The 144,179-nt window shown below is 42.0% G+C and overlaps 1 pseudogene; it reads left to right on the forward strand.

The window, feature by feature from the left end:
• The first annotated feature begins 135,691 nt into the window (after positions 1-135,691).
• The window catches only part of LOC106586980 (cyclic nucleotide-gated channel beta-1-like), a 10,369-nt pseudogene continuing 1,881 nt past the window's right edge, over positions 135,692-144,179 (forward strand).

Raw genomic sequence — 144,179 nt, forward strand, 5'->3', positions numbered from 1 at the left:
TATGGAATCATGTAGTAACCAAAAGTGTTAAACAAATCAAAATATATTTTATATTTGAGATTCTTCAAAGTAGCCACCCTTTGCCTTATTGACAGCTTTGCACACTCTTGGCATTCTCTCCACCAGGTCCACCTGGAATGCTTTTCCAACAGTCTTGAAGGAGTTCCCACATATGCTGAGCACTTGTTGGATGCTTTTCCTTCACTCTGCGGTCCAACTCATCCCAAACTATCTCAATTGGATTTAGGTTGGGTGATTGTGAAGGCCAGATCATCTGATGCAGCACTCCATCACTCTCCTTCTTGGTCAAATAGCCCTTACACAGCCTGGAGTTGTGTTGGGTCAGTGTCTTGTTGAAAAATAAATGATAGTCCTGTTAACCTCCCTGGGCAAGGTGGGACGTTTGCGTGGAATCGCGTGGCGCGAAATACAAATACCTCAAAAATGCTATAACTTCAATTTCCCAAACATATGATTATTTTACACCATCTTAAAGACAAGACTCTCGTTTATCTAACCACCTTGTCCGATTTCAAAAAGGCTTTACAGCGAAAGCAAAAACATTAGATTATGTCAGGAGAGTACCCTGCCAAAAATAATCACACAGCCATTTTCAAAGCAAGCATATATGTCACAAAAACCAAAACCACAGCTAAATGCAGCACTAATCTTTGATGATCTTCATCAGATGACACTCCTAGGACAATATATTATACAATACATGCATGTTTTGTTCAATCAAGTTCATATTTATATCAAAAACCAGCTTTTTACATTTACATTGTCACACCGCCTTGGATTGTTGACCTCTGCCTGCCCTGACCCTGAGACTGCCTGCTGTTCTGTACCTTTTGACTCTGATCTGGATTACTGACCTCTTCTTGCCTTTGACCTGTCATTTTGCCTGCCCCCTGTTCTAGTAATAAACTCTTGTTACTTCGACACTGTCTGCAACTGTGTCTTCCCTAAAACGTGATACCAATAAGAAGAAGAGACTTGCAAACAAACAAACCGGAGCTATTTCAATATAACTATGGATTATTTCGAACCAAAACAACATTTGTTGTTGAAGTAGAAGTCCTGAGAGTGCATTCTGACGAAGAACAGCAAAGGTAATCCAATTTTTCTTATAGTAAATCTGAGTTTGGTGAGGGCTAAACTTCGTGGGTGTCAAATTAGCTAACCGTGATGGCCGGGCTATCTACTCAGAATATTGCAAAATGTGCTTTCGCCGAAAAGCTATTTTAAAATCTGACACCACGATTGCATAAAGGAGTTCTGTATCTATAATTCTTAAAATAATTGTTATGTATTTTGTGAACGTTAATCGTGAGTAATTTAGTAAATTCACCGGACGTTTTCGGTGGGTATGCTAGTTCTGAACGTCACATGTAAAAAGCTGGTTTTTGATATAAATATAAACTTGATTGAACAAAACATGCATGTATTGTATAACATAATGTCCTAGGAGTGTCATCTGATGAAGATCATCAAAGGTTAGTGCTGCATTTAGCTGTGGTTTTGGTTTTTGTGACATATATGCTTGCTTTGAAAATGGCTGTGTGATTATTTTTTGGAGGGTACTCTCCTGACATAATCTCATGTTTTGCTTTCGTTGTAAAGCCTTTTTGAAATTGGACAATGTGGTTAGATAAAGGAGAGTCTTGTCTTTAAAATGCTGTGAAATAGTAATATGTTTGAAAATGTGAAGTTTTTGTATTTTTGAGGAATTTGTAATTCGCGCCACGCCTATCATTGGATATTGGAGCAGGTGTTCCGCTAGCGGAACGTCTAGATGTAAGAGGTTAAAGTAAGGATAGACTGTCGCTTCTCTTTGCTTATTTGAGCTGTTCATGCCATACTATCAACTTGGTATTTTACCAAATACGGCTATCGTCTGTATTCCACCGCTATCTTGTCACAACACAACTGATTGTCTCAAACGCATTAAGAAGGAAAGATATTCCACAAATTAACTCTTAACAAGGCACGCCTGTTAATTTAAATGCTTTCCAGGTGACTACCTCATGAAGCTGGTTGAGAGAATGCTAGTAGTGTCCAAAGCTGTCAAGGCAAAGTGTGGCTACTTTGAAGAATCTCAAATATAAAATATATTTTGAAATGCTTAACACTTTTTTGGTTACTACATGATTCCATATATGGTATTTACATTTACATTTTAGACATTTAGCAGACGCTCTTATCCAGAGCGACTTACAGTAGTGAATGCATACATTTCATACAATTATTATATTTCATAGTTTTTAAGTCTTCACTATTATTCTACAATGTAGAAAATAGTAAAAATAAAGAAAAACCCTTGAATGAGTAGGTGTTTCCAAACTTTTGAATTGTACTGTTTGAATTGTACTGTACTGTACTGTACTGTACACACACACACACACACACACACACACACACACACACACACACACACACACACACACACACACACACACACACACACACACACCCTTCCTAGTCAAATGTCTCTGCTTCTCACCCCAGTGACTTATCAGTGGTCTGTCAGAGTTGCATTTGGCTGTGTCTGTCCAGTCATACTCCCTACGCCCTGTTATCTCTTAATAGAGAATATTACGACCTGTTATTGCAGTCTTATTATCAGATGGAGGACAGGATAAACACATATGCACACAAGCACAAACACAGGCACACACACACTCACACACACACCAACCTTGCTCTTATCATGACACAAGGCGAGACCCAGATGCAGACACAGGAGGCAGATGGTTGGAGTCTTACAATGTTTATTAATCCAAAAGGAGTAGGCAAGAGAATGGTCGTGGACAGGCAAAAGGTCAAAACCAGATCAGAGTCCAGGAGGTACAGAGTGGCAGACAGGCTCGTGGTCAAGGCAGGCAGAAACGGTCAGGCAGGAGGGTAAAAAGTGCTGTCCATGGTGCTGAAATGCTCACGGGTAGTTCATGGAATGGTATCCGTGTGTGTGTGTGTGTGTGTGCGTGTGCGTGCGTGCGTGCGTGAATGTGTGCCTTTCAGGGGCCAAAAGAGCAAAGACAGACACAAACCAAACATGGCTGCTCTTCAGTCTAAGGCTTTGTCCCAAGGGTCTACGCTGAATACCTTTCCTTTCTGTTTTCCTTGACAAATGATTCCTATGGTTTTGATAGGTGAAAGCAACATGGTGGAATCCTGTGCAAGCCTTAGGCAGACCAGTGGGCTTGAAGGAAAGGAGACAAAAAAGAAAGCCATTGATGTGAATTTGGACACACCCCAAGATAATGCAATGTAAAGGGGTCTAGACTGATCCCAATTATGCATTATGACCATGTTATGAAGGGTTATGAACAGATTATAAAGGGGTTATGAATGCTAAGCTGCTTTAAAATTCCGTCAATACAGTAGAGCACACTAAGGTGTGAGAGAGAGATAAGGACAGTGTTTTCTCAATATCTCTCTGCCTCTCTCTCTGACATCAGTAAATTGGTTCTGTCTGATTTGATAATTACAATAGCAGCTTTGATGTCCCAGGCACAACTAATTTAACTGACATCATTAAAAACCGCAGTAGATCCCTCAGATTAGGACCCCGTCTGTCTAGGGCTTTGTCTATGAGTGTGGCGCAGATAAGTCCGACTAAAATAATGAGGTCTGTGTGTGTTTGACCTGCTGATAGCTTTGACTCTAGTCTGTATTTGCTTTAGTCCCACAGTCAATGAACAGATAAGACACTCCTGTCTGATTTCTTCATTTAAAACCCCAGAACACGACCTAAACTCATTTTTTTTTACATCTAACTCAAATGAGTGAGAAGCAGAAAGTTTTGGCAGTTTTGACAATGTCATGGTTTATATTGACCTCAACAGGAGGTTTGGCACGTCATGTGTAATTTTTGTATGGGACATGTCTGAAAGTCTACAAGGCTGTCATAAAGCATTACTTTCTGTGGCTTGTCAATGATACTTACTACATGTTGGTCATTAACAATCAGAAAATATCCAGGACTAACAAGTTTGAAACTCATATCTAATTATGTTATGACACATTCATGACAATGTCATGAACCCTTCATATTTTGTAGATGATCAAATAAGACAATTGTCATAGATTCCTACCAAACAGGGTATTATCTACTCAAGCCACACATAACAAAAAAAGTGATAAGCAATGGGATGTGTGGGACGCTAGCGTCCCACCTCGCCAACAGCCAGTGAAATTGCAGGGCGCCAAATTCAAACGACAGAAATCTCATAATTAAAATTCCTCAAACATACAAGTATTATATACCATTTTAAAGATAGACTTCTTGTTAATCCAGCCACAGTGTCTGATTTCAAAAAGGCTTTACGGCGAGGTGTCACAAAAGATAGAAATAGCGTTAAGATGAATCACTAACCTTTGATGATCTTCGCCGGATGGCACTCCCAGGTCTCCATGTTAGACAATAAATGTTTGTTTTGTTCGATGAAGTTCATCTTTATGCCCAAATACCTCCTTTTTGTTCGCGCGTTTAGTCCAGTAATCCAAATGCACAAGGGGCGCTCACAAAGTCCAGATGAAAAGTAAAAAAAGTTCCATTATAGTTCGTAGAAATATGTCAAACGATGTATATAATCAATCTTTAGGATGTTTTTATCATAAATCAATAATATAATATTCCAACCGGACAATTCCTTTGTCTTTAGAAAGGAAAGGGAACGGAGCTCGCACTCACGGCTGCGCGCGATCAACAACAGACCCCTTGTTGAAACAGCTCTTATTCGATCCCCTTTCACAGTAGAAGCCTGAGACAACGTTCTAAAGACTGTTGACATCTAGTGGAAGCCTTAGGAAGTGCAATCTGACCCCATAGATACAGTATATTGGATAGGCAATCACTTAAAAAAAAACGACAAACCTCAGATTTCCCACTTCCTGGTTGGATTTTTCTCAGGTTATGAGTTCTGTTATGCTCACAGACATTATTTTAACAGTTTTGGAAACTTTAGAGTGTTTTCTAGCTTCTGGTCCTGAGTAGCAGGCAGTTTACTCTGGGCACCTTATTCATCCAAGCTACTCAATACTGCCCCCGTTCCCAAAGAAGTTAAGCGCTGCAGTTGGCATTCTCTGGCATTTGGAGGATCTGTGAGGAGAACATTAACCTGTTGGGGCTAGGGGGCAGTATTTTCACGGCTGGATAAAAAAACGTACCCGATTTAACCTCTATGGGCTAGGGGCTAGTAACCAGATTAAATCGGGTACATTTTTTTATCCAGCCGTGCAAATACTGCCCCCTAGCCCTAAAAGGTTAATCTGGTTACTAATCCTACCCAGTAACTAGAATATGCATATACTTATTATATATGGATAGAAAACACCCTAAACTTTTTAAAACTGTTTGAATGGTGTCTGTGAGTATAACAGAACTCATTTGGCAGGCAAAACCCTGAGACATTTTCTGACAGGAAGTGGATACCTGATGTGTTGAATTACCTTTAAGCCTATGCCATTGAAACACACAGGGGCTGATTAATGTTTTGGCACTTCCTATTGCTTCCACTAGATGTCACCAGCCTTTACAAAGTGTTTTGAATCTTCTACTATGAGATCTGACCGAACAAGAGCCTTGGAACGGTGATGGCCGATTAGACTCTGGCGCGCGAGGTCATGTTGGGTACCCTCGTTCCAAAACGTTTTAAAAGAGAATGCATTCGTCCACCTTGAATATTATTCATGTTCTGGTTAAAAAAGGCCCTAATGATTTATGCTATACAACGTTTGACATGTTTGAACGAACGTAAATATATTTTTCCCCTCGTTCATGACGAGAAGTCCGGCTGGCTTAGATCATGTGCTAACAACACGGATCTTTTTGGATATAAATGATGAGCTTTTTTGAACAAAACTACATTCGTTATGGACCTGGGATTCCGGGAAGTGACATCTGATGAAGAGAATCAAAGGTAATGGATTATTTACATAGTATTTTCGATTTTAGATCTCTCCAACATGGCCGTTTGTCTGTATAGCAAAGCATATTTTTCTGGGCGCAGTGCTCAGATTATTGCAAAGTGTGATTTCCCAGTAAGGTTATTTTTAAATCTGGCAAGTTGATTGCGTTCAAGAGATGTAAATCTATAATTCTTTAAATGACAATATAATATTTTACCAATGTTTTCTAATTTTAATTATTTAATTTGTGGTGCTGACTTGACTGCCGGTTATTGGAGGGAAACGATTTCCTCAACATCAATGCCATAGTAAAACGCTGTTTTTGGATATAAATATGAACTTGATAGAACTAAAAATGCATGCATTGTCTAACATAATGTCCTAGGAGTGTGATCTGATGGAGATTGTAAAAGGTTAGTGCATCATTTTAGCTGGTTTTATGGTTTTGGTGACGCCTGGCTTTGAATTGACAAAACATTACACACAGCTATTGTCAATGTACTCTCCTAACATAATCTAACTTTATGCTTTCGCCGTAAAACCTTTTTGAAATCGGACAACGTGGTTAGATTAAGGAGATGTTTATCTTTCAAAGGGTGTAAGATAGTTGTATGTTTGAAAAATTTGAATTTTGACATTTATTTGGTTTCAAATTTGCCGCTCTTGAAATGCACCTGCTGTTGATAGGGTGCACCACGGGTGGCACGCTAGCGTCCCACATAGCCCCAAGAGGTTTTAAAGGAAGAAATTCTGCTTACATTGAAGGTTTCTCTATCATGTCTAAAATCTAGCTCCTCCGCTCTTTCTTTCTTTTTCTTTTTTTCTTTCTTTCTTTCTTTCCTTTTATCCCCCACCACTCTCTCTCTCTCTCGCTCTAACCTATCGGGACAATAAAAAACAAAGACTAACGGAAAACTGTAAATTATTTGTTGTTGTTTTTTTCAACAGTAATATACTCTGAAACGTTTTACTGCAGCATGCTGTAAATTATGGTGCATTGTGGGACAATGTTGGGAGTGGGGAAAGATTTTGTGTATTTTGAATGGTACTGTAATTCCACCCAACAGGATACAGTACTGTACTGTATCTTTGGAGCTCCAGAAACCTTTTGACCATTAGTGGGTACATGATATTGTTGTTTGTGGCTCATTAACATATTTTGAGGCATGCCTTGTAAGAGACTATATTGTTGCACCCATAAGTGAGAATCCTGTACCAATTTAACTCTTTTGTGGTTATAGTGCCCTATCAATTTAAAATGTATAGGGTTGAGCATTTTGCTATGTCCTTTTAGTGTCACACCCTGATCTGTTCCACCTGTCTTTGTGCTTGTCTCCACCCCTCCAGGTGTTGTCTATCTTCCCCATTATCCCCAGTGTATTTATACCTGTGTTCTCTGTTTGTCTGTTGCCAGTTTGTTTGTCTCAAATCTCTGGAAGACTGAAACAGGTTTCCCTCAAGAATGTCCCTGTATTTAGCGCCATCCATCATTCCTTCAATTCTGACCAGTTTCCCAGTCCCTGCTGATGAAAAACATCCCCACAGCATGATGCTGCGACCACCAGGCTTCACTGTGGGGATGGTATTCTCGGTGTGATGAGAGGTGTTGGGTTTGCGTCAGACATAGCATTTTCCTTAATGGCCAAAAGCTACATTTTAGTCTCATCTGACCAGAGTACCTTCTTTCATATGTTTGGGGACTCTCCCACATGCCTTTTGACAAACACCAAATGTGTTTGCTTATTGTTTTCTTTAAGCAATGGCTTTTTTTCTGGCCACTCTTCCGTAAAGCCCAGTTGTGTGGAGTGTACGACTTAAAGTGGTCCTATGGACAGATACTCCAATCTCCGCTGTGGAGCTTTGCAGCTCCTTCAGGGTTATCTTTGGTCTCTTTGTTGCGTCTCTGATTAATGCCCTCCTTGCCTGATCCGTGAGTTTTGGTGGGCGGCCCTCTCTTGGCAGGTCTATTGTGGTGCCATAGTCTTTCTATTTTTTAACTCTGGGACTACTACATCTCTATCTGTATTTCAATGTAAAGCATCTCTTTAATAATACTTCCGGTTGACCCGACCAAGTGACCTCTCACCTATGATAATGCTGTGCCCTATGTCAGCCAGTTCAGATGCGGGAGGGGTTCACCAACACAGCTGATATAACTGTGTGCGTGTGTATTCTCACCTGGTGTCCACAGTAAGTGGCTACAGAGTACTTTATGCTGAAAAACATACACATGAGGACAAACAATAGAAGATAATGTCATTATTAGACTTTTACATTACCAGATCACAAATGAATACATAAATACCACTTGAAGCTTGATGATGACTTGGTCATTTGAATCCGTTGTGTAGTGCTAAGGCTACAGACTGTGCAGCAAGTTGTAGTACTGACATGTCACAGCACTCCATAAGTGTTCCACTCTAACAGAGAGAAAGAAAAGGTTTTGTAGGGGGGAGGAACCTAATCTCTGTGGACCTGTGGTCTTCCTCCATGAATAGTAAACACTGAGGTGGGTCCGAGGTTATAGAAATGCAAGATGTGTGTGCCTCTATGATACTGACTGCATGTGACGCAGACACCTTTCTGAGTGTACCTGAAACATTTAAATATAGAGGACTATGGGAGGAAGAGAGAAAAAGAACACAGAACAGTTTAATTACCTCTGGTTATGGACACTTTTGCCAGCAATAAAGATTCCACGGTCTGTTCCTCGGACAGTGAACATACATCTGGCAATATCTATATTTTCGACCTCTTGATCAGTTCGCACTCTGAAAGTAAAGAAAATAGCTTATTTTTTGTAGATATGAAAACAATAACTGAGATATGACCGTTGCAGATGTCATTTTCAGGATACGCCAATACAGCACAGAAAGCTTAACACTAGAGTGGTATTGTGGTTGTTTATTAGGTGATGGGAAATATGCAATATGCATACAAAATTATATACTTACCTTCCTTGAAAATCCATCTATACTGCCAAAGATGACAATGTTGTATCTTGAAAAAAAGCATTGGAATTAAAAGTGAAATGTTTAACCTGCTTCATTATTTATGTCTTACCCGTTGATGAAGAACAACACCAATTTCATACATCATTGAAAATTTGTCTACGAAAAAGTAAGAACGAAAAAGTTAAAATAACTTCTTAGATTTTGTGGAGACTTTATACATCTTAGTACCTTATCAATTTAAGATTTGTATCAATGTGGATGAGAGACAGGGGAGCAGGAACAGAATATTTATGCCAAGCAATGCAACCAAGCTGGATCATTCTGGCAAAGATACCTGCACCATCTACACGTTATAAAGACTCCCTAACTCTTCGCCATTGTAGACGATGGCCCAATGCTTGGAGACTTCCTTTGACCATTCCAAAGCCTGCATGGGGCATCCTTGCCTTAATGGCCCTGACTTTCTGGTCTAACTCTTCATCTGACATATCAGAATAGCATTCCCTGACAGACATATTGTGTTTTTTCATAATTCTGTAAGAAAGCTAATCGTTACTGTCATGAAATATGATCATATATCGACTATGAAACAAATAGGACATGGCCTGCTTATGAGTTGCCTGAAAGAAAGATAGATAACCATCAACTGAAAATGGCGAGAACAGGCGTTCGTAGCCAAATGTTTTTGGTTAGCTTGAGAATAATAATTGCATGATTTATCATTCTACGATATATATGTATCTATGTAATATAGTAGAATGTTATGAACCAACACTGAATTGTAGGAGCTAACTACTAGCTATGTAGAAGTTAGACGGAAGAACGGCCAGTGCTGCTTACCTGAGATGCCATCATCACACAGTCCTTTGTAGGTGTCCGCAATGACTTCCTTTGTGTCAGAAAGAAAGGCTGAACAGTATTGGTTGTAGTCAAACTGACACTCAAAAAATTGTCAAAATGGAGGGTGGTTGTTAGCTAAATTATATTGGAGTTTTGTTTTCAAATACATTATTTTTTTCAAAAAATATTTTCGGGTAATAAAATGCATAAAGTTTTGAGCTCTATTACAAAATATTTGATTGCAACAACAAAAAAGTAACTTTGAAGTCTTGTTTTTGCTTTCAGAACAATTATTATTGATTGAAAATAAAAAAAAGTTGCTTCAACCTTCTTGCCCGAAGTCCAGCGCGCTGTCAGCTGTGCACCAAAAGCATGCTCAAGCCACAGAGTCGATAGAGCTCGTCCTCACAGTTGCTTGCTCCTCAATGTAATAAAGTAATGACTTTTCAAATAAGTTACCTTACACGTTATGTTGGCTGACAATTTGTTAGCTACGCTGTCCTTACGAGCCACAAGGCATATCAGCTATTTACCTAACGTTAGTAATTATACATAAAACTTGCAAGTATATTAACTATAGGCTATCTAACTACCCAACGTTTATTGACTTCATTATTCATGTCATTTTTAGCTTAGCTAAATGGTAGAGTCGTTGTGCGTTCCCAGTGGACATTTGGGTGCTTTTCTAAATTCGCTCTGGCTATCTACTCCGATTTCAGAGCACTCTCATCTGAGTGTACCAGAGCGCAGAATAATGAATTTACCAACGCTCAACACACGTGGAATATGGCAGGTGTCAGTCAACGTCGGCAAAAAAAGCGTAATTAAAGAGTTTCCAGCAGCACAGTTACAGTCACCAATGCTCTGGTTAACACGAAAACTGCCTAACCAGCTCTGCTAGGGCGAGTAAAATGGAGTGGTCTCATTTGTGTCTGGAAGTAGCTAGCAAGCTAGCCAACGTTAGCTTGGGTGCTTGACTGCCGTTGTAAGGCCAGAACACTCAAATCAACCCTACTCATCAGCACGAGCGCCCAGTGTGCGCTCCCGAGAGCAAAATGGTCTGAATTTATGAGCGCAGGCACTCTAGATTGAATTTAACTTGGCAAGTCCGTTAAGTACAAGTTCTTATTTACAAGGACAGCCTACTCCTTCCTCCCCATCGGGCATCTTTATCTTTCGTTAATAAATTAATGATAAAAATACTATTTTTTTGTTATGCATCCATAATGAATTACTATTGGAATAAATATCACTGATTTACAGAAATATTGGAACAAAGTCATCTAATGAAGGCAAACAATTTAGCCTACTCCTGACCATCACGTTGTACAGCGCCATATTTTCCATTCCATCCTAAAGGAAACCCTGAGGGTTTCGTTTTTCGTTTTTCTTGGAATAGAAACACCATAATATTAATCATATTAATTAAGTCAAATTTCTTAAAATCAATCCCATATACTACATTATTACAAAAAAGGCTTTACATTTTCTGGTAATGCCAATATGGAAGACTATCAAATGCTTCTCAAAGATGCCCTCTGGTGGTCAAACGAGCACTAACTTGCATTAACAGAAAAATATGGCTGACAATTAGATAACGTGCCACAGAATGCTGCAGAAGCCCGCAAGGTGTGCTGTAGTATGACATAACTTTTAAAGGAACAACCACTGTAACTTGTGAGATACACAGACAAACTAAAAACACTAGTACAACAAACACTCAAAACAAAGGGAGCAGCAGTGAAAGTACTTTGCAGTCTCCCTCTTCAAGTCCCCCTACTGGCTGCCTGTTGAGAACAAGTAACAGGGGGAACAACCCACCCACACAGCACCCACCTCTTCTCTATTCCACACACCAGAATTTAGTATTTCAGTCTATGATTGATAATGTGAGTGTATAAAAAATCTGTGAGAATAAATTAGTGAACCACCTGTACCTGTAAATATTGGCAGGTTGGTTTTTCTAACTGTTTCACCTGGTGTTCATTGTGTAAATTGTAACATCACCGGTCAAAAAAGGGTATATCTGTATTTATATACAGTATTTACAGATATCTGACATTTCATTAGATATAAGGAGTAGACATGCTCCAGATATGGATGTCCTTAATTTCATGTAGGGAGCTAGGATATTCTCCGTAATGGGACAGTTTCTACATGTATCCGATCCGGACCTCAGAATACTCCAGGGAGATATCTGGAGTGAGATCTGTTCAAGACACGCATCTGATGCGTGTCTTGAACTCCGGAAACGGTATGTGTCAAATGCTGGCATATATAAGCCTTTATACTCTGGCATGAACAAATCTTTTCAGAAATGTATCATATCTGTAGTCATTACCTGATCGTTTATGTATCCGTAGTTCTCAAAAAAAATTATAATTTCAATAAATAACATTACATGATGTAATACTCATCCTCGTATGTCTGAAAATGGTCTAAATCCGACTCATGAAATGTCCAGAGTCAAAATAATTTTTTCTGCTCAGGCGCTGAAAATCATTGTGCTTCTTCACATGAATGTGGCGTATCTGAGCATACATTTGCACCATATTCAGTAGTAGCTATACAAGGCACGGAAAGGCAAACATCGTCATATTTAAAGCACAATTCTTCTATTTCTGTTAAAAAATGCAGCATAGCACATCCAGAGCTCCAATCACAACACGTTTTCTGTAAAATGCAAATGTTGGCCAATCTTTTCTAAAAATGCCCTGTTTGTTATGGACGATGGATGCGATGGGTGTAGATTGGGTCATCAGCGGTGGTCCCTAAACTGTCAATGATTAAATTATGAATCAAAATTGTGCCAATATTGCAAGAAAATATTGTCATTTCACATAATCATACCAAAAAGTAGCTACTGTTCCTGCTTCATTCATGATGAGAAAACTAACTGAATCAAGCTAGCTAGCCAAGTTGCTATTTAGCTTGCTAGCTAAGTTAGCTAGCGTGGCAGCTTATATTAACCAGTAATGTAAAATACAACTTAACAATGACATTTTTTTTGCTGTCACCTTGAAGCTTGATAGGGGGTCCAAAAACATTCCCTGAAGGGAAGGCAATTTCGTTATTTGTTAGCTAGCTAGGCTACCAGTTAGCTTTTACCCCCTATTGTCTGCTGACCAAATTAGCTAACGCACTTGATTCTAGTTACTAAGATAAATAAAACATCTAAAATCACTACTCATTTTAGTGTTAACTTCTTTGAGGTATTTTGTGAACAGCTTCTCAGTTCTTTGTTCTTCTCAGTTGTCAGTTCAAATACACACCTTTTACACATTCAGTTGTAGAGCCCACATTCAAAAATGACAGTTGGAACTCCACAGAAGAAAATACTTATTGTTGCTATGCTACCAGTTACAGTGCTTTTAGCTTGCAGTTTGTGCATGCCTTTATCCAGAGGGAATACAAAAATTATAGCTAGTTTCTGAAAGAATAATATGGATTTAATATTTGTAAAATTATTGAGAATGTCCTCATCACTCAAACAAGCATCAGAAATTGTATTTATTTAGCATATCAAAATGCATATGAATATCCTGATATTTACATTTACATTTAAGTCATTTAGCAGACGCTCTTATCCAGAGCGACTTACAAATTGGTGCATTCACCTTATAATATCCAATGGAACAACCACTTTACAATAGTGCATCTAAATCTTTTAAGGGGGGGGTTAGAAGGATTACTTTATCCTATCCCAGGTATTCCTTGAAGAGGTGGGGTTTCAGGTGTCTCCGGAAGGTGGTGATTGACTCCGCTGTCCTGGCGTCGTGAGGGAGCTTGTTCCACCATTGGGGTGCCAGAGCAGCGAACAGTTTTGACTGGGCTGAGCGGGAACTGTGCTTCCTCAGAGGTAGGGAGGCGAGCAGGCCAGAGGTGGATGAACGGAGTGCCCTTGTTTGGGTGTAGGGCCTGATCAGAGCCTGAAGGTACGGAGGTGCCGTTCCCCTCACAGCTCCATAGACAAGCACCATGGTCTTGTAGCGGATGCGAGCTTCGACTGGAAGCCAGTGGAGAGAGCGGAGGAGCGGGGTGACGTGAGAGAACTTGGGAAGGTTGAACACCAGACGGGCTGCGGCGTTCTGGATGAGTTGTAGGGGTTTAATGGCACAGGCAGGGAGCCCAGCCAACAGCGAGTTGCAATAATCCAGACGGGAGATGACAAGTGCCTGGATTAGGACCTGCGCCGCTTCCTGTGTGAGGCAGGGTCGTACTCTGCGAATGTTGTAGAGCATGAACCTACAGGATCGGGTCACCGCCTTGATGTTGGTGGAGAACGACAGGGTGTTGTCCAGGGTCACGCCAAGGCTCTTAGCACTCTGGGAGGAGGACACAAGGGAGTTGTCAACCGTGATGGCGAGATCATGGAACGGGCAGTCCTTCCCCGGGAGGAAGAGCAGCTCCGTCTTGCCGAGGTTCAGCTTGAGGTGGTGATCCGTCATCCACACTGATATGTCTGCCAGACATGCAGAGATGCGATTCGCCACCTGGTTGTCAGAAGGGGGAAAGGAGAAGATTAATTGTGTGTCATCTGCATAGCAATGATATGAGAGACCATGTGAGGATATGACAGAGCCAAGTGACTTGGTGTATAGCGAGAATAGGAGTGGGCCAAGAACAGAGCCCTGGGGGACACCAGTGGTGAGAGCACGTGGTGCGGAGACAGATTCTCGCCACGCCACCTGGTAGGAGCGACCTGTCAGGTAGGACGCAATCCAAGCATGGGCGGCGCCGGAGATGCCCAGCTCGGAGAGGGTGGAGAGGAGGATCTGATGGTTCACGGTATCAAAGGCAGCAGATAGGTCTAGAAGGATGAGAGCAGAGGAGAGAGAGTTAGCTTTAGCAGTGCGGAGAGCCTCCGTGACACAGAGAAGAGCAGTCTCAGTTGAATGCCCAGTCTTGAAACCTGACTGATTAGGATCAAGAAGGTCATTCTGAGAGAGATAGCAAGAGAGCTGGCCAAGGACGGCGCGTTCAAGAGTTTTGGAGAGAAAGGACATATAGTCTTGACATACAGTCAAGAACATATACATTCTATGTGCTGAGAATATATACTACGTAGGTCTACTGTCAGTATTTGTCATCATATAGAGAAAATAAGACTTCCACATAGCCCTATCTCAGTATATTTAATGAGTCAATATCCGGCCATACCAGTTATGATATCCGGAGGGAATCCAAAAACATACCAGCCAGAGAAGCCAGTGGAAATTAGTTGACTTTGTGATCTGTTAACCTGTTGGGTCTAGGGGGCAGCATTTGCACGTCTGGATAAAAAAAATGTACCCGATTTAATCTGGTTACTAATCCTACCCAGTAACTAGAATATGCATATACTTATTATATATGGATAGAAAACACTCTAAAGTTTCCAAAACTGTTTGAATGGTGTCTGTGAGTATAACAGAACTCATTTGGCAGGCAAAACCCTGAGACATTTTCTGACAGGAAGTGGATACCTGATGTGTTGTATTGAGTTTAAACCTATCCCATTGAAAAACACAGGGGTTTAGGAATATTTTGGCACTTCCTATTGCTTCCACTAGATGTCACCAGCCTTTACAAAGTGTTTTGAGTCTTCTGGAGGGAGATCTGACCGAACAAGAGCCATGGAACGGTGATGTCCCATTAGACACCTGGCGCGCTACTTCATGTTGGGTACCCTCGTTCCAATACGTTATAAAAGGCTATGCATTCGTCCACCTTGAATATTATTCAAGAAAGTAACAATGTGTGGTGAAGAAGACACTCACAAACTTCTACAGATGCACCATTGAGAGCATCCTGTAGGGTTGTATCCCCACCTGGTACCGCAACATCAGGGCTCTCCAGAGGGAGGGTGGTAGAGTCAGCACTGCCTGCCCTCCAGGACATGTACAGCACCCGGTGTAACAGGAAGGTCAAGAAAATCATCATGGACCTCAGCCACTGTCACGTCCTGGCCAGTATAAGGTTAATTGTTTTGGTAGTTTGGTCAGGACGTGGCAGAGGGTATTTGTTTTATGTGGTTCGGGGTGGTGTGTTTGTGTAAAGGGTGTTTGATTTAGTATTTCCGGGTTTTTGGTTGATGGTCTGTGTTTGTATTCTATGGTTAGTCTAGTGTGTGTGTTTCTATGTTTGGTTAATTGGGGTTGGGACTCTCAGTTGAAGGCAGGTGTTGTCTATCTGCCTTTGATTGAGAGTCCCATATATTAGGGTGTGTTTGTGTGTGTGATTTGTGGGTGATTGTTCTGTGTTGAACTTTGCTTTGCCAGACTGTTTGTTAGTTGTTCGTTTTTCGTTTTTGTTATTTTGTATGTTCATTTTTGAAGATAATTAAAAATCAAGATGAGCATTCACGTACCTGCTGCGTTTTGGTCCTCATTCACTGACGACAACCGTGACAGCCACCCGAGCCCTGGCCTATTCAACCCGCTACCATCTAGAAGGCGGAGACAGTACAGGTGCATCAAACCTGGCTGGAGAGACTGAAAAACAGCTTCTATCTCCAGGCCATTAGACTATTAAATAGTCACCACTAGCCAGCCTCCGCCCAGTACTCTGCCTTGAACCTTAGTCACTGTTATTAGCCTGTTACCACCCGATACTCTACCCTGCACCTTAGAGACTGCTGCATTATCATTGAACACTAGTCAATTTAATCATGTTTACATACTGTCTTACACACTTTATATGTATATACTGTATTCTAGTCATGGATTATCCTAAATAACTACTGCTGTACACACCTTTTCTATATGAGAAACAGACACCTCACAGGTCCTCAACTGGCAGCTTCATTAAATAGTACCCGCAAAACACCAGTCTCAACATCAACAGTGGGTGCTGGCCTTCTAGGCAGAGTTCCTCTGACCAGTGTCTGTGTTCTTTTGCCCATCTTAATCTTTTATTTTTATTGCCAGACTGAGATATAGCTTTTTTCTTTGCAACTTTTTCTTTGCCTAGAAGGCCAATAATTATATATTCCAATCTCTGACATTGTTTGTTTTGGTATTTCTTCATTTCTTAATTTACATTTTTAGGATTTGTGTGTATTGTTTTGTATAGGTATTAGTGCACCGTTGGAATAAGAAACACAAGCATTTCACTGCACCTGCGATAACATAAGCAAATATATGTAAGCGACCAATAAAATTGTATTTGATTTTACTTGAAATCAGCAGAAGGCAAGGCAGGTTGACGTGCTCAGAGTGAAGATTTATTTACAGGTCTTGGTGATCCAATGTTAAAAGCACCATATCATACAATATATACAAGTACATTTACCAAATATACACTGCCCAAAAGAAAAAGCTTCTGTATTAGGCATGACATGTCCTATCTTAACTGGCACAGGTAGAGGGCAAGAATGCACAGCCTCCCCTTGAGAAACCAAATCGAATCTGTTTAACAAGAGCTCAAACGGGTACATACAGTATAAGCATGTATCCCCTCCCAGGGCCATACAATACCCAATTGGCAATTACAACTGTACCAATAAACTGGTTTTACAATGCAAAAGGCAATTTCCACATCCATTGTTACATTGGTACATTCGTCTTAATCAGACTTTATGATTATTAATGATATTTCATCACCATTTATATATGGAACAATAATTTGCTATAATTCAATGTACTGACTCCAAAGTGTGGCGCGAAGGCCGTGTAGCCTATTTCTATACGCACTTAGGTGCATGTGCTCCTATTATGCACAGCCGTAATAGAGCCCCACAGTGGAGTTTTCAAAATACCTATAAAACCTAGCGGTCAAACAGTAAAATGGTTCCAATCCTTTTTCTACCTCAAATTTTGTCACGCCTGCTCCCGCTCCCCCCCCCCCTGACCTCGAAGGTGCCCGGCTCCCCAGCATTACACACTCCTGCCACCATCATTACGCACACCTGCCTTCCCCTGTCACGCGCACCAGCAATTATTGGACTCACCTGGACTCAATCACCTGTGTCATTACCTCCCCTATATCTGTCTGTTCCCAAACTCTGTTCCCTGCTTCAGGATTAATGTTCGTTTGTATTTGTATACCCGGTTCTGACGCTGTCTCTGCCCTGTTCAATGTCTGTTCCACATTAAATGTTCAACTCCCTGTACCTGCTTCTCTTCTCCGGCGTCGGTCCTTACAAATTTCAAATTTTTCCTATAGGGAATTTTAGAAACACTTAAAATAAGGGCTGTGTTTTGTGTTACCTTATCCTGGAATGACATTTTGATAACCATGTAAATCTCTCTCAGATAAGGTGACTTTTATCAATATATTTGTCTCTATTTATTCTCAGATTCAAAAATGCTAATTAGCATCAAAGTAGACATCATGCATCCTTGCAAGCTCCTGCACGTCATCTCTAGCTGGCATCCTTGCTAACAGGTATTGTGTTTTTTTGCACAAGACAGTTCAGACTTGTAGCCAATTTATTCATTACTACATTAGCTAACATTAGATTGTTAATCCAGAGACTCTTAGCTTTGCCTCGATTCGGCAGTCTAGTCCAGATCATTATAGCATTTGTAGTTCTTTATGATAGCCACATTAGCAGCTAATTAGCATTTCATTTCTGGGTGGATAAATACAGGCAAATATTAATAAAAGTCACATTGCGCTCAATCAGAGGGTAATAAATGGTAGGTTAAATGAAAATATATAGTGTTTTGATATGCCTAAATATATGTTGGTAAAATACATCCCTGCAGGTTCTCACTTCAAAAAAGATACAGATTAGGAGCAGTGTGCGGAGGGGTGTGTGTGTATGTTCTCAACTTGCATCAGGCAGACAAGTTTGCTGTCATTCAGTCAGAATGCGCATCAGTGATTCATTTTTTTCCCCCTAACGTTGACTCGCTTGTTAGGTATTATGCACATTGTCAGCTTGATAGAAAACGTCCTCACCATGTGATTTATCATAGTAGCAGGCAGCAGCAAGCTAAATGATCAGACCGAAAACATGGAAGAAAAGTGATCAGGTGAAATTATAAAGCAAGTGGACGGAGAAATGGGTCTTCTATAAACTAGGGTAACCGTCAGGATTTCCTACACTGGACAACTTGTTACACCTGTTGACAAGTCATTGATAATAATCAGCATTTTTTTCATGTCATTACGTTAACATTACATCACATCATGTCATTAACGTGGTTCTTAAATAGTTGTTGGATGCCATTTGGTGTCCAGCTGATTAGTTACTCTGTGATATTTTCACACATCATCATCTGATCCAGAAAGGAACTTTCCAAATGACAGTCAAGTGATGAATAACTGTTGTGTGCGCAATTGTGTAGGATAGACTGTTGTGAAACACCCAACGCTATACTTATTAATTATTCTGGATATAATGATGAAAAATTGTATAGCCTAGTGGGCTTATTCACAATATTATCTGGTCATTAAATAGAAAACATCTTAAAGTAATGGACACTTTTTTTTACACTTTTTGCATGCTTTTTGGGGGAGTGGGGGTTCTTTATTAGGCCGCCATATACGAACAATTACATAAATTATATAATTGTATAGCATTGAGGTCCTGGAAAATTACAATTTAGAGCTTGAATTTGACTTGCCAATGTCTGTATGAACCCCTTTTAAAGGATGTATAGTTCTACAGTAGGCCTATGTTGTTGTATAGTTGGAGTTATGGTCAATTTCCATAATCGCTTTTATTCCTCCAAGTACACATGTGGATCTGCATGAAAATCCTTTCTTTTTTTGTTTCAAACCATTTTGAAAGTTGTATCCCAAAATCACACATTGGCCAAATTATTTATAGACAGACCCACATACAGCTTCACTCTATCGAATCAGAGTAGCAGAATTAACGTACAGCCCGCCCTTCTCTTTACAGACAGGCATGCGAGCCAGTTGAGTTATTTAGACCAACGTAGAACCTTTCACGTGACTGACTGACATTAGGAAGATGCGTGCTGGCACCCGAAATTGCCATTTTTTCAGATCATGGATAATCACAGAAAATACTTGGACCATAATCGTATCCAGAAATTGCCCATATCCGTTTTGATACTACTTTTGTCCGACTACCTGGCACACTCCTAGTTTCACTAGCCAATCTGTTGCAATTGCAAGGGCGACACTACAGCTACTGGCTCTGGCAACGTGGAGAATAAACCATGGAGAATCTGTGCCACAAAATAAGTGAATGGATTTCAACTAAACCCGGACAGACAATTTAAAAGTCATCAGTCTCAAGTCAAAGTCGAGTCCCATGTCTTGAGGTTCCAAGTCTAAGTCAAGTCTCAAGTTATTTTATTTTCTATCAAATCGAGTCGCAAGTTATTAAATTGGGATTAAGAAGCAAAATTGTCACGGTAATCAGTTGTGTGTATATAGCGGGGATGAGAAGAATGTAATTTTGTCTGTTATGATCTCCAAAATTCAATGCATTAGGTCATCACACCATTGATATAGCAGTGGATGCTATAGCTTATCGAATACATTGTGACGCAGTGGGGGACTCATTTTGGCAAGTGAACACTATTTGGAATGACAGGCCGAGCGGTAGAAGCTCATCAGCATTACATCTTCAGAGCAGATGTTTTTGGACACTAGTGTGCTCTGGGAGCTGCAGAGCTAACGGCATCTGGCCCTGTTACGCGCATTACTCTCTCCACTTCCAACACACACACACACACACACACACACACACACACACACACACACACACACACACACACACACACACACACACACACACACACACACACACACACACACACACACACACAAAGTATTCAGACCCCTTGACATTTTCAGCAGGAGAAAGAATGTCCATGGGAGAGTAGCAAAAAAGTAGAAACCTGCAATGTTTTATCAGAGCTTGAAGTGATGCGCCCTCTGTCGGAGCCATTGATTAAGTCATGTCAACGCCCCATCATCTGTTACCATGGTAATTGAAACCCCTGGAAACCAAGAAAAATCACACTGCAGTCAACAATTAGGTGAGCTGGACTGGGCAGCCGAGTTTGGTTTGCTAATGTAAGGTGCTGGAGAGATAGACAAACAGAGCAAAAGAGTTGTGTGCTTCTGTTAACAGTGTATCTGTTCCTTTCACACAACTCACAGCGGTTGGGGCCAGAGTAAGACTCAGAGAAAGGAGAGAAACCCCCTGTGATCAGTGCGGAGCTGTCACTATCCTATCCTGGCACTGATCTAGAGTCAGCAGAATCATGTGAGGTCACTGTGGACAGTCCAGTCACTGATTTACAGTCAGTGGAGGCATCTGAACCGTTGGGATCACCTGTATAGGTGAAGTATACATAAACACAAGCTGTGCAGACAGCACGTCACTGTGGACAGAAGGGCGTGTGTGTGTGTGTGTGTGTGTGTGTGTGTGTGTGTGTGTGTGTGTGTGTGTGTGTGTGTGTGTGTGTGTGTGTGTGTGTGTGTGTGTGTGTGTGTGTGTGTGTGTGTGTGTGTGTGTGTGTGTGTGTGTCTGGACATGTTTAACTAGACTATGTTTAACTTGAAATGTGTCCCTCTCCATGCCGAGAGAGAGAGAGAGAAGTGTGTTTGTGCGTAGCCCTGTGTGAGTAGCCCTGTCTCAATAGGCAATCTGTGATCCCTGTTATCTCAGCTTGCCCCCCTTCCCTTCTCTAAGTCATTGGCTGTTTGAGTGATCACTCATAGTTTGAGGGCCATGGATGTCACTGTTGCCCGTGCGATTCCTACATTATGTGTCATTAGATTAGTGATGATGCATATGAGAGCCCTATGGGCATTTCCATGTAAAAAGCTCCACGAGCACTAACATGTGAAGTCCTAGGAACCCATCAAAGTTGCTGTGAAATGAATGAGTCTATACTAAATGAAGGCATATATACATTTTTCAATCATTTTCCATCATAAAAATTAAGAATAAGGAAATGCTTTCATTTCTGGTCCAACAGATAAATATAATAAATACATCAAAACATAATCATTTTGAAGACCCCCCCCCCCCCCCCAAATAATATCAACTTTGATATTTCGTTTTGCAGAAATGATTTGCCTTCTGTAAATTTAAGAAATATAACCTAGTGTCTTGTCACTGTTTCCAAAAAAACACATACCATAAAGATATCGAGAAATGTCTCCCCCATGAGGAGGGAGGGTAATGAAAGTTCACAGAAGTAACAAGTAAAGGTAGACCTACCAATTAGTTAGTGTTTTTACTTATATAAATGTTGTTTATGAATTGTTAAGTAATTAAAACGAGTCAATCTGTTACAAAAACTATGTAACAGATTGACTGCATTGACAACAATCTGTAACAGAATGAGTGAATTGGCTACAATGGGAATTCATAGTAGTCACAAACCACCATTGGGTCCTCTGCTAGTGTCCTCCTTTTCACTGGCATACTGTTATGTTCAGCTAATAACAGTGTTATTTCTCTTTCTGTCATGTGGTGGTCAAAGCAAAAGTGTGAAAACAGTCTGGACAATTTCTCTCTCTCGCTCTCGCCCGCTCTCTCTCGCTCTCTCGCTCAGTCCAAATCCAAACCAATTATAGTAGGCAGTTTCACAAGTTTGGACAGTAAAGAAAAGTAGAGTACATCATGGTTAAGACATGCTGATGAGCAATGACATCACGATGACATAACAATACCCACAGAAGTACAACGATTTCATTTTTTATGACAGTACCATGGTTTCAGTAGCATGGACAGGGGGGTAGCACTTTAGTTTGCACTGCTGAAATAAGATGGTAATGTCCAGAAAGTACCAGGAAACAACAGTGAAATAAGACGGCATCAACCAGGTAAGAACGCGGTAATTACCCATTGATAGTATGTTTGTCGCTGCTAAGTATTGATGTAAAGAGTTGTTAATTATCTTGGTTGTTATGTAGGAACAATTATTAGTTACTTAAGATCTATCAATAATAGAGGCTATACTTATTAACTTCTTCGGGATCGGTGTTCTGTCCACAGGACGGTTGAGCTAACTTAGGCTAATGCGATTATCAAGAGGTGTAAGAAACAAGAACATTTCCCAGGACATAGACATATCTGATATTGGCAGAAAGTTAAATTGTTGTTAATCTAACTGCACACATTAGCTATTACAGTGAAATAATACAATTCTATTGTTTGAGGGCAGTACACAGTTTTGAACATGAAAAGTTATTAATAAACAAATTAGACACATTTGGGCAGTCTTGATACAATATTTTGAACAGAAATGCAATGGTTCATTGGATCAATCTAAAACTTTGCACATACACTGCTGCCATCTAGTGGACAAAATCTAAATTGGACCTGGGCTGGACTAATACATTATGGCCTTTCTCTTGCATTTCAAAGATGACGGTACCAAAAAATACAAAATAACGGTTGATTTTTTCTTTGTATTATCTTTCGCCAGGTATATTGTGTTATATTCTCCTACATTCCTTTCACATTTCCACAAACTTCAAAGTGTTTCCTTTCAAATGGTACCAATAATATGCATATCCTTGCTTCAGGGCCTGAGTTACAGGCAGTTAGATTTGGGTATGTCATTTTAGGCAAAAGTCTAAAAAAGGGGTGTATCCTTCATGTACTTGGAACATTCACTTATGCTGTGTATGAGCCATCTGTCACGTTTCAGGTAAGACCCAGATGCAGACAGCATCGAAGTAACAAACGTTTATTACTAGTACAGGGGCAAGCAAAATGACAGGTCAAGAGCAGGCAGAAGTCAGTAATCCAGAGGGTGCAAAAGGTCCAGAACGGCAGGCAGTCTCAGGGTCAGAGCAGGCAGGGGTCAATAATCCAGTGTTGTGTGGCAAGGTACAGATCGGCAGGCAGGCTCAGGTTCAGGGCAGGCAGAATGGTCAAAACCGGGAAAAACAGGAACTAGAACAGACAGGAGCAAGGGGGAAAACGCTGGTAGGTTTCACGAAACAAAACAAACTGGCAACAGACAGAGAACACAGGTATAAATACACTGGGGAGAATGGGGAATATTGGCGACACCCGGAGGGGGGTGGAGACAAGCACAAAGACAGGTGAAACAGATCAGGGTGTGACACCATCCTTAGCTTTTCGATCTTTGCTTGCAGCTGGGTAGTTGCTTCTTGTTTCAGTCTTGTTTCCGATTACTGTCCTGTCGTTACCCACTTATTTTAGCACTGTACTTAAGCAAACATTATGTAGTACCTCACCTGTTACTTCATGTGCAGTTTTACCATATTTTCATTCTAACTATGGGGCCTAGGCACGGTATTCTAAAGTAATCCTCTGTTCCCCTGTTACCATGTTAATTACTATTAGGGTCTTTACTACTTTCACCATAGTTTATGTGTACCTTAATACACTATATATACAGAAGTATGTGGACATCTAATCAGTGGATTCGGCTATTTCAGCCACACCCATTTCTGACAGGTGTATAAAATCGAGCACACAGCCATGCAATCTCCATAGAGACTTTCAACGTGGCACAGTCATAGGATGCCACCTTTCCAACAAGTCAGTTCATGACATTTTTGCCCAGCTAGAGCTGCCCCTGTCAACTGTAAGTGCTGTTATTGTGAAGTGGAAATCTCTAGGAGCAACTAAGGCTCAGCCTCGAAATGGTAGGCCACAGAACGGGACCGGCGAGTGCTGAATTATGTAGTGCGAAAAAATTGTCTGTTCTCGGTTGCAACACTTACTACCGAGTTCCAAACTGCCTCTGGAAGCAACGTCAGCGCAATAACTATTTGTCAGGAGCTTCGTGAAATGGGCTTCTATGGCCGAGGAGCCGCACAGAAGCCTAAGATCACAAACACGCAATGCCAAACTTCGACTAGAGTGGTGTAAAGCTCACCGCCATTGGACTCTGGAGCAGTGGAAACACGCTCTCTAGAGTGATGAATGATACTTCACCATCTGGCAGTCTGACGGACGAATCTGGGTTTGGCGGATGCCAGGAGAACACTGCCGCAATGCATAGTGCCGACTGTAATGTTTGGTAGAGGAGGAATAATGGTCTGGGGCTGTTTTTCATGGTTCGGGCTAGGCCCCTTAGTTCCAGAAAAGGGAAATCTTAATGCTACAGCATACAATGACATTCTAGATGATTCTGTGCTTCCAAATTTGTGGCAACAGTTTGGGGAAGGACCTTTCCTGTTTCAGCATGACAATGACCCCGTACACAAAGCGAGGTCCATAGAGAAATCATTTGCTGAGATTGGTGTGGAAGAACTTTCCTGGCCTGCACAGAGCCCTGACCTCAACCCCATCGAACACCTTTGAGATGAATTGAACACAAACTGGAGAGAGACACCAGGGGCAGAGAAAGAGTTATAGTCACTTAAGAGAAAAATGTTTCCTTTGTCTAAATATTCTCTGATTTTCATAAAACAGCCTCACAAGTGATCTCTCGTTTCTGTATACATTTACGGTAGTGCTGCTGCAGCGCACTGGAGCATCGCTCTGCCTCTTCTCACAATGAGGGGGTTCGATAAATCTGGCCCATGTGGCCGGGGGTTCGATTAATCTGGCCCGGGGTACACCGGACTATGGCCCATCACATCATTGGGCAAAAGCAGTGCTTGATAGAAATAGGGCTCGGTATTCATGTTACGTGCTGATACTGTTTACAGGTGCAGGAGCTCCACAATACTTTTGAGCTAATATTCTATGTAGATGAGCTGAGCCTCGTTAGTGCTAGAGCTGTGGATGTGGATGTCAGTGATCAGGTAGAGGGAGTATGAGGATAATCAACATTTGAGACGTAGAAGGAGTTGAGTGGAGGATATTATTGGGGGTCAAAGGGGCTCCCTACATCTCCACAACATTAGGAAAATACTGTTGTACTTTTGCATCTAATTACTAAGTGAAGCTTTTTCTCCGCATGGTTGTCTTATCATCCCCAGCCTAAGCTTACTTTTCTCTTCTCTAATGCAATTATTCCCCAGGTCATTGTTATAAATGAGAATTCACCTTACCTGGATATAAATAGGTAAACATGTAAATCCTCTCTCATCTTCTCTCTCTCCATCACTTTGTCTCACACACACACACGCACACGCACACACACACACACACACACACACACACACACACACACACACACAGTTCATTGGAAATCCAATCCAGCCTGGCCATCAGCGTTCCCAATAGTGCTGTTTGCCAGGAAATTATCTGCGTAAACGTGCCAAAAACCCAAATCGAAGAATTGGCTTTTGTTAAGGCTATGTTGATGCTGCGCATTAAAGGGACCACCGTCTCTAATTCAAATAAACCAACAGAATCTCTGAGGTGGGCTTGATATACAAAGGAAGCAGGAGTGGTAAGCGGTGAGTGGGGGGTTGGGAGGTGGGAGGTGGTGGGAGGAAGAGGAAGGAGCAATTGTTTTTTGTAGCATTTCGCTAGCATCTGCTAAATATGTGTATGTGACCAATAAATTGGTTTGAATCGGAAAGCGGAGATTTTGTGTGTTTTTGTCTTTGTTCTCAGGAGCGGCTCCAACACTCAATGCATTGTAGTGTTTTAGGAGTCAATCAAAGTTGCTCTCTCCCTTTTTCCCACCCACTCTTTCTCCCTTTCTTGTGGAAAATACATAAGATGTTATTTAAGTCACGTGTTTCTGGAATGAAAGTGTGTTCTTTGTGTCAAATATTATGTTATTTAACCAGAGTCTGCAATATTTTCAGCTGTTCAATGATCGATAATGTGATTTGTGTTTTTGTATCACTTGATGTTGTCAATGGAGGTCTGGGCAGGTAAGGTGAGAGACAGAGGGTGGAAAGGTGAAGGAGAGGAGGATAGGTAAGGTAAGTCGGGTGAGAGTTAAGAGTTAGACAGGGTAGTGGGTCGCTAGCCCTCTTTCAGTGAATCACACCATGCCTTCAACTGCACATCGACAGCCCCACTACAGGTCAATGGTGGGAAAAAATGAAATTTTCTCTACAGTTGATAGGGAAGGATACACACAAACAAAGGTTAAATAAGGTTTTCCAGCACAACTTAAGCAGAGAAAAAGTTGCTATTATTACGGATGGCCATTCAACATTGTGGCCAACGCAAGACTGATTGATGATACAGTGCCTTCGGAAAGTATTCAGACCCCTTGAATTTTTCCACATTTTATTACGTTACAGCCGTATTCTAAAATGTATTAAATTAAACAAATAACCCTCAGCAATCTACACACAATAACCCATAATGATGAAGTGAAAACAGTTTAGAAATTTTAAAACATTTACTAAAACATAAAAACCTTATTTACATAAGTATTCAGACCCTTTGCTATGAAACTCGAAATTGAGCTCAGGTGCATCCTGTTTCCATTTATCTTCCTTGAGATATTTCTACAACTTGATTTGGAGTCCACCTGTGGTAAATTCAATTGATTGGACATGATTTGGAAAGGCACACACCTGTCTATATAAGGTCCCACAGTTGACAGTGCATGTCAGAGCAAAAACCAAGCCATGAGGTCAAAGGAATTGTCCATAGAGCTCAGAGACAGGATTGTGTTGAGGCACAGATCTGGAGAAGGGTACCAAAAAGAATTCTGCAGCATTGAAGGTCCCCAAGAACACAGTGGCCTCCATCATTCTTAACCTGTTAGGGCTAGGGGGCAGCATTTGCACGTCTGGATAAAAAAAAATGTACCCGATTTAATCTGGTTACTAATCCAACCCAGTAACTGGAATATGCATATACTTATTATATATGGATAGAAAACACTCTAAAGTTTCTAAAACTTTTTGAATGGTGTCTGTGAGTATAACAGAACTCATTTGGCAGCAAACCCTGAGACTTTTCTGACAGGAAGTGGATACCTGATGTGTTGTATTGACTTTAAACCTATCCCATTGAAAAACACAGGGGCTGAGGAATATTTTGGCACTTCCTATTGCTTCCACTAGATGTCACCAGCCTTTACAAAGTGTTTTGAGTCTTCTGGAGGGAGATCTGACCGAACAAGAGCCATGGAACGATGATGTCCCATTAGACACCTGGCGCGCGAGTTCATGTTGGGTACCCTCGTTCCAATACGTTATAAAAGAGTATGCATTCGTCCGCCTTGAATATTATTCATGTTCTGGTTAAAAAAGGCCCTAATGATTTATGCTATACAACGTTTGACATGTTTGAACGAACGGAAATATATTTTTTCCCCTCGTTCATGACGAGAAGTCCGGCTGGCTTAGATCATGTGCTAACAAGACGGATATTTTTGGACATAAATGATGAGCTTTTTTGAACAAAACTACATTCGTTATGGACCTGTGATACCTGGAAGTGACATCTGATGAAGAGAATCAAAGGTAATGGATTATTTACATAGTATTTTCGATTTTAGATCTCCCCAACATGACGTCTAGTCTGTATCGCAACGCGTATTTTTCTGGGCGCAGTGCTCAGATTATTGCAAAGTGTGATTTCCCAGTAAGGTTATTTTTAAATCTGGCAAGTTGATTGCGTTCAAGAGATGTAAATCTATAATTCTTTAAATGACAATATAATATTTTACCAATGTTTTCTAATTTTAATTATTTAATTTGTGACGCTGACTTGACTGCCGGTTATTGGAGGGAAACGATTTCCTCAACATCAATGCCATAGTAAAACGCTGTTTTTGGATATAAATATGAACTTGATAGAACTAAAAATGCATGCATTGTCTAACATAATGTCCTAGGAGTGTCATCTGATGGAGATTGTAAAAGGTTAGTGCATCATTTTAGCTGGTTTTATGGTTTTGGTGACCCTGTCTTTGACTTGACAAAACATTACACACAACTCTTGTAAATGTACTGTCCTAACATACTCTAAATTTATGCTTTCGCCGTAAAACCTTTTTGAAATCGTAAAACGTGGTTAGATTAAGGAGATGTTTATCTTTCAAATGGTGTAAAATAGTTGTATTTTTGAAAAATTTGAATTTTGACATTTATTTGGATTCAAATTTGCCGCTCTTGAAATGCACCTGCTGTTGATGGAGTGCACCACGGGTGGCACGCTAGCGTCCCACCTAGCCCATAGAGGTTAAATGGAAGAAATTTGGAACCTTCCTAGAGTTTGGCAAAACTGAGCAATCTGTGGAGAAGGGCCTTGGTCAGGAAGGTGACCAAGAACAAGTTGGTCACTCTGACAGAGCTCTAGAGTTCCTCTGTGGAGATGGGAGAAACTTCCAGAAGTACAATCATCTCTGCAGCACTCCACCAATCAGACCTTATTGGTAGTGTGGCCAGACAGAAGCCACTCCTCAGTAAAAGGCACATGACAGCCCGCTTGGAGTTTGCCAAAAGGCAGCTAAAGTAATCTCAGACCATGAGAAACAAGATTCTCTGGTCTGATGAAACCAAGATTGAACTCTTTGGCCCGAATGCCAAGCGTCACATCTGGAGGAAACCTGGCACCATCCCTACGGTGAAGCATGGTGGAGGTAGCATCATGCTGTGCTGATGTTTTTCAGCGGCAGGGACTGGGAAACTAGTCCGGATCAAGGCAAAGATGAACGGAGCAAAGTACAGAGAGATCCTTGATGAAAACCTGCTCCAGAGCGCTCAGGACCTCAGACTTGGGAAGGTTCACCTTCCAACAGAACAACGACCCTAAGCACACAACTAAGACAACGCATGAGTGGCTTTGGGACAACTCTCTGAATGTCCGTGACTGGCCCAGCCAGAGCCTGGACTTAAAACCAATTGAACATCTCTGGAGAGACCTGAAAATAGCTGTGCAGCAGCACTCCTCATCCAACCTGACAGAGCTTCAACAAAGTACTGAGGTGCTTCAACAAAGTACTGAGTAAAGATTCTGAATACTTAAGTAAATGTGATATATCAGTTTTTTTTATTATTAATTTGCAAACATTTCTAAAAAATATATTTTTACTTTGTCATTATGGAGTATTGTGCGTAGATTGATGAGGGGGAAAAAACAATTTAATACATTTTAGAATAAGGCTGTAACGAAACAAAATGTGGAAAAAGTCAAAGGGTCTGAATACTTCCCGAAGGCACTGTATAATAGTACTGTGGACTGGATATCATCTTTATCTGATCCATCATAACACAGTGTCACACTCTGAGAGCTACTATTGATGACTTGTAACATGCCCACTGTAAAAGTGTTATTAACTTTTGTTCATCATTGTAACTGAATGAAACTCATCAATGCCAGAGGCTCAGAGTCATTTTTACAACAGTAAGTGATGCTTCTTACTGCTAGTTTGGAAATGCATGTCTGGGTCAATTTGACAGTTATGGCCCCATGTTGAGACTGTGCCATGCACCCTTTTAGTGCGTGCGTGTGTGTATGAATGCACGCTAATGATTTTACCACCCCTCTCTCAACAACCCTCGTAGCAGCCCTCAGCCCTGAGAGTGACTTCAGAAAAACAAAAGGTTTGTCTGGTGTCTAATGTCATTGTAAAAATACCTAACATGAAAAAGGCTACGTGTTAATGTATGATAATATATACATTTTACATTTTAGCCATTTAGCAGATGGTCTTATCCAGAGCAACTTACAGTAGTGAATGCATACGTTTCATTTCATGCATTTTCTTTTTTTTGTACTGTCCCCCCGTGGGAATCAAGCCCACAACCCTGGCGTTGCAAACACCATGCTCTACCAACTGAGCCACAGGGAAGACAGGAAAGAACAGGGAATATGACAATACTGTTTGACATGGCTGTAATATAATGCTAATTTAACATAATGTATGGTCTTTTATATGTATATGTTAATCTATTGTAATATATAGTGATTTCACACTTCAGCTGCACCAGGTAATTTAATTGTTAAGATGGTGTCACGCGATGATATGGTGTGTGGTTTTTCCACTACGACTTGGGAAATCATGCAGTTTATTAGGCTACAGATGGAATAAGTTACGGGTGATAAGGGTGGTGAAAGTGCAGGGTGATAAGCTTGATGCTCGTTTACAATAAATATCAGAAGGGTGATAAGCTTGATGCTCCTTTACAATAAATATTGAGAGTCTTATTCTGGTGACACGATGATTGATGCTTGGCTGCCGTTTGACAAATAAAAATGATCTCGCTCTTTTGTCCATAATCATCTCATCATGTAGGTAGCTGTCACGACTCTCCTGTGAGGATCCAAAGGATTGGGTTACAGTGTATCAGCTCTACAGAACTCTCTGTAGAGAGATGGGGGTTTTATGACACTTCACACCCATCGTAAATTCTAAGGTAGCAGACGATTCCTTTCTGCTCTAGTATGGGGATTGGAATGTCTTTGTGTGCCTTATGTGAGTCTACTTCAAAACTACAACATCAAATAAATGGACTCTGGGACAATATATTTCATCCTCCAAATGCTGGTAATGATGAGAAGTGGAATGTGGAAGATGAATGTCTACTTTTGTGATGTCATTAAAAGTTAAATGAAGATGTTATGACGAAAACATTGTACATTTAAGAGTTTTCATAATGTGTATATGATGTTTACATACTTTACATTGTGTAGAAAATATCCAGATTAAAGATAATATTTTTGTGACGATGAGTTATCTAAACAAGATCATAGTAAATTGTGATATCTTGCCTCATAAGTAGCTACGCCCCAGGGAACCCAGAGAGCATGTAAGCAAGACAGAAATGCCCCCTTTCTACCCAAGGGTATAAAGTATTTGTGTTAAGAATGAACATATCAGACTAGATGACCACGAGCTGCAGCTAGAGTCTACGATTAGTTACAACCATGAAACATGACACGAGGTTGAAGAAGACAAAGGAACCTCTTAACAATCAATGCTACGGTTGAGTACTGTATCTAAGAAGGTGAATTCAAGCAGGACCACCCGGTTATTCTCTTCAATTCGTCAGTTGTCTACACTGTTTTCATTCCCACGCTGGGATCATCTACACAACTGATTAGCCATCCTCAGAAGACCACTCTTCCAGAACAAGTACAAGGAAACACACAACTAAGAGAAAGGACATTGTGACATCTTGTGGACAATCAGAGACCTAAGGAGATGGCCATCTAAAGAACAAGGCATCGGTCGAACCTCAGCCACTAAGCGGAACTCGGCCCAGAAAGGCCTGGGCCCAACAGGGATACCCAATGAATGCCTTCAACACATAAATACATGCAATACACTTCTTACCCATAAGAGCAGCAGTTTGGGGCAAGGTATTAGGGCTAAACTAAGCATAGGTTACAAATGTATCCAAGTGTTGTTTCTCTTTCTAACTCTCTCGCTCTCGCTAAATCTCCATCTTGTGTAACATGTGTCATATTGTGTTGGTCCACTAGGGACCTGTTATCATCGTATTAAGTTTCTAATCAATAACCTTTACCGTGTGTGTATGTGTATCTTATGTTATCATTTAGCTTGTTCGTAAATAAATAATAAAATAAATGTGTGTGGTACGGAACGATCAGTGGGACCCGGGTTTGTGCAGATTTACAGATTATGCGACGTTCAGAATGAGACTGGTATGAGGAAATTATTGATAATTGACTGTTATGATGTCAAGATATTCTGATATATTCTTGAGTTAATTCGGGAAACGGTAACTCATTAACCTCTAGAGGACCACTTTGAGATAAAATCCCATTAACGGGATTGGTTGGACAACAACCAGTGAGATAGCACAGCACGAAATATATATTTTTTTTAAAATCTCAAAATTAAAATTCAAGTATTATTCGGCATTTTAAAGATACTCTACTCGTTAATCCAATCACATTGTCCGATTTCAAAAAGGCTTTACGGTGAAAGCAAAACATTAGGTTATTTTAGGATATCACATTAGCAAAAAAAAAGCAATTTTCCAAGCACGGATAGTCGTCACAAAACCAGATATACAGCTAAAATTAAGCACTAACCTTTGACAATCTTCATCAGATGACACTCCTAGGACATCATGTTAGACAATACATGCATTTTTTTGTTCGATCAAGTTCATATTTATATCCAAAAACCCAATTTTTAGATTGGCACGTGACGTTCAGAAAATGTTTTCTCCCCATATCATCCGGTGAATAGGCACATACATTTACAGAAGAACTCATAAAAGTTGACAAAATTTACAACAGTTATTTAAAGAATTAGAGATAATCTACTCCTTTAAGCAACCACTTTGTCAGATTTCAAAATAACTTTACGGAAAAAGCACATTGTTAAATATTCTGAGTACAGAACTTAGCCTTCAATGCTAAGCTATACAGTTAGCCTACAACCATGGCGTCGACAAATCTCTAAAAATATGTTCGAAATATTTACTTACCTTTGCTGATCTTCGGCGGAATGCACTCGGAAGGGCACCCACTGCCACAAGAAATGTTAATTTGTTCTGCAAAGTCCATCATTTATGTCCAAAGTCTGTTTTGTTGACCCATCCAGAACACTTTACAATGCCATGTGGCGTGGACGCAAATCCATAGACGAAATGGTCAAAAATTCCATTACCGTTTGTAGAAACACGTCAAACGATGTTTACAATCAATCCTTTAGGGTATTTTTTAACGTAAAATTGTGATAATTTTACAACCGGGCAATAGGTATTCATCCCAGAAGAAAAATAAAAAACAACAAAGCCACGTGAATGCGCGTCATAAGACACCTGTCCTCAGACTGGCCAGTGATTGACTGAGCCACAATTTTCTGCCCGGTAACAGGTGACGGATGAAACCAGTTCCTAAAGATTGTTGAAAGCCAATGGAAGAGTTAGGAGGTGCAACGTAAATCCTATGTCACTGTAGTTTTTCAAGGGATTCAAAAGAAAAACTACATTTCTGTCATGACGTTGGCCTCTTTTGGTACAGGGAGGACAGTTGACCCCCTCCCTTTTGCACCACCACCCAACCTACCTTCCCCCCAATCCACCCTGTGTGTAAAGGGTTGTAAAAACTCTAAAATTCCAGGAGAGTCTCTGGCCACATGGCCCATAGAGAGACACAGGAAATTCTTCCAACTCATAGAATTGGAGAGCCAAGCGACATTTTGTGTTCTGGAGAAGGTATGGAAGATTGGTGAAGAATCCAGCTACGAACTGATCCGCTTGGTACAATTTTGTGATACTCAGAAGAGACAATATAGCCATATTACCATAAAACTGTTTATATAATAGCATCAGCTTGAGACTTGCAACATAATGGTTGTATAGAATGTATTAATAAGGATAAAGCTTTTATAATACACATGAAATGCTATTGTACTGATGTAATGTGATAGAATTGTATTTCTGTAACCAAATCTAACTCAGTCATAGGCACGCCCCCAGGGACCCATACAGGACCAGGCGTCATTTGACAAGCCTGTTCTATGGGCACTATAAAACACCCCTTGATTTACATTTCCCCAGACCAGGCCTACACTCTATGGCCAGAGGTTTGACCATCCAAGTACTCTACTGAAAGTGAACTATACCACGTGGTTAACTTTTAGACTATCAAGACCGACAGAATAAGAACAAGTCTTTGATATTAATTATTAGTCTGCAGCTAAGTAAATTATATCATCGAACGCGAAGACCAACGAAACAACCATTCTATGACAACATTAATGAATGTCGCTCTGAAAGATCCATTCTAACCGAGAGAGAGAGAGAGAGAGAACGCGGAGAAAACTTCCCAACAGAACTGAACACTCCAACAAAGAACGACGACACACTGAGCGTAAATATATATTGATTGCAATTGTTCCCGAATGAGTGAGCCTTCAATTGTCAATTGTTAATATAAATGAACTCTGTGTAACTTCTCAGCTGACCGTTTATGACCCATTGTTCAACAGGCCGACCTGCCTGTTTAGCCCACAAAGGCACATTCCTCTACCAATCCTTTGTGACGATAATTACTGTTTGTATGTTTTCTGTTAATTACTTAGTGTAGTAAATAAATTATTTTAAGACAATTGATGTATGGATGATTTTAGTAAAGACTGGGTTCGTGCAGATACAACAATTTACGACGTTTGGAATGAGACTGGACTCGAGGTAAAATACACCATTTAAACCAGAAGATAATCGGCCTATACTATAATAGAATATAATATTATAGTACAGGAAAGTTATATTAGGAAAATTATAGCTTTGTAATCTGAATATTCTCCTTGGTGCCCCGATCTCCTAGTTAATTACAATTAAACAATTAATCAGTTTAATCGCGTGATAATAATTACAGGGAGCTAATTGATAAACATAACTTCAGTTTAATGGTACACCCAAAGACACGACATTTCAAATATCTCCCACTTCCTGATTCAATTTTTCTCAGGTTTCTGCCTGCCATATGAGTTCTGTTATACTCACAGACACCATTCAAACAGTTTTAGAACCTTCAGAGTGTTTTCTATCCAAATCTACTAATAATATGCATATTCTATTTTCTGGGCCAGAGTAGTAACCTGTTTAAATTGGGTACGTTTTTCATCCGGCCGTGAAAATACTGCCCCCTAGCCCCAACAGGTTAAACAAACTTTTCCCATGGTGCCCCCAGTTACATGATTAATTGAATTACGTAATAATTAAACATAGTTAATTATTTGATAAATAGAATGTCATCACATTAGTGATAGTCACGTCACGACATAGCCTACCCGCACTGAATCTGCAAGCTGTTGGATAGAGTGCACGTGCCAAAAGCAGAGTAGGCACATTCGCTATATAATTATGTTTTTGTTGGACAAAACGATCAGTAGAAAATGCGATGGAAACCCATTAAACTTGTTTTTTTGATTCAGTACATGGGAATTTAAAGCCAAGTTATTTTTATGTACGTCATCACGCACAGCCTTTTAATCACAAAAAGTACATTTGATGGAAACACATCTCTGGTAGGAAAATGCTTTTAGAATATTTGCATGAACATTTTTCACCAATTGGATGGAAACCTAGCTATACACAGCTATTTTTATTTTTCTTGCTTTGCGTCTCTACCCCGCTCTGTCTGTCTGTCTATCTCTCTGTCTCTTATTGTTTTTATTATCTCATTCCATCACTACTTCCCTCTAATATTTTTGTTTGTGTGTCTTTCTCACCTTCTTTTCGCTTGTGTCAACCCACTTACCCACATGCCAGCCTTCCTCCCGCACTCTCTGTCTGCGAGTCTGTCTGTGCACTTTTGAAAAGTCATAGATAACTTGTAGTTTCACTTAACATTTCTTTGTAATCTTTATCTCTTCTTCTACCACAGATAGAGGACTTTATTAAGTCTATCATGTCCATGAAGGGAGAGTTCTTCCTTCTTCATTTCTGATTGCTGTATAGCACTGTATTCATCAATTGAAGCCATTTTACAGAATAGATCAAAATCAGGAGAGAGAGAAAAAATGTAATATCTTGACTAAAGAAGAAATGTAATTTCTCCAATCTCTCATTTCCTTTCTGACCATCATTTCAGCACATGGAGAGAAAGGAGAAAGGATAGAGAGGACGAGAGAGCGAGGGTCAGCAGAGATTGGTAGGAGTTTCAAATTCCTCTCTTTCACAATGGTGGTGTTTTAAGGAAGGGATAGAAAAGGTGATACCAAGTCAGTTGCACAACTGAATGCATTCAACCAAAATGTGTCTTCCACATTTAACCCAACCCTTCTGAATCAGAGAGGTGCAGTGGGTTGCCTTAATTGCTCAAGGGCAGAACAGGAAATGTTTCTCCCTGCCAGCTCTTGGATTCAAACCAGTGGCTTTTCGGTTTCTGGCTCAACACTCTTAACCAGTAGGCTACCTGGGGCAGATTGGCATTCTGGCAATTCTGGCAAATACCAGATGGGCTGGACCATTGTTTTGTTGGGTGGGCTGGTCAAAATTGACACACACAAATATATTTGTATATAAAAATAAACAAATGAAAAAGGTTACATGGCTGGCCTCCCATTTTTTTTGCGCAATTTCTCTGTTATACTAATCTATAATGAGCCTTTGGCTAATCAGTGGGCAATGGCCAGCACCCTTACCAAGATTAAATTGGTTATTAGCAGTGGGTATTATAATTAGACTTAGCAATCTAGTTCATGTGCTTTGAGTTTCCACTTCCTCAGGTGTTGAACTCAAAATGAATGACATTACCCGGAACAAAAATATAAACGCAATATGTAAATTCCTGGTCTCATGTTTCATGGGCTGAAATAAAAGATCCCAGACATTTTATATACGCACAAAATGCGTATTTATCTAAAATGTTGTGCTCAAATTTGTTTACATCCCTGTTAGTGAGCATTTCTCCTTTGCTAGCATAATCCACCCACCTGTCACACAACACAATGCCACAGATGTCTCAAGTTTTGAGGGAGCGTGCAATTGGCATGCTGACTGTAGGAATGACCACCAGGGCTCTTGCCAGAGAATTTAATGTTCATTTCTGAACCATAAGGCACCTCCAATTTTGTTTTAGAGAATTTGGCATTACGTCCAACCGGCCTCACAACTGCAGACAACGTGTAACCACGCCAGCCCAGTACCTCCACATCAGGCTTCTTCACCTGCGGGATCATCTGAGACCAGTCACCCGGAAAGCTGATTAAACTGTGGGTTTGCACAACCAAATAATTTTTGCACAAACTGTCAGAAACCATCTCAGGGAAGCTCATCAGCGTGATCATCATAATTACCAGGATCTTGACCTGACAGCAGTTTGGCACGCTGGAGAAGAGGGCTCTCACATATGAATCCCAGTTTCAACTTTACAGGGCAGATAGCAGACAGCATGTATGGTGTTGTGTGGGCAAGCAGTGTGCTGAGTGTCCCATGGTGGTGGTGGGGTTATGGTATGGGGAGGTAGAAGCTACGGACAGTGAACACAATTTAATTTCATCGATGGTAATTCGAATGAACAGAGATACCGTGGCGAGATCCTGAGGCCCATTGTTGTGCCATTCATCCACCGCCATCACCTCATGTTTCAGATTGATAATGCACGGACCGATGTCGCAAGGATCTGTACACAATTCCTGGAAGCTGAAAAGGTCCCAGCTCTTCCATGGCCTGAATACTCACAAGACATGTCACCCATATTGCATGTTTGGGATGCTCTAGATTGACGTGTTCGACAGCATGTTCCAGTTGCCGCCAATATTTAGCAACTTTGCACAGTCAATGAAGAGGACTGGGAAAACATCCCACAGGCTGATGTTGACTGGTTTTCTAAGCTACGCCACTAAGCTACGCCATTACTTTTTATTAAGGTATCTGTAACTCCATAGATTAGGGCCTAATTAATTTATTAAATTGACTGATTTCCTTTTAAATCAATTTTTATTTGTCACATATGTCGTCTCTTTGGCTATGCCGGATTAAGTGATATGACATGCTAACTTATAAAATGATTTCTCTGTAATTAATATTACCTGATTAAGCTAATCATGTAAATGTAATTAACTAGAAAGTCGGGGCACCACGGAAGAACGTTTATAGAGCTGTTATCTTCCGAATAAACTCTTAAAATACTTTGTAATATTTTACCTCGATAGCAGTCAATATTAACCCTTGTCTTATTTTCAGTCTCATAATGAAAGTTGTAAATTCTTGGTTATCTTCACGAACCCTGGCTAACAAGTTGAATCAGCAATACAAAATTGGGTTTAATTATTTATTTACTAAATACCCAACTAATCACACAGAATTACAAATACACAGAATACAATGATGTCATACAGAAAACGTCCCGGTAGACGGAACAGATATGACGGCTGGTTACACAAAGGAAAGGGGGTTGGGCTTGAATGAAAGAGCGGGAATATTTAGGAACAGAGAAACAGCAGCTATGCTATCGTAAATACATTATCTTATGCATTCTAAATTACCGCCCATTTGGAAAAGGAAAATGCAATAAATATTTACTCTGAGCTGCGCTTAGGTAGATTGGTCGTAGATGCTGGCCGGGTTGGCCAACAGATCTCCCTGTTTTCGGAAGAATGTCAATGGTGGTCGATTGGATACGTGGTGGTATCTTCGTCTGGTTGTTAGACTGGATCCGTTGTCCGTCCTTTCCTAGCCCACGTAAGCAGCGGCCGCTGCTAACTCAACGGCTAGGAAGTAGCACTTCTGTAGTGAATAAGCTCAAAGTTCATACCAGTTCATACCATAGCTCACGCCGAGGTTGGCTTAGTTCTGTCCTTGACATGTGTGTCCTTCTAACGTAGAGGCTGCAGACCTCCCGTACTGGAACTACCTTGACCATTTTTTGGGCCTTCCTCTGACACCGCCTGGTATAGAGGTCCTGGATGGCAGGAAGCTTGGCCCCAGTGACGTACTGGGCCGTACGCACTACCCTCTGTAGTGCCTTGCGGTCGGAGGCCGAGCAGTTTCCATACCAGGCAGAGATGCAACCGGTCAGGATGCTCTCGATGGTGCAGCTGTAGAACTTTTTGAGGATCTGAGAACCCATGCCAAAACTTTTCAGTCTCCTGGAGTATAGGCTTTGTCGTTCCCTCTTCACGACTGTCTTGGTGTGTTTGGACCATGATAGTTTGTTGTTGATGTGGACACCAAGGAACTTGAAGCTCTCAACCTGCTCCACTACAGCCCCATCGAATGGGGGCGTGCTCAGGCCTCCTTTTCCTGTAGTCCACAATCATCTCCTTTGTCTTGATCACATTGAAGGAGAGGTTGTTGTCCTGGCACCACACGGCCAGGTCTCTGACCTCCTCCCTATAGGCTGTCTCGTCATTGTCGATGATCAGGCCTACCACTGTTGTGTCATCGGCAAACTTAATGATGGTGTTGGAGTCGTGCCTGACCATGCAGTCATGAGTGAACAGGGAGTACAGGAGGGGACTGAGCATGCACCCCTGAGGGGCCCCCGTGTTGAGGATCAGCGTGGTGGATGTGTTGTTACCTACTCTTACCACCTGGGGACGGCCCGTCAGAAAGTCCAGGATCCAGTTGCAGAGGGAGGTGTTTAGTCCCAGGGTCCTTAGCTTAGTGATGACCTTTATAAGCAATATGGTGTTGAACGCTGAGCTGTAGTCAATGAGTAGCATTCTCACATAGGTGTTCCTTTTGTCCAGGTGGAAAGGGCAGTGTGGAGTGCAATAGAGATTGCATCATCTGTGGATCTGTTGGGGCGGTATGCAAATTAGGGTGGATCTTGGGTTTCATGGAGCCATGACCAACCCTTCAAAGCACTTCATGGCATCAGACGTGAGTGCCATGGGTCGGTAGTCATTTAGGCAGGTTACCTTAGTGTTCTTGGACACAGGGACTCTGGTGGTCTGCTTGAAACATGTTGGTATTATAGACTCAGTCAAGGACAGGTTGAAAATGTCAGTGAAGACACTTGCCAGTTGGTCAGTGCATGTTCGGAGTACACATCCTTTAACCTGTTAGGGCTAGGGGGCAGCATTGACACGGCTGGATAAAAAACATACCCGATTTAATCTGGTTACCACTCCTACTCAGTAACTAGAATATGCATATACTTATTACATATGGATAGAAAACACCCTAAATTTTCTAAAACTGTTTGAATGGTGTCTGTGAGTATAACAGAACTCAAATGGCAGGTCAAAACCTGAGAGATTCCTTTACAGGAAGTGGCCTGTCTGACCATTTGTTGAACTTCTTTTCCATCTCTATCATTTACTAAGGATCTCTGCTCTAACGTGACACTTCCCACGTCGTCCATAGGCGCTCAGAGCCCGGGAAAAAACAGAATGTCGTCATTCCAGCCCCAGGCTGAAACACATTATCGCCTTTCTCAAGTGGCCCATCAAGAGACACTAGCTTATGCGCGTGACCCCGACCGCCCCCGCCTTTGGGATTTTTTCCTCTGTTTCCCGAAAAGGAGATTCCCTGTCGGAATATTATCGCTTTTCTACGAGAAAAATGTCGTAAAAATTGATTTTAAACAGCAGTTGACATGCTTCGAAGTACGGTAATGGAATACTTAGAATTTTATTGTCACGAATTGCGCCAAGCGCGTGACACTTCTTTACTATTTCGGATAGTGTCTGGAACGCACGAACAAAACGCCGCTATTCGGATATAACGATGGATTATTTTGGACCAAACCAACATTTGTTATTGAAGTAGCTGTCCTGGGTGTGTATTCTGACGAAGACAACAAAAGGTAATGACATTTTTATAATAGTAAATATGATTATGGTGAGTGCTAAACTTGCCGGGTGTCTAAATAGCGAGCCCGTGATGCCTGGGCTATGTACTTAGAATATTGCAAAATGTGCTTTCACCAAAAAGCTATTTTAAAATCGGACATATCGAGTGCATAGAGGAGGTCTGTATCTATAATTCTTAAAATAATTGTTATGCTTTTTGTGAACGTTTATCGTGAGTAATTTAGTAAAATGTTAGCGAATTCCCCGGAAGTTTGCGGGGGGTATGCTAGTTCTGAACGTCACATGCTAATGTAAAAAGCTGGTTTTTGATATAAATATGAACTTGATTGAACAAAACATGCATGTATTGTATAACATAATGTCCTAGGGTTGTCATCTGATGAAGATCATCAAAGGTGAGTGCTGCATTTAGCTGTCTTCTGGGTTTTGGTGACATTATATGCTGGCTTGAAAAATGGGTGTCTGATTATTTCTGGCTTGGTACTCTGCTGACATAATCTAATGTTTTGCTTTCGTTGTAAAGCCTTTTTGAAATCGGACAGTGTGGTTAGATTAACGAGAGTCTTATCTTTAAATGGCTGTAAAATAGTCATATGTTTGAGAAATTGAAGTAATAGGATTTTTAAGGTTTTGAAAATCGCGCCACAGGATAGCAGTGGCTGTTACGTAGGTGGGACGAATTCGTCCCGCCTAGCCTAGAGAGGTTAATCCGTCTGGCCATGAAACCTTGTGAATGTTGACCTGTTTAAAGGTCTTACATCGGCTGCGGAGAGCGTGATCACACAGTCATCCGGAACAGCTGATGCTCTCATGCATGTTTCAGTTTTACTTGCCTCGAAGCGAGCATAGAAGTAATTTAGCTTGTCTGGTAGGCTTGTGTCACTGGGTAGCTCGCGGCTGTGCTTCCCGTTGTAGTCTAATAGTTTGCAAGCCCTGCCACATCCGAGGAGCGTCAGAGCCAGTGTAGTATGATTCAATCTTAGTCATGTATTGACCCTTTGCCTATTTGATGGTTCATCGGAGGGCATAGCGGGATTTCTTAAAAGCTTTAGAGTCCCGCTCCTTGAAAGCAGCAGCTCTACCCTTTAGCTCAGTGCGGATGTTGCCTGTAATCCATGCCAGTAATCCTTCTGGTTGGGGTATGTCCGTACAGTCACTGTGGGGGCGACGTTATCGATGCAGCTCATTGAGTGAGGTCTTAGTGCCAGCATCGGTTTGTGGTGGTAAATAGACAGCTACGAAGAATATAGATGAAAACTCTCTTGGTAAATAGTGTGGTCTACAGCTTATCATGAGATACTCTACCTCAGGCGAGCAAAATCTTGAGATTTCCTTAGATTTCGTGCACCAGCTGTTGTTTGAAAATATACATACACCGTCACCCTTTGTCTTACCAGAGGCTGCTGCTCTATCCCGCCGAAAAAGGGTAAAACCCACCAGCTGTATGTTATTCAAGTCATCATTCAGCCACGACTCGTGAAACATAAGATATTACCGTTTTTAATGTCCCATTGGTAGGACGTATGTGCTCGTAGTTCGTCTATTTTATTATCCAATAATTGTACGTTGGCTAATAGGACTGATGGTAAAGGCAGATTACCTACTCGCCGTCGGATCCTTACAAGGCACCCAGACCTACATCCCCGATATCTCCGTCTCTTTCTCCTGCAAATGACTGGGATGAGTTACAATTAAGTGAAAAAACTGTACCTCCCCAAAAACATCTTCCCGTGGCTATGCATAAAGATGTATGTAATTCATCTCTATTGAACAATTTTTTTATCTAGAAACTGAGTTTATAGTCTAATTGTCAACCCAACATTCATGACAATCACTGGATTAGGTTGTTGACTGCATATCAAAATATCTTTAACTTCTTGGGGCTATGTGGGACGCTAGCGTACCACCCGTGGTACACCCTATCAACAGCAGGTGCATTTCAAGAGCGGCAAATTTGAAACCAAATAAATGTCAAAATTCAAATTTTTCAAACATGCAACTATCTTACACCCTTTGAAAGATAAACATCTCCTTAATCTAACCACGTTGTCCGATTTCAAAAAGGTTTTACGGCGAAAGCATAAAGTTAGATTATGTTAGGAGAGTACATTGACAATAGCTGTGTGTAATGTTTTGTCAATTCAAAGCCAGGCGTCACCAAAACCATAAAACCAGCTAAAATGATGCACTAACCTTTTACAATCTCCATCAGATGACACTCCTAGGACATTATGTTAGACAATGCATGCATTTTTAGTTCTATCAAGTTCATATTTATATCCAAAAACAGCGTTTTACTATGGCATTGATGTTGAGGAAATCGTTTCCCTCCAATAACCGGCAGTCAAGTCAGCACCACAAATTAAATAATTAAAATTAGAAAACATTGGTAAAATATTATATTGTCATTTAAAGAATTATAGATTTACATCTCTTGAACGCAATCAACTTGCCAGATTTAAAAATAACCTTACTGGGAAATCACACTTTGCAATAATCTGAGCACTGCGCCCAGAAAAATATGCTTTGCTATACAGACAAACGGCCATGTTGGAGAGATCTAAAATCGAAAATACTATGTAAATAATCCATTACCTTTGATTCTCTTCATCAGATGTCACTTCCAGGAATCCCAGGTCCATAACGAATGTAGTTTTGTTCAAAAAAGCTCATCATTTATATCCAAAAAGCTCCGTGTTGTTAGCACATGATCTAAGCCAGCCGGACTTCTCGTCATGAACGAGGGGAAAAAATATATTTACGTTCGTTCAAACATGTCAAACGTTGTATAGCATAAATCATTAGTGCCTTTTTTAACCAGAACATGAATAATATTCAAGGTGGACGAATGCATTCTCTTTTATAACGTATTGGAACGAGGGTACCCAACATGAATTCGCGCGCCATAGTCTAATCGGCCATCACCGTTCCATGGCTCTTGTTCAGTCAGATCTCACAGTAAAAGACTCAAAACACTTTGTAAAGGCTGGTGACATCTAGTGGAAGCAATAGGAAGTGCCAAAACATTAATGTGTGTTTCAATGGCATAGGCTTAAAGGTAATTCAACACATCAGGTATCCACTTCCTGTCAGAAAATGTCTCAGGGTTTTGCCTGCCAAATGAGTTCTGTTATACTCACAGACACCATTCAAACAGTTTTAGAAACTTTAGGGTGTTTTCTATCCATATATAATAAGTATATGCATATTCTAGTTACTGGGTAGGATTAGTAACCAGATTAAATCGGGTACATTTTTTTATCCAGCCGTGAAAATACTGCCCCCTAGCCCCAACAGGTTAATCATGCATTCCTGCTTGGATGTGTTAGATCAAATAATCTTTTTTTTGAATACCTCAGGAATCTTTTTATTATACTTCTTAATAAAGCACTATGAATTACTTTATAGCAGGATATGGGTTCAACCAAATCATGGGCGTGTCACCAACTGTAAATGTTAGTGACACCAATGACACCAGTGGAAAATGTTAGTCTGGAGGCCTGTAAAAGTAATTAACACTTAGGGTAGGTGTTTATTCAGGGGAACATATTTGACAGGCACTAATTTGCAATGTAGCCTGAGTCATTAGCTTGGCTTTTATAATGTATAAGGCTTAAGCAGACAAGCAGACAGACAGACAGACAGACAGACAGACAGACAGACAGACAGACAGACAGACAGACAGACAGACAGACAGACAGACAGACAGACAGACAGACAGACAGACAGAAAACAAGAAGAAACACAGAGTGACATCAGAGAAGATGCTGAGATAGACAGACAGCACATCGGGGAAGGCAAACAAAATGGCTAGGGCAGAGTGGTGAGTTGTATCTCCAGTGGTGTTTTTACGTAAAGTATTGTATATGTTTTAAACATGAGATGGTTATTAAAAAAGAGGAGGAGGATCATGTCTCGCCAGTCACTGGTACAGAAACGATGTTCTGTACTGCCAATGTTGTCAGCACTACTGCTTCTGTAGGGTGTGTAGGATCAGTGTGTATGTTTGTAGATTTTGTGTGTGTATGGCTGGTGGGGTGGGGGGGTAAGTTGACAGTGTATGCATTGATGTGGGCTGGTGTGGATAAAATGCCAGGGGTAGCGGGTTCATAAATCCTTCTTTCCAGGTTGGTTGAGTCACTAGTAGGCCTGGAGACGAAATGCATCTGATAATACTGTATAATCACTCCAATAGAATGACCCAACTCAAGCAAGTCAGACCTGGTGGGCATGCAATACGTCAGCTACGAGGAGTGGAGAGAGGAGAGCGGAGGGAAGGAGAGGACACATCAAAGATGTAGTTATAATGACCACTAGCAGCCCTACTACAGGTAACTGCCAAAAAATAAATGAAATACCAACATAAAGTCTCTTAATAAGGTGTTTGGCCACCACAAACAAGAACAGCTTCAATGCACCTTGGCATAGATTCTACAAGTGTCTGGAACACTATTGGAAGGAAGCGACACCATTCTTCCATGAAAAATTTCACAATTGAGTGTTTTGTTGATGAAAACACTGTTTCAGGCGCCCACAGGTGTTCAATTGGGTTGCGATCTGGTGACTGAGACGGCCATGGCATATGATTGAAATAGTTTTCAAGCTCCTCAAACCATTCAGAAACCACTCTTTCCCTGTGGATGGGGCATTGCCATCCTATGAGGTCATAGCCATGGTAACTAAAATAACAGCCAAAATAATGGCCTGCCCAGCATTTTTATACATGACCCTAAGCATGATGGGATGTTAAATGCTTAATTAACTCAGGAACCACACCTGTGTGGAAGCACCTGCTTTCAATACACTTTGTATCCCTCATTTACTCGTGTTTTAATTTTTTGGCAGTTACAATGTACTGTAAGTTGTCTCTCATTGTCATACTCCAATAGTAATACACGTTATACAGTAGTTTAGGTCTGACTCATCTTGCCCACTATCTCTATGTAGTGCCCATTTGGGTGCTGCATGGCAGCAATTATGTGATGAAATCACTTCCAGTTGCATCTATCACCAATGAACAAACTCGGAATGAGTCACACCACCTCTGCATTGTGTGGGCCTATACACAGAGAGGTGTTCAAATCAGCTTTGATTATCCGCTCGTTCTTCTGTCTCCAAACAGTACATATCTCATGACTTAATTAGTGAGCGAATTAAGCTTCAAATGAGCAACAACTGCACTAACAACTGCACTAACAAGTAGGCAAATTAAATATTTCCATAAATTAAAAGCCACTGGCTGTGCGACACTTGTTGAGTGCAGTTGGGGAAAAAACTCTGAACACAGAGAGTGGCTGTGAGTGTTTGTGTACTTAAAGAAGGCACATACTAACTAGTATTTGCACGGCACAACGTTTCCAGAGAATAAATAAGTAGGGTGAATAAAAAGGAGAGAGGATGTGTGTGTGTGCATGTGTGTGTGTGTGTGTGTTCAACAGGCTATGTCTCCCACATAAATGACCTGCCTCTTAGATACATGTAGGCTCTATACAGAAAACTGCCCTGTAATTGGATCAAATGTCAAAATTGTCCTTTGTTGTTGTTTGTTCTTGACAGAACAGATGCAGTCTGATATAACAATTCCCATTTCCCAGTACAAGGAACTTACTGTACAAGATTCCCCAATAGGTGTTTCTTCTCATATGGTAGACTATTGGATACGTGTTTCAACAATTCTGAAAAACTGTGATGACGGGTTGATTTTTTTTTTAGTTGAGTTGTTGCCTGTTGCCAGCTGTGGCCTGTGTTTTAAAGTGTAGTGAAAGGGTTGTGTAGTGTAGGGGTAGTGTAGAGGTTACGGGCTAAGGTCTATGGCCCTCAAATTCTAATCTGGACCTCGAAGACAGTTCCACTGCTTTTTTTCATTCTTCCCCTATAATTATGGACTGATTTAGACTTGGGACATCAGGTGGGTGCAATTATCAGGTAGACTCCAACAACATCATTAAGTTTGCTGATGACACGATGGTGGTACTATAGACCTGATCACTGACAACGAGACTGCCTATAGACAAGAGGTGAGTGACCGGGCAGTGTGGTGCCAGGACAACAACGTCTCCTGTCAGCAAGACCAAGGAGCTGATCGTGCACTACAGGAAACGAAGGGCCGAGCACGCCCCCATCCACATTGACGGGGTGGTAGGGGGGCGGGTTGAGAGCTTCAAGTTCCTTGGTGTCCACATCACTAAGGAATTAACATGGTCTACAAACACCAACACAGTTGTGAAGAAGGCATGTCAACTCCTCTTCCCCCTCAGGAGGCTGAAAATATTTTGCATGAGTCTTCAGAACCTCAAAAAGTACTACAGCTGCACCATCAACAGCATGTTAACTGATTACATCACCGCTTGTTATGGCAACTGCTTGGCATCCGACTGCAAGGCGCCACAGTTTGTGGTGCGTACGGCCCAGCACATCACTGGGGCCCAGCTCCATGCCATCCTGGACCTCTATACCAGGCGGTGTCAGAGGAAGGCACAAAAATTGTCAGTCATAGACTGTTTTCTCTGCTAGCGCAAAGCAAGCAGTACCGGACCGTGAACGACTTCTAAACCCAAGCCATAAGACCACTAAATAGTTAACCAAATAGCTATTCGTAGTATCTTCATTGACATTTTTGCACTAACTCTTTTGACTCTTCACATATGCTACTGTTTATTATCTATCCTGTTAACCTTACCTATATGTAAACACAGCAAAAAAAAGAAACATCCTTTTTTAGGACACTGTCTTTCAAAGATAATTCGTAAAAATCCAAATAACTTTACAGATCTTCATTGTAAAGGGTTTAAACACTGTTTCCCATGCTTGTTCAATGAACCATAAACAATTAATGAACATGCACGTGTGGAACGGTCGTTAAGACACTAACAGCTTACAGACGGTAGGCAATTAAGGTCACAGTTATGAAAACTTAGGACACTAAAGAGGCCTTTCTACTGACTCTGAAAAACACCAAAAGAAAGATGCTCAGGGTCCCTGCTCATCTGCGTGAACGTGCCTTCGGCATGCTGCAAAGAGGCATGAGGACTGTAGATGCGGCCAGGGCAATAAATTGCAATGTCGTACTGTGAGACGCCTAAGATAGCGCTACAGGGAGACAGGATGGAGAGCTGATCGTTCTCGCAGTGGCAGACCACGTGTAACAACACCTGCACAGGATCGGTACATTCGAACATCACACCTGCGGGACAGGTACAGGATGGCAACAACAACTGCCCGAGTTACACCAAAAACACACAATCCCAACATCAGTGCTCAGACTATCCGCAATAGGCTGACAGAGGCTGGACTGAGGGCTTGTAGGCCTGTTGTAAGGCAGGTCCTCACCAGACATCACCGGCAACAATGTCACCTATGGGCACAAACCCACCATCGCTGGACCAGACAGGACTGGCAAAAAGTTCGCTTCACTGACGAGTCGCGTTTTTGTCTCACCAGGGGTGATGGTCGGATTCACGTTTATCGTCGAAGGAATGAGCGTTACACTGAGGCCTGTACTCTGGAGAGGGATCGATTTGGAGGTGGAGGCTCCGTCATGGTCTGGGGCGGTGTGTCACAGCATCCTCAGACTAAGCTTGTTGTCATTGCAGGCAATCTCAGGCGGTGTCAGATGAAAGTTTTCTACATGATGGCCACTCCAATACCTTGACTTTGTTGTCCTTAAGCCATTTTGCCACAACTTTGGAAGTATGCTTGTGGTCATTGTCCATTTGGAAGACCCATTTGCGACCAATCTTTAACTTCCTGACTGATGTCTTGAGATGTTGCCTCAAAACTATGATCTTTGACCCATGTGCAGATGCAAACCGTAATCGGGCTTTTTTATGCCAGTTTTGGAGCAGTGGCTTCTTCCTTGCTGAGCGGCCTTTGAGGTTATGTTGATATAGGACTTGTTTTACTGTGGATATAGATACTGCTGTACCTGTTTCCTCCAGCATCTTCACAAGGTCCTTTGCTGTTGTTCTGGGATTGATTTGCACTTTTCGCACCAAAGTACGTTCATCTCTAGGAGACAGAACGCGTCTCCTTCCTGAGCGGTATGACGGCTGTGTGGTCCCATGGTGTTTATACTTGCGTACTATTGTTTGTACAGATGAACGTGGATGAACCAGACTTGTGGAGGTCTACAATTTATTTTCTGAGGTCTTGGCTGATTTCTTTTGATTTTCCCATGATGTCAAGCAAAGAGGCACTGAGTTTGAAGGTAGGTCATGAAATACATCCACAGGTACACCTCCAATTGACTCAAATGATGTCAATTAGCCTATCAGAAGCCTCTAAAGCCATGACATAATTTTCTGGAATTTTCCAAGCTGTGTAAAGGCACAGTCAACTTAGTGTATGTAAACTTCTGACCCACTGGAATTGTATTACAGTGAATTATAGTTCCCTGTGGCTCAGTTGGTAGAGCATGGTGTTTGCAATGCCAGCATGGTGTGTGCAACGCCAGGGTTGTGGGTTTGATTCCCACGGGGGGCAAGTATAAAACTTTTTTTTTTAAACGCATGAAATGAAATGTATGCATTCACTACTGTATGTCGCTCTGGATAAGAGCGTCTGCTAAATTGTACATGTAAAAATTGTAAATTGTACTAAAATGTACATGTAAAATGTTATAAGTGAAATAATCTGTCTGTAAATTTTTTTTTTTAAATAGATGTCCTAACCGACTTGCCAAAACTATAGTTTGTTAACAAGAAATTTGTGGAGTGGTTGAAAAACTAGTTTTTATGACTCCAACCTAAGTGTATGTAAACTTCCGACTTCAACTGTATGTACGGTCACTGTGGGGATGATGTCATCGATGCGCATATTGATGAAGCCAATGACTGATGTGGTGTACTCCTCAAAGCCATTGGAGGAATCCCGGAACATATTTCAGTCTGTGCTAGCAAAACGGTCCTGAAGCTTAGCATCTGCGTCATCTGACCACTTTTTTATTGATCTTGTCACTGGTGCTTCCTGCTTTAATTTTAGCTTGTAAGTAGGAATCAGGGGGATAGAATTATGGTCAGATTTGCCAAATGAAGGGTGAGGGACAGCTTTGTATGCATCTCTGTGTGTGGAGTAAAGGTAGAGAGTTTTCTTCTCTCTGCTTGCACATTTAACATGCCGATAGAAATTTGGTAAGACGGATTTAGGTTTCCCTGCATTAAAGTCCCTGGCTACTAGGAGCGCCGCCTCTGGGTGAGCGTTTTCCTGTTTGCTTATGGCGGAATACAGCTCATTCCGTGTGGTCTTAGTGCCAGCATCAGTCTGTGGTGGTATGTAGACAGCTACGAAAAATACAGATGAAAACTCTCTAGGTAGATAGTATGGCCTTGCTGTCTCTGCCTGGCCGGTTCCCCTCTCTCCACTGGGATTCTCTGCCTCAAACCCTATTACGGGGGCTGAGTCACTGGCTTACTGGGGCTCCCTAGGAGGGGTGTGTCACTTGAGTGGGTTGAGTCACTAACGTGATCTTCCTGTCCGGGTTGGCGTCCCCCCTTGGGTTGTGCCGTGGGGGAGATCTTCGTGAGCTATACTCGGCTTGTCTCAGGATGGTAAGTTGGTGGTTGAAGATATCCCTCTAGTTGTGTGGGGGCTGTGCTTTGGCAAAGTGGGTGGGGTTATATCCTGCCTGTTTGGCCCTGTCCGGGGGTATCATCGGATGGGGCCACAGTGTCTCCTAACCCCTCCTGTCTCAGCCTCCAGTGTTTATGTTGCAGTAGTTTTTGTGTCGGGGGGCTAGGGTCAGTCTGTTATATCTGGAGTATTTCTCCTGTCTTATCGGGTGTCCTGTGTGAATTTAAGTATGCTCTCTCTAATTCTCTCTTTCTCTCTTTCTTTCTTTCTCTCTCTCGGAGGACCTGAGCCCTAGGACCATGCCTCAGGACTACCTGGCATGATGACTCCTTGTTGTCCCCAGTCCACCTGGCCGTGCTGCTGCTCCGGTTTCAACTGTTCTGCCTGCGGCTATGGAACCCTGACCTGTTCACTGTGATTATTATTATTTGACCATGCTGGTCATTTATGAACATTTGAACACCATGTTCTGTTATAATCTCCACCCAGCACAGCCAGAAGAGGACTGGCCACCCCTCATAGCCTGGTTCTTCTCTAGGTTTCTTCCTAGGTTTTGGCCTTTCTAGGGAGTTTTTCCTAGCCACAGTGCTTCTACACCTGCATTGCTTGCTGTTTGGGCTTTTAGGCTGGGTTTCTGTACAGCACTTTGATATATCAGCTGATGTAAGAAGGGCTATATAAATACATTTGATTTGATTTTGAGTCTACAGCTTATCATGAGATACTCTACCTCAAGTGAGCAAAACCTTGAGACATCCTTAGATATCGTGCACCAGCTGTTATTTACAAAACAAATAGTCCACCGCCCCTTGTCTTACCAGACGCCGCTGTTCTATGCTGCCGATACAGCATATAACAAGCCAGCTGTATGTTGACAATGTCGTCTTTCAGCCACGACTCCGTGAAGCATAAGATATTACAGTTTTGGAGGTCCCGTTGGTTGTTTAATCTTCCGCGTTGTCACGTCCTGACCAATATAAGTTGTTATTTTCTATGGTAGAGTGGTCAGGGCATGACAGGGGGTGTTTTTGTGTTTGTTCTATGTTTTCTATTTCTATGTTGTAGTTCTAGTTTGTCTATTTCTAGGTTGGGGTTTATTGTGTTGACCTTCAATTGGAGGCAGCTGGTCCTCGTTGCCTCTAATTGGAGGTCATATTTAGTAGGGGTGTTTCTACATGTTGTTTGTGGGTGATTATCCTTTGAGTAGTGTGTTTTTTCCCTCTGCGTCACGGTTTGTTGCGTTTGTAATTCAAGTTTATTTATGTATGGCATTTAGTTTCACGGTTAATAAATATGTGGAACACAAACGCTGCATCTTGGTCCGCTCCTTATAACAGCCGTGGCACGCATAGGTCATCGATTTTATTTTCCAAAGATTGCATGTTTGCTAGTAGAATGGAAGGAAGTGGGGGTTTATTCGATCGACTACGAATTCTCAGAAGGCAGCACGCCCTATGGCCCCTTTTTTTCGCCTTCTCTTCACGCAAATGATGGGGATCTGGGCCTGTTCCAAGGAAAGCTGTATATCATTCACGTCGTGCTCATCAGACTCGCGAAAGGAAAAAAAGTATTCTGCCAGTCCGTGGTGAATAATCACAGTTCTGATGTCCAGAAGTTATTTTCGGTCATAAGAGACGGTAGCAGCAACATTATGTACAAAATTTGTTAAAAAATAAGTTACAAACAACGCAGAGATTAGAAAAAAAACACAATTGGTTAGGAATAAGTAAAACATCGGCCTTGTTCTCCAGCGCCATCTTGTTCTGATTATGCTGTAACCAAAAAGGTGTTAGACAAATCAAAATATATTTCATATTTTATTCTTCATAGTAGCCACCCTTTGCATTGAGGACAGCTTTGCACACTCTTGGCATTCTCTCAACCAGCTTCATGAGGTAATCACCGGACTGCATTTCAATTAACAGGTGTGCCTTCTTAAAAGTTAATTTGTGGAATTTCTTTGCTTCTTAATACGTTTGAGCCAATCAGTGTTGTGTCAAGGTAGGGGGGTATACAGAAGACAGCCTTATTTGGTAAAAGACCAAGTCCATATTATGGGAAGAACAGCTCAAATAAGCAAAGAGAAATGACAGTCCATCATTACTTTAAGACATTTCAGTCAATACAAAACATTTCAAAAACTTTTACAGTTTCTTCGAGTGCAGTCGCAAAAACCATCAAGCGCTATGATGAAACTGGCTCTCATAAGGACCGCTATAGGAATGGAAGACCCAGAGTTACCTCAGCTGCAGAGGATACGTTCATTAGAGTTACCAGCCTCAGAAATTAAAGGCCAAATAAATGCTTCACAGAGTTCAAGTAACAGACACATGTCAACATCAACTGTTCAGAGGAGACTGTGAAACAGGTCTTCATGGTCGAATTGCTGCAAATAAACCTCTACTAAAGGACACCAATAATAAGAAGAGACTTGCTTGGGCCAAGAAACACGAGCAATAGACATTATACCGGTGTAAATTTGTCCAAATTGGAGATTTTTGGTTCCAACCGCCGTGTCTTTGTGAGACGCGGTGTGGGTGAACGGATAATCTCCATGTGTATTTCCCACCGTAAAGCTTGGAGGAGGAGGTGTTAGGGTGTGGGGTTGCTTTGCTGGTGACGCTGTCTGTGATTTATTTAGAATTCAAGGCTCACTTAACCAGCATGGCTACCACAGCATTCTGCAGTGATACGCCATCCCATCTGGTTTGGACTTAGTGGGACTATAATTTGTTTTTCAACAGGAAAACTCCCTGGCTTCCCTTATGTTCCTCACTGAGCTGGACAAGATCTTCAACCAGGTATGATCCTCAATTTCACACTTAAGGTCAATTTGTCATATTGTTCTCAGGTTTTTACAGTCTTTACTCTGCAGATGACTAAATATTGAGTAATTCCAAACAGACATTCTCTCAATTGTAAATATTTCCAGAAATGTCCCTTGTCTCCCACATCATATTTTTGTACCAAATCTGAGTATGATATTAAGGCCAGGTACCACAGACATTTTTTTTATTTTGCTTCCTTCTTTCAATTTTCTGATTTTGGGATATTTTGCAACTATAACTTCCATACTTTCATAACATGTACAAATACATTGGCAATAATGTATATACATACTTTATTCGCATAATTGTATCACAACTCCGTCAACTATACCTACCATAAATGTCGTTCTTGATAGCATATTTTATGTAGAACTTCAACCGCTATTTTTAAAACGTTCCATGTTGAATCATATATCATTCAAAAGCTTGTTTTCCGGAGCATAGCGTTACATGGATATACATGGATATATCCTTTGTAGATGTAGTGCTTCATGCTAAAAGATTAGTAATTTCCTGACATTCGATTGGTTACTGGCATTTAAAGGCCCTGTGGGCATCCTGATTGGTTAAAATGCCTCACATGCCGTGCAGCACTTCCTTGTTTGAAAATATCTCCCGCGAAGAATCAACGTAAAGAGAGACAACATTTGAAAATCTCAAAGAATATACCTACAGTATATAAATAGATAAATGAATAAAAATAGGCGATCTCAGTTAGCCAATGCGAGAAAACCAGTGAATGAAAGAAAAAATGTGTCTGATCCGCCGATCGAGTGTCACGCCCTGACCGTAGAGAACCTTTTTATTTCTCTATTTGGGTAGGTCAGGGTGTGATTTGGGTGGGCATTCTAGATTATGTTTATCTAGTTTATTTTTTCTATGTTGTGTTCTAGTTTATTTTTTCTATGTTGGGGTTTTGAATGATTCCCAATTAGAGGCAGCTGGTCATCGTTGTCTCTAAATGGGGATCATATTTAAGTAGTTGTTTTTCCCACCTGTGTTTGTGGGAGATTATTTTGAGTTAGTGCATGTTGCACCTCTTTCATCACGTTTGTTGTTTGTTTGTTTGTTTGTTTGTTTGTTTGTTTGTTTGTTTGTTTGTTTGTTTGTTTGTTTGTTTGTTTGGCTGGCTAAGTTTCACAATATAATAAAGATGTGGAACGATACTCATGCTGCACCTTGGTCCGTTCCTACACACAGTCGTGACATCGAGGCAGTGGCAGTACAGGTAGAGGAGGAAAAGGAGGTAGCCTGCAGCAGCGCATTGAGACGCAAATTAGTTGAGATGAAGATGACAACTAGCAGCAATCGACCAGACAGCAACCAGCCAACAGTGGCTTTTATTCCACATGTCTCAAATAAACCAACCTGTACATGATTTGATTTGTCATAAGTGTCTAAACACTGGTAAACACTGGACTGAAAATCACCATAGACTTTACCAACCAGTGATTCTGTAATTCTGTCATGATAGAATGTGCAGACTGTGAAGGTGATCGTGAAGCATTTAGGAGGAGTGTTTACACTTCCTCCAGGCTGCAGAAGTGCTCCAGGGTAGATGTGGCATTTGATATAAATGTGAGGATGGTTCTTCTAGCCCACGAACTTGGACTTGGTTATGCAGCTCTAAAGAAAATAAGCAAAGTCCGAGGGATTCCTTCCATGCTCCTCAGCTCATATCAGAGACATGACAGGAGAATGGCAGGTAAATAAAAAGGGAGAGTAGCCCATTATTGTCAGGTGACTTGCTGTGTATAAATAATGTTTTTCCTTGCTCCAGCAAGTATTCAAAGTTAACAAAACTGAGTGATAGGAAAACTTAACTATGCAATGAGACTGTCACATAGGCCTACAGTGTCATAGGGCTGTAGCCTAATGTGATTAGTGAGAAATTAGCTTTACTTAAAGTAAATACATGCTGATATACTAATATTTACATCGGGTAACATGTTGATATTTAGTCCTGCAGTTATGTCTGTACATTATGTCTGACATAATAAGTGTCTGAACTCTGTAATATGGTCGCGATGCACCAAAACTGTCTTTGTGGGCAAAAGCCGCATTGACGGAGCAGCCAGTATGGCAGTAGCCACGTTCAATGAGGGATCCACTGCTATAACAAATGTGATGAACAAATTGTGGCTTGACAGCACTTTGGTGACACTGGAGCAATCAGAGAGGAGTTGTGAGAGCTGATGCTGAGAGCTGATCAATGGAGTGTGCCAAGCATAGGCGCAGGTCCCATGACACAGTCAAGAAACGCATAGTGGGGTGGCCATCTCCATCTGTAGGATGAGAGAAACAGAAGTGACAACCGCCCTGTCACCCCCAGTAAAAGCCTCTTAGTGGGGGACCTAATGGGCTGCATGTCACCATAGGGATGGTTGCTATGAGACCTGAGTTTAGGGGTGCAGGCTGAGGAAGTTTGATGTATGAGTGTAGACCCTGAGGCTGAACAGGAGAAGTAGCTAAGGCTTTAGAACAGGAGTGCATAGCTCAAGGGATGCAGTGTTGCAGTGATTTCTACAAGGGTAACCAGATATGTGGCCTCACTCTCCTATCAGTAATGTACAGTAAATCAATTAAGTGCCTGGGAGAAAGGAAAATGGCAGTACTATGACTCTGGCAAAACCTGATTTGTGCACCCACTGGTGTTAACCTTACTAAACAATCCAACAGCCCACCTGGGGTTTAGAGAGGGAGCATTTGGTCTCCTGTGGTGCAGAAAGCAATGATACATAGGATGTCCTGCTGTTCACTCAGGAAGTCTGAAGGAAACTTTAAACACAAAGATATCCTTACACAGGATACAAGAACGTCTGTATTTTTGGGAAATAAATGCTTTTTGGTTATCAATCCAAGACTTTGTAATGAAGGCAGAGAACAAACAATGTGCCCTGATCTCGAATCAAAGCAGAGAGAGACTTTTTCAAAGGAGGAAAATTATAATAATATCAATCAATCAGTCTGAAAGCCCACCTTTGAATCCTAATCATTTCCTCGACTTTTCTTTTAATCCGCTCCAGGCTTTGAGATGTGGAGAGAAAGCATCCCTGGCAAGAGAGAGCAGGGTGTTTTAATGCGAGCCCACGAGTGGACAGAGTATCACATTTCAGGCCAAGATGTCCAGGTCTGTAATTGACAGCGCCCCCTTTCAACCCATCACAAGACCAAAAAACTGCTCTCCGTTTCTCACTTTACAGCGTTGAATGGCCCTGAGCAGATCAAGAGACAGAAACCAGACCATCTGCAAGTAAACAGAAAAGGCCGCCAAGAGCGAAAAAGGACGTTTAAACATGTTTCCTTATCAATGTATTAAACTGTTGAACTCATTATATGTTGATATAACCTGCATTTTTTGTATATCTTTCCTCTGATTTTCCTATGTCATAATAAAAGGTATAATGGGGATTTTTCTGTAAATTAAAATGTATGGATTTTACCATGGTCATGTTGGACTCTAAAGACTATGTACTTCATCCTAGAGATTGTTTTTTTATTCAAAACACATTTTTTACATTCTGTGAACACTTATGGGGAAATCTCAGGTTTCTCGCATATGAACATTAAATGTGTTTTGTTCTCTGAATCAACGGGGCGTTCCCATGTCACACTGTCCGGTCATTAGAGCCCGCCTTCTGTGAGTCTCCCTATAAATAATAGGACTTACTATCCAGAAATCAGATCAAGTTCTGCAAGGGACCTTCCCCATCTCCTTGGAAATCCAAAACACTGGTCGAGGCAGCTTTATCCAACTCAGAAGACGCACCTGAGATTAACTTTGCCGAACAACACACTCTACTCACTCACAAAGAACTGTTGAGTTCTATCTCTTCCTAAGTGGACCCAAACGTTCCACTGCACCATAGGGCCTTAAAAAACCTGATCTCTTTGGACTGAACGGAGTTGAGAACAAAAAGCTCCCCTGCATGTGAGCTCCGACGAGGGAAGAAACTTATTCGGCTGCAAGCTCCAACGCCAGGACCACTGACCTTTTCCGTGCTTCATCTCCATCATAACGGAAATCCAACTTAACCAGACGGCATTCAGCTAACAAGCACGTAAATACATAATTGTATTTAATTTCCCTTTGGGTGACGCTGTGTCTGTGTAAAAGTGGTGTCAATAACTGATTATTGTTACTGTTATTCAACATTACATCTCAATAACCAATATTGTCCTGACACAGTCCACAGCAGGCATTAATAATAACCTGGCCCGTATACCCCTGGTTAGGGAGCCTATAGTTTCACAGCTGTGAAACTTTACTGATGAAGGCTTTACTAATGTAGCCTCTGTCACTCCTGTTTTCATGACTAAGAATTTCCAATTCTCCAATGTCCTGTTAAAGTGTTGTCATTTAAAAGCGTAGAGTTTCACTCGTCAATGATCGCACTGCATTCCATTTGTATCTTGTGTATATTAAGCCAACCTGTACCTACCTCATTTTCAATCTAAGTCTAGTAATAAAACGTTGAAGTAAATTCGTTGTTGTGTTGAAGTCCTTAACGAGATATTGGATTCTTGAAGTCTGAGAGCTCAATGACCATTCAGAAAGATTAATTTGTATAGGATAACCAAATGAATGAGATAAATTGGATCAATTGATTATTCCAGTAAATGATCTTGAACATCCGTAGCTAAAGTCACAACAAGGGCGACCTATGCACATAGTTATAGGGATTGTGAACTTCCAATTAAGTTGAATTTTCACTTAGTCATGCATTGTTGTCCATGGGAGACTAAATTAAAAACCTAGAGGAGGAGAGTTCCCTTAAGTTCTATTATTACTGTCATGCTCAGTATGGATGACATGAGATTTAGAGTGTAGAGTGGAGGTAAGCTGGTCATAATTAGTGTAGGTTTGCACAGTGACACCTCCAGGGCCTCTCTCTCTTTCTTTTTCTCTCTGTCTCTCCTTCTCCTTCTTACAGGTTGTTGAATGCAACTTCTCCGGGGTCTGACCTCCTCTGTGATTGGTCCATCCCTCTCCACGGGGCAGGAGCTTACTGATTACTCAGTCTATTGGGGAATCAATCCACACTAAATTATACATTTAAGGAGTGGTGAGAAACTCATGTCTCTCTATCGATCCTCTCCGATATACCATTCAGGTTGTTAAGACTACAGCTCGGGAGAGAGAGAGTAATGAGAGAGAGATAAGAGAGAAAGAGAGACAGATGTGGGGGCAAAATAGTGGAATTAATTGGCATTAAAATTGCCCCCTAATTGATCAATATTTTTATTCACCTCCACCTCCTCTTTTGAAAGAGTGATTTACTGACTGTTTTTCTCTCCTTCTTTCACTCTGTGTTTCTTTTACAGTGGAGACCCTTTTGATCCTTCATAGCCTACTAGTGTCAAGTAAATCTCTCCCTTCCTATTGCTTCCCCTCTCCCTCTCTCTTATTTTCTTCCTCTAGTCCCATCTCCTTCTTCTCTTCCTTCCATTGTATCAGTGAGAAGGATCAGCTTCCAGGAAATCAGTAAGGTCTATTACTGTTAAGTGCTACTTTCATTGACCTTATCATTTTTGTGAGAGAGAGAGTGTTTTGTCAAGAATAGCTGAAGGACTTACATTTTTTCTTAAAGTTCAACACGAAAATGTTGGAGCGACCTCATGAAGTATTTGAATTGTGAAATGTGTGTGTGAGTGCATGCGTGCCTGCTGTTTGCAAGTCCATTGAAAGTATAGAGAGAGTTACATTTTCCACCGCAACCGGTGATCAGAGCATACTCACTTATTTTTGTACCACTACATCACTGATTGTGTTATACTGAAACATATTATTGTATTTGTTTGTGCCTATTTTAAATAAATCCTGTTTGATTAATATGTATCAAGTCTGGTAATACTTTTGCCATTCTGTTGCTTATCAAATCAAATGTATTTATACAGCCCTTCTTACATCAGCTGATATATCAAAGGGCTGTACAGAAACCCAGTCTAAAACCCCAAAAAACAAGCAATGCAGGTGTAGAAGCACGGTGGCTAGGAAAAACTCCCTAGAAAGGCCAAAACCTAGGAAGAAACCTAGAGAGGAAACAGGCTATGAGGGGTGGCCAGTCCTCTTCTGGCTGTGCCGGGTGGAGATTATAACAGAACATGGCCAAGATGTTCATAAATGACCAGCATGGTCAAATAATAATAATCACAGTAGTTGTAGAGGGTGCAACAAGTCAGCACCTCAAGAGTAAATGTCAGTTGGCTTTTCATAGCCGATCATTGAGAGTATCTCTACCGCTCCTGCTATCTCTAGAGAGTTGAAAACAGCAGGTCTGGGACAGGTAGCACGTCCAGTGAACAGGTCAGGGTTCCATAGCCGCAGGCAGAACAGTTGAAACTGGAGCAGCAGCACGGCCAGGTGGACTGGGGACAGCAAGGAGTCATCATGCCAGGTAGTCCTGAGGCATGGTCCTAGGGCTCAGGTCCTCAGAAAGAAAGAAAGAAAGAAAGAAAGAAAGAAAGAAAGAAAGAAAGAAAGAAAGAAAGAAAGAAAGAAAGAAAGAAAGAAAGAACATACTTAAATTCACACAGGACACCGGATAAGACAGGAGAAATACTCCAGATATAACAGACTGACCCTAGCCCCCCGACACATAAACTACTGCAGCATAAATACTGGAGGCTGAGACAGGAGGGGTCAGGAGACACTGTGGCCCCATCCGATGATACCCCCAGACAGGGCCAAACAGGAAGGATATAACCCCACCCACTTTGCCAAAGCACAGCCCCCACACCACTAGAGGGATATCTTCAACCACCAACTTACCATCCTGAGATAAGGCCGAGTATAGCCCACGAAGATTTCCGCCACGGCACGACACAAGGAGGGGCGCCAACCCAGACAGGAAGACCACGTCAGTGACTCAACCCACTCAAGTGACGCACCCCTCCTAGTGACGGCATGCACAGTTATAAGTGTTGTTATTATTTTATTGTTGTAATTTACTAAACATGTAGGTCGGCAATCTGCAGGGAACTCTCCAGATGTTCCTGGTTTTAATATAACTGAGATAGTTAAGTGATTGATACAAGGAACTAGGAAGCACCGAATTGGGTGAAATGTGTGCTGTAATTTCAGTAAATAACTACTTTGTCCCAGAATGTTGAATAAAATGATATTGCAAAGCCATAACTGTGCATTAACATGTTAGATTGAAGAACATTTTAAAGTAACCTACCTATTCCACATTGTTACAGTAGAATAAGGGGCCAGGGGATGTTTATGAGGGGCAATACAGAAGGAGAAGGAAGTGTGTGACATTAAAAACAGCACCCACAACAACAAAAGGAATGTACAGTAATATCAGGCATGGGAACTATTCCGATTTTGTGTAGTTATGCAACATGGAATTCAACACTTGCTACCCAGTGATCACCGTGAAATACGCCACAGAACCCGGTGGCATGGAAAGACCAAACGTTTCTGCACTTATCTGTGTTGCTTAGTTCTATTGCTCAAGCATTGCATACACAATACCATATTAACTTAATGAGCTAAAGCCCTGGCGTTCTTTGCACTGGCTTGTAAGCCAGTGCAAATCCTCAGGCATTAGGCAAAGGATCCCACCAAGTGCGGCATTGCTAATATTCCAAATAACCCCCACTAAATCTACAACAGTCACTCCAGCTCTAACCAACTCTCTCTTTCTCTCCAATCTGTCCAATTCTCTGTATATGACTCTGTCCATTACTCACTCACGATTAGCGTCATTATCATAATCAAGGAATAAGATCAGACAATTAGGTTCAAGGCAAATGCAGTACGCCTCCATTACCTGCCAGGACAACAGTTCTCCATGAGCATTATTGTAACGTAATGGTTGAACGCACATTCTAGCAGGGCTATTACACACATACAGAGAAAGGACAACATTGTAATATAAAGTCATTATGACTGATACACTGAGACCTACAACTGATGGTGTGTGAAGGTTGTGACTTCAGAGAGAAGTAAGGAAAGAGGGGGGAGACAGAGAGTTTTCACGTTGGTTATAGATTTGTCTGGACTAATAATGAGTGTCTCCGTGGTTGAATGGTCCTCTACTATTGTGGTGACCTAACTCTATAGGTCCACTAAATAAACTACGTCGCCTTAGGTTTAATGAGGGGGAAGGATCTCAACCTTAAATAAAAAAAGCAAGATGGTGCCGATAGAGATGGCAGCTTCACTTCTAGTCCTTAGGAAACCGTGCAGTATTTTGTTTTTTTATGTATTATTTCTTACATTGTTAGCACAGAAAACCTTAAGTGTTATTAAATACAGAGGAGAGGGTGCCTGAGCAGTCTTCTAGTGAAGCTCCGGATGCGCGCACACCACCCACCGCTTCTGAGTATATTACTCGTTAATGTCCAGTCCCTAGTTAACCTGTTGGGTCTAGGGGGCAGCATTTGCACGTCTGGATAAAAAAAATGTACCCGATTTAATCTGGTTACTAATCCTACCCAGTAACTAGAATATGCATATACTTATTATATATGGATAGAAAACACTCTAAAGTTTCCAAAACTGTTTGAATGGTGTCTGTGAGTATAACAGAACTCATTTGGCAGGCAAAACCCTGAGACATTTTCTGACAGGAAGTGGATACCTGATGTGTTGTATTGACTTTAAACCTATCCCATTGAAAAACACAGGGGTTTAGGAATATTTTGGCACTTCCTATTGCTTCCACTAGATGTCACCAGCCTTTACAAAGTGTTTTGAGTCTTCTGGAGGGAGATCTGACCGAACAAGAGCCATGGAACGATGATGGCCCATTAGACACCTGGCGCGCTAGTTCATGTTGGGTACCCTCGTTCCAATACGTTATAAAAGAGTATGCATTCGTCCACCTTGAATATTATTCATGTTCTGGTTAAAAAAGGCCCTAATGATTTATGCTATCCAACGTTTGACATGTTTGAACGAACGGAAATATATTTTTTCCCCTCGTTCATGACGAGAAGTCCGGCTGGCTTACATCATGTGCTAACGAGACGGAGATTTTTGGACATAAATGATGAGCTTTTTTGAACAAAACTACATTCGTTATGGACCTGTGATACCTGGAAGTGACATCTGATGAAGAGAATCAAAGGTAATGGATTATTTACATAGTATTTTCGATTTTAGCTCTCCCCAACATGACGTCTAGTCTGTATCGCAACGCGTATTTTTCTGGGCGCAGTGCTCAGATTATTGCAAAGTGTGATTTCCCAGTAAGGTTATTTTTAAATCTGGCAAGTTGATTGCGTTCAAGAGATGTAAATCTATAATTCTTTAAATGACAATATAATATTTTACCAATGTTTTCTAATTTTAATTATTTAATTTCTGACGCTGACTTGACTGCCGGTTATTGGAGGGAAACGATTTCCTCAACATCAATGCCATAGTAAAACGCTGTTTTTGGATATAAATATGAACTTGATAGAACTAAAAATGCATGCATTGTCTAACATAATGTCCTAGGAGTGTCATCTGATGGAGATTGTAAAAGGTTAGTGCATCATTTTAGCTGGTTTTATGGTTTTGGTGACCCTGTCTTTGACTTGACAAAACATTACACACAACTCTTGTAAATGTACTGTCCTAACATACTCTAAATTTATGCTTTCGCCGTAAAACCTTTTTGAAATCGTAAAACGTGGTTAGATTAAGGAGATGTTTATCTTTCAAATGGTGTAACATAGTTGTATTTTTGAAAAATTTGAATTTTGACATTTATTTGGATTCAAATTTGCCGCTCTTGAAATGCACCTGCTGTTGATGGAGTGCACCACGGGTGGCACGCTAGCGTCCCACCTAGCCCCAAGAGTTTAACAAAGTCGACGAAATCAGGGCAAGAGTTGCTTTCCAAAGAGATATCCGGGATTGTAACATACTGTTTCACGGAAACATGGCAAGCTGGGGACATGCTGTCGGAAGTCCGTACAGCCAACAGGATTTTCAGTGCATCACGCCGGCAGGAATAAACATCTTCAAAAAGGCTTTACAACGAAAGCAAAACATTAGATTATGTCAGCAGAGTACCCAGCCAGAAATAATCAGACACCCATTTTTCAAGCTAGCATATAATGTCACATAAACCCAGAAGACAGCTAAATGCAGCACTAACCTTTGATGATCTTCATCAGATGACAATCCTAGGACATTATGTTATACAATACATGCATGTTTTGTTCAATCAAGTTCATATTTATATCAAAAACCAGCTTTTTACATTAGCATGTGACGTTCAGAACTACCATACCCCCAGCAAACTTCCGGGGAATTTACTAACAATTTACTAAATTACTCACGATAAACGTTCACAAAAAACATAACAATTATTTTAAGAATTATAGATACAGAACTCCTTTGTGCAATCGAGGTGTCCGATTTTAAAATAGCTTTTCGGTGAAAGCACATTTTGCAATATTCTCAGTAGATAGCCCAGCCATCACGGCTAGCCATTTAGACACCGACCAAGTTTAGCCCTGACCAAAGTCAGATTTACTATTACAAAAGTTTGATTACCTTTGTTGTCTTCGTCAGAATGCACTCCCAGGACTGCTACTTCAATAACAAATGTTGGTTTGGTCCAAAATAATCCATCGTTATATCCAAATAGCGGCGTTTTGTTCGTGCGTTCCAGACACTATCCGAAATGGTAAATCAGGGTTACGAGCATGGCGCAATTCGTGACAAAAAAAATCTAAATATTCCATTACCCTACTTCGAAGCATGTCAACCGCTGTTTAAAATCAATTTTTATGCCATTTTTCTCGTAAAAAAGCGATAATATTCCGACCGGGAATCTCCGTTTAGGTAAACAGAGGAAAGAAAACAAAGCTTTCGGTCGACGCGGGCACGAGCCTGAGTCTCACAGTACTGTAACCAGCCACTACCCAAACGCGCTACTTTTTTTCAGCCAGAGCCTGCAAAGCCACGATTCAACTTTTTGCTGCCTTCTGAGAGCCTATGGCAGCCGTAGGAAGTGTCACGTAACAGCAGAGATCCTTTGTAATGGATAGAGATGGCAAAGAAGGCCAAGAAATGGTCAGACAGGGTACTTCCTGTACAGAATCTTCTCAGGTTTTGACCTGCCATTTGAGTTCTGTTATACTCACAGACACCATTCAAACAGTTTTAGAAACTTTGGAGTGTTTTCTATCCAAAGCCAATAATTATATGCATATTCTAGTTACTGGGCAGGAGTAGTAACCAGATTAAATCGGGTACGATTTTTATCCAGCCGTGTCAATACTGCCCCCTAGCCCTAACAGGTTAAAGACTCATGGTGTAATTGTAACAACATACAAGAACTCAAGTCCTTTTGTTCACGTGACCTAGAATTCCTCACATTCAAATGCCGACCATATTATCTCCCAAGAAAACTCTCCTCTGTTATTCTCACAGCCATGTACATCCCCCTGCAAGCGGATACCAAGACGGCCATCAAGGAACTTCACTGGACTTTATGCAAACCGGAAACCATATATCCTGAGGCTGCATTTATTGTAGCTGGCGATTTTAACAAAGCTAATTTGAGAACAAGGCTACCTAAATTCTATCAGCATATCAATTACAGTACATGATCGATTAACACGCTCGAACATTGCTACTCCGCGATGCATACAAGGCCCTCCCCCACCCTCCATTTGGCAAATCCGACTATGACTCCATCTTGTTGCTCCCCTCCTATAGGCAGAAAGTAAAACAGGAAGCACCCGTGCATAGGTCTAACCAACGCTGGTCTGAACAATCGGATTCCATGCTTCAAGATTGCTTCGATCACATGGACTGGGATATGTTCCGGGTAGCCTCAGACAATAACATTGACGTATACGCCGACTCTGTGAGTGAGTTTATAAGGAAGTGTATATGAGATGCTGTACCCACCGTAACTATTAAAACCTTCCCTAACCATAAACCGTGGGTTGATGTCAGCATTCACGCAAAACTGAAAGACCGTACCACTGCATTTAATCATGGCAAGGCGACTGTAAACATGGCTGAAAACAAACAGTGTAGTTAATCCCTCCGTAAGGCAATCAAATAAGCAAAGCATCAGTATAGAGACAAAGTGGAGTTGCAATTCAATGGCTCAAACACGAGACGTAGGTGGCAGGGCCTACAGACAATCACGGATTATAAAAAGAAAACCAGCCCTGTCGCAGACATCGACGTCTTGCTTCCAGACAAATTAACCTCTATGGGCAAGCGTCCCACCCGTGGTGCACTCCATCAACAGCAGGTGCATTTCAAGAGCGGCAAATTTGAATCCAAATAAATGTCAAAATTCAAATTTTTCAAACATACAACTATTTTACACCATTTGAAAGATAAACATCTCCTTAATCTAACCACGTTTTACGATTTCAAAAAGGTTTTACGGCGAAAGCATAAATTTAGAGTATGTTAGGACAGTACATTTACAAGAGTTGTGTGTAATGTTTTGTCAAGTCAAAGACAGGGTCACCAAAACCATAAAACCAGCTAAAATGATGCACTAACCTTTTACAATCTCCATCAGATGACACTCCTAGGACATTATGTTAGACAATGCATGCATTTTTAGTTCTATCAAGTTCATATTTATATCCAAAAACAGCGTTTTACTATGGCATTGATGTTGAGGAAATCGTTTCCCTCCAATAACCGGCAGTCAAGTCAGCACCACAAATTAAATAATTAAAATTAGAAAACATTGGTAAAATATTATATTGTCATTTAAAGAATTATAGATTTACATCTCTTGAACGCAATCAACTTGCCAGATTTAAAAATAACCTTACTGGGAAATCACACTTTGCAATAATCTGAGCACTGCGCCCAGAAAAATACGCGTTGCGATACAGACTAGCCGTCATGTTGGGGAGATCTAAAATCGAAAATACTATGTAAATAATCCATTACCTTTGATTCTCTTCATCAGATGTCACTTCCAGGTATCACAGGTCCATAACGAATGTAGTTTTGTTCAAAAAAGCTCATCATTTATGTCCAAAAATCTCCTCTTGTTAGCACATGATCTAAGCCCGCCGGACTTCACTTCATGAACGAGGGGAAAAAATATATTTACGTTCGTTCAAACATGTCAAACGTTGTATAGCATAAATCATTAGGGCCTTTTTTAACCAGAACATGAATAATATTCAAGGTGGACGAATGCATTCTCTTTTATAACGTATTGGAACGAGGGTACCCAACATGAACTCGCGCGCCAGGTGTCTAATGGGCCATCATCGTTCCATGGCTCTTGTTCGGTCAGATCTCCCTCCAGAAGACTCAAAACACTTTGTAAAGGCTGGTGACATCTAGTGGAAGCAATAGGAAGTGCCAAAATATTCCTCAGCCCCTGTGTTTTTCAATGGCATAGGTTTAAAGGTAATACAACACATCAGGTATCCACTTCCTGTCAGAAAATGTCTCAGGGTTTTGCCTGCCAAATGAGTTCTGTTATACTCACAGACACCATTCAAACAGTTTTAGAAAATGTAGGGTGTTTTCTATCCATATATAATAAGTATATGCATATTCTAGTTACTGGGTAGGATTAGTAACCAGATTAAATCGGGTACATTTTTTTATCCAGCCGTGCAAATACTGCCCCCTAGCCCCAACAGGTTAAACGACTTCTTTGCGCTCTTTGAGGACAATACAGTGCCACTGGTGCAGCCCGCTACCAAAGACTGTGGGCTGTCCTTCTCTGTGGCCCCACAATGGTGTGTTCTCAGCCCCCTCCTGTACTCCCTGTTCACCCACGACTGAGTGGCCATGCACGACTCCAACTCAATCATCAAGTTTGTAGACGACACGACAGTGGTAGGCTTGATTACCAACAATGATGAGACAGCCTACAGGGAGGAGGTGAAGTCCCTCGGAGTGTGGTATCAGGAAAATATCCTCCCAGCAAAACAAAAGAGATGAGATGATCATGGACTTAAGGAAACAGCAAAGGGAGCACCCCACTATCCACATCGATTGGACAGCAGTGGAGAGGTGGAAAGTTTTAAGTTCCTCTGTGTACTGTGACGACCCTCCCACTGTCTGCCGTATTCTCTCTCTTTGTTCTTGTTTCCTTATTAGGATGCCGGTGGGCGGAGTTGGAAGGGTCATCAGCTAAATGGGAAGCACCTGGGCCCGGCTGGGTCCCAGGATAAATAGACCTCTTCCACAGTCATTAAGGGGGACTCTCTCCATGCAGACACTTTGTTGATTTTGGTTGTGTAGTTTTGTGGCTTTTTGGTTATTTGCTTTGGCACCTTTCAACACCCTGCATTATTACATTCAGGTATGCAAAACACTCACTTACACTACTGATTACTGATTACACACGCCATTGTTAATTATTTAGTTACTTTAGTTAATAAATATATATTGTGATACTCCTTGTCTCCACGTTGTCTCCCTTTTGTTGCGAACTCAGAGCCGGTTCGTAACAAGTGGGGGCTCGTCCGGGATCTTGAACTTGTGTTTGGGAGAAAACGTGGAGCTATGTTAAATTGAGGTGCTTTGTTTGTTAGTTTGAGTTTGGTGCTCAGTATTGGTTGCCTTTGTTTGTTTGGTTTGTGTGCTGTGTTGGAGAGAATACATTGGTTAGTTTCCAGGCCCCTGCCTAGCCTGGAAACGCTTGTTCTACTTGCTGTTGGGACATTGGTCTGAGGAGGTGAGTACAATCAGCTGTGTACCTTGGTGGGAGATTTGGATAGGGTAGTGAAACTTACTACCCGGAGCTATAACCTTTTTCCCCTGATAGGCTTAGCGACGTGTTTCATTTTTGGAATATGTTGGGCATTGTTAATGTTTGTTATTTTTGTGTGGTGTCTGTGGACTGAGCAGTTGTCTCGGGGGCACATCCGTGGCTTGGGGGAATCTACCAGCGTGCTGGGGGGTTACTTCCTTGCCAGCGGGCTACAGTGCATAACTACCCACCGCAAATCTGCATGAAGACTAGGGTTGAGTTATTGTAGATTTTGGGGAAGCTCCATTTCTCATCTCTTTTCTGTGGTGCCCGGTGTGATTGTATTTTCTCTTTTTGTGGTCTGGTGTGCTCAGTAGAGGGGTTGAGTGAGAATTTTTTTGACTATGGCGTCTAAAGTAGACGAGTTCATTCGCTTTCCATCAAAGGAACTGTTAGATGTATGTACTAAAGAACAGCTGTTGAAGGTTGCTGAACACTATAAGGTTGAAATTAGTGATAACCGTAAAAAAATTTCTATTAGGTTAATATTGAAAGCCAATCTGATGGAGAGTGGTATTCTTGAAGATACCACTGGGGCAGCCTCTGCTGAGGACTCGCCGTCTCCCCGATATGTTACAATTACCGCTCCATCGGTTAGTCCTAGTAGTCTTCTTTTTGAACAGCAGAAAGAGCTGCTTCTGTTACAGCTAGAGCATGATCGTGTAAAATATGAGAAGGAATTGGAATTTAAACAGGATATGGAGCGTGCTGATCGGTTAAAATATGAAAAGGAATTGGAATTTAAACAGGATATGGAGCGTGCTAAAATCAAGCTGCAACAAGAGCGACTAGAGTTGGTTAGGAAAGGAAAGCTCTCAGGGGAGAGTTTGCTCTGGGAAGGTGATGCAGATTTACTTAGGAGTCGTTCCTCTTTTGGTCGTGCCCCGGACACATTTGACATTGTTGGGAATTTACGGTTGTTGCCTCAGTTTAATGAAAAGGACCCTGAGACGTTCTTCTCGTTGTTTGAGCGTGTTGCTGACGCTAGGAGTTGGCCTGATTCTGACCGCACTTTAATGTTGCAGTGTGTGCTGACTGGTAAAGCGCAGGAAGCATATTCAGCTCTTATTGTAGCCGACAGTGTCAGTTATGATAAGGTTAAAATGGCGGTGTTACAGATTTACGAATTGGTTCCTGAGGCTTACCGCCAACGATTTAGAACTTTAGAAAGGGATGATAGGCAGACTCATGTTGAGTTTGCGCGAAAATTATCTTCACAGTTTAATCGCTGGTGTTCCGCCTCTGCGGTTATGACTTTTCAAGGGCTGTGTGATCTGATTATGCTAGAGCAATTTAAGGACACAATCCCTGGTCATATAGCGACGTATATTAACGAACGAAAAGTAAAGACTGTCGCTGAAGCTGAGGTTTTGGCGGACAAATATGTTTTGACTCACAAAAGTGTTTTTGTAGAACCCCGTACTTGGAGTGAGTGGGGGCGTTCGGAGAGATTTGGGCCTCGCTCACCGAGATACTCTGGTTCACGGGCAGAGTTTTATTCAACTAGGGTTGAGCCTGACTCCCGTGGTAAAACTGACTTTGGTCAAGAGTGTCACTACTGTCAAGGCTCAGGTCATTGGAAAAACGAATGTCCGGTTCTCAGGTCTAGGGGTAAATTCAGTACGTGTGTTAACGTTAAGTGTAGGCCTACGGCGTTAGCTGCGTCTGTTCCACATCAGTTTACTCCTAACACATTGTCTCAGGCCCATGGGCATGTGAAAGTCCATATTGACCCAGGCTATTTACCTTTCATTACGGAGGGTTTTGTGTCTATGTTAGGAAGTAAGAACCTAGTGCCAGTGAAGATCCTACGAGACACAGGTGCCTCGGAATCGTTTGTGTTGGAATCTGTGTTACCTTTCTCTGCTGAGACTGATTCTGGGAATAGTGTTCTAATTAGGGGAATAGGTTTGAACAATCTGTCAGTTCCATTGCATAAACTGATATTGGATTGTGGACTGGTGAAAGGTGAGGTTGTTGTGGGGGTGCGTCCTTCGTTGCCTATTGAGGGTATCGACGTTATCCTTGGGAATAACTTGGCTGGTGAGCGTGTGTGGCCTGTTGTGTTTCCATCTCTAGTGGTTTCCACTAAACTGTCAATTGTAGGGATTCCTGATGAGAGTGCGCAGAGTTTCGCAGCGGTGTTCTCTGCGGGTGCAGTGACGCGGTCTATGAGCCATGGTGACCTGGTCCCTGCTCCGGTAAATGAGAATACCACAAAGAAGTCTATCACTGTTTTCCCTGTTATCCCGTTATCTGTATTCCGCTCCGATCTAATCAATGCACCACGGACTGACCCCACATTAGAAGAGTTGCGTGACCAAATTGTGCCTGTGGAACACTTGGGAGATGTCGCACATGGTTATTTTCTCCAAGAGGATGTTCTGATGCGAAAGTGGAAGTCTACAGAGGATGGTAAACCTGTTCGTTTGGCTGATACCGTTACTTCCTTTGGTTCTTGCAATGCTAGGTCTGTGCATGAGGATGAAAATGTTCCTGGTCCCGATGATTGTATACTGCAGGGTAGATTGAAAAATTCAGAGACACTGGATATTTTGGATAGCCCTTTTACTCAGCTACCTGTTGACGTGCGGAAAGAGCTGGTTGGTCTGATTCGGAAAATTCCAGGTTTGTATTCTGTGACACCTACACGTACAAACTTGATAGAGCATGATATTGACATTGGAGATGCTCACCACATTCGTCAGCGGTTCTATAGAGTTTCTGTAGAGAAACTGCGTTGTCTGGATGCTGAGGTCAGGTACATGCTGGAGAGTAAGATAGCAGAGCCTTCTTTCTCCAGTTGGGCTTCTCCCTGTATCTTGGTCAGTAAACCGGATGGAACGGACCACCGTAAGGTAAACGGAGTCACTAAGCCAGATTAATTTCCTCTTCCTCGGAGGGAGGACTGCGTTGATCAAGTCGGCGCAGCTAAGTTTGTGAGCAAATTTGACCTGTTATTATGCTATTGGCAGGTGCCACTGACGAGTAGGGCACATTACATTTTTGCCTTTATTACACCCTCTGGTCTGTACTCGTATTCGGTTATGAGTTTAGTGACTATGAATCGTTGGGAAATGACAACCGTTGAGAAGTGACTATGAACCGTTGGGAGATGTTGTTTGCGTTTGTAGCTGATGTGGTCTCTTGTGCGCCCTGTTCCTGAGTGTTATGTGACTGACCATTGTTTGGTTTTGTCATGTTCTAACTTTCCTGTCTGTTCCCTCCTGGTCTTGTGTTCTCCTTTCCTCTTAAATTTTGCTTCCTGTGCACAAAGGTTGCTGAGGTCTGGGGAGAAGGAGGTTGCCTGGGGCAAGTGGAAGGTGAACATGTAACCCCTCATAAATTTGGGACGCAGAGGCCTGTGTCAATTTGGGACGCAGAGGCTGGTACGTTGTTCCGGGGCCCTTGTTGGTCCTCGGTTTTATGGGGGGGTGTGTGACGACCCTCCCACTGTCTGCCGTATTCTCTCTCTTTGTTCTTGTTTCCTTATTAGGATGCCGGTGGGCAGAGTTGGAAGGGTCATCAGCTAAATGGGAAGCACCTGGGCCCGGCTGGGTCCCAGGATAAATAGACCTCTTCCACAGTCATTAAGGGGGACTCTCTCCATGCAGACACTTTGTTGATTTTGGTTGTGTAGTTTTGTGGCTTTTTGGTTATTTGCTTTGGCACCTTTCAACACCCTGCATTATTACATTCAGGTATGCAAAACACTCACTTACACTACTGATTACTGATTACACACGCCATTGTTAATTATTTAGTTACTTTAGTTAATAAATATATATTTTGATACTCCTTGTCTCCACGTTGTCTCCCTTTTGTTGCGAACTCAGAGCCGGTTCGTAACAGTACTTATCACAGACAAACTGAAATGGTCCACCCACACAGACAGTGTGGTGAAGAAGGCGCGACAGCGCCTTTTAAAACTCAGGAGGCTGAAAAAATGTGGCTTGTCACTGAAAACCCTCACTAACTTTTACAGTTGCACAATTGAGAGCATCCTGTCAGGCTGTATCACCGCCTGGTACGGCAACTGCACCGCCCACAACCGCAGGGCTCTCCAGAGGGTGGTGCGGTCTGCACAACGCATCACCGGGGGCAAACTACCTACCTTCCAGGACACCTACAACACCCAATGTCACAGGAAGGCCAAAAAGAGCATCAAGGACAATAACCACCAGAGCCACTGCCTGTTCACCCCGCTTCCATTCTGAAGGTGAGGTCAGTACAGGTGCATCAAAGCTGTAACTGAGAGATTGAAAAACAGCTTCTATCACATGGCCATCATATTTTAAACAGCCAGCACTAGCACAGAGAGCCGGCTGCCTACCTACAGACTTGATATCATTGGCCACTTTAATAAATGGAACACTAGTCACTTTAATATTGCCACTTTAAGAATGTTTACAAATCTCGCATTACTCATCTCATATATACACTACCGTTCTAAAGTTTGGGGTCACTTAGAAATGTCCTTGTTTTTGAAAGACAAGCACATTTTTATCCATTAAAAGAACATCAAATTGATCAGAAATACAGTGTAGACATTGTTAATGTTGTAAATGACTATTGTAGCTGGAAACGGCAGATTTTTTTATGGAATATCTACATAGGTGTACAGAGGCCCATTATCAGCGTCCATCACTCCTGTGTTCCAATGGCATAAAACTGGACTTCTTCAGACTAGTTGAGTATCTGGAGCATCAGTACTTGTGGGTTCTATTACAGGCTCAAAATGGCCAGAAACAAAGACCTTTCTTCTGAAACTCGTCAGTCTATTCTTGTTGTGGAAATGAAGGCTATTCCATGCGAGAAATTGCCTAGAAACTGAAGATCTCATACACTGCTGTGTGCTACTCCCTTCACAGAACAGCGCAAACTGGCCCTAACTGGAATAGAAAAAGGAGTACATTAAACTGTCTAGTTTGAGAAACAGACGCCTCACAAGTCCTCAATTGGCAGCTTCATTAAATAGTACCCGCAAAACAACAGTCTCAACATCAACAGTGAAGAGGCGGCTCCAGGACGCTGGCCTTCTAGGCAGAGTTCCTCTGTCCAGTGTCTGTGTTCTTTTGCCCATCTCAATCTTTTATTTTTATTGGCCAGTCTGAGATAAGGCCAGCATCCCAGAGTCACCTCACTGTTGCCGTTGAGACTGGTGTTTTGTGGGTACTAAGTACAAGTACAGCAACAAATGTCAAGATAACATAAAGTAGCGTACCATGTATATTTGCTTATAGTGTTCCCACTTCTTTTCCACCCATGCAGATGAGAGCCTCCAGCTCACACTCCTTGATGTAGATCCTTAAAAGACATAAGATGAAGTTCATTATTTACTAAAACATGAGCAAAGTAGAGTTGTGTGAACTTTCTGTAGATAGCTAGACTACCACATACTTGATCAAATTGGAGTGCCAAGGTGAAACAGTAATGAGTGCAGTACTTTCATCATAACAGGTTATGTGCAATGAAAATAGCTAGCTAGACCCATTCAGGCTGTAACCATTCAGGTATAAACTAATATTGCATAGCATGAACATTACAATCAGCTCAACACAAATAAAGTGATGTGACAAATCAGGAGTACTGGAATAAAAGAGAAGTGTTTGGACCAGCAACACTGTGGAAAATAGGAATGCAGGCTACTGCGTTACTAGCATTAGCTATAGCTAGTGGCAATGCATTGTGCAATGGCAAGAGAGCTATGGCCACAAGATTTACTCAAAACCTTTTTTGCGGCATTTCTACACTGTATTAAATGCCGGGTATTGTCATCAGACCCTGCAACAGTTTGGACACATGCCCTGGTATTTACAACAAGTAGCTAGCTAACTAACTAGGCTCATGTTAAATGTGAAGTTGTCATTCAACAGCAAGGAAGTAACCTTGTAGCTAAAGTTATTGTTCGAAGAGTTATAATTTATAGTCCTACCAAAGCACATTGCTAGTTAAAGGCACAGCAGGCAGCAGGCTGCAGATCTGTTTTCAAAGATGTAATGTTACAATGAAATAGTCATGATAATTTTAAGGAGAACAAAAACGACTTACTACTTACATGTGAACACCACCGCAGAAGCTCCGCTATTTGCCATCTTCTAAGTTGTTTTGGTTGTTTACTTGAAGAGATCTACAGTTGAAGTCAGAAGTTTACATACACATCGGTTGGAGTCATTAAAACTTGTTTTTCAACCACTCCACACATTTCGTGTTAACAAACTATAGTTTTGGCAAGTCGGTTAGGACATCTACTTTGTGCATGAAACAAGTAATTTTTCCAACAATTGTTTACAGACAGATTATTTCACTTAGAATTCACTGTATCACAATTCCAGTGGGTCAGAAGTTTACGTACACTAAGTTGACTGTGCCTTTAAACAGCTTGGAAAATTTCGGAAAATTATGTCATGGCTTTAGAAGCTTCTGATAGGCTAATTGACATAGTTTGAGTCAATTGGAGGTGTACCTGTGGATGTATTTCAAGGCCTACCTTCAAACTCAGTGCCTTTTTGCTTCACATCATGGGAAAATCAAAAGAAATCAACCAAGACCTCAGAAAAATAATTGTAGACCTCCACAAGTCTGGTTCATCCTTGGGAGCAATTTCCAAATGCCTGAAGGTACCACGTTCATCTGTACAAACAATAGTACGCAAGTATAAACACCATGGGTCCACGCAGCCGTCATACCGCTCAGGAAGGAGACACTTTCTGCCTCCTAGAGATGAGCATACTTTGGTGTGAAAAGTGCAAATCAATGCCAGAACAACAGCAAAGGACCTTGTGAAGATGCCAGGCTACGGTTTGCCACTGCACATGGGGACAAAGATCATACTTTTTGGAGAAATGTCCTCTGGTCTGATGAAACAAAAATAGAACTGTTTGGCCATAATGACCATCATTATGTTTGGAGGAAAAAGGGGGAGGCTTGCAAGCCAAAGAAAACCATCCCAACCGTGAAGCACGGGGGTGGCAGCATCATGTTGTGGGGGTGCTAAGCTGCAGGAGGGACTGGTGCACTTCACAAAATAGATACTATTATTCTGACATTTCACATTCTTAAGATAAAGTGGGGATCCTAACTGACCTAAAACAGGGAATATTTACTAGGATTAAAAGTCAGGAATTGTGAAAAAAAGAGTTTAAATGTATTTGCCTTAGGTGTATGTAAACTTCCGACCTCAACTGTAGCTATCAAAACTCGCAGCCCCCCTCTTCCAATGCATTGTGCCTATGAAATTCCCAAAAAGTGTGCAGTGAATTCTACTAGATGAAAAGACAAAATGAGTATAACATTGTTGCATTTAAAGCATTCTTGATTTTCGAAAATTCACATACTATAAAGCTGTATATTTTCGCATACTGAGAATGTTTTACGCGCAATTGCGTTGTTTCCGTTATTGATTGATTTCGGTAGCGCATTCCCATATCTAATTGATCAACTGTTGTCAAAGTCGAAATGAGTATGTCATCAGGGCGTTTAAAAGGGCTCCCGAGTGGCACAGCGGTCCAAGGCACTGCATCTCAGTGCTAGAGGCGTCACTACAGACCCTGGTTTGCTTCCAGGCTGTATCACAACTGGCCGTGATTGGGATTCCCATAGGGCGGCGCACAATTGGCCCAGTGTTGTCCGGGTTAGGGTTTGGCCAAGGTAGGCCAGCATTGTAAATAAGAATTTGTTCTTAACTGACTTGACTCAATTAAATAAAAAATTAGAATAATAAAAAAGTATACTAGAAGATTAGAAATGTCACATACTATAAAACAAAACATTTCACATACTCAAATGGCCTACTATTTAGGACACAAGAATGGGTATTCGGACACGGCCAGACACTTCCACAAGATTAAGGCAGAGGAGCGAAAGCTCCGATAGATAAGAGCTAGCTATAATATTTGTTGCCTCTCCCATAGCTAATAATCTGGGAAGTGCCGTTAACACAACTAACACTTTTTATCTATGCTATGAATACACTACAGGTAACAGTGACTGCTACATGCTATACAGGAAGAGAGCACACATTAGCAATGTCTCATTACATATTTAGAGATCACAGAAACAATTGTCAATATTCTAAATACCGAATAAGATTGTTTCCTACTTTTGCAGGCATTGTACATGCACCTGGACTGGCTCCCTTTCCACCGTCCCTCCTATTGGACTTTGTGTGCACACACATACGTTTAACACAGGTAAAAGATTCATCAACCAGTATAAATGAAACCAGACAAACATTTACCAGGACAAGAAGAGTTAAAGACTGGGCTGTGTCCCGCCATGTCCTGGACGATTCCCTGGCATACCCTAAACACAACACTGGATTAACTCAGATTACATAGTTTTACACGTTACGTAATGCAACATGTTAAGCTGTGGTAGAGAGGGAGGAAGAGGAGGAATGAATTGTACCGTATGCTTCCCAGTTGAAACAGTTTACGGATATATTATGACAACATTTTGTGACGTTTTTGTTTGTTTCGGTGTTCGGCAGCATTCGGCATTCCGCTGTTCGCACACACAACCTTTTTTCTTGAGGCAAGTCAAAGTTCGGTAGCCGAAGTCTACACCCCTACGTCGGTGATTTGTCAAGAGTTCTTCAACTAACTGTTTTTTGACATTTAACGAGCGACAACTAGTTTTTATGCACATCTTTTCACTTATACTGCACCAAACATCTTAGTTAGATGTAAAATTGCCTGACTAAAATCTGATTCTAGATTTCTTAATTTATCTTGACTATTTTGAAGAACTGTTCTGGCTATGTTGTTGCTATGATGGCTCAAGAGAGACAAAAAAACAGTAATATTGCCTTTTTTTCAAGTTTTTCAAGCAAAGGTCTTTAGGGAGTATGCGAGTGCAGACGTTCACTTCGTCTAGCCAAATCTATATATCCTGACACCTTAAAAGGAAGTGAAGGACAAGGAGAGAGTGGATATGACTGAAGATGAGTTTCATATCAGTCCATGTCCAGCTAGTCTGTGCTTCACAACAGTGAGGCACATTAGAGACCCAAATCCTTTTCACACAACCAGAATAATTGCCCCATCTCTCTTTTGTGAATTACTCCATTGAGAAAATGGTAATAATATCCCAAATACTATCTATCTCCTTCTTTGAAATGATCTCTTATCTAACATAATTGAGATTGGTGAGGTCAAGATTCTCACAATTACATTTATCCAATTACGTTAGATCAGTCGATCCCCATAAGTAGAAAGATATGAGGTGTTTTGCATACGTTTAATGAAGGCCAAAGACACTGATCATCACAGCGTCAGATATCATCCTATTCACATCTGTCACGGTTTTCGTCGGTAATGGAGGACCAAAATGCAGCAGGTATGTGTAAGCTCATCTTGAGCTTTATTAACTTCCCAAAATGAACGTACAAAAATAACAAAACAAGTGAACGAACGATATACAGACAGTCTGGCAAGGCACAAGGCTAAACACAGAACATTCTCCCACAAACACACAGACAAACACACCCAACTAATATAGGACTTCCAATCAAAGGCAGCACCACACAGCTGCCTTCAATTGGAAGTCCACCCCAATTAACTCTACATAGAAACACACTTACTAGACTACACATAGAAATACATAAACATAGACCATAAACCAAACACCCTTTTACCAAAACACCACCCCGAACCACATAAAACAAATACCCTCTGCCACGTCCTGACCAAACTACAATAACAATTAACCCTTATACTGGCCAGGACGTGACAACATCCTATTTTTTACGCATTGACGCAACATCACTCTACCAGCACTGTGTCCCTCCCCACCACGCCTCCACATCGACCTCACTGGTACATCAATACAGCTCAACTGCAGAGAGAGAGGAAAAGCGAGCGAAAAGCAGAAGGGGATAGAGAAAGATAAACAGAAACAAAAATAGAGAGATGAAGTGAAAATTTGACAAAACAAGTGGCTTGAGTGAGAGAAGGGGAGACGGAGAGAGGGAAACAGCAACAGGACTGTGTGAATAGGATAATGAAAGAGACTGACTGACAGACAGACATACAAACTGACAGAAAAGAGAGAGAGTGAGTGAGTGATGGAGAGAGAAATGGGGTGTATATTATGTCAAACTCAATAACCTCTCGCTGTTACGGCTTTACGCTCATGCATAGCAGAAACTGATGTACCATTACTCACTCTAACCAGCAGTTATTACTGAATGGGCTTAGCTAATGGCAGATTAGCCATGGAGGGAGAGAGAGAGAGATCGAGTGAGAGAGAGAGAGGTTAGGAGTTAAGTGTGAGATGGCACAGAGGTGATGTGTAATCTGACATGCAGGTAATGGAAGATATGGAATAACACTGCTGGGCACTGATCTAATTTACCCTGAGAGAGATGGAAATGGAGAGAGGATGGAGAAAGGGAAAGGTAGGAGAGGGAGATACGACAAAGGGAGGGCAAGATTAGATAGCGAGAAGGTAGAAGAGAGAGAGAAAAATTGTCAAAAGCAGAAACAGATCTAGAGAGAGTGTTTGAGTGAGAGAGATTTACGTGACATTTTAGCCATTTAGCAGACGCTCTTATCCAGAGCAACTTACAGTAGAGATGTACAGAGAGAGAGAGAGAGAGAGAGAAAGTGCGTGCGTGCGTGCATGCGTGCGTGCATGTTCCTAGCAAAGCAGGATAGAAATATGAACCAATGCATTGAACTATTATCTAATCTGTCTGTGCCTACTGACTAGAGGTAGTATGAAATTAGATCAGAATCCATTTGTTCATCATCTCTCCATGGGTCTATGATGTCATACAATTCATTAGACCAGGAGTGAGGTCATTCTGGGCCTACAACCTACTATCTTAAAGATACAAAACAAGAACATAATTGAACAAAACTAAACCACCACAACCTGTGAATACAACAATAATGTTAATAAACGTCCAGCAAGGACATTGGTAAAATACCCATGACCCCTCTGTGATGAACACTGATCGTTTTGGCCTGCAGCGACTTCAGGCGTGTCATCAGAAAGCGCCGCTGATCTGAGTCCTTCAGACAATCCCAGAACCCACTGGGTCACATCATTACCCTCTGATGGGTTCTGATGTTTCCATGGCAAGGCAAGTATCTAAGGGTCTGGCGGGGAATATGTTGAATTTTGATGGAAAGGAGGAATGTTAATTGTCTTGATATGGTAGAAATGTTGTGTGTGTGTGTGTGTGTGTGTGTGTGTGTGTGTCGTGTGTGTGTGTGTGTGTGTGTGTGTGTGTGTGTGTGTGTGTGTGTGTGTGTGTGTGTGTGTGTGTGTGTGTGTGTGTGTGTGTGTGCGAGTATGTATGTGTTTGTGTTTGTGCGTGCGTGCATATGTGTGTGTCTGCGTAGTCTGAGTTTGAATGAGTGGAAGAATTTGGGCCTCAGGCTATAGAAAGGTGAGTATGGGTTGGATGGAGGGATGAGAGGGGATGCATCCCAGTGGCAAACAACAGCCTGGGGGTCCCTGTCCTAGAGCAATCAGCTCTCTCTCCTCTCTCTCCTATCAATCAGCTCACCCCTCTCTCTATCCTCCTATCCCTCTTCCTCTCTCTCTCTCTCTCTCTCTCTCTCTCTCTCTCTCTCTCATTGACATATTATGGCCCAAACTACACCTTCTGCTTGTTATTTACATTTACGTCATTTAGCAGACGCTCTTATCCAGAGCGACTTACAAATTGGTGCATTCATCTTATGATATCCACTTTACAATAGAACATCTATATTATTTTCTTTTTTTGGGGGGGGGGGGGTTAGAAGGATTACTTTATCCTATCCTAGGTATTCCTTAAAGAGGTGGGGTTTCAGGTGTCTTCGGAAGGTGGTGATTGACTCCGCTGTCCTGGCGTCGTGAGGGAGCTTGTTCCACCATCGGGGTGCCAGAGCAGCGAACAGTTTTGACTGGGCTGAGCGGGAACTGTGCTTCCGCAGAGGTAGGGGGGCCAGCAGGCCAGAGGTGGATGAACGCAGTGCCCTTCTTTGGGTGTAGGGACTGATCAGAGCCTGAAGGTACGGTGGTGCCGTTCCCCTCACAGCTCCGTAGGCAAGCCCCATGGTCTTGTAGCAGATGCGAGCTTCAACTGGAAGCCAGTGGAGTGTGCGGAGGAGCGGGGTGACGTGAGAGAACTTGGGAAGGTTGAACACCAGACGGGCTGCGGCGTTCTGGATGAGTTGTAGGGGTTTAATAGCACAGGCAGGGAGCCCCGCCAACAGCAAGTTGCAGTAATCCAGACGGGAGATGACAAGTGCCTGGATTAGGATTGTTATGTGGTAGTTAGACAGGAGTTGGGTGGGGAAAAAGGTTAGAACCAGACAGATTGCTCATTGCACCTTCCAGCTGTGTTGTATTACAGTAAATCATCACAAGATTGTACTCAGAGACAATAACTCAACGATTGAGTCCTAAATTGATAGTTGGATCTTTGGAGTGTTCTAGAATGCACCTCTGGTCATTTACAACATTCTGGAATGAACCTCTTCAGAGTCTTAACAATGTTCTAGAATAGACCTCTAGTAATATAGATTACTGTAAAACATTCAGGACCATGGCAGTTGTCTAGAATATAGCCCAGTCAATTAAAATTGTCTTGAATGAACCTCAGCATTCAAGAATGTTATAGAACAGACCTTGAGTCATTTAGAATGCTGTAGAACATCTAAGGCAGTGTTCTAGGATAAAGTCCTGGTTAGTTATTCACATTGTTGGAGCCAAAGTGGGCGCTTGGGCCTTGTTTGGTTTTAGCGCCCTTCACTCATTAGAGCTGAGGAGATTGAGGCGCCAATCTCTCCAGCCCTGTGCCAACGCCGACCGCCTGCCAACTCTCATTCATCTCATTAACTCAAACACACCTCCCTCCAGATATTCCCTGTCTATCTATCCTGTCTTCCACCCAATCCCTCGCTCCATCTCTCCTGACACCTACCTCCCACATGAAAAAATACTACAGTTTACTATAGAATACTACAGTACTTACTATGGAATTCTGTAGTAAACTGTAGTATAATGTAGAATACTATACTGCACACTGTAGTACAGTATATCTCGTTCATGTATAGTTCTTACCAGGGATTGAAAACCGATTTCAGAGGTTTAAAAAGGAACAGAAACGAACGGGTCAGAACTTTATTTGGCTGGTCAGAGCAGTGGAACGGAATAAAACAAATACTGGTTCTGTTGAGAATGAAATGATTGGAAAATAATTTTGGTTCCAACCCCTGGTACTTACTATAGAATGGTATAGTATACTGTAGAATACTATAGTAAATACTACATTATAAACTGGGTGGTTCAAGCCCTGAATGTTGATTTGCTGACAGCCGTGGTATATCAGACCGTATGACAAAACATTTATTTTTACTGCTCTAAGTAGATACGTTGGTAACCAGTTTATAATGGCAGTCCGGCACCTCTGGGGTTTGTGGTATGTGACCACAGACCACGGCTAAGAGCTGTATCCAGGCACTCCGTGTTGCACCGTGCCTAAGAACAGCCCTTTGTCGTGGTATATTGGCCATATACCACACACCTTCGGTCCTTTTTGGTATACTACAGACCACAAAGACACTACAGTAAATACTAAAGTAATGTTAGAAAAAAAACACTGCAGTCCTCAAAAACACTACAGTAAGTAATAGAGTAAAGTCTGCAAAAACACTACAGTCTGCAAAACCACTACAGTAAAACCAAAACCACTACAATACTACTACAGTATTTAATTTGCATATACCCTGCCGAGTCCCATATATCCCAATTTTTGCCATCTATAATTGAGAAACCTACAGTACATGCCAAGTATAGACCATATATTGTGTTCCCTACAGGTTATACAACAAGAGCAGAAGCCTCGGAACTGTCCGTTCAGAACTCAGTCCTACCTAACTTCGGGTTATGGAAAATTTGCTCTTTCAGTATTTTGTCAGGTAGGTTTTCTCAAGGACAAAGCCCCCACTGCTATGTCAAAGATAATAAAACAAAAATACTATAGTAAATACTACAGTAATGTCATCAAAAGCACTACAGTAAATACAGCATATTACAGTCCGCAAAACACTACAGTAATTACTATAGTATACTACTTTTTTTTCATACTACAATATTTATACTATAGTAAACTTTAAATACTACATTATACTACTGTCATGTCCACAAAACTAGGGTAAATACTACAGTATTCACTGTCAGCAAAAACACTACGGTGAATACTATAATAAAGTCTGCAAAAATACTACAGTGAATACTATAGTATTTAATGGCTGTATTTGCCACACGACCAATGAATTAAGTGTCACATTTTAATGTTATTTAACAAAGCTTTTTATATTATAATAATGACTTTATTTTTTCATGTGGGCTGTGTGGCCAGATAATCAGAGAAGGAGGGATGGAGGGAAGGATAGGTGGATGTAGCGGGGTGAGAGATGTTTGGGAAATGGGGGAGACGAAGGTGTTATGAGGTAGACAGAGAAGCGCTGTAGCCATTACATCTGTGATGCTGATGGATGGCCCTGCTTCGCTTTGCGTTGCTGGCTGAGGTGTATTTCCCTGGCTGGTTTAATCAGACTCTGTTCGAGAGTGTTGTTTAATAGAAATTGTCTCAGGCCAGGTAAGGCCAGGATTGGGACAGAGACTGATAATTAGGGGTACACTGACATCTGCTAAACTAAGTGTTGAATCCATGATTGAGAGCACTGGATTGAATGGACACCATTGAACCGCTGCTCTATAGCAGAGTGGTCTATAACTTTAATCATCTCCACGTTCGTAACTCTACGTTCACTTTGAGATGTTTTTGTTCAACTACTACAAGTAGTTAATCTGCATAGCTGCTAGCTTGTGGTTCTTCTACCTGACCTTTCTACCTTTCCTTGTTGCATTGATTTGCTTTGAGTATTAATGCCGATGTTTTGTCAGACGCTATTTGTAAGGAAAAAGACTATAGTCTTCAAATAAATGTGGTTGATTCATTATGCGTTTGATCACCTTACTTGAATTCTCATCTTCAGGTCTAAATGGGCTTCTAAACAGTCAGTAATGAGGATAAGATGAGTAGTGCATTAACTCTATGTTCTGGTGTTAGCACGGCCTGTTTCTAACTCCCTCTTTCATTAAAGCCCTATTACTGTTTCTGAAGCTTGTTCATTATCACTCGGCTAATTTGCCAAAGGAATTCCCATTACTGGGAGATAACTTTATCACTCAACAATCCCCTCCTGCTCTCCTGCTCTCCTCCTCCTTTTCTCCGTCTTCTCTTCCTACCCCTCTCTTTTCTATTTTGCTACTGTGTGATCACATGGGTTCTTATGGTACAGATGACGCTCGTTTTGTAGATTGCTCATTTGGATGTACAAAGTTTTCTCTTTCCAAGGGAATCAAACCCCATTCTCAACCACTTATTTTGGTCATTGTCTGTATTTCTCATTCCTTTAATGTTTATCTTTCTCATTCTTATTCTCATTCTCTTCCTCCCCCTCCCCCTCCCCTCCCTCTCTCTCTCTCTCTCTCTCTCATTCTCCCTTTATCTCCCTGTCTCTTTCTCTATTTTCCACAGAAAGAAGACCTATTGTCTCAAACCCATGCCCTCAGTAGAACCTCTTATACTACATTCTACTACCAGGCTCAGTGTGCACCAGGCATAACTCATCACATATTGTGACATGGACATTTCACTGCAGGCTCATAATACTCTCAGGCTTTATCAACCACATGTTCTGTTTTTCTTCTCCTCTTCTCCCTCAGTGATTTCATCAAGCTTAACATGGAACTAGTCTGGATGTGGAACTATATTTGGACCCTGTGTCTTCCTATCTCTCTTCCACTGATGGATAATTGTTCCATTAAAGATAGAACCTTCCTTGTACTCCATCACGCCTCTATGGCTGGGTGACATGAGGAAGAGGAGAATACGAATGAGAGATGGAGAGAGAGAAGGGAGAGGGGGATAAGAGGGAAAAGTGCAGAAATCTGAGAGGTGTTGAGGTGTTGCACGCACTGAGCTGTGGCGGTTACGGGAGGGAGAGAAAATGACAGGATGCGAGAAAGTGGAGAGGGAGGGGGAGAATGAAGGTCTGAAAAGCAACAGCAGCAAAGTTATTTTATGGAGGGAGAGGATCGAGAGATACTCTTGAGAAGGAAGAGGAGGAAGGGGAGCAGGGAAAGAGAGGGAGGAGGTGAAAGGCCAGAGAAAAAACTAAGAGAAGAGAGGTGTACAGTGAGGGGAAAAAAGTATTTGATCCCCTGCTGATTTTGTACGTTTGCCCACTGACAAAGAAATGATCAGGCTATAATTTTAATGGTAGGTTTATTTGAACAGTGGGAGACAGAATAACACCAAAAAAATCCAGACAAACGCATGTCAAAAATGTTATAAATTGATTTGCATTTTAATGAGGGAAATAAGTATTTGACCCCTCTGCAAAACATGACTTAGTACTTGGTGGCAAAACCCTTGTTGGCAATCACAGAGGTCAGACGTTTCTTGTAGTTGGCCACCAGGTTTGCACACATCTCAGGAGGGATTTTGTCCCACTCCTCTTTGCAGATCTTGGCAACTCGAACCTTCAGCTCCCTCCACAGATTTTCTATGGGATTAAGGTCTGGAGACTGGCTAGGCCACTCCAGGACCTTAATGTGCTTCTTCTTGAGCCACTCCTTTCTTGCCTTGGTTGTGTGTTTTGGGTCATTGTCATGCTGCAATACCCATCCACGACCCATTTTCAATGCCATGGCTGAGGGAAGGAGGTTCTCACCCAAGATTTGACGGTACATGGCCCCGTCCATCGTCCCTTTGATGCGGTGAAGTTGTCCTGTCCCCTTAGCAGAAAAACACCCCCAAAGCATAATGTTTCCACCTCCATGTTTGACGGTGGGGATGGTGTTCTTGGGGTCATAGGCAGCATTCCTCCTCCTCCAAACATGGCGAGTTGAGTTGATGCCAAAGAGCTCCATTTTGGTCTCATCTGACCACAACACTTTCACCCAGTTGTCCTCTGAATCATTCAGATGTTCATTGGCAAACTTCAGACGGGCATGTATATGTGCTTTCTTGAGCAGGGGGACCTTGCGGGCGCTGCAGGATTTCAGTCCTTCACGCCGTAGTGTATTACCAATTGTTTTCTTGGTGACTATGGTCCCAGCTGCCTTGAGATCATTGACAAGATCCTCCCGTGTAGTTCTGGGCTGATTCCTCACCGTTCTCATGATCATTGCAACTCCACGAGGTGAGATCTTGCATGGAGCCCAAGGCCGAGGGAGATTGACAGTTCTTTTGTGTTTCTTCCATTTGCAAATAATCGCACCAACTGTTGTCACCTTCTCACCAAGCTGCTTGGCGATGGTCTTGTAGCCCATTCCAGCCTTGTGTAGGTCTACAATCTTGTCCCTGACATCCTTGGAGAGCTCTTTGGTCTTGGCCATGGTGGAGATTTCGGAATCTGATTGATTGATTGCTTCTGTGGACAGGTGTCTTTTATACAGGTAACAAACTGAGATTAGGAGCACTCCCTTTAAGAGTGTGCTCCTAATCTCAGCTCGTTACCTGTATAAAAAGACACCTGGGAGCCAGAAATCTTTCTGATTGAGAGGGGGTCAAATACTTATTTCCCTCATTAAAATGCAAATCAATTTATAACATTTTTGACATGCGTTTTTCTGGATTTATTTTGTTGTTATTCTGTCTCTCACTGTTCAAATAAACCTACCATTAAAATTATAGACCGATCATTTCTTTGTCAGTGGGCAAACGTACAAAATCAGCAGGGGATCAAATACTTTTTGTTCCCCTCACTGTAACAGTGAGGGAGATGCAGGGGATAAATTATTCAGAGAAGGAAACACATAGTAATATTCACTATCAACAGTCATATGGGAAGATGCTGAATTTCACGCTTGTCAGCCAACTACAGTTTTGTGTGTGTGTGTGTGTGTGTGTGTGTGTGTGTGTGTGTGTGTGTGTGTGTGTGTGTGTGTGTGTGTGTGTGTGTCGAAAGCCGTGAACAGTAGGAGTCTGTCGCCACCTATTGGTGGATGCTCACCATTAAAACAACTTCTACATTGTACCATCATTTACTGTGACCAATAGCCTACAGCTCATATGATGGCAATTTCTGATCACTTTCTGTCTGAATAGAATCTATTACTTTGAAATCTCTATGATGTCTTACTTGCCTTACCTGCCATCTTCTAACTCTTCCCCACTCTTCTCTTTTTCTCCTCTACTATCATCTCTCCTCTCCTCTCTTATTCTTGTGTTCTCATCTCTCCCTCTTCTCTTCTCTGCTATTCGCTTCTCTTCTTGTCTCTGTCCTGGTTGGTTGCGCTGCTCCTCTCCTCGTCCAATCATGTGGTAGATATTATCTGGTCATATCAGAGAGGAAGAGGCGAAGCGAAAGGACTTACTCCGCCCAAAATCTGTCTGCGTGAGATAAGCCTTTTTTGTCTGGAGGTCTATGAGAGAGTGTCGAAATACGTGAGGCTTAATTTATTGAATATAGCTTTTGTAATGCTTAGGCTGTTACAAATGTACTGATTTAAGTGGATGCACGTGGCATTCTGGCAACTTTGAGAAAAAAATATTTAGTTCTGCCTGTTGTTTAAACGCATATCTGCCTTCTCGTTGGCTAGAATGGTCCCATCTGATCTTATCTGCCTTCGATCATTGAGGACATGTATTTCCATTGTTAGAGCGGTCACTCGGCTATCATGTCAATATAATAGATCATCTTTGGGTACATCCTTCCTGCAGAGGTCACAGCAGGTCATGAGCCCTAGCCTGCTCTTCCTTCTCATCCTTTTTATCCTACTCTTCCTCAACATTTTAAAAAAAAAATTATATGATTCTCTTCTCTATTGTTGAAAAACATTTTACTCTGACTTCTCTTAATTGATGACAACTTAAACGTTTGGTGAACCTATATATTTGACATGTAAACTGGTTTGTCTACTGCAGATTTTGAGAACTACACAATGAAAATGTATGTCTGTAAAGTACAAACCTAAAAAGTATGATACATACTTGAATGTACTACTATGATAGACTAGTATGATTTCACTTCACAGTAGTAAAGTAGTTCTAGCTCAATACAATATACCAACACATAAACAACCCAGAAAGTCCAAAACAAAAAAGAAATGCATCCCCTTTACAGTAAACATGTATCTAAAACGAAGTTGCTGGAGTCAATACAGGTGGAAGATGTATGATTGCCATCCCCATGAGTGTACCACCCTCCTTCAGGCCATGGATGAGGTATGAAATTATTTCAACCCAGACCTATGTCAGGCTTGGATTCACCATTTTCCCAGGTGCAATGAGGATATTTATTGAGATTTCGATGAGAACCTATGGCTAAATGCTCAAGACAGGCTTGATGCAAACTAGTGCCTGCTAAACATCGTTTCTTTCGTTTATTTTATTTGATTACATTCTGAAAGATGTCTTCAATGACCACATGGGATAGAAATTATGGAAATTGTAATAGGTAGTGCGCCTGTATTGCCTATGTGAAAACGGTGTAGTGTACTGTAATTTACAGTACTATAGCATACTACATTCAAAGGGCAATTGTGAAACGTACAGCATCTTGCGTTCTTTGCTAGAAGATATCATTATGTTGTGTTTTGGTGATTAAACCATTTCACAGTAAACGTATATTTTGGATCAGTGGTTGAGTGGTGAAAGATGTCTACAAACAAAATGAATGCAAAATGAAAGGTTTTGAATGTAAGACTATCTGTGTAACAAGTGTTACCTGTTTGGAGTTTTGTATTAAGAGTTTAAATAATTCACCACGTACTTGTGAAAATAGTACCAAAGCAATAAAAAAAAACGGTAAAACCCAGTTGGATTATCGTCTTTATCTCCTTATGGGATCGATCACTGCGTGCGTGCGTGCGTGTGAGTACAGTCAGGGTCAAGGGAGCTCAGGCACAGAAGACTCTATCCTCTCTTTCGCTGAACCTGGACGTGACTAATCCTCTTCGGGCCACATTAACAGCTTTGGCCCTGTCTCCACAGTTACCTAAGATAGAGATACACCTGTGCTGCAGTCTATACCTGGCACTGACATAGAATACACCTGTAGCATAGGTTCTACCCCAGTAGGCACGAGAATCTATGTCCTAATTAACTGAAACTCAAATTGTTTATTACAAAGTCACACACAAAATCATAAGTTATGGACTTAGCAGGAACTAGCCAAATGTAACCATGGCAGAATCTTGCTTCAAAATACCTACCCCAACCCCCTACCACAAAACACCATACTATATATCCCCTGCAATCACACATACCCCGCACATACCCTATCTCTCTCTCTCTCTCTCTCTCTCTCTCTCTCTCTCTCTCTCTCTCTCTCTCTCTCTCTCTCACGCTTGCTCTCTCACCCTGTGATGATTGGCTGTGTGTTGGCGTAAACAGTGTCTTACGACACAAGAAGTGGTATAACTCAGTGTCAGGGTTCGTTGAGTGAATGACAGGTTGTTGGTTTTTTTTACGCTGACCAGTCCATCATCCTGCTAATGCTATGATTGGAAGTGACACATTACAGGGGGAGGGCGAAGAAAGTGAAAGTGCACTCTTTCGCTTCAAGATTTTATCATAATCTAGATGAGAAAATGTTAGGCTTTCACAGTTCTTACATTCGCAGTCAAAGACTGAATCAAAGAAAGTGAGGGCAAACAGGTAGATAGAGAGAAAGTGATGGATAAAGTGCGGGTGGGCATGGGGTAAACAAAGAATGGAGAGAGGGGGTTGGACAGGAATGTGATAATCATTTTGGCTCAGTGACAATACCACGTCATTGGGTTGGTTGACCTGTCAACACCAGAGGCCTGCGAAAGTGTGTAATGATTTCATAGTTTTCTTCCCCCAAATAACATATCAGAATACATACAATCAATAATATTAAAGCCTAAGTGGGCTTCTCCAGCTTCACTGGTTCTGTTGGATTGGTTATGGGATCCGGAATACAGGATCTTGGTTCTTGGTTCTGGGTTCTCTAAGATTCTCAAGGTAATAAATATTATTTGACAGGAGAAAGGTTGTCTCGCCGAACCTTGATCTTCAGTTCTTCATTCAGACCCTTGTTTTGACCCTTTGGGTCTTCTCTGCTTCCTGAGAAAAGTTCTCCAGGTTTCTGCGGGTTCTGCGGGCTAATCCCAGCCCTACCGTTTCAGCGGAGCAGCGAGTGCTGTCCTTCAGGCAGCTAATCCCGTTAGCACAGCCTAGCTTGCTTTAATCCTCCCACGTCGCCCAGCGCCCCACAGCCTACACACTCTCACCGCTTCTGGGATGACGGGCCACTGTTAATACCCTCAGGTAAGTCCCAGCACCCTCACCCTTACAGAAGTCCCCCTATGTATCCTCAAACTACTGTTAGGATCCTTACAAACCCCAAACTATAGGTAGACCAGTGGGAGAAAATCCTGGGTCAGCAGAGTTTTGTTCCAGGGCAGCGGTAGTACACCTGATTCTGCTAATCAAGGAATTGAGGCCAAGGGTTGGTGACCACCAGTGTATACTTTATCTGTAGCATACCATACTGCTAACAAGAGACTACCGCTAAAAAGAGACTATTAACTAGACCAGTCTTTGTTATATGTTTGCTATATGTATACATGTCTTCCAAATAGTATCTCCTAGTACTTGGTGGGTGTCCCCTCAGTGGTTCGTGGCTGTTGTGTCTCTGTGGTATAGGCCCACAGTGTAGCTCTGTTTTTGTTTTAGGGAGAGACATAGACGTAGCTTTGGAACTGAATTGTGATGGAAGACGAGTTGATATAAGAAATGAGTATCACTGGTTGGCAACATTTGCAGGCACATTTTTTATCAAAACTGTAGGTCAGAGTCTCTTAATCCTGGTCCTAATCACAAAGGGGTGCACATTTTTGTGTTTACCCTAGCACTACACAGCTGATTTAAATGATTAACTCATCAGTTAATGTGGTCACTGCAGTGTACGCTCAGTGTACATGTGATTAGAACACTAGTTACAATTGATGCAACAGTCAGCGTTTGAGCTGGCTACACTGTTTTTTCACAGAAACAATTTGCACAAACACAGTCTTTACAATGTTATGTCCTCAACGTGAGCATTTTATTTTTGGATGCAATTTTCAGACATTCACAAAAGTAGCAACAGTTCCCATCGTAATCAGAAAATGCAGGCTACATTAGTCCTAGCACTGAGGAAAGAGTGAGCTAACGCAAGCGGTCATATTTAGCTAACTCTCGGCTGACAGAAACCATAATATGAAGTAGCTAATAGCAATGACTATTTACAATTCATCACATCACAGGTCAGCTCACCAGTGATGGAAATAACTGAGTAAAATACTTTCTAAAAGTCTAAGCTTGTGCGCGCAGTCATTTTTGTTTTTCCCGAGTCAACCAAAAATAAGAAAAGGTGACACGATGAGTTGGCTCTGTTTGCAGTATGCATGTGGAAGGGTGTGTCGTCTACCATCATTCACTTCCCATCATTCTCTTCTGGAAGTTTACTCGAAAAACAAGTGAACCATCCCTTCACTTCGTTTTGTTATAACATCTTTGGTCTGACAGATGTTTACATGACACCCACCACTGTATGATGTCAACTAACATGGCTCCACACATAGCTGGCAATCCAAAAATAATTTTGCACATCATATTTGTCCATTACAATCTATTGCAAGAATGAGACTGCATGATTTGTCACCAGGACTTGAAAATGTGAATAAAAGATTAAATAAATAAATGATTACTACACAAACCATTTTCTGATAATGATTTATTGATACAAATGGCATGTGCCAGCAGTCAATCATGTAACCTCTGACACTCACTCAGAGCCATTCAGTGTTGTTGTTTGTGTATGTAGCTAGTGGGCAAAGCTGTAGCATCTTGGTCATGTACTGTTAAAATCTCCACCCGGCACAGCCAGAAGCGGATTGGCCACCCCTCAGAGCCTGGTTCCTATCTAGGTTTCTTCCTAGGTTCCTGCCTTTCTAGGGAGTTTTTCCTAGCCACCATGCTTCTACATCTGCATTGCTTGTTGTTTGGGGCTTTAGGCTGGGTTTCTGTATAGCACTTTGTGGCATCTGCTGATGTAAAAAGGGCTTTATAAATACATTTGATTGATTGATTGATTGATTGATTGATTGATTGATTGATTGATTGATTGATTGATTAGAAATGTCTTTCAAAAGTAGACAACTCATAAATGCAGAAATTCTGGAGTTTTTGTCAATTCTGACAATGAGTGAGTATGAAAGTCAGGAATCAGACTCTGACTGTGACAGTGAGTAGCTGCCACCCAACCTTGTGGTCATTGAGAACCCTGAAACTGAGGACCCCTTGCCCGCCGATGAAGTCCCAGGCCCCTTAGAAAATGCTGCTGGTGAAGTACGAGAGTACTCAATAGTGAGTGAAGTATGAGAGGTCTGCGGTAGCTGGAAGGCTACCAGCCATTTCACCCCTCCTGGCTCTGCTGTTGGCTTTGATGAGTCCCAGTCTGGATTGCAAAGAGCCTTTCCATCTCCCTCTGAGGCAGAGTGCTTCAAGCTGTTTCTGACATAGGAGCTGGTGGGGGATAGTGGAGGAGATCAATCACAATGCCTTGGAGCTACAGGAGAAGAGAGAGACAGGAGTGAGGGGGAAGCTCACTAAATGGGTGACAACCACAATTAGTGAAATGTATACCTTCCTGCTGACAGTCTTTCTCAGGGGAATAGTGAAGATGAACTCCCTAAGGGAATACTGGAGCACAGATCCTATTTTTGCAACTCCCTTCTTTGCCACTCTCTTTTCCCAAGACCGCTCTTAGTTCTGCTGCGATGCCTGCATTTCATCAACAATGTCACTGCCAACCTAAATGACCCCTTACACAAAATAAGACATATTCTTACTAGCCAGACATCAGCATTTTGTCAGGTCTTTGTGCCATACAAGGACCCATGTATTGATGAGTCCCTGATGTTAGGGCAGGGTAGACTGGCGTTACGTCAATACATTCCCTCCACAAGGTGATGTGAATACAGGATTTGTCCAGGACATTATAGCCTACACAGGGTCCACCACTGACATCCAACATTATGAGTGGTGTCCGGGTCTGTGGTGATGACCACGCTAGCTCCTCATCTCGAGACGAGCCACACTTTGTATGTAGACAATTAGTACAGCAATCCCACACTCTTCCAGCAGTTGCTTTCCAACAGCACAGGAGCCTGTGGCTCAGTAGTCCGGTCGAACAGGAAGGGGGTGCCGGCATTCAGAAGCAGGAAGATGCAGAGGGGGAAGGTGGAGTTTAAGGAGAATGGTCAACAGCTGGCAGTAAAGTGACAAGACAAACGAGATGTCCATGTCCTCTCCACTGTCCATACAGCAACCATGTCGGCCATAGGGAAGGTGGACCGTCTGACGGGAGAGTGACAGATCAAACCAGACTGTGTGCTTGACTATAACCTCAAAATGGGGGCAGTGGATTAGGCGGTTATGTTAAACAGCTTTGTGGAATGCTCTCAGAAAACTACCTAGTGGAATTAGAATATTTTTTTCTCCATCTAATCGACATTGCTGTCCTCAATGGCCCCATAGTTCATCGCCAGCTGACATGTGACCAAGGTTTTTTGTAATTGGACATACAGTTCACATATAATTCCATTATATTGACTATCTCACCCAGCTACCCACTCCCTCATCATCCTCTCCACTCCCTCATCATTCTCTCCACTCCCTCATCCTTCCCACTCCATCTCCCTTTCCCCCATAGGTGAGGTGATTACCTACCAAAAGTAGGGCCTTTGAAAAGGGCCTTTGAATGTTTTGGTACCTACTGGAGAGCTCACGCCCTCTTAAGCCAGCCCCACCCATCTCTTGAAGGATTGGCATGTGAGGTCATGTGCTAAACAGTGAGTAGCGTAGGAAAGATTAAGAATTAAAGTGGTAGTAGAAAACAATAAGGAAAAATTCCAGGTAAACTGAAAGTGTCCAGATGTAAAGATACCTTCATAGAAAATAACTGAAGTAAAAGTTAAAGTCACCAAGTAAAATATTAGTATATCTCAAAGTATTTATTTTGGAATTGCTAAAATGTACTTAAGTATCAAAAGTAAAAGTATAAATCATTTCAAATTTCTTAAACCAGACGGCCCAATTTTTGTATTTATTTTTTATTGACAGATAGCCAGAAGCACACTCCAACACTCAGACATAATTTACAAACAAAGCATTTGTTTTTAGTGATTATGTGTGGTATGCCACAAAATCATGTATTTTGCTAAGTCTTCTACACCTCTACGGAAGGTGTAGACGGTACAGCCAAATGGGTACTTTCATAGTAGCAATATCAGAAATAAATAGTGTCAATATAAATAAGATAATATACAGTATGTACCCAAAGAATATCAATAACGATAGTGATAGATGAGGTAGTTGTATGCATACAATCAGGGGTAAAGTGGCTGAGCAGCAGGAGAAAAAAAAAATTGTAGCATCATGAGAGAGTCATTTGAGAGAGTCATTTGAATAGAGGCACTGCAGATAGTGCTGATGACTGGTCCGTCTGAACCACGCATGAACAAGGGAATCTATATACGGAGAGCATGATTCTGTCCTGCCCTTGACATTGGTGCATGGCATGTGATGTCCATAGCCTCTTCGTCGCAAAACTCCCTGATCTTATCAAAAATATACATTTGTCTAACTGTGTCCAGTCCAGGTGGTGCTTTTATGGGAGTAAGGATGTCAACCTGGTCCCGACTGAGTCCGAACGCTCCTTGGCGACAATAACACCAGGCTCCAGAGCATCGAAGCTGTAAAACAGTAAATAACGAACAAAAGCAATTAAGACATTACAACCTTGCACAACATCAATTCACCTCCCAAGTTTAGATAAGAAGAATAACCTCATACAATGCAATGAAAATTATATTCACCTGAAGTGCTGGTACTGCTAGACCTGTGGCAGCGGCCTGAAGTATGGAGTCGGGTGTTTTTGCCAGCCATAGCTTTCCACCAAGTCCTCATGCTTCAGGTGTAACCTGTGGTTGCTTGGCCCAGCCTTCTTTTTGATGGGAGGCATTAGACCATTCTCTTTGTATGACTGGTGGAGGAGAGTCAGGCGTGTTCTACTGATGCTGAAAGACAAATTCCAGATACTAACGTTACACACACTTCATACATGTAAGTTATTGTTAGCTAGCAAGACAGCCATCTCACCTCCGCTAACATTAGCTAGCTAACAGCAAGGGTTAACTTGAGGTTTTTGTTTAGACATGTAACGTTAACGTTAGCTAGCAATTTTTTTTACTAAAATCCCAATCCATAGAGTAATGTTAGCAAGCCAGCCATCAAACTCCAGCTGGCAAGCTTTAACTACCAATACAAACCAATTGTCATAGCTAGATAAAATTAACCAAATAGGTTCAAAGTTAGATTCTTACCTGTATACATGGATGAGCTTAACAGCAGACTGCAACCCCTTTTATTAAATAAGACGTCCTATGTCGTTTCCGTATAGTTTGATCAGCTTGTTTGGCCCATTGTGTCAAGTCCCTCTCTGTCACCGATTCCATGGTTGCCCTTAGTTTGAAGATGTAATCTGGAGACGTGTTTTATACAACAGCCTTTTCGACTCCCTATGCATTTGCAATCAAACACCAGAATTCTATTCATCTCCTTAACATACTCTGCTTCTACCAGACTGATTTCAAAACTCGGTCAACTTCTTCCGTAACAACACTGTTGATTGTCGCTGTTTCTTCAATGTCTTCTTCAATGAAAATGTTTTCACCTAAATCAGAGATTCTCATTGTCTGATTCATTTTCAGAGTCAGAGAGAGTTAGCATGGTACAATCATCCTCCAGAAAGTAGTCTATCACATATTTTTCCCACTGACCTTTGTCGATAGCGCCTGATCATTTCAGGATAGCAATGTTATTGAGAGCAGTAGCAACATATTTGCAGTTCTCCATGGCTAACGTTATATCTTTCGGGGAAAAAACTGCAGTAGAAAGGATTGTCTACGCATTACGATCAGCTCATTTTATAGACACAAGGTGCTACACCGCAGACCAATCCGAACTCATCTCTCGGCATGTCCAGCCCACTCATTATCTCAGCCAATCATGGCTAGCGGGAAGGTTGCTGGCTTTTTCTGTGGCTAAACTAACTAGGCTCGTAATTTAACAATTTTATTCATATTTACAGATGGCATACAAGTTTGATATTAAGGCACATGAACATTCACATGTTTGAGAAGACATTTCTGCCAAAAAACGCCTCTCCTGTGAAGTCGTGACTTGCGACATATGCCTAGTTTCCTGAATCGAGTCACATATGGAGGCATTGCAAAGTCTGCCTGTCCAGCACCAGGAGCAGGAAGTAGAGGAGGTTGTCAAAGTGCATGTGTTTAGCTTGTGACATACCCCTGTGTGTTGCGCCATGCTTTGGGGAGTAGCATACGCTCAAGCACTATTGAGCACATCTGCAGCAATTATTGAATGACTGACTTACATTTACATTACATTTAAGTCATTTAGCAGACGCTCTTATCCAGAGCGACTTACAAAATGGTGCATTCACCTTATGATATCCAGTGGAACAACCACTTTACAATAGTGCATCTAAATCTTTTAATGTGGGGGGGTTAGAAGGATTACTTTATCCTATCCTAGGTATTCCTTAAAGAGGTGGGGTTTCAGGTGTCTCCGGAAGGTGGTGATTGACTCCGCTGTCCTGGCGTCGTGAGGGAGCTTGTTCCACCATTGGGGTGCCAGAGCAGCGAACAGTTTTGACTGGGCTGAGCGGGAACTGTGCTTCCTCAGAGGTAGGGGGGCCAGCAGGCCAGTGGTGGATGAACGCAGTGCCCTTGTTTGGGTGTAGGGCCTGATCAGAGCCTGAAGGTATGGAGGTGCCGTGCCCTTCACAGCTCCGTAGGCAATCACCATGGTCTTGTAGCGGATGCGAGCTTCAACTGGAAGCCAGTGGAGAGAGCGGAGGAGCGGGGTGACGTGAGAGAACTTGGGAAGGTTGAACACCAGACGGGCTGCGGCGTTCTGGACTTGACAGGTGACCTGTCACAATACTATGCCTTTAGGGGTGAAGGGTGGGAATGCAGTGTTTGTTGTTCAATCACTACATGAATATTGAAATGAAATTCCAGTTGTCAGTCTTGTTGTTTTTTTTCCCTCTATTAAAACTTGTTTTTGTTATTCAACCACTACTACAGCTATAATAAAATAAACAACCATTACATATATGTATTTTCTTGCTGTTTTTTCCATCAAGTACGTCATTTCAACGTCATGCCCAGTGGGATGTTGCTAGCATACAAAAGCTGTCCGCAAGAAAGATGTCCAGTTATGATGTTGGCAAATAATGTTCAATACTGTTTGTGTGTGATTTCTGAAAGTACAGAAAAAAATGGAATTATTAGTCATTAGAATACAATCAGGATAAAGCACTAAAACATATTACAATTAAGTAACTTAACACTGCTATAAAAATAATAAGTTGTATTGACAACAACACAAGAAACAGTATCTGAAGAGCTCCACAAGGGGGAAGAGCAGAACAGAGTGCTATGTTAACAGGCCAAATGAATCCACAGGCCATGCTCATGATAAGGCCTGGGCAGCTTTAAAGGATACAACACAAGCTAATACTTATCTGATGCCATTAGCATTGTTTTACAAAGCTAATAGAAGAATGTAGCTACATAAGCATAGGTTATGATATTAGTACCGTGCGTGTCTGCAGTTATACAGAAATACACACCGAATACATGATGCTACATACATAGCTACGTACGGTGTACTCCAGTAGACATGACATAACACAATATACAGAAACTATTATGATAACGTAATAAGGCAGTTACTTTGATAGGAACACACACGTCTAAAGTAATTATTTGTAAGGAAAACAACAATGAAGGCAATGCAGGTGCCAGCAGGAAAATGTGCCGGGGGGGAAAGTTTGGGCAGGTTCTGTTCTGACTGGAGATGCACAAATGTCTGCATACTTGACCTGGGGAAACACCAGGGGAGTGCTTGAGCTCTCATTGACAAGAGAAGTTTGTCAGGCTCATCTAGTTAATCGAGCTAATTTAAAATGTACGAACTGAAACACAGCCTATAGATAATTAGCATGTGTGAGGGCAGTGCACGTTAACTGTCCTGTTGCATAACAATCAGATTTTTGAACAGTGTGCGCATTCTGACATAATGCACAAAAAAACTCACGCTGGGGGGACCATTCAAAATATTTGGAACTTACGCTTGAAAAAGTTAAGAAACACCGCTGTAGGGGATTGTGTCCTCAAATGGGGCACCACCATATGTAGGGAATTATATTCTCACGGGCCTCCATTATGTAGGGAAATGTCTTCACAAACTCTACAATACTCGTAGGCCTACTACAGAATTATCTGCATATTAAATCAATAAAGCTATGATTTGTAGCAGTATTTGGTTTAACTACTGTATTATGGCAATTTTTTTACATTGTGGTTCTTGGTGGGTGGGTGTTTTCCGAAAGTAAACATCAAGACTGTCTTGTTAGCTATTTAGAGTACTGTGTTAAGAGCTTCTTACCAAACATGGCTGCAAACACCCCTCTATCTACCATGCTCAGGTGGCAGGACCCTATCCAGGACATACAGTAGATTAGACAGAAGCGTTAACGAGCTAAGAAAGGAGGAAAGGGAATTACAGGAGAAGTACAGCAAGAGATAAGGAAGGGTTAGATGGAGAGACAAACAGTCCAGCAGGACAGGGACGGGCAGGTTAACAATCTAATGGCAGGGTAGAGAGGAATAAAAGAGGTAGGGTAAGGAAATAGAGGGTTAGAAAAATAGACAGACAACACAGCAGGTTTCTGGCTGTGTGTCCAGATTGACTCACATATACTCAAATACTTTATAGTGGCAATCAGCTATTGAAACAATTACAAATCTTTTCATATTTGGGGTTCTGATGGGGTACAACAGTTGAACTAAGCTCTTGAGGCAATTTATAAGTTACAGTGCGGTCGGAAAGTTTTCAGACCCCTTGGCTTTTTCCACATTTTGATACGTTCCAGCCTTATTCTAAAATGGGTTAAATAAATGTTTTTCCTCATCAGTCTACACACAATATCCCATCATGACAAAGCGAAAAAACGGGTTTTAAGATATTTTTGGAGAAAAAAACTAATACAGAAGTACCTTATTTACATAAGTATTCAAACCCTTTGCTATGAGTCTCAAAATTGAGCTCAGGTGCATCCTGTTTCCATTGATCATCCTTAAGATGTTTCTACGACGTGATTGGAGTCCACCTGTGGTAAATTCAGTTGATTGGACATGATTTGCAAAGGCACACACCTGTCTATATAAGGTCCCACAGTTGACAGTGAATGTCAGAGGAAAAACCAAGATTGAAGGAATTGTCCATAGAGCTCCGAGACAGGATTGTGTCGAGGCACATATCTGTGGCATTGAAGGTCCCCAAGAACACAGTGGCCTCCATCAAGAAGTTTAGAACAACCAAGACTCTTCCCAGAGTCCGTCAAACTGAGCAATCAGGGGAGAATGGCCTTGGTCAGGGAGGTGACCAAGAACCCGATGGTCACTCTGACAGCGCTCCAGAGTTCCTCTGTGGAGATGGGGGGACATTCCAGAAGGACAACAATCTCTGCAGCACTCCATCAATCAGGCCTTTATGGCAGAGTGGCCAGACGGAAGCCACTCCTCAGTAAAAGGCACATGACAGCCCACTTGGAGTTTGCCAAAAGGCACCTAAAGTACTCTGAAAGGGGTTCACCTAGGGGTCTTAATAGGGGCTGTACCAAATGTTTGATGTATTATAATAATTGATTTTGCTGATGTTGTATTACAGTTTTTCTCAATTGCTAAAACACAATTTCTGAAACCTTGCTCCATTTTCTGAAAACATTAAACACAAAACCTCATCTTCAAGCACTATTTACATAACTTCTGACTCCTCTCGCAAAATGAAACATTCGCCTCAAAACAGTTTTACCTGTGTTCAAAATCAAACACTGCTCTCAAATCATAAACAAAGTGATCAAAATGATATACACTCTCAAGCAGTCAGTAAACAATACACCGAAAAATAGAAAATACATTGTTCAAAACATACAATTCTCAGGGAGAAGTACATTTTTCATCTAAAAAATAAATTCATATTTTTCCGTCATTGTCTTTTGATGAACGAAAACATGTTCTATCATAGTAGCTCAAAATTGATCTGAAATTACTACTCTGCTTTGCTCTTTGCAATTTTGTTTTTTGTTCTTCCTCCTCCTTGTACCCCTATTTTTATTGTACTGTACCCTGCATCTCACAAACTTGTCCTTTGTCTCTGTGATACTGTAATTCTTGTTCTTTGTTGATATGAACCAGCAACCAGTCAAAATCTATTGAGCAGTCAGTTTGAGTGGTTGTGTTCAATCAATGACATGTGTTCTCTATTTGTATTTGATTGTTGCCACTTGTGTTTACCAGTATGGATGACAGGTGCATTAGAGTGCAGAATGTGTTTTGAGAATGAGAATGTGTTTAGAGTTTTGCTGAAAAGTCTAAGTGAGATCTGCAAATTGTGTTTTACCATGTGAAAAGTTAAGGTATTGACAACAGGCTGCATAATTAGCTAAATGAGTCCAGGCAACTGAGAACTTTGTTCAGCCAATGGGTTTTAGTGTTTTAGCAATTGAGAAAAACTGTAATAGAAGGGGAGGGGTTATAAGACCACACCCTCCTTACATTTATTGGGTCCTAGACTACAGATTAACAATATATATATATTCATTATAGAGGTTTAGTATTGTTCCACAGTTGTGTTCTGGTCTCTTTGCCTCTTATGAAGAGACCACTCTGAGAAATGTGTGACTGTGAAGACAGAACTCTGCAGGGGAGTGTAAGAGATAAGAGATTAGGCAGACATTCCACTATAAATCAACTTGGACATTTACTGCTAAGCTTTTAGATAGCTATATAAACAAGAGTTTTAGTGTTGAGTAGGCATGGTTTTGGTCTCATGAGTAAAAGATAATGACGTAGGCAGTGACATCACTAAGGCTGGACTTCAGGTTTAATAAAGTAACCTGGGACCTTTTCTTTTATGCAGAACTTACTTGGAAACATGCGTTACATTCCTGTTGTCAACGTCTGTCTGCAATTGCATTAATAAAGGATTTTGAATGATTTAATTAAAGATATTGTCATAATGCTATTTTCACCAATGAGCCAATGACTGACAAGTAACAAGGAAACGAACCCCAACAACTCCCAGACCATGAGAAACAAGATTCTCTGGTCTGATGAAACCAAGATTGAACTCTTTGGCCCGAATGCCAAGCGTCACTTCTGGAGGAAGCCAGGCACCGCTCATCACCTGGCCAATACCATCCCTACAGTGGAGCATGGTGGTGGCAGCATCATGCTGTGGGTATGTTTTTCAGCAGCAGGGAATGGGAGACTAGTCAGGATTGAGGGAAAGATGAACCGAGTAAAGTACAGAGAGATCCTTGATGAAAACCTGCTCCAGAGCACACAGGACCTCAAACTGGGGAAAAGGTTCACCTTCCAACAGGACAATGACCCTAAGTACAGTCAAGACAACGCAGGAGTGGCTTTGGGACACTGACAAAGGTATTTAAACAAAGTACTGAGGAAATGGTCTGAATAGTTATGTAAATGTAATATTTCAGTTTTTATTACTTATTTAATTGTTTTATACAAATCTGTATTTGGTTTGTCATTTTATATATATATATATATATATATATATATATATATATATATATATTTTTCACCTTTATTTAACCAGGTAGGCAAGTTGAGAACAAGTTCTCATTTACAATTGCGACCTGGCCAAGATAAAGCAAAGCAGTTTGACACATACAACAACACAGAGTTACACATGGAGTAAAACAAACATACAGTCAATAATATAGTAGAAAAATAAGTCTATATACTAAGTGAGCAAATGAGGTGAGTTAAGGGAGGTAAAGGCAAAAAAGGCCATGGTGACGAAGTAAATACAATATAGCAAGTAAAACACTGGAATAGTAGATTTGCAGTGGAAGAAAGCTCTGAAACCAGATTGCATAGTGGAGAAGGTGTGGTGGGATTCGAAATGGTCGGTAATCTGTTTGTTGACTTGGCTTTCGAAGACTTTAGAAAGGCAGGGTAGGATAGATATAGGTCTGTAGCAGTTTGGGTCAAGAGTGTCCCCCCTTTGAAGAGGGGGATGACCGCAGCTGCTTTCCAATCTTTGGGAATCTCAGACAACACGAAAGAGAGGTTGAACAGGCTAGTAATAGGGGTTGCAACAATTTCGGCAGATAATTTTAGAAAGAAAGGGTCCAGATTGTCTAGCCCGGCTGATTTGTAGGGGTCCAGATTTTGCAGCTCTTTCAGAACATCAGCTGACTGGATTTGGGAGAAGGAGAAATGGGGAAGGCTTGTGCGAGTTGCTGTGGGGGGTGCAGTGCTGTTGACCGGGGTAGAAGTAGCCAGGTGGAAAGCATGGCCAGCTGTAGAAAAATGCTTATTGAAATTCTCAATTATAGTGGATTTATCGGTGGTGACAGAGTTTCCTATCCTCAGTGCAGTGGGCAGCTGGGAGGAGGTGCTCTTATTCTCCAAGGACTTTACAGTGTCCCAGAACGTTTTTGAGTTTGTGTTGCAGGAAGTAAATTTCTGCTTGAAAAAGCTAGCTTTGGCTTGAGGCAATGAGGCAGTGATCGCTGAGATCTTGGTTGAAAACAGCAGAGGTGTATTTAGAGGGCAAGTTGGTTAGGATGATATCTATGGGGGTGCCCGTGTTTACGGCTTTGGGGTGGTGCCTGGTAGGTTCATTGATCATTTGTGTGAGATTGAGGGCATCAAGCTTAGATTGTAGGATGGCTGGGGTGTTAAGCATGTCCCAGTTTAGGTCACCTAGCAGCACGAGCTCTGAAGATAGATGGGGGGCAATCAGTTCACATATGGTGTCCAGAGCACAGCTGGGAGCAGAGGGTGGTCTATAGCAGGCGGCAACGGTGAGAGACTTGTTTTTAGAGAGGTGGATTTTTAAAAGTAGAAGTTCAAATTGTTTGGGTACAGACCTGGATAGTAGGACAGAACTCTGCAGGCTATCTCTGCAGCAGATTGTGGGGATTATGGGGTATTGTGTGTAGATTGATGAGGGGAAAAAATAATGTAATCATTTAAAAAAAAAAGGCTATAACATGACAAAATGTGGAAAAAGTGAGGGGGTCTGAATGCTTTCTGAATGCACTGTTATTTCTTCAAGAATCAATGGGTACACATTATTCATTTATAAATCCAAAAATGTATGTACAGATTGCCCCTTTAACAAGTTATTTGTGTATTTGCCTGTTTCCCTCAAGAGCCAGTTTATCAGTGGTTTCCCTGTTTGCGAGTTTACCATGGTAGTGGATTCAAGTAAATATTTAGCGCAGCAATTGTCACTTTGCAGGGCTTGCTTTCATCAGCTTGATCTCTGTATGAAGACAGGATATATAGCACCTGATATTGAGTTAACACACGTATATGTGACCAATATGTGTATGTGTATGTTGCAGGATGTTCAGCTGGGTGGTGAAAGTGGTTCCCCAGCCTCCTGAGCTTCCTGGGAAACTAGGAGATGAGGAGAAGACCAATGCCCAACCTGCACCAGTAAGTCCCCCACAAGCGAGAGAAAGAAAATCTATAAACAATTCCCTTTGTGTACTAAGAAGTCAGTAAACTGATCTGTATAAGCAGCATAGAGCGACATCTGTCTCACACTGTTCTCTAACTATGATTGACAGCTCCAAAACCTGCCAAGGCCAAAGAGGAGGAGGTCGCCGAGGAGAACGGGTGAGTGGCCGCAATTCAATACTTATAGTTTGTCAATGCTCACCAACAGAGAAAGGGAGGGGATCTTTCAACATTGATCTGACACTATTTCTTTCTGTATTGTATTGCTTTGGCAACATTGATTTCCCCTCTCTTGCCAATGAAGCTAATTTAAATTTGAGAGAGAGAGAGAGAGAGTTCCATATGACCCGGTGGCCTAGTTGGCTGTGGGCACATATGGTATGCCAGGAGGATAGAGAGGATCAGAGTGATCAGACCAGGATCAGAGGATATCCTATAGCGGAATGCTATTGAGCCCACATAATGCATTGCTCTTTACAGTACTGGACTATAATATAGAATTCCAGTAGCTAACTAACATTTTTGATCAAAATGTACATCAATTTGCTGGAGTGTACAGACATCATCCTCTCTCTACACTCACAGGCGCACACGCACGCATGCACACAACCCCCCCCCCCCTCACACACACACACACACACACCAGGGCACGTGCACAGATAGGGGTCTACCTGTTCCCGATTACCTGCCCCTTTACTCTCCCACTCACCAAGTGCCCTTTTGGGCGGTGGTATAATTGTTTTTTTTAATACAGTTTTTGTCGTTGTTGTTCTGAACCCACTGCACCCAAGTCGTTGTGACGTCGTCAAGTTCGCCACCCCTGACCTCTAACATGGCCTGAGATGCGGTCACCGGTTGAGTGTGTGTAGCAAGCTACCTAGTTTAAATATCAACAGTACTGCCACAGCAGTACAAGCGAGCACTTATATATGGTATTTTCACATTTTCGTATTTTCATAGAATGTTTGGGAATGAGGTAGAATAAGACAATTGTGAAAATTCTATAGCAAAATATAGTGGAAAAGCGGCTGTGCTTTAGACAATTAACACACTGCAGTAAATAATACGTAATAAAAACGTGTAAGTCTTGTCAAGGACCGGACTCTACACAGACCGGTGCGCTATAGCCAATCAGAGCTACAGTAGGCCTATATGCAAATAAGCCATTTGACACAAGACCCAGACATCATTCACTATGAACTGGACTGTGTGTTTACAGGCACAACTTGAGACCATTAGACCACACCTAAATGGATTTCTGCAAATATATCAGTACCACGGGAGTCCTCTTCATTTGGGAATTTTACAGTCCTATTGATTTAAAAAAATGAACAGGTAGGCTCTCTCTCCCTCCCTAAGATCAACAACTAATGTTAGCCAGAGCGAGATAAGCTAAAATCTAACCAGGCAAGAGTAAATAAACCCTCTCAAACTTTTTCAGCTTGTAGTTGACCGTCAAAATTGCACTGATAAATGATGGGGAATAGTAGCCTGCTCGTCCTTCTGCAGCTTACCTATCTATGTATGCTTGTCACAACCCACGTTGCATTATGTGGGCTCAATGGCATTCCGCTATAGGATATCCTCTGATCCTGGTCTGATCACTCTGATCCTCTCTATCCTCCTGGCATACCATTTGTGCCCACAGCCAACTAGGCCACCGGGTCATATGGAACTCTCTCTCTCAAATTTAAATTAGCTTCATTGGGAACTGCATGCCCGCCCATTTGATCGATTCCAAATGCATTTGGTATTTGGTATTTTATTAGGATCCCCATTAGCTATTATAATGCAACAGCTACTCTTCCTGGGGTCCACACAAAACATGAAACATGACATAATAAAGAACATTAATATACAAGGACAGCTCAAGGACAGAACTACATAAATATATATTTTTTGATAAAAGGCACACACAGCCTACATATCAATACATACACACAAACTCTCTAGGTCAAATAGGGGAGAGGCGTTGTGCCTTGAGGTGTTGCTTTACCTGTTTTTTGAAACCAGGCTTGCTGTTCACTTGAGCAATAGGAGATGGAATGGACTTCCATGCAATAATGGCTCTATATGATACTGTACGCTTTCTTGAATTTGTCCTGGATTTGGGGACTGTGAAAAGACCCCTGGTGGCATGTCTGGTGGGGTAAGTGTGCGTGTCAGAGCTGTGTGTAAGTTGACTAAGCAAACAATTTGGGATTTTCAACACATTGTTTCTTATAAAAAGAAGTGATGCAGTCAGTCTCTCCTCAACTCTTATCCAAGAGAGACTGGCATGCATGGTATTAATATCAGCCCTCTGATTACAATGAAGAGCAAGACATGCCGCTCTGTTCTGGGCCAGCTGCAATTTAACTAGGTCTTACCTTGCAGCACTCAACCACACGACTGGACAATAATCAAGATAAGACAAAACTAGGGCCTGAGGGACTTGCTTTTTGGAGTGTGGTGTCAAAAAAGCAGAGCATCTCTTTATTACGGACAGACCTCTCCCCATCTTTGCAACCATTGAATCTATATGTTTTGACCATGACAGTTTACAATCTAAAGTAACGCCAAGTAATGTAGTCTCCTCAACTTGTACAACAGCCACACCATTCATTACCAGATTCAGCTGAGTTCTAGAACTTAGGGAATGATTTGTACCAAATACAATGCTCTTAGTTTTAGAGATGTTCACGACCAGTTTATTACTGGCCACCCATTCCAAAACAGACTGCAACTCTTTGTTAAGGGTTTCAGCGACTTCATTAGCTGTGGTTGCTGATACGTATATGGTTGAATCATCATCAAATCAAATTTTATTGGTCACATACACATTGTTAGCAGATGTTAATGCGAGTGTAGCGAAATGCTTGTGCTTCTAGTTCCAACAGTGCAGTAATATCTAATAAGTAATCTAACAATTCCCAACAACTACCTAATACACACAAATCTAACAAGTAATCTAACAATTCCCCAACAACTACCTAATACACACAAATCTAAAGGGGTGAATGAGAATATGTACATATAAGTATATGGATGAGCGACGGCCGAGTGGCATAGGCAAAATGCAGTATATGGTATTAAATACAGTATATACATGTGATATGAGTAATGTAAGATATGTAAACTTTATTAAAGTGGCATTATTTAAGGTGGCATTGATTAAAGTGACGAGTGATCCATTTATTGAAGTGTCCAGTGATTGGGTCTCAATACAGTATATTCATCTGATATGAGTAATGTAAGATATGTAGACATTATTAAAGTGCCAACATTTAGAGTGGCATTGTTTAAATTGACTAGTGATCAGTTTATTTAAGGCTCTTCACAGACCGTGATTATTTGAGACAAAAACTAGCGATCAATTGTAGAGTCGTGACTTTTTATAATCACTTCTATTTTCTATTTTTCACTTCTAGACTATCAGAAAGAATGTTGGTACTTATATATTTTGATCCAAAGCCATGAATGAGTGAGTCACTCAGCTGTATGTAGGTGCCGAGGTTATACGATAACAAGCACAATTACATTAGTGTTCTACGTACCGCCTCTGACCATTCCCCAAGTTCTATGTTCAAAATATTGTTCCAGTATTCGCTTTCTAACGTGTTAGAGTTTCAGTGGGAAAAGGTCTGTTGAGACAAATCACATTCCTTTGGTGAATTTGGCAAGCACAGGCCTGGATCTTCTCCCTTGATTTACAACAGGATGTGAGTGTCAATCCCCACTAGTTCTTTCCTCCCCCCTCTACGGGGGAAAGGGGGTCTGATTGAAGTTATTCATTGCAAACCTGTTCTGTCTTATTTGGATTCTCTTGGTCAGTCATGACAAAGTTATGAATTTCGATATGAATTTTCAGGAGTGCACAAACACAAATGCCACATAACGTCAACCCCCTTTAGCCTCAGAGTATCCTCAACTCGACAGGGCATGAATTCTACAAGGTGTAGAAAACGTTCCATAGGGATGCTGGCCCATGTTGACTCCAAAGCTTCCCACAGTTGTGTCAAGTTGGCTGGGCGTCCCTTGGGTGGTGGACCATTCTTGAGCGTGAAAAACGTAGCAGCGTTGCAGTTCTTGCCACAAACTGGTGGCAACGACTAACATACCCTGTTCAAAGGCACATAAATATTTAGTCTCGCCCATTCACCCTCTGAATGGCACACATAAACAATCCATGTCTCAATTGTCTCAAGGCTCAATCCTTCTTTAATAACCTCTCCTCCCCTTAATCTACACTGATTGAAGTGGATTTAACAAGTGACATCAATAAGGAATCACAGCTTTCACCTCGATTCACTTGGTCAGTCTATGTAATTTAATGTTTTGTATTGTCTTCAACTATTTTACCACCCTCTCTCCATCTCTGTGTAGTGGTGAGGCTGGAGTGTTGACATGGATCATCCATGGTTTTGCTAATTCTCTTCCCCAGCCTGCTGGGACACCCCGGCTAGGCAGAGCCAACACTGAGTTAAGATCCACTACAGATTTGTGTGAACATTACTGCAAGATCGTGTTGAGTTCAATCTCACAGTGCCGTGTGTGACTCTGTTCTCTGTTCATCCTTATCCTTCCCCCCTCCACCAAACAGGAGGAGAACAGGTACAGAACTACGGGGGGGGTGCGTGTGTGTGTGTGTGTGTGTGTGTGTGTGTGTGTGTGTGTGTGTGTGTGTGTGTGTGTGTGTGTGTGTGTGTGTGTGTGAGTGAATTAGTGAGAAAGCCGGATGTGGAGGTCCTGGGCTGGATTCTATATAGCAGATGATCTAAATGACTACTTTGACACTGACAAACGGAGAATCTGAGATGAAACAAAACGGCCTTGTCTTGAATCCATCAATAGCCTAGGTGAGTGGAGATATATATATTTTACAATATTAGGGGAAATTACAGTGTCTAAAAAAGCTTTCCAGTTTCACTGACTCACCCGCAGCTCACTCACTGGTGATGGCTGATGCCCATGTCAAAAACATTGCTCAATGGGCCTGGTTGGAAGTTGATAACATATTTAGTAGCCTACAGGCAGATTTGTCTTCTCTTTTCAGCAGGAGTCATTTGCTTTCCAATCTGTGTTTTCCCAGGATTGTATTTTAAATACTGCGAAATACCTGTTTTCGTTGTATGCTGTTCACTGACAGATTTGCAGAGCGATCCCAACAGTAGGCATGCCTCGTGATTAAGCTATACCAAAAAGTTATACAGCTGCACCATCGAGAACATCTTGACTGGCTACATCACCGCTTGGTATGGCAATTGCAATGCCTTGACCGTAAAACTCTACAAAGGGTGGTGCGGACAGCCCAGTATATCACTGGGGCCGAGCTCCCTGCTATCCAGGACCTCTATATCAGGCGGTGTCAGAGGAACACCTGAAAAATTGCCAAGGACTCCAGCCACCCAATTCATAGACTGTTCACCCTGCTACCGTCCGGGAGCATAGGCTCTCGGACCAACAGGCTCCGAGACAGCTTCTACCCACAAGCCAAAATACTGCTAAATAGCCAGACTGCTAAATAGTCAACTAATGGTACCCACACTATCTGGCACTGAACCCACGCACACTCACTAGACTTTATATACATACTCACACACAACTCACACACACTACACTGTCACTCCCACACAAATCCCTCACACAACACACACACACACACACAACATAGACACGCATACCAACACAACACAAACATACATACACACATGAACACTCACACACACAATATTATCTACCACTTTACACTGCCTGCATGTACAGTGCGTTCGGGAAAGAATTCAGACCCCTTCCCCTTTTCCAAATTTTGTCACGTTACAGCCTTCTAAAATGGATTAAAAAAATGTTTTCCTCAATCTACACATAATGCCCCATAATGACGAAGAGAAAACAGTTTTTTTTACATTTTTGCACATTTATTAAATAAAAAACCGAAATACCTTATTTACTTAAATATTCAGACCGTTAGCTAGGAGACTAGAAATTGAGCTCAGGTGCAACCTCTTTCCATTGATCATCCTTGAGATGTTTCTACAACTTGATTGGAGTCCACCTGTGCTAAATTCTATTAATTGGACATGATTTGGAAAGGCACAGACTTGTCTATATAAGGACCACAGTTGACAGTGAATGTCAGAGCAAAACCCAGGCCAGGTGGTCGAAGGAATTGTCCTTAGAGCACTGAGACAGGATTGTGTCGAGGCACAGATCTGGGGAAGGGTACCAAAACATTTCTGCAGCATTGAATGTCCACAAGAACACAGTGGCCTCTATCATTCTTAAATGGAAGAAGTTTGGAACCAGCAAGACTCTTCCTAGAGCTAGCCACCCAGCAAAACTGATCAATTGGGGGAGAAGGGCCTTGTTCAGGGAGGTGACCAAGAACCCTATGGTCATTCTGACAGAGCTCCAGAGTTCCTCTGTGGAGATGGGAGAACCTTCCAGAAGGACAACCATCTCTGCAGCACTCCACCAATCAGGCCTTTATGTGGCCAGACGGAAGCCACTCCTCAGTAAAAAGCACATGATAGCCCACTGGGAGTTTGCCAAAAGGCACCTAAAGGACTCTCAGACCATGAGAAACAAGAAGCTCTGGTCTGATGAAACCAAGATTGAACTCTTTGGCCTGAATGCCAAGCATCACGCCTGGAGCAAAACTGGCACCATCCATACGGTGAAGCATGGTGGTGGCAGCATCATGCTGCAGGGACTGGGAGACTAGTCAGGATTCGAGGGGAAATGAACGGAGCAAAGTACAGAGAGTTCCTTGATGAAAACCTGCTCCAGAGCACTCAGGACCTCAGACTGGGGTGAAGGTTCACTTTCCAACAGGGCAACGACCCTAATCACACAGCCAAGACAACGCAGGAGTAGCTTCGGGACAAGTCTATGAATGTCCTTGAGTGGCCCAGCCAGAGCCTGGACTTGAACCCGATTGAACATCTCTGGAGAGACATAAAAATAGCTGTGCAGCGATCCTCCCCATCCAACCTGACAGAGCTTGAGAGGATCTGCAGAGAACAATGGGAGAAACTCCCGAAATACAGGTGTGCCATGCTTATAGCATCATACCCAAGAAGACTCAAGGCTGTAATCACTGCTGAAGGTACTTCAACAAAGTATTGAGTAAAGGGTCTGAGTAGTTATGTAAATGTGATATTTCAGTTTATTTTTATTTAGTTTAGCAAACATTTCAAAAAAACTGTTTTTGCATTGTCATTATGGCGTGTTGTGTGTAGATTGATGAGGGGAAAAAACGATTTAGTCAATTTTAGAATAAGGCTGTAACGTAATAAAGTCAAGGGGTTTGAATACTTTCCGAATGCACTGTACATACAGTATCTACTTCAAGTACCTCGTACCTCTGCACATTGATCTGGTACTGGTACTCCCTGTATCTAGCTCCATTCGTGTGTATTTTATTTGATTCCACTTGTCTTAGTTACTATTTCATTTTTTTATCATAATTGTTTCGTACTCTGGTCATTGGGAAAGGTTCGTAAGCAAGTATTTCACTATAAAGTCTACACCAGTTATATTCGGCACGTGATAAATAACATTTGATTTGATGTATCACACAATCCAGAGCTAGATTGTAGTTGTTGTTTGTATAGCTATTGATCCTCTGTGGCTAAATTGTAGGCCTACTCCTGGTGTAGCCTTCTGAATTATTTAATTGCATTCTGAACAGACAGCAGTAATTCTATATCTTTGGCAAATTTCAGTTTACCTGGGGTGTTGCAGCACCTCCTGCACTCTTATGATTCTATAAGGAAATAAGTGATGAAGTGCAACGCTGGAGAGATAAGAGTTACAGGCTGTAGTCCATCAAAGCAGAGACTGAGGGAGATCATAGAAAATGAATGTCATTCTAGTTCTGTGAGAAATATAGGCATGCTTCTCACTCTCACCACAGCAATGGCCAAGCGTTGGTCTATAGGCTACAATGTTGCACAAACCATAAACCCGGGCCCGCCCAAATCTTATACATTTTTTGGATATCAGGCACGTTTTCACATTAGGTTTTTTAAGTGGTAGTGAAAATAGAGCGGTACTGGATCCTGGCAAACATGTTCCAGAACATTACAGCCCAAATTATGCATTGGCTACGCTATGCTAATATGCTAAATGTGAAGCAGTTCCTATGTAAAACCAAGACTAGACAGGCTAACTGCCATACTGTGCAACCCAAATAAATGCAGCCTACAATATTAGACTAGGCTCTTCAAATCAAATTTTATCGGTCACATACACATATTTAACAGATGTTATTGCCGGTGTAGCGAAATGCTTGTGAGCTAGAAGCAGAGTTGCCATAGCTGTCGACGCCATCTTCTGAAGTAGCTACTGAGGATACTAGCTTGGACCACTTTCCCTATTAACACATCCCACCGACATGAACAGGAGATTTACTGCGTTTTGAGCAAAGTGGAATTGAGTTAGAAGTAGGAGAGGAGGATCATTCCAATGCATTCTCCCTCTCCCCTCTCCTCTCTGCTTCCTTGGAGCCAGGGTGCGTGACATTACCCGGGAACTTACCCTCATCCTAAACCGAAACCCAGAGCTGCACGCGGTGGTCATGCATGCTGGTACTAACAACATCAGGGAGTTGAGACAGCCTTTTGGCATACCTGAGGGACAGCCTATTGGCAAGCGGATTATCTTTTCTGGATTTATTCCTTGCACCCGAACAGGAGAGGAGCTAGGAGGCTGAGTGCTAATATCGAAGAGGTATTATAAAAAAAATTGTGGGATATCAGTCCTTGCCGGCAGCACACATTACACAGGTTTTAAAGTCTGCACTGGCTACCTGTGAGTTTTAGAATTAGTTTAACCTGTTATGGCTAGGGGGCAGTATTTTCACGGCTGGATAAAAAACGTACCCGATTTAATCTGATTATCACTCCTGCCCAGAAACTAGAATATGCATATAATTATTAGCTTTGGATAGAAAACACTCCAAAGTTTCTAAAACTGTTTGAATGGTGTCTGTGAGTATAACAGAACTCATTTGGCAGGCCAAAACCTGAGAAGATTCTGTACAGGAAGTACCCTGTCTGACCATTTCTTGGCCTTCTTTGTCATCTCTATCCATTACAAAGGATCTCTGCTGTTACGTGACACTTCCTACGGCTCCAATGGGCTCTCAGAGCCCGGGAAAAAGCTGAATGACGTAATTCAAAGCCCTGGCTGAAACACATTATCGCGTTTGTCAAGTGGCCGATCAGGGGACAGTGGGCTTAGTCGCGTGCACTGGCCGCCCCCGTCTTTCTGTTTTTCCCTCTATTTACCGAAACGCAGATTCCCGGTCGGAATATTATCGCTTTTTTACGAGAAAAATGGCATAAAAATTGATTTTAAACAGCGGTTGACATGCTTCGAAGTACGGTAATGAAATATTTAGTCATCTTTTGTCACGAAATGCGCCATGCGCGCGACCCTTATTTACCATTCGGATAGTGTCTGGAACGCACGAACAAAACGCCGCTATTTGGATATAACGATGGATTATTTTGGACCAAACCAACATTTGTTATTGAAGTAGAAGTCCAGGGAGTGCATTCTGACGAAGAACATCAAAGGTAATCAAACTTTTCTAATAGTAAATCTGATTTTGGTGAGTGCTAAATTTGGTCGGTGTCTAAATAGCTAGCCCTGTGATGCCGGGCTATCTACTGAGAATATTGTAAAATGTGCTTTCACCGAAAAGCTATTTTAAAATCGGACATATCGAGTGCATAGAGGAGTTCTGTATCTATAATTCTTAAAATAATTGTTATGTTTTTTGTGAACGTTTATCGTGAGTAATTTAGTAAATTCACCGGAGGTTTGCGGGGGGTATGCTAGTTCTGAACCTCACATGCTAATGTAAAAAAGCTGGTTTTTGATATAAATATGAACTTGATTGAACAAAACATGCATGCATTGTATAACATAATGTCCTAGGGTTGTCATCTGATGAAGATCATCAAAGGTTAGTGCTGCATTTAGCTGTGGTTTTGTTTTTTGTGACATTATATGCTAGCTTGAAAAATGGGTAGTCTGAATATTTCTGGCTGGGTACTCTGCTGACATAATCTAATGTTTTGCTTTCGCTGTAAAGCCTTTTTGAAATCGGACAGTGTGGTTAGATTAACGAGAGTCTTGTCTTTAAAATGCTGTAAAATAGTCATATGTTTGAAAAATGGAAGTTTTCGGATTTTAGAGGAATTTGTATTTCGCGCCACGCCCATCATTGGATATTGGAGCAGGTGTTCCGCTAGCGGAACGTCTAGATGTAAGAGGTTAACGTTTCTTCTGTTGGTTTTTAAATCAATACACGATTGTGCACCCCAATACATATCAAACATGCTTTTTAGTTATGTACCCCGTAGGTCCCTCAGATCCTCTGACACTGGCCTTTTAACACTAGAACCGCCTGGCCTATCAGCCTTAAACACCTGCTAGAGAACATTGCGTTTAGGTTTTTTTGTAAGCTGAGTAGCCTCGTTTCACTGCCAAAAATAAAATTCAACCTTCTAGTGTTCAGCGCCTTTAGCATATGCATCAGATGCATATCAACACGCAAGGTGCAGCAAACTTAAGCACCAACACTTGATAAATAGTGCATAAACTATTGTAAAAGATTAATTGCATGAAGAAATACTAGTGGAAACATATCAATAAAAAATGAAAAACAATAGTTATTTGTTTAGATAGATTCAAGAATATCTTTTGTATAGGTCTACAAAGTCCTAGAAAAAAACATAGGCCTATAGCCTATTTTTCTTTCCCTTTCAATAAAAACATTAGTGTAATCCATTTGATCAACTTTATTTGTAGATTAGATTAGTAATATGGTTATAGTAATTTATAAAGTCCAATTAGATCTTCTTTTGACGAAGTACTGTACAAACAAAAAATATAATAATAATATAACCAGCCAGGTGCATAGATGAAATTATTTGCTATTCCTAAACAAAAGCACCAGTGTATGAACAATTGTAAAGGATGAATAAATACAGTGCATTCGGAAAGTATTCAGACCCATTGACATTTTCCACATTTTGTTATGTTACAGCCTTATTCTAAAATGGATAAAACAGTTTTTTTCCTCATCGATCTACACACAATTCCCCAAAATGACAACTAAAACAGGTTTTTAGAATTTTTTGCTAAGTTATTAAAAATAATAATGGAGGGGTACGCCAAATAAAAATGTGATTCCCATTTTAATTTTTTTTTTTTAATTAACAGGGCTATAGATTTGGGTTAGATTTTTTTCTAAACTGAGTAGCCTCGTTTCACTGCCAAAAATTAAATTCAACCATCTAGTGTTCAGCGAAATAACAACACAATGTCAAATACAGGTAGGTAGCCTAGTCAAATAATTAACATCCAATCACATTAACCGTTACTCTCTTGCGGGAATTCCACCAACGGTCCGTATGTAGCCAAATGTAGCTGCTGCTCATTCTGTTTGCTCAAAAATTGATAAATGGTTAACAAAAGTAAGGTTCGAGTCCATAGAGACACATACCAGCTCTACTGCTACTGTAGTACAGCTGACAGTAGCAGTACTACACATGCACCTGTCGACGACACAAGTTATTCTGCTTCCACGAGCACATCCAATGCTAGCATCAGTAATTCTACATTTGTTGTTAGCCCAGCTAGCATGGACACTGACAGTTGTGAATCTGATGCAGCCGAAGAGCAACTGCCCCCTTACCCGGGAAAGCACCGAACAACAGACAGGGAAGTTGGACCATCGAAGAGGCGCAAATATGATGAGAACTACATTGTTTTGGGGTTCACTTATATTGGAAGTAGTGCATTTCCTCAGCCACAATGTGTTATATGTGCAAAGGTACTATCTCACAACTCGATGAAACCTTCACTCTTGCGCAGACATTTAGAAACAAAACATGCCAATTTGAAAAATAAGGCACCGGAGTAAGAGTAGTAAGACATGTATAAAAGCAACAGATACCATTAATAAGAAGGCGCTAGAAGCGTCTTATATGGTGAGCTACCGAGTGGCTAGGACAGGCAATTCCCATACTACTGTGGAGGACTTAATTCTTCCTGCTGCCGCGGATATGGCTGGGACAATGCTGGGGGAAAAGGCCCAAAAAACTATACAGACAAATTCTTCATCAAACAACACTGTTTCACAACGCATCAGTGACATGGCAGGAGATGTTTTGAAACAATTACTGGTTTGCATACAAGCCAGTGAATTCTATACGTTACAGCTGGATGAGTCAACAGACGTGGCGGGCCTGGCACAGCTCCTGGCATATGTCCGTCACGTTTATGGGGGCGCAATTAATGAAGACATCCTCTTCTGCAAACCACTGGAAACCATGGCAACGGGAGAGGCTATATTTAAAGTACTGGACAGCTTTGTGACATCAAATGGACTTTGGTGTGTTGGTATCTGTACTGAAAAAGCCATGACAGGGAGACATTGAGAGTGGTAATGCGCATGCAAGCAGCTTGAAAGACATTTTGGACACTACAGTGAAAATGGTTAACTTTGTTAAAGCAAGGCCCCTGAACTCTCGTGTATTTGCTGCACTATGCAATGATATGGGCAGCGACCATGTAACACTTTTACAACATACAGAAGTGCGCTGGTTATCAAGGGGCAAAGTATTGACATGTTTATTTTAATTGAGAGACAAGCTTAAAGTTCTCTTTACTGACCATAATTTTCCCTTGTCTGACCTCTTGCATGATGACGAGTTTCTCACACGACTGGCCTATCTATCTCGCCTGAATTATCTGAATCTAGGATTAGAGGGACTCTCCGCTACTATATTCAATGTGCGGGCCAAAATTGAGGCTATGATTAATAAGTTGGAGCTCTTCTCTGTCTGCATTAACAAGGACAACACACGTCTTGCCATCATTGTATGATTTTTTGTGTGCAAATGAACTCAAGCTTACGGACAATGTCAAATGTGGTATAGCGAAGCACCTGAGTGAGTTGGGTACGCAATTACGCAGGTACTTTCCCGAAACGGATGACACAAACAACTGGATTTGTTATCCTTTTCATCCCCTGCCTCCAGTCCACTTACCAATATCTGAACAAGAGAGCCTCATTGAAATTGCAACAAGCGGTTCTGTGAAAATTGTATTTAATCAGAAGGCACTGCCAGATTTCTGGATTGGGCTGCGCTCAGAGTTTCCTGCCTTGGCAAATCACGCTGTTAAGACACTGATGCCCTTTGCAACCACGTACCTATGTGAGAGTGGATTCTCGGCCCTCACTAGGATGAAAACTAAATACAGGCACAGACTGTGTGTGCACAATGATTTAAAACTGAGACTCTCTCCAATACAACCCAACATTGCAGAGTTATGTACATCCTTTCAAGCACACCCTTCTTATTAACCTGTGGTGAGTTATTCACAATTTTTTATGAACAAATAAGATTTTATATGTAAGATGGTTAAATAAAGAGGAAAATTATTGATTATTGTTATATTATTATTTGTGCCCTGGTCCTATAAGAGCTCTTTGACACTTCACATGAGCCGGTTTTTGACAAAAACTCACTCATTCTTATGTTTAATACATGTATCATATAGTGTGTGTGTGGCAGGCTTACAATGATGGCAAAAAACAACATTTGAGAGTGCGCAGACCCTAGTTCTACAGAGGGTATGCAACTAGAGGTTGAATGTTGGAAGGGGTATGAGACTATAAAAAGTTTGGAAACCACTGCTCTACAGGATCGGTGGGTCCCTGTGGGACGTTTGAGCTAATGTAGGCTAATGTGATTAGCATGAGGTTGTAAGTAACAAGAACATTTCCCAGGACGTAGACATATCTGATATTGGCAGAAAGGTTAAATTCTTGTTAATCTAACTGCACTGTCCAATTTACAGTAGCTATTATAGTGAAAAAATACGATGCTATTGTTTGAGTAGAGTGCACAGTTATGAAGTTGAAAATATATTAATAAACCAATTAGGCACATTTGGGCCGTCTTGATACAACATTTTGAACAGAAATGCAATGGTTCATTGGATCAGTCTAAAACTTTGCACATACACTGCTGCCACCCAGTGGCCAAAATCTAAATTGTGCCTGGGCTGGAATAATACATTATGGTCTTTCTCTTGCATTTCAAAGATGATGGTACAAGAAAATTACAAAACAATACATTTTTTTTCTTAGTATTATCTTTTACCAGATTTAATGTGTTAGACTCTCCTACATTAATTTAATTTTTCCACAAACTTCAAAGTGTTTCCTTTCAAATGATATTAAGAATATGCATATCCTTGCTTCAGATCCTGAGTTACAGGCAGTTAGATTTGGGTATGTCATTTTAGGCCAAAATGTTAAAAAAGGGTTCGATCCTTTTAAGTTAAAGCACCTTTGGCAGAGATTACAGCTTCAAGTCTTCTTGGGTATGACGCTACAAGTTTAGCACACCTTTATTTGAGGAGTTTCTCCGGTTGTTCTCTGCAGACCCTCTCAGGCTCTATCAAGTTGAAAGGGGAGCTTCGCTGCACAGCTATTTTCAGGTTTCTCCAGAGATGTTCGATCAGGTTCAAGTCCGGGCTCTGGCTGAGCCATTCAATGACATTCAGAGACTTGTCCCGAAGCCACAGGGAATGCTATTTTCCACATTTTTTGCCCCTCTCTAGGTGGGCCAAAAGCTGCTAGGGTGAGGCAGTAACGGAAGCAGCCATATAAAACATCCACGTCTTTTCCCCACAGTGTGAGGGGCTTACACAGCATGCAGGGTAGTCTGATACAGCTGTGGTACAATGCTTCCTAGCTGTGCCCTTAGGTAGGAGGGGCTTTGATCGCTAAGCATGTAATTTCCTGCCAATTATAAGTTCGTGGGCTATTTCTCCTCTTCACTGTCATGACAACAGATACATAACAATTCAACAACGTTAAATATATTTTTTCCTTAAACTGTTCAAATACACTGCTCAAAAAAATAAAGGGAACACTTAAACAACACAATGTAACTCCAAGTCAATCACACTTCTGTGAAATCAAACTGTCCACTTAGGAAGCAACACTGATTGGCAATACATTTCACATGCTGTTGTGCAAATGGAATAGACAACAGGTGGAAATTATATTCAACTGTCTGCCCTGTCTACTCTACATTACCTGCTAAGAGCATTGGGCCAGTAACCGAAAGGTTGCTCATTCGAATCGCCTTGAGCAATGAGGTTAACCTCCAACAACTGTTCCCCGGGTGCCGATGACATCGATTAAGGCAGCCCCCCGTACTTCTCTGATTCAGAAGGGTTGGGTTAAATGCAGAAGACACATTTTGGTTGAATCCATTCAATTGTGCAACTGACTAAGTTTCCCCTTTCCCTTCCCAATGATCTGACACATTCTCTATGCTGCTATAACATGGGAACGGCTTGCAAACACATTCGTGATGCTGTTATAACATAGTAATAGCCCTGAAATGTGCTCTACTGCTAAAGCACGATAGCAGCTGTTAAACATGCCCTGTGATGTAGACAGTTCATATTCTAATATCTCTGTTCTCCTTCTACAGTGTGGTGGGCTGGATTGTTTAGGGCTTCGCTCGTATGTTACCTCAGCCTGTGGATCGGTGAGTGACTAACCTCCTAATAGCACAAGGCAACAAACCAGGATAGTATTCATTAAGGCACACTGTAGCAAAACACTTTGCATGGCAAACCACATTTCTTATTGGATAAGTTCAGATAGTCCTTCCGTGTTTCAGTACATTTTCTTTCCGTTTGGTGCTTAATGAAGAATGAACAAGACCCTGGTTTTGGGTTAAATTATCATTTTCATTCAAAGTTGTTCTTAAACTTCAACTAAACAGGACATAGCTGAAAGAGTACGTAGGTACTGTAAATGGAAGCTGAAGTCTAACATCTTTTGTTTTGTGTCTCCCCCTCTGACAGGAGAACGCTGAGGCTGTGCAGAACAGTAAGTAAAGCTGTTCTCATGGCTTTCTCATACACATACAGCATCTCACAGAACCCGTTTTCAGATGCTTTAGACCTCTAAGTAATTGGCTGATCATAAAACTCAAAATGGTGTTCAAAAGACAATCAGCATTATGGTCATATAAAATCCAAAACAGTGTACAAAGAAGTTTGAACTTCCAATAGACAACAGACAGACAGAACAACAGAGACTACAACCAGACATTGGCACTGTTCCTTTGAGTCTGATATCAGTTGTGGACACACTTCAGTGACCTGAGTTATGCTTTGAGGTAGTTTGATTGATTGATCAGTAGTGTAGTGAAGTGGTGATTTGCAGGTTCATTGATTGGTTGATTGGTTAATTACAGGGTGTATTGATTGGTTGATTAGGGCTAGTGTCCATGATGAGGCAGACTCTAACTGGGCTCCTCTTCTCATTCTGTTTCAGGGGGGAAGGTGTGCTGAGAGCCCCTTAAACAAAAGGAGAAGGAAGACTGGGAAAAAGTTGCTCACAAAAACATAAACACACACATAGAACAGTAGACTAAACCACAGGCACACAGTGAAGATTGGAGCGAGACAGGCAGTTAAACAGACAGGCAAAAAAGACAGAGGAATTCATAAATGGACACACACTTACCAGAGGAGGCTGGTGGGAGGAGCTATAGGAGGACAGGCTCATTGTAATGGCTGGAATGGCATAAATGGAATGGAGTCAAACATCTGGTATCCATATGTTCAACCTAGCGTAGCAGGCGTAAAAGAAACGCCTGAGCGGAGTTCCCGTATCTGGTTTTCAGCGGAAAAGGAACCTAGGTTGAAGATAGCAGTATCCCTGAAAACCAGATGTATCCAGTTGTTGGCAACTTTGCTAAGGGTGCCATATGTTTGATGTGTATGATATCGATCAATTTATTCCATTCCAGCCATTACAATGACTGTGTCCTCCTATAGCTCCTTCCACCAGCCTCCTCTGACACACACAGATTTTATTTGTATTAATTTGTATTTTTATTGAACCTTTATTTAACTAGGAAAGTCAGTTAAGAACAATTTCTTATAGATAGAAATAGTCAATGGGTCTGTAAAGCAAAAGAGCTTTCAGTTCTTGCGCAGCTATAACGCATAATGCACTTTCCCCCTCTTCTTTCCACAAACGATTGAACCAATAAGAGATTCTGAATGAAATTGCTAATTATGTTTAAATACCCATAAACCAGCAAATTACCTAAGCATGGGAGTGAATGTAGCCTAATTTACAAAGGCTGTGTTCACACAGGCAGCTCAATTTTGATTGTATGTCAATTATTTGGCATATCTGATACATATATGATCTTTCCCCCAATGTCTAAACAGCAAGTTCTGATTTATATCACATCCATATGTGGCTCTCAATTCTGATACGATTATGATGCTCCATATGCAACCTCAGTGTGGATGCTCAGATCAAATGTATTTTTTTGCTCTGAAAGGTTGTTTTTTTACATGAAAAAATTGGTAAATTAGCATTGCATATGTGTGCTATTTCAGATGTTAAATGTGTGAATGCACAAACCTGTCCCATATAAACCTGAGCGTAAACAGTCAGAAAAAATGGTTGGATATAAAACAAAATCTGAATTGGGTTGCTAGGATGGCTGCGTAAACATAGCCAAAGTGGTTTATTGTGCTTTCGATGCTATGATCATTATCTGTTAGAATCATCACTTTGGAGACAATATCTCACTAATAGCAATGGCACAATTATACTAATGATTATTCCATAAACAATTACCCAAAAAGCCTAGGAATCTCAAAAAACCTAGGAATTCTGTTTTCTCCGGAGAGACAGGGTGATCACAGGGTGATCACATGCTTTTGCCAACAACTTCCATTCTCATTTTAAACGGTGTCGAATCAATACACTGCTATCAATTGTTTTTAGATTGTATGGAACCGTGACAATAAAAAAAAACAGTTGGATTGGCTAGCACTATATTTCACACACGGTTTGTAGTTGACGTACTGTTAGCACAGTACACACTACTGTTAGTATTGTTGTTATTATGTTTGTCAAATGAAACAAACAACTAGCTAAGCCCAGGCAGCTATACTATTCTCATGAAGATGTTGTTACATTATATGCAGTTTGTTTACGATTAATAAATACTTTGAAACGCAGTCTGGTGTATTGTGTGACAGTCAATCAATCTGCCAATCAATCAACAAATCAATCTACCAATCAATCAATCAATCAATCAATTATGCGTATAATTATAAATATTCAAACAGCCAAGTATAGAAAGGGGTCTGAATTACGTGATATGATTAAAAGTTGGGTATACTGTATCTGTTGAATATATTTTCAAAGGATCCGTACAGCTAATGCTAACCTTTCGTAAAGCACAGTACTGCAATGTATTGTAGCAACCTTAAGCCAACAAAAATAAAGAATTAAATAGCACCTTCTGTACAGACAATTACTTAGAAGAACAAGTGAACTGAAAAACAGGGATTACAAAGACACAAACAGGTTTGGTCCTCTTGGCGTCACAGTTAAGGTGTTTCCTTGACAGTTGCTGGACCCGGGTTTGAGTCCCGGTTGGGGCTACCTCCCGAATTTGCTACATTGGTGTCAGAAGTAGGATGGCACCTGTGAGGCCATCGGAGAGGCGTGTACAAGTGAGGGACTAAGAACACTCTCCTGAAGGAAGGAGATAATGTAGTGACCTTAACTCCAACACCTAGCAACTTACGGTTAAGGTGTTGGCTTGACAGTCGCTGGACCCAGGTTTGAGTCCTGGTCAGGTCTACCCCACAAATGTGCGATACAGTATATAATGCCAAATCAGTGGGCCACTGACCTTCTGAGTCCAAAGACTAATATCTAGCCATCCATAAGATGAAGTTGTAAATTCGGCAGACTATCCCATTCATTTGAATATTCAAATTGAGAGTGGACTAATCCTGGTAATTACCAACTGGAAAGGTGGTAATTACCAGTTTTGAAGTTTCAAATGCCAGTCGGATGAATTCATGTGCTTTAAACTCATTGAGAAACGTCAATTGGCTAATGCGCAAAAAACTAAAAGCACAGCAAAAAAAAAAATAGCATTTTAATAATTTAACATACAGTTGAAGTCGGAAGTTTACATACACTTAGGTTGGAGTCATTAAAACTCATTTTTCAACCACTCCACAAATTTCTTGTTAACAAACTATAGTTTTGGCAAGTCGGTTAGGACATCTACTTTGTGCATGAGACAAGTCATTTTTACAACAATTGTTTACAGACAGATTATTTCACGTATAACTCACTGTATCACAATTCCAGTAGGTCAGAAATTCACATACACTAAGTTGACTGTGCCTTTAAACAGCTTGGAAAATTCCAGAAAAGGATGTCATGCTTTAGAAGCTTCTGATAGGCGTAAATTACATCATTTGAGTCAATTGGAGGTGTACCTGTGGATGTATTTCAAGGCCTACCTTCAAACTCAGTGCCTCTTTGCTTGACATCATGGGAAAATCTAAATAAATCAGCCAAGACCTCAGAAAATAATTTGTAGACCACCACGAGTCTGGTTCATCCTTGGGAGCAATTTCCAAATGCCTGAAGGTACCGCGTTCATCTGTACAAACAATAGTACGCGAGTATAAACACCATTGGTCCACGCAGCCGTCATACCGCTCAAAAAGGAGACACGTTCTGTCTCCTAGAGATGAACGTACTTTGGTGTGAAAAGTGCAAATCAATCCCAGAACAACAGCAAAGGACCTTGTGAAGATGCTGGAGGAAACAGGTACAAAAGTATCTATATCCACAGTAAAACAAGTCCTATATCGACATAACCTGAAAGGCCGTTCAACAAGGAAGAAGCCATTGCTCCAAAACCGCCATAAAAAAGCCAGACTACGGTTTGCAACTGTATATGGTGTCGTGTCTTTGGGGTACCATTAAACTGAAGACATGTTTATCAATTAACTCCCTGTAATTATTATCACGCGATTAAACTGATTAATCGTTTAATTGTAATTAACTAGGAGATCGGGGCACCAAGGAGAATATTCAGATTACAAAGCTATAATTTTCCTAATATAACTTTCCTGTACTATAATATTATATTCTATTATAGTATAGGCCGATTATCTTCTGGTTTAAATGGTGTATTTTACCTCTAGTCCAGTCTCATTCCAAACGTCGTAAATTGTTGTATCTGCACGAACCCAGTCTTTACTAAAATCATCCATACATCAATTGTCTTAAAATAATTTATTTACTACACTAAGTAATTAACAGAAAACATACAAACAGTAATTATCGTCACAAAGGATTGGTATAGTAATGTGCGCTAATGGCTAACAGGCATGGCTGGTCTGTTAGACAATGGGTCATAAACGGTCAGCTGAGAAGGTAGACAGAGTTCATTAATATTAACAATTGACAATTGAAGGCTCGCTCATTCGGGAACAATTGCAATCAATATATATTTACGCTCATGTGTCGTCGTCGGGATCCTTGTTGGAGCCTCGTTCTGTGGAGAGTTTTGTCTCTCTCTCTCTCTCTCTCTCGGTTAGAATGGATCTTTCAAAGCGACATTCATTAATGTCGTCATAGAATGGATGTTTCGTTGGTCTTCGCGTTCGATGATATAATTTACTTAGCTGCAGACTAATAATTAATATCAAAGACTTGTTCTTATTCTGTCAGTCTCGATAGTCTAAAAGTTAACCACGTGGTGTAGTTCACTTTCAGTTGAGGAATTGGATGGTAAAACCTATTGGCCATGGAGTGGAGGCCTGGTCTGGAGAAATGTAAATCAGGGTGGGTTTTATAGTGACCCTTGAACAGGCTTGTCAAATGACGCCTGGTCCTGTATGTGTCCCTGGGGTCGTGCCTATGACTGAGTTAGACTTGGTTACAGAAATACAATTCTATCACATTAACTTCCGGTTTGGAGCGAGCAGTCGCACCACGCTTCGCTCCACAGGTAATATTACACTTCACTACATTACAACGGCTTGATTTGTTTGATCTGAGCAATTCTTCTTAGCTAGCTACATAGCCGTCTTTGTATCAAAGATAATTTGTGTAGTTTAGAGTAATTGAGTAATTATCGAGGCTAGCTATCTTCGTCCTCCTAACGTAGTCAACACTGCTAGCTGCTAGCTAGCTAGTCATCACTGCTAGCTAGCCAACTTCTACCGACTAGCAGCACTGCAGAAACTATTACATTACAACGTAACGACTTGATTAGTGTGGTGTTAGTGTTAGTTAGCCAGCTACATAGTTGTCTTTGCTGTCTCTGTATCTAAGATAATTGTGTAGTTTGAGTTTGAGTATTATCGAGGTGCGCTAGCCAGCCGCGACGCGGCGCTGACTTAGTCAACACACCTAGTCATCATTAACCCACTGCCAGCTAGCCAACCGTTACCGACTAGCAGCGCTGTAGATACTAATACTTTACAACGGAACGATTTGACTAGTGCAGTGTTACCTAGCTAGCTACTTAGTTGTCTTTGTCATAGCTTGATAATTGTTAGCTAGCCAGCCATCGAGGTTAGCTAGCCAGCTATTTCCGTCCCCCGCGACGCCATTTTTCCTAACCCAGCCAACTATTACCGACGAGCAGCATTGTAGAAACTAAATACATTACAAGGAACGTCTTGATTAGTGTTATGTTAGCTACAAAGTTGCTTTGTATCATGACAAGGTGTAGTACTGAAACTATCGAGGTTACCTAGCCAGCTACACGTTCAAAGTCAACAACGCAGCCACTGCTAGCTAGCCTACTCCACCAGCCAGCAGTACTGTATCATTTTAGTCAATAAGATTTTTGCAACGTAAGCTTAACTTCCTGAACATTCGAGACGTGTAGTCCACTTGTCATTCCAATCTCCTTTGCATTAGCGTAGCCTCTTCTGTAGCTTGTCTACTATGTGTCTGTCTATCCCTGCTCTCTCTCCTCTGCACAGGCCATACAAACGCTCCACACCGCGTGGCCGCTGCCACTCTAACCTGGTGGTCCCAGCGCGCACGACCCACGTGGAGTTCCAGGTCTCCGGCAGCCTCTGGAACTGCCGGTCTGCGGCCAACAAGGCTGAGTTCATCTCAGCCTATGCTACCCTCCAGTCCCTAGACTTCCTGGCGCTGACGGAAACATGGATTACCACAGATAACACTGCTACTCCTACTGCTCTCTCCTCGTCTGACTACGTGTTCTCGCATACCCCTAGAGCATCGAGCCAGCGGGGTGGTGGCACTGGAATCCTCATCTCTCCCAAGTGGACATTCTCTCTTTCTCCCCTGACCCATCTGTCTATCTCCTCATTTGAATTCCATGCTGTCACAGTTACCAGCCCTTTCAAGCTTAACATCCTTATCATTTATCGCCCTCCAGGTTCCCATGGAGAGTTCATCAATGAGCTTGACGCCTTGATAAGTTCCTTTCCTGAGGATGGCTCACCTCTCACAGTTCTGGGTGACTTTAACCTCCCCACGTCTACCTTCGACTCATTCCTCTCTGCCTCCTTCTTTCCACTCCTCTCCTCTTTCGACCTCACCCTCTCACCTTCCCCCCCTACTCACAAGGCAGGCAATACGCTTGACCTCATCTTTACTAGATGCTGTTCTTTCACTAATCTCATTGCAACTCCCCTCCAAGTCTCCGACCACTACCTTGTATCCTTTTCCCTCTCGCTCTCATCCAACACTTCTCACTCTGCCCCTACTCGGATGGTATTGCGCCGTCCCAACCTTCGCTCTCTCTCTCCCGCTACTCTCTCCTCTTCCATCCTATCATCTCTTCCCTCTGCTCAAACCTTCTCCAACCAATCTCCTGATTCTGCCTCCTCAACCCTCCTCTCCTCCCTCTCTGCATCCTTTGATTTCCTCTGTCCCCTATCCTCCAGGCCGGCTCGGTCCTCCCCTCCTGCTCCGTGGCTCGACGACTCACTGCGAGCTCACAGAACAGGGCTCCGGGCAGCCGAGCGGAAATGGAGGAAAACTCGCCTCCCTGCGGACCTGGCATCCTTTCACTCCCTCCTCTCTACATTTTCCTCTTCTGTCTCTGCTGCTAAAGCCACTTTCTACCACTCTAAACTCCAAGCATCTGCCTCTAACCCTAGGAAGCTCTTTGCTACCTTCTCCTCCCTCCTGAATCCTCCTCCCCCTCCCCCCCCCCCCTCCTCCCTCTCTGCGGATGACTTCGTCAACCATTTTGAAAAGAAGGTTGACGACATCCGATCCTCGTTTGCTAAGTCAAACGACACTGCTGGTCCTGCTCACACTGCCCTACCCTGTGCTTTGACCTCTTTCTCCCCTCTCTCTCCAGATGAAATCTCGCGTCTTGTGACGGCCGGCCGCCCAACAACCTGCCCACTTGACCCTATCCCCTCCTCTCTTCTCCAGACCATTTCCGGAGACCTTCTCCCCTACCTCACCTCGCTCATCAACTCATCCTTGACCGCTGGCTACGTCCCTTCCGTCTTCAAGAGAGCGAGAGTTGCACCCCTTCTGAAAAAACCTACACTCGATCCCTCCGATGTCAACAACTACAGACCAGTATCCCTTCTTTCCTTTCTCTCCAAAACTCTTGAACGTGCCGTCCTTGGCCAGCTCTCTTGCTATCTCTCTCAGAATGACCTTCTTGATCCTAATCAGTCAGGTTTCAAGACTGGGCATTCAACTGAGACTGCTCTTCTCTGTGTCACGGAGGCTCTCCGCACTGCTAAAGCTAACTCTCTCTCCTCTGCTCTCATCCTTCTAGACCTATCTGCTGCCTTTGATACCGTGAACCATCAGATCCTCCTCTCCACCCTCTCCGAGCTGGGCATCTCCGGCGCCGCCCACGCTTGGATTGCGTCCTACCTGACAGGTCGCTCCTACCAGGTGGCGTGGCGAGAATCTGTCTCCGCACCACGTGCTCTCACCACTGGTGTCCCCCAGGGCTCTGTTCTTGGCCCACTCCTATTCTCGCTATACACCAAGTCACTTGGCTCTGTCATATCCTCACATGGTCTCTCATATCATTGCTATGCAGATGACACACAATTAATCTTCTCCTTTCCCCCTTCTGACAACCAGGTGGCGAATCGCATCTCTGCATGTCTGGCAGACATATCAGTGTGGATGACGGATCACCACCTCAAGCTGAACCTCGGCAAGACGGAGCTGCTCTTCCTCCCGGGGAAGGACTGCCCGTTCCATGATCTCGCCATCACGGTTGACAACTCCCTTGTGTCCTCCTCCCAGAGTGCTAAGAGCCTTGGCGTGACCCTGGACAACACCCTGTCGTTCTCCACCAACATCAAGGCGGTGACCCGATCCTGTAGGTTCATGCTCTACAACATTCGCAGAGTACGACCCTGCCTCACACAGGAAGCGGCGCAGGTCCTAATCCAGGCACTTGTCATCTCCCGTCTGGATTATTGCAACTCGCTGTTGGCTGGGCTCCCTGCCTGTGCCATTAAACCCCTACAACTCATCCAGAACGCCGCAGCCCGTCTGGTGTTCAACCTTCCCAAGTTCTCTCACGTCACCCCGCTCCTCCGCTCTCTCCACTGGCTTCCAGTCGAAGCTCGCATCCGCTACAAGACCATGGTGCTTGCCTACGGAGCTGTGAGGGGAACGGCACCCCCGTACCTTCAGGCTCTGATCAGGCCCTACACCCAAACAAGGGCACTCCGTTCATCCACCTCTGGCCTGCTCGCCTCCCTACCTCTGAGGAAGCACAGTTCCCGCTCAGCCCAGTCAAAACTGTTCGCTGCTCTGGCACCCCAATGGTGGAACAAGCTCCCTCACGACGCCAGGACAGCGGAGTCAATCACCACCTTCCGGAGACACCTGAAACCCCACCTCTTCAAGGAATACCTGGGATAGGATAAAGTAATCCTTCTAACCCCCCCCCCCTAAAAAGATTTAGATGCACTTTTGTAAAGTGGTTGTTCCACTGGATACTATAAGGTGAATGCACCAATTTGTAAGTCGCTCTGGATAAGAGCGTCTGCTAAATGACTTAAATGTAAATGTAAAATTAACATCAGTACATAGCATCTCAATGTATTATAAAAGCTTTATCCTTATTAATACATTCTATACAACCATTATGATGCAAGTCTCAAGCTGAGGCTATTATATAAACAGTTTTATGGTAATATGGCTATATTGTCTCTTCTGAGTATCACAAAATTGTACCAAGCGGACCGGTTCGTAGCTGGATTCTTCACCAATCTTCCATACCTTCTCCAGAACACAAATGTCGCTTGGCTCCCCAATTCTGTGAGTTGGAAGAATTTCCTGTGTCTCTCTATGGGCCATGTGGCCAGAGACTCCTCTTAGAGTTTTTACAACCCTTTCACACAGGGCCTGGGTTGGGGGGAAGGTAGGTTGGGTGGTGGTGCAAAAGGGAGGGGGTCAACTGTCCTCCCTGTACCAAAAGAGGCCAACGTCATGACAATGGGGACAAAGATCGTACTTTTTGGAGAAATGTCCTCTGGTCTGATGAAACAAAAATAGAACTGTTTGGCCATAATGACCATCGTTATGTTTGGAGGAAAAAGGGGGAGGCTTGCAAGCCGAAGAACACCATCCCAACAGTGAAGCACGGGGGTGGCAGCATCATGTTGTGGGGTTTCTTTGCTGCAGGAGGGACTGGTGCACTTCACAAAATAGATGGCATCATGAGGATGGAAAAGTATGTGGATATATTGAAGCAACATCTCAAGACATCAGTCAGGAAGTTATAACTTGGTCGCAAATGGGTCTTCCAAATGGACAATGACCCCAAGCATACTTCCAAAGTTGTAGCAAAATGGCTTAAGAACAACAAAGTCAAGGTATTGGAGTGGCCATCACAAAGCCCTGACCTCAAACCTATGTAAAATTTGTGGGCAGAACTGAAAAAGCCTGTGCGAGCAAGGAGTTCTACAAACCTGACTCAGTTACACCACCTCTGTCAGTAGGAATAGGCCAACATTTACCCAACTTATTGTGGGAAGCTTGTGGAAGGCTACCCGAAACGTTTGACCTAAGGTAAACGATTTAAAGGCAATGCTACCAAATACTACTTCTGACCCACTGGGAATGTGATGAAAGAAATAAAAGCTGAAATAAATCCTTCTCTCTACTATTATTCTGACATTTCACATTCTTAAAATAAAGTGGTGATCCTAACTGACCTATGACAGGGAATTGTTACTATGATTAAACGTCAGGAATTGTGAAAAATGAGTTTAAATGTATTTGGCTAAGGTTTATGTAAACTTCCGACTTCAACTGTATGCCCTTATCCAGAGCCACTTATAGTAGCAAGAGCACACAGTTCCAAAAAAAAATCATACTGATCCCCTGTGGGAATCAAACCTATTACCCTGGTGTTGCAAGCACCATGCGCTACCAGCTGAGCCCCACAGGACCAACTATCTTGCTTGTAAACAAATGATAGTGTTCAGAAATCATAGAATAGGTAGCTTTTTATAAATGTTTTGTTGCTGCATTTAATAACCCATTTGCTCCCACATTTTTCACAGACATGCCACTTTGCAAATATTATGCCATCATGTAATACATATAGTTATTTTCATATATTGAAAGGTATGTAAAAAATTATGTTTTAATCTGAGTCACAATTGTGACCAATGGGAACATACAGTGCTCTGCCTATAATAAAATTAAGAGACATATACAGTGCAATTGGAAAGTATTCACATTTTGTTACGTTACAGCCTTATTCTAAAATGTAATAAATAAAAAGATTTCCTCATCAATCTACACACAATACCCCATAATGAGAAAGCGACATTTTTGCAAATGTATAAATAAAAATAAACCATATTTAGTAAGTATAAGTATTCAGAGCCTTTGCTATGAGACTCGAAATTGAACTCAGGTGCATCCTGTTTCCATTGATCATCCTTGAGATGTTTTTACAACTTCATTGGAGTCCACCTGTGGTAAATTCAATTGATTGGATATGATTTGGAAAGGCACACAACTGTCTATATAAGGTCCCACAGTTGACAATGCATGCCAGAGCAAAAACCAAGCCATGAGGTTGAAGGATTTGTCCATAGAGCTCCAAGACAGGATTGTGTCGAGGCAAGAACACAGTGGCCTCCATCATTCTTAAATGGAAGAAGTTTGGAACCACCTAGACTCTTCCTAGAGCTGGCCGCCCGGCCAAACTGAGCAATCAGGGGAGAAGGGCCTTGGTCAGGGAGGTAACCAAGAACCCAATGGTCACTCTGACAGAGCTCCTGAGTTCCTCTGTGGAGATGGGAGAATATTCCAGAAGGACAACCATCTCTGCAGCACTCCACCAATCAGGCCTTTATGGTAGTGTGGCCAGATGGAAGCCACTCCTCAGTAAAAGGCACATGACAGCCCACTTGGAGTTTGCCAAAAGGCACCTGAAGGACTCTCAGACCATGAGAAACAAGATTCTCTAGTCTGATGAAACCAAGATTAAACTCTTTGGCCTGAATGCCAAGTGTCACTTCTGGAGGAAACCTAGCACCAACCCTATGGTGAAGCATGGTGGTGGCAGCATCATGCTGCGAGGATGTTTTTCAGCAGCAGGGTCTGGGAGACTAATCAGGATCGTGGGAAAGATGAACAGAGCAAAGTACGAAGAAATCCATGATGAAAACCTGCTCCAGAGCACTCAGGACCTCAGGCTGGGTCGAAGCTTACCTTGGACGTCATAGTGCCGCTTGCTTGGTGGTGCCCCTTGTTTAGTGGTGCTGCAGACTCTGGGCCTTTCAGAACAGGTGTATATATACTGAGATCATGTGACACTTAGATTGCACACAGGTGAACTTTATTTAACTAATTATGTGACTTCTGAAGGTAATTGATTGCTCCAGATCTTTTTTAGGGGCTTCATAGCAAAGGGGTGGAAACATATGCACGCACCACTTTTCCATTTTTTTATTTCTTTTAAATATTTAGTACTAAATTATTCCTTATTCCTTCCCATTATGAAACTAACTGCAGCTCTTTGTTAAGTGTTGCAGTCATTTTAGTCTCTGTAGTAGCTGACGTGTATAATGTTGAGTCATCCGCAAACATAGACACACTGGCTTTACTCAAAGCCAGTGGCATGTTGTTAGTAAAGATTGAAAAAAGTAAGGGGCCTAGACAGCTGCCCTGGGGAATTCCTGATTCTACCTGGATTATGTTGGATAGGCTTCCATTAAGTAACACCCTCTTATCCACAGTATAGCAAGGGGTGTAAAGCCATAATACATATGTTTTAACAGCAGCAGACTATGATCGATAATGTAAAAAGCCACACTGAAGTCTAACAAAACAGCCCCCACAATATTTGTATCATCAATTTCTCTCAGCCAATCATCAGTGATTTGTATAAGTGCTGTGCTTGTTGAATGTCCTGCCCTATAAGCGCGCTGAAAGTGTAGTAATTCCCCAATGGCAATTCCCCCCAAAATTACAAAATATGACGTTTTACAGTCAAAATCACTGATTTAAACATATTTAAAGGTTAATGGATAATCGTCAAATCATATTTAAGAGCATCTTGATCAAGTATATCCATAACCCACTCAACTTCAATCTTCTGAAAAAATAAATAATCTGCTATGATTAAAAATATACTGTATAATAAATTAGAGCCACTGTACTTTCCCATTGGTTGCGAATATGACCACTAACATAGTCATATACCACAAGCACCATGGATTCAATGTATTAAAAATGAAATCACATATGTGAACTACACCCTTTAAACATTATGTTTGAAGCTGTTGAATACAGACTTCTGGTGCCAAATTCATCTGTAAAAGTATACCTTGGAGATTTACGCTTGTGGTCTTTTGACCATTTTGAGAAATCATGTGAAACTTCTCTGAATCATATTAGACACCTTGGTTATGCATAATATATGACTTATTTGTTAATAAGTACAACTTTAACTACTGTAGAACCTGTTAAATACAAAATATATATTTTTCACTATTGTGACTGATGAGATTAAATGTGTTGCCGAAAGTGCTGTTAGAGGTAATTTCCTTAGTAGGTGATGTCAGAGTCCAGCTTGTGGGAGAAGTCGAAGCTCAGGGATGATAGATGAGCTTCCCACTAGTTATTACCAGTTGGAGGGGCTTTTAACAAACTGCCATGGAAACCCATTTCATGAAGCTCCCGACGAACAGTTCTTGTGCTGATGTTGCTTCCAGAGGCAGTTTGGAACTCGGTAGTGAGTGGTGAAACCGAGGACAGGCAATTTTACACGCTAAGCGCTTCAGCACTCAATGGTCCCGCTCTGTGAGCTTGTGTTGCCTACCACATTACGGCTGAGCTGTTATTGCTCCTAGACATTTCCACTTCACAATAGTTGACAGTTGACCAGGGCAGCTCTAGCAGGGCAGAAATCTGACGAACTGAATTGTTGGAAAGGTGACATCCTACTGTATGATGGTGCCACGTTGAAGGTCACTGAGCTCTTCATTACGGCCATTGCTCGATTTTATACACCTGTCAGCAACGGGCATGGCTGAAAAGGCCGAATCGACTAATTTGAAGGGGTGTCCACATACTGTTGTATATATAGTTCATATGACAGCACAATTACCAGACATTAAAACTACTACTACTAACTACTACTCTAACATTTTCGATCTTATCATGACTTCCAGTTTTGCTCGATTGTGTTGATCTGTTTGGCTGTCTGACCGTGTCTCCACCCAGTGGCCTCCAGTTGCTCTCCAATCAGGAGCCTGCTTGTGCATATCCCCCACACCTGCCAGTGCCTCGACAGTCTCACACAGTTGCTACGCGACAACAACCTGACCCCTCCTAAACTGTCCATGCTCGCCCTGCCAGAAGAGCTAACCCTGCTAAAACATGACATGTCTGAGCTACCCAAGCAGGCACAACAGTACTGCCAAATGATCCTCAACTGCCTCAACAGACTTAAGCCAAACACAGTGTCCCAACCCCAACCCCAGGAAGATGCCTCCAAGGAGTAGCACTCCCTTCCCCTGTCCAAACGCATTCCCCTCCCTGCAGACCTGTAGTTAGATTCATAAAATGAGTGTCAAATTAGATCAACCTTCTCCTCAGAGCACCAAATCAAGTTTCACCTATCCTGAGACTTCCTGACCCCATCCTCACCCCTGACCCCTTGACCCCCGACCTCCACATCTCTGCCATCATGCTCTCTACAGTCCCCCCTGCTTCATCGCAAAGAACAGCAGCCATCCACCCACTGCTAAGGTGAACTGAACCATCTAAAGGGTGAAATGTCCTGTGCCGTGCTGTTCTGTGTTGTGCAGTGTTGTGTCGTGTTGTGCCGTGCTGTGTTGTGTTGTGTCGTTCTTTCACATCAATGACAATAGCCTCTTTATTTATTAATTTTTTAAAACTTTTTCTACATTGCAGCAACCAAAAAAGTGCCAAACAAATCAAAACACACTCCACATTTGAGACTCTTCAAAGTAGTCAACGCCCGCTCTGGACACCCATGGCACTCTCCCAACCAGCCTCATGAGGAAGTCACCTGTTAATTGACAATAGCCTCTTTACTGTTGTACTCAAGTTATCCCTGGGCTAAGCAAACCCCATGGGTTCTAGAATGTTTTCGTCTTCCTACAAAAGTTCTAGAACGCTTTCAAGTGTTGTTTCGAGAATTTTAATCTGATAGTTCTGGGTTGTTGGTGTGTATCAACAGAACGCTCTTGAGTGAGTTTTCTAGAGTTCTAGAATAATCTGTCAGGGATTCCTCAGAGAGTTCTGGAACGTTGATGTGTATCAGAGTTCTAGAATCCTACTTTGTGTTCTTCAGAGAACGTTGGTAAGGACAGAGGCAATGTGCTGCCAGCAGTTAAAGTAGAGGATGTGGACAGAGACGTAGGGATGGAGGGAGTCTCAACATCCCCCAGATCATCACCTCCCAGGACCCCCTGTCCATCTCTCTGACCGTGCCTCTCGTCCCCATGACCAAGCACAGGTAAACTGACTATACACTCTGCTGCTTCAAAAACCTATCTGATGATTATAGTAAACTTAGTAAAAAAATAAACGTCCCCTCACTGTCAACTGTGTTTATTTTCAACAAACTTAACATGTGTAAATATTTGTATGAACATAACAAGATTCAACAACTGAGACATACACTGAACAAGTTCCACAGACATGTGACTAACAGAAATTGAATAATGTGTCCCTGAACAAAGGGGGGGTCAAAATCAAAAGTAAGTCAGTATCTGGTGTGGCCATTAGCTGCATTAAGTACTGCAGTGCATCTCCTCCTCATGGACTGCACCAGATTTGTCAGTTCTTGCTGTGAGATGTTACCCCACTCTTCCGCCAAGGCACCTGCAAGTTCCCAGACATTTCTGGGGGGGAATGGCCCTAGCCCTCACCTTCCAATCCAACAGGTCCCAGACGTGCTCAATGGGATTGAGATCCGGGCTCTTCGCTGGCCATGGCAGATCACTAACATTCCTGTCTTGCAGGAAATCACGCACAGAATGAGGAGTATGGCTGGTGGCATTGTCATGCTGGAGGGTCATATCAGGATAAGCCTGCAGGAAGGGTACCACATGAGGGAGGAGGATGTCTTCCCTGTAACGCACAGTGTTGAGATTGCCTGCAATGACAACAAGCTCAGTCCCATGATGCTGTGACACACCGCCCAGACCATGACGGAGCCTCCACCTCCAAATCGATCCCGCTCCAGGGTACAGGCCTCGGTGTAACGCTCATTCCTTCGACGATAAACGTCAATCCGACCATCACCCCTGGTGAGACAAAACCGCGACTCGTCAGTGAAGAGCACTTTTTGCCAGTCCTGTCTGGTCCAGCGACGGTGGGTTTGTGCCCATAGGCGACGTTGTTGCCGGTGATGTCTGGTGTGGACCTGCCTTACAACACGCCTACAAGCCCTCAGTCCAGCCTCGCTCAGCCTATTGCCGACAGTCTGAGCACTGATGGAGGGATTGTGCATTCCTGGTGTAACTCGGGCAGTTGTTGTTGCCATCCTGTACCTGTCCCACAGGTGTGATGTTCGGATGTACCGATCCTGTGCAGGTGTTGTTACACGTGGTCTGCCACTGCGAGGACGATCAGCTGTCCGTCCTATCTCCCTGTAGTGCTGTCTTAGGCGTCTCACAGTACGGACATTGCAATTTATTGCCCGGGCCACATCTGCAGTCCTCATGCCGCCTTGCAGCATGCTTAACGCACGTTCATGCAGATGAGCAGGGACCCTGGGCATCTTTCTTTTGGTGTTTTTCAGAGTCAGTAGAAAGGCCTCTTTAGCGTCCTAAGTTTTCATAATTGTGACCTTAATTGCCTACCGTCTTTAAGCTGTTAGTGTCTTAACGACCGTTCCACAGGTGCATGTTCATTAATTGTTTATGGTTCATTGAACAAGCATGGGAAACAGTGTTTAAACCCTTGAAAATGAAGATCTGTGAAGTTATTGAGATTTTTATGAATTATCTTTGAAAGACAGGGTCCTGAAAAAGGGACCTTTCTTTTTTACTGAGTTTAGCTGTACAGACTTGCTCTATAGTGATTTGCCTAGGATGACCGTAATATTACTCTCTCTTTTTCTCACACATTCAGCAAAGCTGTGGCTACAGAGTAAGTTATGGCAGCTTTGTTTGTGCAGTTATCCTACCCTTTTCTCTTTGTCTCCTATTGCCTAACCTTGTATCGCCTAACCCTCAGTGGCTTGCTCCAACTGGTCGAAGAGAGAAGTGCTGAAGAGGATGATGTTTGTGGTGTTGATGACTTGGAGATGCAGACCGGCCTCCTGACTGTGGAAGATGAGTGAGTGATGCCACACAGGCAAATGCACAACATGCATGCAAAACCAGTGGAGGCTGCCGAGCGGAGGAGAGCTCTTATTAACAATGGCTGGAACGGAGTAAATGGAATCAAACATATATATTTGTACCTTTCATTTTACTAGGCAAGTCAGTTAAGAACAAATTCTTATGTACAATGACAGCCTAGGAACAGTGGGTTAACTGCCTTGTTCAGTGGCAGAACAATTTTTATCTTGTCCCCTCGTTATGGAAACCATGCGTTTGATGTATTTGATACCATTACTATGAGCCCGTCCTCCCCAATTAGGGTGCCAAAAACCTCCTGTGATGCAAACACGCATGTACACTTGCACACACACACACACACACACACACACACACGCTCACTGATGATGTCATATGCTGCAGGGATTGTCCAGCATCAGCGGCCAGCGATGGCAGTGTGAATATCCAAGAGACAGTGACTACACTGTTCAAGCTGTTTAAGGCTAGGATGGTCCGCAAGAAGGACAAACTGATGGACCCTGATGACTCTGAGGAAGACAGCCCCCAAGCCTATAGGTTACCACTAAACATGACCTTTAACCTGTGACCCTGACCCTTGACAAGCAAAATACGCAATTGCCATACGATTTTCTAAAATATACAAATGCAACCCTGACCCACATCCTTTTTCACATAACCTATAACTTTTGACTCCCAGTCCCAGCCAAGGCACCCCCTCCTCCCCCGCCCCCAGAAGAGGATATGAAGGACATCCCAGGCCCGGTGGAGGAGGAAGAGGCGGAGGAGTACTGGGACTTGTATGGATACCCAATCAAAATTCTCAAACTTCCCAAAATGCCCCCACTTCCTAGTTGGCTTCAAACCATAGTGGACTATCATTTCCCTTCCAGCATCAACCCCTATACTGGTGAGTTATCCTGTTGGTGACCCCTTCCCATTCTCATCCCATTACCGGGATTGATTTTGACAACAGCCAGTGGAAAATCAGAGCGCCAAATTTAAAACAGCTAAAATCTCATAATTCCATTTTCTCAAACAACCAACTATTTTACACCATTTTAAAGATAAACTTCTCGTTAATCTAACCACATTGTCCGATTTCAAAAAGGCTTTACGGCGAAAGCATAAAATTAGATTATGTTAGGACATAAACTTCACAAGAAACACCACACAGCCATTTTCCAAGCAACTAGATGCATCACAAAAACCCAAAACACAGCTAAATGAAGCACTAACCTTTGACGATCTTCATCAGATGACACTCCTAAGACATTATCTTACAAAATACATGTATGTTTTGCTCGATAAAGTTCATATTTAGATCCAAAAACAGCATTTTACATTGGCGCATAATGTTGAGAAATGTTTTCCCTCCAACCCTCCGGTGAATGAGCACAATGAGCACACACAGTACGTAAATTCTCATCGTAAACATTGATCAATATAGAAGTGTTATGCACAGAATTATAGATACACTTCTCCTAAATGTAATCGCTTTGTCAGATTTCAAAAAAGGTTCACGGCGAAAGCACAATTTGCAATAATCTGAGTACAGCAAACAGAAACCCGCCATCTTGGAGTCAATAAAACTAAGAAATTACATTATAAATATTCACTTACCTTTGATTATCTTCCTCAGAAGACACTCCCAGGAATCCCAGCTCCACAAAAAATGCTCGATAAAGTTCATATTTATTTCCAAATAATCAATTTTGTTCGCGCGTTAGGTTCACTATCCAAATCCACTACGCGCGTGCTTACTTAGTCCAGACGAAAAGTCAAAAAAGTTATACTACAGTTTGTAGAAACATGTCAAACGATGTATAGAATCAATCTTTAGGTTGTTTTTATCATAAACCTTGAATACAATTCCAACCGGACCTATCCGTTCTCTTTAGGAGTGAATATGAACTCAGCTCGCTCCCAAGTCATTGCGCGTGACTTGAGCCCATGCCTTATAATGGGACACCAGTTTACCACAGCTGGTATTCCCTTCAAATTCACCATAGAATCTTCAAACACCGTTTTAAAGACTGCTGACATCTAGTGGAAGCTTTAGGAAGTGCAAAATGAACCCTAAGTCACTGTATACAGTCAAGGCAATCACTTGAAAAAACTACAACCTCAGATTTTCCACTTCCTGCTTGACTTTTTCTCAGGTATTGGCCTGCCATATGAGTTCTGTTATACTCACAGACACCATTCAAACAGTTTTAGAAACTTCAGAGTGTTTTCTGTCCAAATCTACTAATAATATGCATATTCTAGTTTCTGGGACAGAGTAGTAACCTGTTTAAATTGGGTACGTTTTTCATCCGGCTGTGAAAATACTGCCCCCTAGCCCTAAGAGGTTTTAAATACCAAAAGACATTATACTTAAGCACTAAGGCCCGAGGAGGTGTGGTACTGGGTATGGCCAATATGTGTTCTTATGCACATCGCACATTATGCACATCGCACATCGCAATGCGGAGTGCCTTGGTACACCCCTTAGCCGTGGTATATTGGCCATATACCACAAATCCCTGCATTACTGCTATTATAAACTGGTTATCAACATGCAGTGCTTTGCAAAAGTATCCACCCCCCTTGCCGTTTTTTCCTATTTTGTTGCATTACAACCTGTAATTTAAATGGATTTTTATTTGGATTTCATGTAATGGACATTCACAAAATAGACCAAATTGGTGAAGTGAAATGAAAAAAATAACTTGTTTCAAAAAATTCGAAACTAAAATTAAAACGGAAAGTGGTGCGTGCATATGTATTCATCTTCTTTGCTACAAAGCCCCTAAATAAGATCTGTTGCAACCAATTACCTTCAGAAGTAAAATAATTAATTAAATAAAGTCCACTTGTGTGCAATCTAAGTGTCACATGATCTGTCACATGATCTCAGTATATATACACCTGTTCTGAAAGGCCCCAGAGTCTGCAACACCACTACCAAGCAAGCGGCATCATAAAGACCAAGGAGCTCTCCAAACAGGTCAGGGACAAAGTTGTGATGAACTACAGATCAGGGATAGGTTATAAAAAAATATCAGAAACTTTGAACATCCCACTGAGCACCATTAAATCAATTATTAAAAATGGAAAGAATATGGCACCACAACAAACCTGCCAAGAGAGGGCCGCCCACCAAAACTCACAGACCAGGCAAGGAGGGCATTAATCAGAGAGTCAAGAAAGAGACCAAAGATAACCCTGAAGGAGCTGCAAAGCTCCACAGCGGAGATTGGAATATCTATCCATAGGACCACTTTAAGCCGTACACTCTACAGAGCTGGGCTTTACGGAGGTGGCCAGAAAAAAGCCATTGCTTAAAGAAAAAAATAAGCAAACATGTTTGGTGTTCGCCAAAAGACTCCCCAAACATATGGAAGAAGGTACTCTGGTCAGATGAGACTAAAATTGAGCTTTTTGGCCATCAAGGAAAACACTGTCTGGCACAAACCCAACACCTCTCATCACCCCGAGAACACCATCCCCACAGTGAAGCATGGTGGTGGCAGCATCATGCTGTGGGGATGTTTTTCATCGGCAAGGACTGGGAAACTGTTCAGAATTGAAGGAATGATGGATGGCGCTAAATACAGGGACATTTTTGAGGGAAACCTGTTTCAGTCTTCCAGAGATATGAGACTGGGACGGAGGTTCACCTTCCAGTAGGACAATGACCCTAAGCATACTGCTAAAGAAACACTTGAGTGGTTTAAGGGGAAACATTTAAATGTCTTGGAATGGCCTATTTAAAGCTCAGACCTCAATCCAATTGAGAATCTGTGGTATGACTTAAAGATTGCTGTACACCAGCAGGAATGCATCCAACTTGAAGGAGATGGAGCAGTTTTGCCTTGAAGAATAGGCAAAAATCCCAGTGGCTAGATGTGCCAAGCTTATAGAGACATATCCCAAGAGACTTGTAGCTGTTATTGCTGCAAATGGTGTGCTTTACAAAGTATTGACTTGGGGGGTGAATAGTTATGCATGCTCAAGTTTTCCGTTTTTTTGTCTTATTTCTTGTTTGTTTCTCAATAAAAAATATTTTTGCATCTTCAAAGTGGTAGGCATGTTGTGTAAATCAACTGATACAAACCCTCCAAAAATCTATTTTAATTCCAGGTTGTAAGGCAACAAAATAGGAAAAATGCCAAGGGGGGTGTATACTTTCGCAAGGCACTGTAATTATACAGTGAACAAGTCATTTTGTATTTAAGCGATGAGGCACTAGGAGTGTCGTATATTGCCAATATACCATGTTTAAGGACTGTTCTTAGGTACGACGCAACGCGGATTGCCTGCATACAGCCCTTAGCCGTGGTATATTAGCCATATGCTACAAACCCCAGAGGTGCCTTTTCACTATTATAAACATAATTAGAACAGTAAACAAATAATTTGCCATTTGCTACAATCTAATATACCACGGCTTTCAGCCAATCAGTATCCAGGACCCAAACTATATAATAGTGGATAATATCCCTCACCAACATGACTACCATATACCCCTGTACCATTATACATTCCTAAACACAATACTTTACCGACTTGACCAACTGGCGAATGAGTGCGCCTCTTACAGTCTCATATCACTTCTGGATCTTGACAATAAAATATGAACTATCTTTACCAACCTGATCTTCGGCCCTGATACTAATGTAATGAAATCATAATATGCATTTTAGCCCCCACTGAGTTTTTATATTCACGTTGTAGTTGACTCTGCTCTGCTCTGTTTGTGCCTATTGTCTCCCTGTAGACCTGGTCTACGTGGTGTGGCTGTTCTTTGTGATGATGGCGTGGAACTGGAACGTGTGGCTGATCCCTGTGAGCTGGGCCTTCCCCTACCAGACTGCAGACAACATCTACTTGTGGCTGTTAATGGACTACACCTGTGACCTTATTTACATCACCGACATCCTGGTCTTTCAGCCCCGCCTGGAGTTTGTACGCAGAGGAGATATTGTGGTAAGGGGATCTGGATACTCATATATGCTGTAGGCAATCACATATGCACATGCGTATACAGAGATTCACATATACACAAACAGGCCCTCACACAAACAGGCCCTCTTTGGCAAGTAGTACTAGAAAATGTATGCCAACACAGACAGTCATACACACAGAGTCAGAAAAAAATTCTAATACAGACATACATGTACATATTTATAGATACAAGGAACAAAATTATGTTTTCATTTCTTATATTTTCCTACAGTGTGACAAAAAGGACATGAGAGACAACTACATGACAACAGAGCGATTCAAGGTGAGACTGAAGCTACATCGTTTCTCCTTGTTGACTAGGCTAGTAGATAAGTAACTCTATATTTCTAAGATGGACGTAAGGAGTGTTGGTTTGTTAAGGAATTATTTGTCTTTCAGCTGAATTGTATCAGTGTGTTCCCCATGGAGATATTTTACTACTTTACTGGAGTTAACTCCCTCCTCAGATTCCCCCGCCTACTGAAGGTACAGACACATACACGTACATTCTTTGTAGTGCTTAGATCTCAGTGATTAGTGATTGATTATTGATGCCTCTGTTGTCTCTCTCTCTCTGTTTCAGTACATGGCTTTCTTTGAATTCAACGACCATTTGCAAGCAGTAATGAAGAAAGCCTACATCTACAGGTACCAGAGAGAGACACATAGAACACACTTTGACCATCAACCACACATACATACTCTACACAGGACATTCGCTCAGCACAAAACATTCAGCAGAGAACACTAAGCAAACACACTCAAAACACGATACACATATTTAGCCAGCAGAGGGTGCTGTAGCCCTTACTGAGCTTAAATAACTTTTTCTCATTCCCCCTCCTCTCTCTCTCTCCCTCTCTCTCAGAGTGATCCTGACCACTTCCTACCTGTTGTATTCTCTCCACATCAACGCCTGTCTGTTCTATTTGGGTTCTGACTATGAGGGGCTGGGGTCCACTAAGTGGGTCTACGACGGCAGAGGGAACAGGTGAGGAGAATACCGCTAAACAGTCACAAAACAGTCAAAAACCTCATACCAACCACATTACCACAATACAAAACAGCTTTTTCTAAGTCCTCTTCTGCTGTCACCTTTAAAATGTGTATTTATCCCAGATGAGTGTGTGCATGTATTTGTCTGACATCTGTGTGTATACTGTACCTCTGTCTGTCTGTGTGCCCAGTTATATCCGGTGTTACTACTTTGCTGTAAAGACCTTGATCACAATCGGTAGTCTCCCGGACCCCACCACCGTGTTCGAGATCACATTCCAGCTCGTCAACTACTTTGTTGGCGTCTTTGCTTTCTCCATCATGATTGGTCAGGTAGGTTCATTAGGGCACACTGTAGCAAAAATGTTTTCCAACAGAAAATGAAAACAAGCGTTTCTTGATGGCTCAGATAGTATGTTCTTGTTTCTGAGCGTGTTCGTCCATTTCATGCCTACTGAACACAAGGCTTGTTGTTCTGCTGTTGTTCCAGATGAGAGATGTGGTGGGGGCTGCCAAAGCAGGACAGAACTACTACCGGGCAACACCATCAAGTACATGACCTCCTACCACATCCCCAAAGAGGTCCAGAACCGAGTGAAGACCTGGTACGACTACACCTGGAAGACACAGGGCATGCTGGGTGAGGAACGTTGGCTGAATGTTGTGAAAGTCCTGCATGTGAAAACGTTACAAATAGGCTGTTTCTGTTATGGACCTATCTGCTCACTCACCATCCCCCTGTCGCTCTTCTTCTCTCTGTCCATCTGTCTCCCTCCTTACCTTTATCCCTCTCTCTGTCTCTCTCTCCCTACAGACGAGCAGGAGCTGTTGATCCAGCTGCCAGATAAGATGTGGATGGACATGGCTGTGGATGTTAACTACTACATTGTCAGTAAAGTGGCCCTGTTCCAGGTAAGGGGAGGGAAAGAGTCTAATGCAGAAACTCAGACATTGCAGCCCTCATCTTTGTCAAATCTTCAATAGTACATACTGTACTCTTTCTTCTCTCTCTCTCTCTCGTGTTTTCTTTATTTCTCCATTTGTACTAAACTCCCTCTTTCATGTCTCTCTATTCCCTGCCTCTATATCTGCCCCCCCCCCCCCCCCCACCCCCTTTCTCTCTCTCTCTCTTTCTCTCTCGCTCTCTCTCTATTCCAGGGCTGTGACAGACAGATGATATTTGACATGTTGATGAGGCTCAAGTCTGTGGTATACCTGCCTGGGGACTTTGTCTGTAAAAAGGTAGGCCAATGGAGTGATGCCCTCCACCCTCCCATCACAGCTTTACCCCAAGCTTAGCCTAAATCACTTGCACATGGTCCATTCTCCCTTTGTAAACCATACCTCTAATTGTACCTGTGCGTGTTTGCTATGATCTGTTATAATGTGCTGTGTGTCCCGTGTGGGCAGGGTGAGATCGGCAGGGAGATGTATATCAGCAAGCAGGGGGAGGTTCAGGTGGTGGGAGGACCTGATTTGAAAACTGTGTTTGTAACAATCAGGGCCGGCTCTGTGTTTGGGGAAATCAGGTGAGAGCTCCCCCTTAATCCCTGGTCCAAATCTTTTCCTCATATACAGTATCATGTTTTGGAATATCTAAGGGCTGTACATTGTACACAATCCCAATGAACCTGTTTCAGCGCTCATGCATGCAACAATGTGCATGCTATGCCTTTAGCATGTCTCTAAGCATGAAGCATGTGTTTAGTGTTTGTTTGGCGTATAACCCATACATGTCCTCCGATTGGACAGCTTGCTGGCAGGGGGCGGGGGTAACAGACGCATGGCCAACGTGGTGGCTCACGGATTCGCTAACCTCTTCATTCTGGATAAGAGGGACCTCTCAGACATCCTGGTGCACTAGGTGAAGGAGACTGCCGAGGTGATCCCAGACAGGCCAGAGACTCCCAAGCTGTTCAAAGCAGCCCTGGTGGTTACAGAGCAGGCAGGCATTAAGGGCACCTTTGCCAAGCTGAAAGAGGGCTACAAACCTACTGAGACTGAGGTAAATAGTACACACATGCATTTACATGCACACACCTAGTGTCATAAACAACTACCTCTGTGTCTGTCCCCAACTCTCCCTTCTCACACCCTACCTCTTACTCTCTCTCTCTTTTTTGTGGATGGATAAAAAATGGGTCTGAAATCAATCTTTGTTCTCTCTCTCCTCTCTCTCTCTCCCCCCCAGTCCTCTGGACTCCCCATACCTCCTCCCTCCCCGATGGTGCACCGTCGCTCCCCCATCCCCCCTGCACATCCCCACGCCGAGGATGACAAAGATGCGTTTTCCGAGACGACCGACAGCATGATGATGCTCATCCGCATGACACGCCGTCACAAAAGCGAGGAGCTCCTGTCCGTCGAGCAGAAGCCTGGAGATGAAGAGGAGGAGAAGGAGAAGAAGTAGGAGACTGAAAAGGAAATAGACAGAAAGAGAAGGGGAAGAAATGTGATCCTCCACTACTCTTCTATGCTCTTCTTGGTATATATTGACATTGAGACTTCAGACCGAAATGGTTAAAAAAATAACTCTATTGCCGCATTCACTTCATGTTAGAAACTCTGGACCTACGAGACAAAATGAACGTAAGTTATTTGCATAGAGCTTCCTATTGGTTGATTTTCCAAGTGGGAAACTCGGGTACCATCTTTCTATAATGAGTAAGCAAGTAGGACATTTCGGAGTTTCCGACAAGACGTGAACACGGCATATGTCCCCCTCGGGAAAGTTCCCTTTACAGAGTTATCCTTTCCTATTCTGGGATATTCTGTGTACCCCTTCTGTCCCTCACTCCCTCGTGGTCTCACTGATGTTGTGTGTGTTAAATACGTTTTAGTACCTTAAAGAGGCAATTAGCAGTTGAAACAATAAGAAAGCGTACTTCCCGCCCCTGTTTCGGTTAAAAGCTAAGGGATGGGCCTGGAGAAATGTAACCACTGTCAAAAAATGACCATCCATGATATCAAAATGTAGTGTTATGCTTCTTTTGAGGCTATATAGCGTTTGTTTACGTTTACTTT

This window comes from Salmo salar, chromosome 26 (genome assembly GCF_965601325.2).
Source record: "Salmo salar chromosome 26, fSalSal1, whole genome shotgun sequence".
Classification (NCBI taxonomy): domain Eukaryota; kingdom Metazoa; phylum Chordata; class Actinopteri; order Salmoniformes; family Salmonidae; genus Salmo; species Salmo salar.